The sequence below is a fragment of the Capricornis sumatraensis genome, chromosome 4 (genome assembly GCF_032405125.1).
Source record: "Capricornis sumatraensis isolate serow.1 chromosome 4, serow.2, whole genome shotgun sequence".
NCBI classification, from domain to species: Eukaryota; Metazoa; Chordata; class Mammalia; order Artiodactyla; family Bovidae; genus Capricornis; species Capricornis sumatraensis.
The window spans coordinates 25,120,584-25,242,479 of NC_091072.1; the positions used below are offsets into that span (position 1 = coordinate 25,120,584).

A 121,896-nucleotide genomic window follows, 5' to 3' on the forward strand; every position below is an offset into this window, starting at 1 on the left:
CAATCTAATCAACTTTACCTATACTTCCTAGAGACCACACTTGCCTTGCTGTTATACAAATATGTGGTACAATTTCTACTTCCACAAAATGTCCTTACAATTTTCCAGGCTATATGATTCTGATGTAGTTTTGCAGCAAGCACAGTGTTATGAATCAATGGCAAAGGAATCTTTTGTATATAAAAAAGGAATTAATGTCTTTTAATAGTTCGACATGTGTCTAACTTGAGAAAAAGAAAAGAGCTGATTAAGAGTATAAGTCATGGTTTATACTCTCAATAAATTACAAGTACATTTGCCCAACATTGTTTATTATTTGTAATTACAAGTTATTGGCAGCATATAAATTTCTACACTTGGGAAAATGACTGGATAAATTATGGTACACTCATACAATGGAGCATTATATAGCTGGAATAAAAGAATGAGATGAGTTCAGTGCAGTCACTCAGTCATGTCTGACTGTTTGTGACCATGTGAACCGCAGCACACCAGGCCTCCCTGTCCATCAACAACTCCTGGAGTCCACCCAAACCCATGTCCGTTGAGTCGGTGATGCCATCCAACCATCTCATCCTCTCTTGTCTCCTTCTCCTCCTGCCCTCAATCTTTCCCAGCATCAGGGTCTTTTCAAATGAGTCAGTTCTTTGCATCAGGTGGCCAAAGTATTGGAGTTTCAGCTTCAACATCAGGACTGGTAATCCAGGACTGGTCTCCTTTAGGATCAACTGGTTGGATCTCCTTGCAGTCCAAGGGACTCTCAAGAATCTTCTCCAACACCACAGTTCAAAAGCATCAATTCTTCGCCACTCAGCTTCTTTATAGTCCAACTCTCACATCCATACATGACCACTGAAAAAACCATAGCCTTGACTAGATGAACCTTTGTTGACAAAATAATGTCTCTGTTTTTTATGATGCTATCTAGGTTGGTCATAAGTTTCCTTCCAAGGAGTAAGCATCTTTCAATTTTTTGGCTACAATCACCATCTGCAGTGATTATGGAGCCCAGAAAAATAAAGTCTGACACTGTTTCCGCTGTTTTCCCATCTATCTGCCATGAAGTGATGGGACCAGATGCCATGACGTTAGTTTTCTGAATGCTGAGCTTTAAGCCAGTTTTTTCACTCTCCTCTTTCACTTTCATCAAGAGACTCTTTAGTTTTTCTTCACTTTCTGCAATAAGGGTGGTGTCATCTGCATATCTGAGGTTATTGATATTTCTCCCAGCAATCTTGATTCCAGCTTGTGCTTCCTCCAGCCCAGCGTTTCTCATGATGAAAAAGGGAAGTGAAAAGCAAAGGAAAAAAGGAAAGATATACCCATTTGAATGCAGAGTTCCAAAGAATAGCAAGGAGAGATAAGAAAGCTTTCATCAGCGATCAAAAAAGAATGAGATAGACCTACATGAACTAACATGGAATGGGCCCAGAAAATAGTATTATTTGTAAAAGAGCAAAGTTTTAGCATGCTTTATATATAATGTGCTATTTTTTGCTAACAAAGAAAGGAAATAAAAAGCTTTTTATATATGCTTTTTTTTTTCCCCCAAATAAATACAGGTTGGATAAATCAGAAGCTAATGAAATTGGTTATGTTGTTAATTGCGTACCTTAGTTGGATATGAATGGAGCAGAAGAGATGGAGAATGACTTATCTTTGAAAACTTTATATAGAGTTTTGACTTTTAGAAAAATGTTAATGTTTTAGATCTTTTTAAATAAATGAATAAGAATGGAGGGAGGGAGAATGGATTAAAACCAGGTACAAATGAACTTAATTAAATTCAAGTGAATAATATTAACCACAATGAAGGGAATAACAATGTTTTTTTAAAAAACCAAGTAACCATGATGCCATGATCTTAGTTTTCTGAATGTTGAGCTTTAAGCCAACTTTTTCACTCTCCTCTTTCACTTTCATCAAGAGACCCCTCAGTTTCTCTTCACTTTCTGCCATAAGGGTGGTGTCATCTGCATATCTGAGGTTATTGATATTTCTCCCAGCAATCTTGATTCCAGCTTGTGCTTCTTCCAGCCCAGCATTTCTCATGATATACTCTGCATATAAGTTAAATAAGTAGGGTGATAATATATAGCCTTGATGTACTCTTTTTCCTATTTGGAACCAGTCTGTTCCATGTCCAGTTCTAACTGTTGCTTCCTGACCTGCAGATAGGTTTCTCAAGAGGCAGGGCAGGTGGTCTGGTATTCCCATCTCTTCCAGAATTTTCCACAGTTTATTGTGGTCCACAGAGTCAAAGGCTTTGGCATAGTCAATAAAACAGAAATAGATGTTTTTCTGGAACTCTCTTGCTTTTTCCATGATCCAGCAGATGTTGGCAATTTGATCTCTGGTTCCTCTGCCTTTTCTAAATCCAGCTTGAACTTCTGGAAGTTCATGGTTCACGTATTGCTGAAGCCTGGCTTGGAGAATTTTGAGCATTACTTTACTAGCATGTGAGATGAGTGCAATTGTGTGGTAGTATGAGCATTCTTTGGCATTGCCTTTCTTTGGGATTGGAATGAAAACTGACCTTTTCCAGTCCTGTGGCCACTGCTGCATTTTCCAAATTTGCTGGCATATTGAGTGGAGCACTTTCACAGCATCTTCTTCCAGGATTTGAAATTTAACTCAGATGACCATTATATGTACTACTGTGGGCAGGAATCCCCTAGAAGAAATGGAGTAGCCATCATTGTCAACAAAGAGCCCAAAATGCAGTACTTGGGTGCAGTCTCAGAAATGACAGAATGATCTCTGTTCACTTTCAAGACAAACCATTCAATATCACAGTAATCCAAGCCTATGCCCCAAGAAGTAACACTGAAGAGGCTGAAGTTGAACAATTCTATGAAGACCTACAAGACCTTTTAGAACTAACACCCAAAAAAGATGTCCTTTTCATTATAGGGGACTGGAATGCAAAAGTAGGAAGTCAAGAAACACCTGGGGTAACAGGCAAATTTGGCCTTGGAATACAGAATGAAGCAGGGCAAAGGCTAATAGGGTTTTGCCAAGAGAACGCACTGGTCATAGCAAACACCCTCTTCCAAAAAAACAAGAGAAGACTCTACACATGGACATCACCAGATGGTCAACACCAAAATCAGATTGATTATATTCTATGCAGCCAAAGATGGAGAAGCTCTATACGGTCAGCAAAAACAAGACCGGGAGCTGATTGTAGCTCAGATCATGAACTACTTATTGCCAAATTCAGACTTAAATTGAAGAAAGTAGGGAAAACCACTAGACCATTCAGGTATGACCTAAATCAAATCCCTTATGATTATACAGTGGAAGTGAGAAATAGATTTAAGGGACTAGATCTGATAGGCAGAATGCCTGGTGGACTATGGATGGATGTTCGTGATACTTTACAGGAGACAGAGATCAAGACCATCCTCATGGGAAAAAAATGCATGAAAGCAAAATGGCTGTCTGGGGAGGCCTTACAAATAGCTGTGAAAAGAAGAGACGCGAAAAGCAAAGGAGAAAAGGAAAGATATAAGCATCTGAATACAGAGTTTCAAAGACTAGCAAGGAGAGATAAGAAAGCCTTCCTCAGCAATCAATGCAAAGAAATAGAGGACGACAACAGAATGGGAAAGACTAGAGATCTCTTCAAGAAAATTAGAGATACCAAGGGAATATTTCATGCAAAGATGGGCTCAATAAAGGACAGAAATGGTATGGATCTAACAGAAGCAGAAGATATTAAGAAGAGATGGCAAGAATACACAGAAGAACTGTACAAACAAGATCTTCACGACCCAGATAATCACGACGGTGTGATCACTCACCTGGAGCCAGACATCCTGGAATGTGAAGTCAAGTGGGCCTTAGGAAGCATCACTTCAAACAAAGCTAGTGGAGGTGATGGAATTCTAGTTGAGCTGTTTCAAATCCTGGAAGAGGCTATGTACGTAGTCTCAAATATCCTCCTACAAATTGTCTCTTGACCATAAAGATAAAATAATAACATTATATGGATTAATGTAGTAAACCCTGTTTTAACTGGGACTTCTCCAGTGGCTCAGCAGTAAAGAATCTGCCTCCAATGCAGGAGATGTTCAACCCCTGGGTTGGGAAGAACCCCTGGAGAAGGAAAAGGCAGTCCACCCCAGTATTCTTTCCTGGGAAATCCCATGGACACAGGAGCCTGGAGAGCTACAGGCTGTGGAATCACAAAAGAGTTGGACACATTTGAGTGACTAAACAACAACAACAACTATTTTTACCGCATAATAAATGTAAACAAAAATAATGGGACAAACCAACACCATGAGCTTCTTGACATCCTGGGAAGAATACATTGTCATTTATTTGATGTCACTGTAGAAAAATACTTCCTGAATCTAATCATGAAGAGACATAAACTAAATCTCAAATAAGGAACAGTCTACAAAACAACTGGCCTCTACTCTTCCGAAATGCTTTGTCAAGAAGACAAAGGTTGAGAACCTGCTCCAGATGAAAGGAAACTAAAGAGACGTGAAAACTGAATCTAATGATAATCCTGATATGGAGCCTAAAACAGAAAAACAAATAAACCAACATAAGGGACTTTATTGAGACAATGGGGAAACGGTTACTATGAACTGTGAATGAAACAATAGTATTATATCAATGCTAATTTTCCTAATTTTGGCAGTTTTACTGTGAATATATAAAGAAAAGTCTTAGGAAATACAAAATAAAACTTTATGGATAAAGATACATGATAGCTGCAAAATTATTCTCAAATGGTTCGGGAAAAGTTTATATACAACTATATACAAAAAAAGAGAAAATAGATGATAAAGCAGGTGAGTGAAATGTTAACAGTTAAAGAAAGTGAATATAGGGTATGCGAAATTCTTTGCAGTGCTCTTGTAACTTTTCTGTAAGTATGACATTATTATTAAGGTAAAATTTGAAAGTTTATAACAAATATTAGAAGTACTTCGGTTATAGGAGAGAATATCTAAATTCAACAGCTACTATGTAAAGTAATTGAGATAAATCAGAATTACTGAATTTGAACTATGTGCATAGAAAGGTCGCAGTCTGCACAAAATTTCAAACCTTGAGCAAAACAAGGTTGGATATCTTCCTGTGCATAGTATTGAACATTCATGGAAAAAGGAGTATTAACTCACCACGAAGTCATATAATTCGGGGGATCAAATTTAGGCAGAATGAAGACACAAATTGAATATCTTTGTTATTGCTTCCTTAGTTCAGGAATGTCAACTATTGTAATCCAATCCCATTTCTCAGTTTCCCCACCACAAAGAGCAAGAGTAATAAACAACAAATATAGTTTGATTTTGGCCTTCTATTTTATTTTTTCCTGTTCACCTGGCTAGATACAGGCAAGATATTTGCCACTCGATAGTTAGAAGACCCTGGGAAAATTATATTACCTCCCTGGAGCTCAGTTTTTCCTCTATAAAATTAAAATAAAGTATAATGTGTCTAACGTGAAGAAGTATTATAGGAACTATGTGGATAAATGCATATGAAGTTCCATTAGTTACACAACATCTAAGTAATTATGTGAATGAAGATAATCAGTATCTATTTTCCCTGGGTTTGGGGCCACTTGAAATTCCATGTTGTGCTCAAAGTTGCAAGAAGAGAAAGATGACTTACGGGATTTATAGTGGTCCTTATTTGGAGCACAGAAAAAATGATATTTATGCTTCCATCAATGAAAGTTTTCACCAATAGTATTTTGAGAGGGGTTGGAAGGAAATATGCTCCTAATACAAGATGTTTTGGAAGTAGCCACAGCATCTGGATGGCTCTACATCGTTTATTTGTCTTTTATAAGGTCTTCAGTCATCATCTGAATATATCACAAAATTATAGTATGAAAGTAATTTCTACTTTTCTTCTTTCGGAAGGAATTTGCCAAGTTACCTCAACTGAACTTCATCTTGCAACTGTCACCTTGTTAATGGGAAAATATCATAATTTTTAGTTAAATATTTCACATCCTTTTCCAACACCACCAAATAATGCTTCAAATGTCCAAAGAGTAATAGAAGCTGATTCTCTAGCAAAACTGAAGTACATACCTTTTTCCAAAAAATTGATATCATTGCTCATATACAACACTTTATTTGGTTACTCCCAGGAGCAGCAACTAAATAGTGGATTAGGAAAAACAGTTATAGTTTTTTTTTTTCCATTGCTTTATTACCTCCTTACTATAAATGTTAGAAGAAATGGAGTAGCACTTATAGTAAATAAAACAGTCCAAAATGTAGTACTTAGGTGCAATCTAAAAATAACAGAATGACCACTGTTCATTTCCAAGGCAAACCATTCAATACCACAGTAATCCAAGTCTATGTACCAACCCCTGCTGCTGCTGCTAAGTCGCTTCAGTCGCATCCAACTCTGTGCGATCCCATAGACGGCATCCTACCAGGCTCCCCCGTCCCTGGGATTCTCCAGGCAAGAACACTGGAGTGGGTTGCCATTTCTTTCTCCAATGCATGAAAGTGAAAAGTGAAAGTGAAGTCGCTCAGTCGTGTCCGACTCTGAGCGACCCCATGGACCACAGCCTACCAGGCTCCTCCATCCATGGGATTTTCCAAGGCAAGAGTACTGGAGTAGGGTGCCATTGCATTCTCCGATGTACCAACTAGTAATGTTGAAAAAGCTGAAGCTGAATGGGTGTATGAAGAGCTACAAGACCTTCTAGAACTAACACCAAAAGGTGACATCCTTTACATCAGAGGGGAGTGGAATGCAAAAGTAGGAAGTCAAGAGATACCTGGAGTAACAGGCAAGTTTGGCCTTGGAATACAAAATGAAGCAGGGCAAAGGCTAACAGAGTTTTGCCAAGAGAACACACTGGTCATAGCAAGCACCCTTTTCCAACAACACAAGAGATGACTCTCCACATGGACATCAAGGAGGCAGTGATCAAAACCTTCCCCAAGAAGAAGAAATGCAAAAAGGCAAAATGGTTGTCTGAGGAGGCCTAAAAAATAACTGAGAAATGAAGAGAAATGAAAGGCAAAGGAGAAAAGAAAAGATACATCCATCTGAATTCAGAGTTCCAAAGAACAGCAAGGAGAGATAAGAAAGCCTTCCTCAGTGATCAGTTCAAAGAAATAGAGAAAACAATAGAATGGGAAAGACTAGAGATCCCTTCAAGAAAATTAGAATTACCAAGGAACATTTCATGCAAAGATGGGCTCGATAAAGGACAGAAATGGTATGGATCTAACAGAAGCAGAAGATATTAAGAAGAGGTGGCAAGAATACAAACAACTATACAAAAAAGATGTTAATGACCCAGATAACCACAGTGGTGTGATCACTCACTTACAGACAGACATCCTGGAGTGCAAAGTCAAGTGGGCCTTAGGAAGCATCACTACAAACAGAGCTAGTGGAGGTGATGGGATTCCAGCTGAGACATTTCAAATCCTAAATGATGATGCTGTGAAAGTGCTGCACTCAATATGCCAGCAAATTTGGAAAACTCAGCAGTAGCCAGAGGACTGGCAGAGGTCAGTTTTCATTTCAGTCCCAAAGAAAAGCAATGCCAAAGAATGCTCAAACTACCGCACGGTTGCACTCATCTCACACGCTAGTAAAGTACTGCTCAAAATTCTCCAATCCAGGCTTCAACAGTATGTGAACCAAGAACTTCGAGATGTTCAAGCTGGATTTAGAAAAGGCAGAGGAACCAGAGGTCAAATTGCCAACATCCTTTGGATTATAGAAAAAGCAAGAGAATTCCAGAAAAACATCTGCTTCTGTTTCATTGACTACACTAAAGCCTTTGACGGTGTGGATCACCACAAACTGGAAAATTCTTCAAGAGATGGGAATATCAGACCACCTGACCTGCCTCCTGAGAAACCTGTATGCAGGTCAAGAAGCAACAGTTAGAACCGGACATGGAACAATGGACTGGTTCCAGAATGAGAAAGGAGTGTGTCAAGGCTATATATTGCCACCCTGCTTATTTAACTTCTACGGAGAGTTCAGTTCGGTTCAGTTCAGTTCAGTTCAGTCGCTCAATCGTGTCCGACTCTTTGTGACCCCATGAACCACAGCACTCCAGGCCTCCCTATCCATCATCAACTGACAGAGTCTAGCCAAATCCATGTCCATTAAGTCGGTGATGCCATCCAACCATCTCATCCTCTGTCATCCCCTTCTCCTCCTGCCTTCAATCCTTCCCAGCATCAGGGTCTTTCCAAATGAGTCAGCTCTTCGTATCAGGTAGCCAAAGTATTGGAGTTTCAGCTTCAACATCAGTCTTTCTAATGAATACCCAGGACTGATCTCCTTTAGGATAGACTGGTTGTACATCATGCAAAATCCTGGGCTGAATGAAGCACAAGCTGGAATTAAGATTGCAGGGAGAAATAACAATAACCTCAGATATGCAGATGACGCCACCTTTATGGCAGAAAGCCAAGAGGAACTAAAAAGCCTCTTGATGAAAGTGAAAGAGGAGAGTGAAAAAGATTTCTTAAAATTCAACGTTCAAAAATTGAGGATCTTGGCATCCAGTCCCATTACTTCATGGCAAATAGATGGGGAAACAAAAGAAACAGTGAGAGACTATTTTCTTGGGCTCCAAAATCACTGCAGATGGTGACTGTAGCCACGAAATTAAAAGATGCTGCTTGCTCCTTGGAAGAAAAGCTGTGACAAACCTAGACAGCCTACTAAAAAGCAAAGACATTACTTTGCTAACAAAGGTCCGTCTAGTCAAAGCTATGGTTTTTCCAGTAGTCATGTATGGATGTGAATGTTGGACACATCCATAAAGAAGGCTGAGCACAAAATAACTGATGCTTTTGAACTGTGGTGTTGGAGAAGATTCTTGAGAGTCCCTTGGATTAAAAGGAGATCCAACAAGTCCATCCTAAAAGAAGTCAGTCCTGAATATTCACTGGAAGGACTGGTGCTGAAGCTGAAACTCCAATACTCTGGCAACCCTATAAAGAACTAACTCATTGGAAAAGACCCTGATACTGGGCAAGATTGAGGGCAGGAGGAGAAGGGGACGACAGAGAATGAGATGGTTGCATGTCATCACCAACTCAATGGACATGAGTTGAACAAGCTCCGGGAGTTGGTGATGGACAGGGAGGCCTGGCATGGAACCAGGGACGCCCTGCAGTCCATGGGTTCATAGAGAGTCGGACATGACTAAGCAACTAAACTGAATTGAACTACTATGAATGTATCCACAGATACCACTAAGCCTCTTTGTTTTCCTTTCTCCATTTTCAAAGTAAAGAAACAAGGAGCTTCTCTGGTGGTCCAGTGGCTAAGACTCTGCACAACCAATGGAGGGGTCCTGAGTTCGATTCCTGGTCAGGGAACTGAATCCTAGCAACTAAGAATTCTCAATCTACAACTCAGGGTTCCAATGCCACAACAAAAGTCCCACATGCCACAACTAAGGCACAGCCAAATAAATAAATAAAAATAAATACTTTTCTAAAAAAAAAAATAAAGAAACAGTATTTTAAATTATATAAATGTGCTTCAGCCTACTGAAACATAATGCCATATAAACACTAAAGAAAATTTTATTATAATAAAATTAAATCATCAATATTAAAAATAAACTATATTTTTGGAGGGCATAGAATTGACATCAGATCTTTTTGAATGACACCTTTCAAAATAAGAAAATCTATTTATAAAATTTAGGAAATCAATAAATTTAAACAATTAATGAGTTTGTTCATTGTCTCTCCCTAGAATTAGTTAGAAATAAAAGACATCATTACAAAATGGAGATATAAGTGTTTAATCTTTTACAACATTAATAATATAAATTATTATATTTCCTTTGGGCTTCCTATGTGGCTCAGTAGTAAAGAACCCACCTGCCAATGGAGGAAATGTGGGTTCAGTAGCTGGGTCTGGGTCAGGAAGATCCAGTGGAGAAGGAAATGGGAACATACTCCAGTATTCTTGCCTGGAGAATCCCATAGACAGAGGAGCCTAGCAGGCTGCAGTCCACAGCGTTGCAGAATTGGGGACATGACTGAGCAGGCACACATGCACACATTTCCTTTAAAAGTCAGAAAATGAAAAAGTAATTTATTAAATTACTTTGCAATTTCATGTCTTTTAAGCACAGTAATGAGATAAGAGTACTAAACATTATTTACCCGTTTTTTCAACCATAGAGGCCTGAGATAACTGGGCCTGTTAATGTGAACTAGAGCGCAGCCCCAGGCAACACTTGCCCAGGAGTTCTTCAGGCAAGTGATGCTGAAGGAGGGGGGCCATGAGTGTCCACCCCTGGAGGGCAAAGCATTGGGAAAAGTGGCCAGGAGGGAAGACTGGAAGGACACCACTTATATTTTGCCACAGATTTTAGGAAGACATAGCTTTTGGCCTTTAAAGAGATGGAAATACCAGACCCCATGACCTACATCCTGAAAAACTTGTATGCAGGTCAAAAAACAACAGTTAGAACTGGACATGGAACAAAAGACTGGTTCCAAATTGGGAAAGGAGTACATCAAGTCTGTATATCATCACCCTGCTTATTTAACTTATATGCAGATACATCATGAGAAATGCTGGGCTAGATGAAGCACAATCTGGAATCAAGATTGCCAAGAGAAATATCAATAACCTCAAATATGCAGACGACACCACCCTTATGGCAAAAAGTGAAGAACGTGGCTCAGATCATGAACTCCTTATTGCCAAATTCAGACTTTAATTAAAGAAAGTAGGGAAAGCCACTAGACCATTCAGGTATGACCTAAATCATATCCCTTATGATTATACAGTAGAAGTGAGAAATAGACTTAAGGGACTAGATCTGATAGATAGAGTACCTGATGAACTATGGAATGAGGTTCGTGACATTGTACAGGATACAGGGATCAAGACCATCCCCATGGAAAAGAAATGCAAAAAAGCAAAATGGCTGTTTAGGGAACCCTTACAAATAGCTGTGAAGGGAAGCAAAAAGCAAAGGCAAAAAGGAAATACATAAGCATCTGAATGCAGAGTTCCAAAGAATAGCAAGGAGAGATAAGAAAGCCTTCCTCAGCAATAAATGCAAAGAAATAGAGGAAAACAACAGAATGGGAAAGACTAGGGATCTCTTCAAAAAAAATTAGAGATACCAAGGGAACATTTCATGCAAAGATGGGCTCGATAAAGGACAGAAATGCTATGGACCTAACAGAAGCAGAAGATATTAAGAAGAGGTGGCAAGAATACATGGAAGAACTGTACAAAAAATCTTCATGACCCAGATAATCACGATGGTGTGATCACTCACCTAGAACCAGACATTCTGGAATGTGAAGTCAAGTGGGCCTTAGAAAGCATCACTACAAACAAAGCTAGTGGAGGTGATGGCATTCCAGCTGAGCTATTTCAAATACTGGAAGAAGATGCTGTGAAAGTGCTGCACTCAATATGTCAGCAAATTTGGAAAACTTAGCAGTGGCCACAGGACTGGAAAAGGTCAGTTTTCATTCCAATCCCAAAGAAAGGCAATGCCGAAGAATGCTCAAACTACTGCACAATTGCACTCATCTCACACTCTAGTAAGGTAATGCTCAAAATTCTCCAAGCCAGACTTCAGCAATACGTGAACTGTAAACTTCCAGATGTGCAAGCTGGTTTTAGAAAAGGCAGAAGAACCAGAGATCAAATTGCCAACATCTGCTGGATCATGGAAAAAGCAAGAGAGTTCCAGAAAAACATCTATTTCTGCTTTATTGACTATGCCAAAGCCTTTGACTGTGTGGATCACAATAAACTGTGGAAAATTCTGAAAGAGATGGGAATACCAGACTACCTGACCCGCCTACCTTGAGAAACCTATCTGCAGGTCAGGAAGCAACAGTTAGAACTGGACATGGAACAACAGACTGGTTCCAAATAGGAAAAGGAGTACGTCAAGGCTGTATATTGTCACCCTGCTTATTTAACTTATATGCAGAGAACATCATGAGAAATGCTGGGCTAGAAGAAGCACAAGCTGGAATCAGGATTGCTGGGAGAAATATCAATAACCTCAGATATGCAGATGACACCACCCTTATGGCAGAAAGTGAAGAGAAACTAAAAACCCTCTTGATGAAAGTGAAAGAGGAGAGCGAAAAAGTTGGCTTAAAGCTCAACATTCAGAAAACGAAGATCAGGGCATCTGGTCCCATCACTTTATGAGAAATAGATGGGGAAACAGTGGAAACAGTGTCAGACTTTATTTTGGGGCGCTCCAAAATCACTGCAGATGGTGACTGCAGCCATGAAATTAAAAGACGCTTACTCCTTGGAAGGAAAGTTATGACCAACCTAGATGGCATATTCAAAAGCAGAGACATTACTTTGCCAACAAATGTCTGTCTAGTCAAGGCTATGGTTTTTCCAGTGGTCATGTATGGATGTGAAAGTTGGACTGTGAAGAAAGCTGAGCACCGAACAATTGATGCTTTTGAACTGTGGTGTTGGAGAAGACTCTTGAGAGTCCCTTGGACTGCAAGGAGATCCACCCAGTCCATTCTGAAGGAGATCAGTCCTGGGTGTTCTTTGGAAGGACTGATGCTAAAGCTGAAATTCCAATATTTTGGCCACCTCAAGAGTTGACTCATTGGAAAAATCTCTGATGCTGGGAGGGATTGGGGGCTGGAGGAGAAGGGGACAACAGAGGATGAGATGGCTGGATGGCATCACCGACTCAATGGACATGAGTTTGTGTGAACTCCAGGAGTTGGTGATGGACAGGGAGGCCTGGCATGCTGCAGTTCATGGGGTCTCAAAAAGTCAGACACAACTGAGGGACTGAACTGAACTGAACTGAACTGAAAGAGCTTCTTGATGAAGGTTAAAGAGGAGAGTGAAAAAGTTTGTTTAAAACTCAACATTCAGAAAACTAAGGTGGCATCTGGTCCCATCACTTCATGGCAAATAGATGGGGAAACAATGGAAACAGTGACAGACTTTTATTTCCTTGGGCTCCAAAGTGCAGATGGTGACTGCAGCCATGAAATTAAAAGATGCTTGCTCCTTGGAAAGAGAAGGCAATGGCACCCCACTCCAGTACTCTTGCCTGGAAAATCCCATGGACGGAGGAGGCTGGTAGGCTGCAGTCCATTGGATCACTAAGAGTCGGACATGACTGAACGACTTCACTTTCACTTTTCACTTTTATGCATTGGAGAAAGAAATGGCAACCCACTCCATTGTTCTTGCCTGGAGAATCCCAGGGACGGGGGAGTCTGGTGGGCTGCCATCTATGGGGTCTCACAGAGTCGGACACGACTGAAGCAACTTAGCAGCAGCAGCAGCAGCTCCCTGGAAGAAAAGCTGTGACCAACCTAGACAGCATAGTGAAAATCAGAGAAGGTAAAAACCTTTACCAGCAAAGATCCATCTAGTCAAAGCTATGTTTTTCCTATAGTCATGTATGGATGTGAGATTTGTACTATAAAGAAAGCTGAGAGCTGAAGAATGATGCTTTTGAACTGTGGTATTGGAGAAGACTCTTGAAAGTCTCTTGGACTTCAAAGAGACTAACCAGTCCATCCTAAAGGCAATCAGTCCTGAATATTCATTGGAAGGACTGATGCTAAAGCTGAAACTCCAATACTTTGGCCACCTGATGCGAAGAACTGACTCATTGGAAAAGACCCTGATGGACAGTAGGAGAAGGGGACGACAGAGGATGAGATGATTGGATCGTATCACGGACGCGATGGATGTGAATTTGAGTAGGCTCAGGAGTTGGTGATGGACAGGGAAGCCTGGCATGCTGCAGTCCATGGGGTCATAGACAGTCAGACACAACTGAGCGACTGAACTGAACTTAGGAAGACATACCAATCTCTCCATAATGGCCACCCTAGAGTGAGAAAATTAGCATATGGGAGCCAAGTAACACATTTGTATGGCAAGGAGTGCCTGGGGCGGGGACCAGCTATAGGAGTAACACCTTGCGGTCACTCACAGCTTACCCTGACTGCAAGTTAGAGAAGATGAAACAAATAACAACTACATCACTGGATGCAAAAACAGCTCACAGTAGTACAGTTATTGAATACATCATGTTTACAAGTAACCTGGTTTGAATGTTACTCTAAGGATAAGTCCATTATTAGTGCTCTTCTCATACTTTCTCATACTAGAACATATACTCCATTGGGCAGGGATCTTTGTTTTGTACATGAATATATAACAAGTGCCCACAACAGTGTCTGGTATACTTTTTATGCTTGAGAAATATCTGTTGCTTGATCGACAGGCACTCTAAGACTTTTCAGAAACCTATAGTACATGGTATGATGTTTGAACTTCTTTTTCTATTTCCCCTCAGAAAGGTTCTAAGTCATAGAATGTTTATTCAAAGACATAAAACTGTCAGAAAACACAAGAGAAACAAATGTATTTCTCTTGCACACAAGAGAAAATATATCTTTGAAAGATCTCCCCTGGGCATAAAAGCCATGTTCTGAGAGAAAGAGCTGTTGGTCACCAGGGCACAGGAGATGCCCGGCCCTGACGGGCCCGCTGTGGGGCCAGCCACTAGGGGACGGTGTGGGCACAGTCACTGCCAGACCCTTGCCAAGAGGGACCTTGACAGAGAGGAAGGAATTCTGCCAAGTTTCGCTTCTCCAGCTCCTGCTTTGCTGTTGGTAAATTCCTCATGGGAATCTCATTTCCATATATGAAAACAGAAAAACAGCACTATTCTGAGGAGGTCCTTGGCAAAGAAAAAAAAATCCAGGAAATGTGAAAATGTCAATAATCCTGATGGGAAATAAAACGCAGCTTCAGCCGATTTGGTGCAGCTGTCAGGACATCGCGAAAGTGTTGACGCTCAGTGTTTGACTGAAGCCGTTCCTACCAACAAAGCTGTACGTTTCTCTCTGGCAATGAAATTGTGAAACGAGTTCAAGGACAAGGAGCTGAGCCAAGTAAGTGAAACAGCAAGGAACTGGATTCTAGAGTAGTCTGAGCAGCTCCTTTTTAATTTGACTTTTTTGACCTAGTAGCGGGGCAGGCCAGATCTTAGTTCACCCACCAGAGGTCAAACCTGTGTGCCTGAAGTGGAAGTGCAGAGCCCCAGCTATTGGATGGCCAGGAAATTTCAAAGAGCAGTTCTTCTTTGAGAATTGTATCACCCATAAAACTGAATGAACCAAAACACACACACAAAAAGACACAATCACAATAGCAAATAACCTTTATGTGTATTTTTTTTTTAGTAAGAGGTGAAAGGTTCAGACAACAGCCTTTCACAACTGACTTCAGTAAAATCAGACCCACTACAAGTTCCTCAAAGTTATGAATATAATATATTGTATTTCAATGAGCTGTTATGATTGTGATGTATTTTTCAGGGGAATTATTTTAACCTAGTAGTTCATTAGCGGGTTTCTGAACTTTGAACAATTTAATGTATATCTTTAATATCCTTAGAAATTTCTGTTCGTGTTAAATTTGCATCCCTTCTACATAATTTTATAAAAACAATTATTTGCCTCTCATTCAAAAAAATGCATAAGTTCTCACTATATAAGAAGCACTGTCTGTGTTTGTTAAATGGCAAAACACCATCTCCACACCATCTTCCTGTAGTTTACAGTCTGAAAAGTGAAAGTGAAGTCACTCAGTCACTTAGTCATGTCCGACTCTTTGCGACCCCCTGGACAGTAGCCTGCACCAGGCTCCTCCATCCATGGGATTTTCTAGGCAAGAGTACTGGAGTGGGTTGCCATTTCCTTCACCAGGGAATCTTCCCAACCCAGGGATCGAACTCTGGTCTGCCACATTCTAATTGGCTGATAAACAAGTAAAGGAGAACATTATAGTGTGTGTGTGTGTGTATGTGAGGGGGTGTTGGTTATGATGGGAAAGTTCAAGGTATTTCATTGAAAGCAGGTAGCAGGGTAGACTAAACCAGTGTTGGAATAGGAGAAGCATTCAGGAAGAAGTGGAATCCAGCAGAGTCCTGTTAAAGAGGGGACGCAAACAGAATGCAGACTACAACATTCCTCCTGATAAGGCACAATCCATTCAGTTTCCTCCTCTAAAACACAGGTCTTGGACTAGATTATCCCCATGGCCCCATTCAACCTAACATTTTATGATTCTCTATCCAAATTTCAAGGTAAAATTTAACTGGAAGATAGAATTCAGTAACTTTGCTTTATAAACTGATTTTCACAAACCGATTTTTTCAAATTACTTCAGTTCTTCATCCCTTAAAACTAGAGAGTAAGGAAGATGAGTGATTCTAATTATGAGACTCAAATACTGATATTTTAGCAAAACAAATGTGTACATAAAGATATTTATACATGCACTTCCAACTTCTGAGGTGCTCTTAAACACAACACAGTATTTCTTTAGATGTATCTGCAAGCTTCCATTATTATGTAAACATCACATAATTTTATAATTTTTGACTCTAACATAGTCCGCTTAGAGTATATATAAACTTTCTTTCAAACTATGTTATTTTTAATTAAAATCACATTTAAAACTCTAAGTTTCAACACAAAGCTGCATAGTGGTACCACTTTTAAGATCTCTCTCCAGTTTCACATCTCTGACTGCCTGGTGGCCTCTTCCAGTTGGATGTCATATCAATCAGACACAATTATCAGAGAAAGATTAGAAGGAAATTTAATTTTAACCTACAGACTGGAAATGAGAAAAAAGGAATCTTCACACTGTGTTCTGAAATTTCTTTCTCATTTGTTTCTACTTTTAAGAGACTAAGAATGATGAGTTACATCTGTTCAACTTCTAGCTCTTTCTTTCTTAATTTGATTCATTCTCACTTTGAGAAAGCACCTGGTTTGTATAATGACCTTGAGTTTCATATGTTGGCTTTATCACTGTTTGATGTTTCTCTTTATTTAAAATTCACTTTAGAGACAAACTCTTCAAGGTTCATAGGTGTTTAATAAGTAAGTGAGTGTAATTATTATATTTAACCATAGTCAAGAGTTCAATGATTAATTCTGGATATCATAGAACACAGGCTTCCATTACATAGATTTTGATCAAAGCATATGCCCTGAAACAAATACTGCACACAATGAAATTCTAATCAAACATTGTTTTCTTGTATAACACTGGAAGGATGAAGGAACAGACCTCCTTATTCTTGAATAATTTGTTCAAGGAGCCCCCTGCACCTGCATGATGATCTTAGAGCAACATGTGTAGTGATGTTCTATAAAGTCTTGTCACCGAGTGAAAGGTTCGCTTTATTTCCCTTGATGTGGTGGTCTGAGGTTTGCAGGTTCCTGAACACAAGATTTGAGACAATCCTGAAAAAAAAAAAAACAACAATCATTTTCAAAGCACAAGAATTTTGATATGCTTCAGTTGCCAAGAAATTTATGAACACCCATATTTTGAGACATTTTGCTTTTAGATTAATCTCTAGTGTTTGAGGCAAGCTGATTTATTCTAACATAAAAAGATACTACATAGTGACCAAAACAACTTGATTATTACTTTGGTTTAAGAGTGAATACCTTCTTGTGAACAAAACCCCTGAATTTTAAACATAATAAATTCAAGTATTGTTTAGGTATATTATATTGCTGTGTTTTAAATTTGAAATAACAAATTTTATTCAAACCTAAAGATTAATATTAGCATTCAGCGAGACCTAACAACCTGTCAATATCAAATGAAGTTAATCCCTATCTGGTATCAGCTGTTAATGCAATGCTTTTCATCTAAGTAACTGCAAATTCAAAACATAAATAGTCTTTATTTGGTTCTGGGTAGTCAGTTGTACTCATCCAAACCTGAGATGATTCTTTAACTCCAACTCTTTGGAAAAACAAACAGAATTAATAGGAAAGAATAAAAATAATTCCATAGTAATATCTATAGGCAGGTGGCTTGAAAACAATTAACAACCCCAAGAATAGAGAGGTTGTTAACTCTCTTTTTTTTTTAATTTTAGTTTTATTTTTTGGCCACACCTCACAGCAGGCAGGAACCAGAGATTGAACACACAGCCCCTGCATGTGGAAGTGTGGAATCTTAACTTCTGGATTGCCATGGAAGTCTCTAACCCTCTTCTTGATTAAAGGATGGGTAAATTCACTTGCCATTTGTGGATAAAGGCAAATTAATCCTGATCTTTTTGGGGTTAGTTTTGTGTCCTTCTATTTTTCCTCATACTGTGTTCATATTTTTATTTGAATCCTTCAAGTTATTTTAATTAATTTTTATTGGAGTCTAGTTGCTTTACAATGTTAGTTTCTACTGTACAGCAAAGTGCATCAGCCATACATGTACATATATCCCCTCCCTTTTGGATTTCTTTCCCATTCAAGTCACCACAGTGCGTTGAGTAGAGCCCCCTGTGCTACACAATACATCCTTCCTGTTCTGTTTCTTTCTGGTGTCAAACACTGATTAAGGAGATCTCCCAGACTCCTTAATGGATATAGTAATCTTTAAATACCTGGTAGCAGTGTTCTGCAGGCTGCTTGTTCAAGCTCAATAGAACTGATTGTTAAATTTTCAGGCATTTAGTGAGCCAAGTTGTAAGAGGCATTATTTTAAAATGTTATATAAATTTATGAGTAGATAAATTATATTAAAATCAAAAGTAATAAGTGCTAAAAACTCATCACTCCCCAATTATCTTACTATTCTTATTACCTCTTTGATATGTGTGTCATGCAAATTCTATATGATGTGGTGCTACTGTGCATCTTTTTACAACTCTACCACTGGTAATGTCATGTTGGTAGCTTGAAATCAGCCATGGTGGGTGTATTTATACTGTGGAAATCTGTAAACACTACAAATCAGGACTCTCCTGCCTTCTACCCGAGAACCAGCTGTTAAACTTTTACCAGTACAGCACTGGGGCCTGAACACTAAGCTGTCTAAGAAAAGCAATTCCTGCATTTTCCAAAAACCGTTCCTACATGTGACTCCACCTCTTTCATCCCAGGCACAGCAGATCAGTCTTAGAGTAAGGAACTAACTAAAATATAAAGCCCCTCTAGGCTAGACCAAACCAACATTTTCTCTTTAGGCTCTGAACTAAGATTCATAGAGACTGATGAAATTAGACTGTGACATGGTCACAGCAGTATGCTAGAATAAATGTCCTTGAACTCTTACTATGTGGGTTTGTAGAGCCTACCTGATTACCACACTTACTTACATACTTACAGTATCACTTTTATCTCATGGTACCACTTTTCCCCAATTTGATGTGGATTTTATCCGTAAAGCATATCTCTTATTTGAGCTAATGCAATTTCTATTCTACTGTTCACAAATTAATGTGTCTTAAGAGAAACTGTCTTAAATTTAGTTTCTGATTGCAATATAGAAACTATGTAGATGGAGGGCAGAATATGAAGGCTCAAGTTCTGGTTGCATGACCCACAGAAAATTATTTAATTCTTTCACTCATCAGAAAAAAATTAAATGCGTGTACATTTTCATGGTTTTTAAGTCCAAAGGTTGTACCAAGATGCTTCAGGCCTGACTGTGGGTGTTTAAAGAGAGCTTTTAGTAGGCAGGATCCAGATGTCCCCCTGTTTTCAACTAAGAGACACTCTGGTGTTATTTACTGGAAATTCTGGACCTGGTCTGAAAACGTTGCTCAGCACAGTGTTCTGGGGAACATGTAAAAATCAACTGGAGCTGGCAAGAAATGAGACTGGTTTGCTGTCCCGCTAAGCTTCTGCACGTACATACACAGACTTACCTTATGCTATGCTTGATTTCTCTAATGGTTCCCTCTTGGTGCTGAGCTTTCCATCTGTTCTGAAGGCTGCCCTTCTGTTTGGTTATCTGCCCTTAAAACAATTTCCCATCCAACACCTGACAGTCTGGGGTTCAAGCCAGAGATGAGAGTATATACTGGTTGCACTAGGCCCTACCACCACGTACCTACTGAGCCTGTCCATATGGACATTTCACAGGAGAGAGTGCTGGAAGTCAAAGAAGATGAAACACTAGGTTGTTTCTTAAAATACCTTTCCTTTCTAAATAAGGAAAATAGTTCATGAGCAGCTTCTTAAGGATTTTTGGGTACTAAAACACTTTTTGTTTTTATTAGAACTCTTTTTAAGATGCTCCTTCATTCAGTCTCTTAAGGCTATGGATGGGATGGGAGTTTGGTGGAGAATGGATACATGTGTACGTATAGCTGAGTCACTCTGCTACGCACCTGAAACTATCACAGCACTGTTATTTGGTTATACTTCATTACAAAATGAAAAGTTTAAAACAATTAAACAGAAGATATCATTATAGACACTAAAAAAAAAATCTCTTTAGGCTGTATCAAGATTATCTACCTTTCCTGTTAGTTTCCAATTCTTCAATTTTTCCTCTTAATGCTTTGCAAGCTCAATTTCTTTTAAGTCACATAGTACGTAAACTAACCAAGTTTTAACACACCATAGCAAGCAGCATATCATTCAAGAGCATTAGGAAGAAAATCTATTTTTTTATTAGATTGGTCCAAAAGTGATTGCAGTTGTGCACTGTTAAACTTTGCCATTTGATATTGGAATACATTCTTAAATAAATATGGTTATGTTATACATCATTTTAACGTGCATTTCTCACTTTATGCTTTTTTCCTAATAACTTACTACTTGCTGTGTATTTTATATTTATTTTAGACTATAGAAATGATGTTAGACAAAAAGCAAATTTGAGCAATTTTTAAAATTTGAGTTCAAAATGGGTCGTAAAGCATCAGAGACAACTCACAACAGTAATGACACATTTGACTCAAGAACTGTCAATGAACACACAGTGCAGTGGTGGTTCAAGAAATTTTGCAAAGGAGACAAAAGCCTTGAAGATGAGGAGCCTAGTGGTGGGCTATGGGAAGTTGACAACAACCAATTGAGAGGATCATTGAAACTGATCCTCTTAAAACTACACAAGAGGTTGTCAAAGAACTCAATGACAACCATTTTACAGTCATTTAGCATTTGGAGCAAATTGGAAAGATCAGGCTCAATAAGCGGGTGCCTCATGAGTTGACTGAAAAGCAAAAAAATCATTGTTTTTGAAGTACTGTCTTTGCTTAGTCTACATAGCAACAACAAACTATTTCTCGATCGATTATGACATGCAATGAAAAGTGGATAACCAGCAATGGCCAGTTCAGTGGTTGGACCAAGAGGAAGCTCCAAAGCACTTTCTAAAGCCAAACTTGCACCAAAAAATGGTCATGGTCACTGTTTGGTTGTCTGCTGCCCATCTGATCCACTAAAGCTTTCTGAATCCCCATGAAACCATTACATCTGAGAAGTATGCTCAGCAAATTGATGAGCTGAGCTGAAAACTGCAACAACTACAGCCAGCATTGATCAACAGAAAGGGCCCAGTCTTCTCCACAACAATGACTGACCACACATTGCACAACCAGAGCTTAAAAAGTTGAATAAATTGGGTTATGAAATTTTGCCCCATCCGCCATATTCACCTGACCTCTTGGCAACCGACTGCCACTTTTTCAAGCATCTCGACAACTTTTTGCAGAAGAAATGCTTCCACAGCCAGCAGGAGGCAGAAATATTCCAAGAGTTTGTTGAATCTTGAAGCATGGATTTTTACAGTACAGGAATAAACTAACTTATTTTCTCATTGGCAAAAATGTGTTGATTATAATGGTTCCTGTTTTCATTAATAAAGGTGTGTTTGAGCCTGGTTTTAATGATTCAAAATTCATGGTTCAAAACCCCAGTTTTCACTGACTTAATATATAAACTTTTTGTTGAAGTATTATATGCATTAAAATGATATACAAATAGCCATTGTAACTGGATAGTCCTAGGAATTTTCACAGAGGGAATATCCTTGTTTAACCAGCACCCACATCAAGGAACAGAACATGAACAGGACTGTAGGACCCCCCTTCTTCCACTGTCAGTCACTACCCTGTGCCCAAAGAAACCACAGCATGATTTCTGACACCACATGTATATGTATTTATGTTGTTGTGTTTGAACATTATAGATAGAATAACACATTTCTGTTGTGCCTGCCTTCTTTGAACCATGTAATTACATGGAGCTGCATTTTAGTAATTTTCACTGCTATACAGCAGTCAATTTCGTGACTATATCACAATTTTTAAAAATCCAGGGCATTGTTGATGAACTTTTGAATACTTTCTAGTTTCTGGCCAATTACAAATATTCTTCTATGTGTCTTTTGATGCACATAAATACTCATTGCTGTTGAATATTTCATCTAGGAATGAAATTAATGGGTCATAGGGTATGCATATACTAAACTCTAGTAGTTATAGCCAATACTTTTAAAAAGATGGTATTTGTTTTCTTACCCAAGTGTCATGCTTGCATAATGGATGATGGATATATTACTCAGAAGCCATTCTTCACTAGAAGACAGCTTTTTGTGGGCTTGGAAACTTAATTACTATCAGGCATGAGAACAGGACTATTAAGAAAGGGCTCACAAGTTTCAGGCAGCCAGCTTTACTGGTCCTTGTTTCCAAAAGACATAAAAAAAGATGTCCCTGCCACCAAATGGAGGATAAAGACAATAAGAATTGAACGATGATACACTATCAGCAAAGATCGTGGAACTTCTACAAAACCAGAAATTACATAAATCAGATAGGTCAGATGTAATGGTCAAAGTAATATTATTACTGGTCTTGATGTTAGGTATTTAAATGTATACCACTGACAGCTTGGTGGTGTCACCAGTGAGACACGTAAGAACAAAAGGAAAGTATCAAGGTCAAGTCACTGAACTTTGTCCATGGAGCAGGCTGGAATTTCTCAGAGCACAGAAAGAACCAGGCAGAAGCTTACTGCTTTAAGGCTGTAAATGTTGCTGCTGCTGCTGCTGCTGCTAAGTCGCTTCAGTCATGTCTGACTCTGTGCAGCCCCAGAGACGGCAGCCCACCAGGCTCCCCTGTCCCTGGGATTCTCCAAGCAAGAACACTGGAGTGGGTTGCCATTGTCTTCTCCGATAAATGTTGCTAGATTATGCTAAATTATAATATGTAAGAGGATGGCTTCAAATCACAAACTTTGTTTCTGAATCTGCCCTTTGTCATGACCACAACCTTTCCATGCCAACCTCTTGCTTTCTCCTTTTATGCTTCTATTTGCATTAATTGCATTTTAGGATGTGTTGCTTACTTTATCAACTTCTTTAGCATCAGATGACCTACTTTATTTTCTTGTCTCCTAATTCACCTTCCTATCTTAGCCTCTCCCTCTACCCCTCACAACAATAATAAATTCCCTTCTTCATTTAATAAACATTTGTTGAAGTCCTACTATGTGCAAGCAGTTGGACTAAGTAGATGATCTGGCTTCATGGAGCTAGGAGGCTTTACTTTGACCAAGGAGAGAGGTCAGAGTGCAAACCATTATCAACCTGTCTTTGGTAGTGGAAGCTGGTCAAAATAGAAAAAGAATCCTTAGCACCTTCCATAAATGGGTTTCCATTGCTCTAGATGCTGGGGAATAAAGTTCTAGGCTCCTAGAGGCTGGCCCTCTAAAGACAAATGACCAAGAAAAGGCTGCAACTCCATAGAACATACTTTCCCATCACTTTCTCTTTCGACTTTGCCAATTATTCCCCCAAGGAAAACAGCACTGAAGATGAGGACCACATTCCCAAGAGGGGAGTGGCTTGCTGCAGCCTTTGGCTGGTGGCCTCCCTCTGTCAGGATTGAGTAGGCCTAAGGATGGGGGCGGGGCTCATCTGCCCTGATGTAGGATCTCAGATATAATTGTTCCTCTTCCAACCAGTCAAGATTCTAGTGCTCAGAATGAATAAAACTAGACAAGCAGGATTATTTTAATAGGAGTTTTTGTTAAACAGGACATTTCTGCCTAGGCATGACACATATTACACTTAAATTTCACATTTTTAAAGTATTAAAAGGTGAAAATAATTGGGTCATAAGATAGAATTGTAATTGGAAAGAAAAAAGCAACTATAGGACAATTATGGGTTTTGAAGGGCTTCCCTGGTGGCTGAGACAGTAAAAGAATCCGCCTACAATGCGGGAGACTTGGGTTCCATCCCTGGGTTGGGAAGATCCCCTGGAGGAGGGTATGGCAACCCACTCCAGTATTCTTGCCTGGAGAATCCCCATGGTCAGAGGAGCCTGGCGGGCTACGGTCCATGGGGTCGAAAGAGCCTGACATGACTGAGCGAACAAGCACAGCACAGCAGCATGGGTTTCAAGAAGGGAAATGACATATGAAAAATGCTATGAAGAAAGTATTTATATTCGGTTTACTAATAAGCTTGGAGCATTTTGGTTAATTAGGCTCATGGGTTCAGAAGGTGATCACCTATATTCCATTATTTTGTAGGAAACGAGTCTCCAAAGCAGGCTTCGCAGGTGGCTGGGTGATAAAGAATCTGCTTGCCAATGCAGGAGCCGCAGGAGATACAGGTTCCATCCCTGGGTCGGGAAGGTCCCCTGGAGGCAGAAATGGCAACCCACTCCAGTATTCTTGCCTGGAGAATCCCCATGGACAGAGGAGCCTGGTGGGCTACCATCCATGGGGTCACAAAGAGTCAGACACAACTTAGTGACTAAATCAGCACCACCACAGCTTTTAGGAGGGAGTTACGAAGGAAATTATCTAATTATTCTATAATTAGAATAACTTCTGCATGCAGAGAGACCTTTTACCCAAAGCCTTCTGAATATTTGGAGAACCTACTAAACCCAGCAACTCTCACAGCAGAACTTGATTTTGAGCCAAAGAAATGGCCTGCAAGAACTCTATAAATTTTTAACTAGAGAGAAATTATATAGAGTTAGATATATATCTGAAATCATGTTAGGTAGAGAATTTCTGTCCTGTTTCTTATCTGTAATACCTTATTGTATTACCTCCCTAATTCTCTTTATACCTACTTGGTTTTTAATATGTGTCTATTAAAAATTCATCAGTCTGTCCAAAAACTCTATTAGGCCATGTGAGAAATTTATGAGAAAAATCCACAAATTGTATTTAGCTCAAAGTAAACAATGCCAGAAGAAGAACTGCATTATATATCCAGAGAATAAATGCTTCTGTGGAAATTTTCAGAATTCAGAGGAACCAGAATTTGAAGGAATCTTGGTGATAAAACAGGGAGCCATCACAGAGTTTTCCTTATCATACTGAATACATAAAACCAATAGGCTGAAAGTAAAAGAAACAGAGATGGCATCCTGAAATAGACACATTTGTTTCATGTAATAGAGGACTTTTCTGTTTATCACTTACAGTGGCTTTAAGAAAGAAAAATTCCAATCAGTTCAGTTCAGTCGCTCAGTTGTGTCCGACTCTTTGCAACCCCACGGACTGAAGCACTCCAGGCTTCCCTGTCCATCACTAACTCCCGGAGCATACCCAAACCGATGTCCATCGAGTCGGTGATGCCATCCAACCATCTCATCCTCTGTCGTCCCTTCTCCTCCTGCCTTCAATCTTTCCCAGCATCAGGGTCTTTTCTAATGAGTCAGTTCTTCGCATCAGGTGGCCAAAGTTTTGGAGTTTCAGCTTCAGCATCAGTCCTTCCAATGAATATTCAGGACTGATTTCCTTTAGGATTGATTGGTTGGATCTCCTTGCAGTCCAAAGAACTCTCAAGTGTCTTCTCCAACACCGCAGTTCAAAAGCATCAATTCTTTTGTGCTCAGCCTTCTTTATGGTCCAACTCTCACACCCATACATGACTACTGGAAAAACCATAGCTTTGACTAGACAGATCTTTGTTGGCAAAGTAACATCTCTGCTTTTTAATATACTGTCTAGGTTGGTCATCAGAGAAGGCAATAGCAACCCACTCCAGTACTCTTGCCTGGAAAATCCCATGGGCAGAGGAGCCTGGTGGGCTGCAGTCCATAGGGTCGCTAAGAGTAGGACACGGCTAAGCAACTTCACTTTCACTTTTCACTTTCATGCATTGGAGAAGGAAATGGCAACCCACTCCAGTGTTCTTGCCTGGAGAATCCCAGGGATGGGGGAGCCTGGTAGGCTGCCATCTTTGGGGTCGCACAGAGTCGGACACGACTGAAGCGACTTAGCAGCAGCAGCAGCAGGTTGGTCATAGCCTTTCTTCCAAGGAACAAGCGTCTTTTAATTTCATGGCTGCAGTTACCATCTATGGTGATTTTGGAGCCCCCTCCAAATCAAGTCCGTCACTGTTTCCATTGTTTCCCCATCTATTTGCCATGAAGTGATGGGACTGCATGCTATGATCTTAGTTTTCTGAATGTTGAGTCCTAAGCCAACTTTTTCACTCCCCTCTTTCAGTTTCATCAAGAGGCTCTTTAGTTCTTCTGAACTTTCTGCCATAAAGGTGGTGTCATCTGCATATCTGAGGTTATTGATATTTCTCCCGGCAATCTTGATTCCAGCTTGTGCTTCATCCAACCCGGCATTTCACATGATGTACTCTGCATATTAGTTAAACAAGCAGGGTGACAATATATAGCCTTGATGTACTCCTTTCCCTGTTTGGAACCAGTCTGTTGTTCCATGTCCAGTTCTAACTGTTGCTTCTTGACCGGTATACAGATTTCTCAGGAAGCAGACCAGGTGGTCTGGTATTACCATCTCTAAGAATTTTCCACAGTTTGTTGTGATCCACACAATCAAAGGCTTTGGCTTAGTCAATAAAGCAGAAGTAGATGTTTTTCTGGAACTCTCTTGCATTTTGGATGATCCAACAGATGTTGGCATTAGCCTATATTAAAATAAGAAGTAATTGAAGTATATCTGATAGATTACTTATAGGCAAGGGCTTTGTTAGGAATGGCAATTTCAGAATCTGGGCCAGAAAATCTCATTTTGTTTGCCTCTGAAAACCCTTAGTCTTCATAAGAATTGCCAGGATCTAAACCCCTTGTGGATGTTTCCCTGGTGGCTCAGTGGTAAAGAATCCATCTGCAATGCAGGAGCTGTAGGAGAACTGGGTGTTCGATCCTTGGATGGGAAAGATTTCCTGGAGAAAGGCATGGCAACTGACTTCAGGATTCTTGCCTGGAGAATTCTATGGACAGAGGAGCCAGGCTGGCTACAGTCCATAGGGTCACAAAGAGTCAGACATGACTGAAGCGACAGCATGCACTCAAACCCCTTGTGACTACAGCTCAGTTGAGATTACTGAATTTAATTGTGCACATCCCTAGATCCAGAATATTTGAAGGGCTCCTCTAAACATTCCAGAATATAAATACCAAAGCTAGGTAACCAAGTTACCAAAACTGCCTTCAGGGGTAGGAAACTGATAAAAATGTCATAAACACTTTCTCATGAAGTATAGCAAACAAACAAGTACAGAAATAACAAAAATGACACAATGTGCTTACCCATTATTTATCTTATATCAACAGCTTCTCCCAAAAGTATCTTTCAAGACAGCTCTGTTGTATTGAATGAAGTCACTGCAGGTATGGTAATGTTTTTTAAACACATGGAGGATAACTAAAAAACAGCAGGTATGCCAATCCTAATCTCCCAGATCATCCATCTCCCCTTCTCCACGCCTCCCACGTGTGTGTTCTCGACTCTGCTTCTCTATGCCTGCCCTGAAAATGGGTTTATCTGTACCATTTTTCTAAACTCCACATATACTGGTGAATATACTCTATTTGTTTCTCTCTTCCTGACTTAACTCTGAGCGACAAGACTCTAAGACGATCCACATAGCTAGTGGAAAGCTGCTGTACAGCACAGAAGTTCAGCTCTGTGCTCTGATCACCTAGATGGGTGGGACGGGAAGGGGTGGCTGGGACGGAAGCTCAAAAGGGATGTGTTTAAGTATAGCTGATTCACTTTGTCGCGCAGTAGAAGCTAACGCAACGCTGTAAAGCAGTTCCACCTCTCCTTCAAAAAAAAAAATGTATTAGCCTTCTTCCCTCAAACAGTATTAGCCTTCTCCCATCAAAATATCAGAAACTGTCACGTAATTAAAAAAAATTCTTTGACTTAATTTAATAGTTTTATGACTTGAGCCAAATTTTTATGTGCCATTTATTGTCGCAACGCCTGAAGATACAATTGCAAATTATTCACGGTCTATCTGAAGATCAGGATACCGTTAGGGGATGTGACTTTCTTAGCGGGCGCTAGGCTGACGGAGACCCACCCCCGCGAAGCAGAGGCGGAGGACCCAGTCAGCAGAGGGGCGCCGGGACACCCTGGCAACCGAGGGCTCGGCCCAGTCCCGCCGACCCGGGCTGTCGCCTGCGGTGTTGGATTCTCGCGCAGTCAGGTGTCTCCGGAGGCAGGCGCAAGATATTTATGACCGCGGGGTTGGGCCGGGAATGCAGGGCAGAGGAGCAGCCGGTTGTGCCTCTTCCTCCCCAGGCTTATTCGCAGCCAGAGACACCCCCCGCCCCCACTCCTCTACACCCCTCAGCCGAAGGCGCTCCGACAGGTGACTCGAGTGAGGGGCGGCAATCGTAGGGTCGCTCTCGACCAGCAGCGAAGCTCGGCGCACCGACTTCTCGCGAGGTTTCGGGCCCCCCCTCCGCCCCCTCACCCGCCCCCTCCTGGCTGAGGCGCCGGCAGCTCCCGCTATGGCTGCGCTGCGGAGGCTCCTGTGGCCGCCGCCTCGGCTGCCGCCTCCGTGCTCGCCTCATCATCCCGCCCCTGGGCCGTGGGGGCGGCCTGCGGGGACAGCCCCGGGCCCTCCGGGCCGGCCCTTCTCCTGCCGGGAGGAGGACGAGGGGGCTGTGGCGGAGGCGGCTTGGAGGCGGCGGCGGCGCTGGCGGGAGCTAAGCTTCGCGGCCGCGGCCGGAGGGGGTCTGGTCGGCCTGGTGTGCTACCAGCTGTACGGGGACCCCAGGGCCGACTCCGCGCGGGCGGCGGGCGCCTGGCTCCCCTCGGAGAGGGCGGCTGCCGAGCCAGAGGACCCGCCCGGCGGCGGGGGGCTACTTCCCATCCCGGTCGCCGCTGCCAAGGAGACGGTACGTGCGTGGGAGCGCCTGCGCGCGCCTGGGCTGGCCGGCAGGTGACTCCTGGGGTGAGGACGGCCAGGTGTTAACACCTGAGCGCGGGGAGAGACGGGGTGACGGCCGCGCGCGGCGCGCGTGAGACCCGACGTTGGGGGTTGTCGCGGTGTGGCTCTGGGGCCGCCGATCGGGGACGTCCTGTGAGCGAGACCAAAACCTTCTAGGCCGGGCAGCCCCGAGTCTGTTCACCCAGCGTGGGGAAGACACAGCTGGTGCATCACATGTCTTGACGCATCACATCAGGACCTTTAGGTTGCTGCAGCCGCCACCTAGCCACCAAAGCCCAAACCCACGACAAAATAAAACAAAAAACCCCGACCCAGCCGAAGCCAAGGACAAGGGAGGCTGAAAGTTATGGCAAAAAGAAGGGCTGCATAACGCTAGAGAACATACTCCCGGGCCTCAGCGCATGATCAAGGAGGTTCAGCGCCATAGGAGCGCATCAAAGGCGTGGTCTGAGATCCCAGAGGCCACTGCATTATTGTATGGAGGTTTATGAGTCCCAAGAGCGGAAACACCAAAATTGTGTAGCCTCCTTATCATACATAGGTCAGAAAGAACAGTGAAGATGTCACCAGATTAAAAAACAACAACAACAATTATTCAAGAAGTATATTTCTCTCTCTCCCTCCTCCCCCAGTAAAGCCAGATACTCTTGCTACTGCTGCTGCTGCTAAGTCGCTTCAGTCGTGTCCGACTCTGTGCGACCCCATAGACGGCAGCCCATGAGGCTCCCCCTTCCCTGGGATTCTCCAGGCAAGAACACTGGAGTGGGTTGCCATTTCCTTCTCCAGTGCGTGAAAGTGAAGTCATTCAGTCGTGTCCGACTCTTAGCGTCCCCATGGACTGCGGCCCACCAGGCTCCTCCGCCCATGGGATTTTCCAGGCAAGAGTACTGGAGTGGGGTGCCATTGCCTTCTCCGAGATACTCTTAAGTACAGTCAATAAGCGAGAAGTTGGATAGGACAGTAAAAGTAGGAAACTGAAAGAGGATTAACTCTTGTAGAGGAACTTCAGAGGAAACTGTACAGGTATCATGTAGTTGACAATATAAGGTAAAGGTGAGTATGAGGCAAGAGTGAGAAGAGCGGCAGGAAGCTTTTGTCTTACTAGTGTATTGAGTCATGCATGACTAGGAAGTCATCTAGGAAAATTCTTGCAAGACAGGAAGAATGTGAAGGGCTTAAATGACAATAATTGGGGAAAGAGACAGCTATTCTGTTTTGAACTTTAATATAATTTATATACCCTTTATTCTTTGCCCAAATAGGTGATGGTGATCTGATGTAAGTTCATCAGTTCTTTTGGTGGAGACTATTGATGTATTTAGAGCAGGGAATCTATATTAAGGACCTTCTAGTAGCAAATCACAACTACATAGCACAAAGTCTGTTTATACAGTGAATGCTTAAAATACTAGCAAATACCCTCAACCTTCACCCCCTTGCCCCTGCCACAAACACATGTTAAGCTTGTGTCCTGTTTAACCAAGTGAAAGTGAAAGGTGCTCAGTCGTGTCCAAGGCTTTGTGACCCCATGGACTATACAGTCCACGGAATTCTCCAGGTCAGAATACTGGAGAGGCTAGCCTTTCCCTTCTCCAGGGGATCTTCCCAACCCAGGGATCGAACCCAGGTCTCCCACATTGCAGGGTGTTTCTTTACCAGCTGAGCCACAAGGGAAGCCTTTTAATCAACCACAGTTATCTGGGAACATTGAAGATTCAAATGGTATTTTCTTCTTTCTAAAAAATCAATTTTACTGTTAAAGTTGAGAGAGTGTCATGCAGTTTTTGAAAGCCCACACTCAGAAAGCTGGGACTCTGGTTTTATCACTTCCTAGTCGTGTCATTACTGAAACTCAATGCCTGTTTCCTCATCTGTGAAAATAATAGAGTCTGTCTCATAGAGTTGTGACAGTTAAATGAGTTAATATATTTAAAGGAGTTAGAATGGCACTCCTAGCATGTAGTGAGCATTCAGCAAATTTGTATTTTTATTTTATTCGTTTGTTTACTTATTTATTGTCTATATTTATTTACCTACATTATTATTGCTTGGTGTTTATAAAACTCTTGTACATTGTTTTAAAAATCAAATAATACGAATGAGATGGCTGGATGGCATCACTGACTCGATGGATGTGAGTCTGAGTGAACTCTGGGAGTTGGTGATGGACAGGGAGGCCTGGCGTGCTGCAATTCATGGGGTTGCAAAGAGTCGGACATGACTGAGCGACTAAACTGAACTGAACTGTGTCTTACCCTTATTCCTTTTGTATTTTATTTTTCCTGCCCTCTGAAAACTTTTATAATCTTTTTATCCCTGGTGTTTGAAAATTTTAGGATAATGAGCTTTGGTGTGGGCATTTTTTCGTTTATTGTGCCTTATACTTAAGGATCCTTTCAGTAAGGAAATTCACATCTGAAAGTTCTTTGTACTTTTCTTGTATTATTTCTTGGAGAGTTTCTTCTCTGTTTTCTTTTTCTGGAATCTGTGTCAGTCTGAAGTTACACTTTCTGACAGATCCTAATCTAATTCAAATTCTAATCTTACTTAAATTCCAGCTTTTTAATCTGTTTATTTTTATGAGAAGTATGTTTGACTTTATCTTCTAACCTGCCTTAAGAACTATTTTGTGTTTTCTGCTATTCATGTGTTTCAGCATTCTGTTTTGTTTTATGGCTGCTAAAGTACTCTTTGTATCATAAGGATATTAATTATAGGATTTTAAAAATTTGTCTACTACTCTATGCATTGTGTTGTTTCTTCCAGATTTTTTTTTTTTAAATTTTTGTTTGATTTTCTAAGCTGTCACTTCCTTTTTGGAGGTTTGCCTTGCTTACCTGTGGTTGCTGCCTGTCTGAATTTGAGAAGCTCTTTGTACCTGAGCATGACTTTTCATTTGGTAATCTGGGCCTTTCATTAGGGTGGCATCCAAATGTCAGTATTTTAAAAGTCTTTTTCTCTGGTGTCATTGCACTTCTGTAAAGAATAGGTGAGTTGGGAGGAGGAGTTGTCTTCTGGATTCAGGCACAGGTGCATGTTCTTGTGAGTGCATGTGTGCTGGGGGAGTGTCCAGGGATGGGCTTCCATGCTGTTATCTCATCCTCTGTCTTCAGCCCCACTGCTTGCTCTGCTTCCACAACAACATGTGTTCCCTGGGCCTCATCCTTTCTGGGGTCTGTGCTGAAAATCAGCCAACTTCTGTTTGGCCTCCTCCTCCACGGCACCCAGGGAGCGCCTCTGCTTCTCTAGGTCAATTATCACTCCTCCAGGTCTGCAATTTTACAAGTCTGATGAATTATCTTGAGTGTTTAAGTCTCCTTTCCTTTTTTAGTCCTTGTGTGTTTACACCTTTTGAGAGATTCATTTATTGTGATTTTAATGTGGTTAAAAGAGGAAGGGGCTGAAAGTCATGAGCTCAATCTGCCATGTGTCAGAAATAGTTTCAACTTGTGTTGCCTCTTCATTTATTATGCTGATATTTGATTTCCCTGAAGTGGTAGAAGTGATTCCTTTTGATGTTTCATACTATAGCTAAGAAACTTTGATTTATAAAGCCTCTTTTAAGCTTCATTTTATATTGAACATAAACCTAGCATATAAATTAACCTGTAGCTGTTATGAGAATAATATAACTGATGGGAGTGAACAACAGTAGCTTACAGACATACAGTTCTGTTACCTTGAAGATGTTTGTTTTAAAGACACTGCCTCTGAACTTCCTCCAGAAGGCCTTCCCTGATAGATCTGTTCAAATACCCCTGCTTATCCTGTATTCCCAGATGATGACTTTTTGCAATTTTTTGTTAACTGTCTTCTCTGCTGTCTTAGTCTTTTAAGGAGCAGCATAGTGTTGGTCTTGATCACCTTTATATCTTCATTGCCTGATATGGAGCCTATTCCTGGTTTCTTGTTGTTTAGTCCCTCAGTTGTGTCCAACTCTTTGCCACCCCATGAACTGTAGCCTGCCAGGCTCCTCTGTCCATGGGATTCTCCAGGCAAGAATACTGGAGTGGGTTGCCATTTTTCCTGCAGGGATCTTCCCAACTCAGGGACTGAACCCGCGTCTCTTGTGTCTCCTGCATTGGCAGGCGGATTCTTTACCACTGAGCCGGCAGGGAAGCCCTCTAATCTTAGTAGGCACACAGTAAATATTTGTTGAGCAAATAAACCCATGCTAAATATTTGCCCAGGACATACACATTGAAAAGACACAATCCCATCCTGTGAGAATTAATAGTTTCATATTTTATTCAACTAAAGTAGTTATTTATAGCATTAGAATTGGGAAGACTTCAGCCAAGGTCAAAATTCCGGGCTTTGGGAGACCAAATCATGTGACATTTTATTTGTCTTAATTGTGCAAGCTTGGCTTGCCAAAATTTTTCTGTAAATATGGACTTGAATGTTATTAATGTTATACAGAGATGTTGACAAGATTTTGTTTAGAACCCTACAGTTAACCTTAAAGCACTATTTTTATCAGTGGAAAAATTTTTGTTCTAAAACTGGCTTTCTGTTTCAGGGTCAGAATTTTTTAAATCTGCTAGGTTGCTTAACATACCTTAACCTACTATTTTATATATTATTTGTAAGGCATGAGCTATTTTATGATTTGTTCATCTTAAGAAGAAAAGAGAACAATATTTTTTTATTTTTTACCTCTTTTGTGTATTTCTATAATAAAGGCCAGTAATCATGTATTTTTAAGTTTCTTTCGCTGTATACCTTTTCCAACCTCTTTTTAAGGCAAACATTTTGATACTTGAGGTAATGCTTCTTCTTTCTCGGAATATTGAAGAACTTGCCAGATGTGTAAATGTAGAAGAATTTTATGAGAGGAGTCACATAGATGGGAAGCTGAAGATAGGTAAATTCTGTGTAGAATAACCTGGTTGTATAGGAAGTTAAACTAGGTGATCCCCTCTTTTGTTTTCCTGGTAGAATCTGGGTTTCCCATGTGGCTAAGATGGTAAAGAATCTGCCTACAATGCAGGAAACCTGGGTTTAATCCCTGGGTTGGGGAGGTCCCCTAGAGAAGGGCATGGCAACCCACTCCAGTACCTTGCCTGGAGACTTCCATGGACAGAGGGGGCTGATGGCCTACATACAGTCCATAGGGTCACAAAGAGTTCACTAACACCTTCACTTTTTCACTTTCAGGATCTGGTAGATTTATTTGTCACAGGGTGGCCAGGTCAGATGCTATTGCCTCTTAAGAGAGAATGTTAGAGGGTATGGTTCTCCACATTTTTGGTTAAAAAGAAAATACGCATCAAGCAGTTTATGTTGTTTCATTTTTGCTGTGCTTTGAGGCTTGTGGGATCGTAGTTCTCTGACTGAGGCCCTCAGTAGAGAGAGCATGGGATCTAACCACTGGACCACCAAGGAATTTCCATGGCAAGCAGTTTTTAACAGTGATATTTCTTTAGACAAGAGATGGTTGTGGCTTTGCTAGGAAAATGACAGTGAGGCACTTAGAAGTTGCTGGATGGGAGAGAGATTAGGAGGTCAACAGGATTGGCAGTTGATTGGTCTTCAGGAATGAGAGAAATGGAAGTGTCTAGGATGAGATTCAAGTTTTTGTTTTGGGTGACTTGGGTGGGTAGTGCAGCAGTTCACTGAGACTAGGTCCTCAGGAGAAATAACAAAAAGACAGGTTAGGGGTAGTGTACATGGATGATGAATTTCTAACTTGCACAGTGGATCAAAGGATCTTTGGAGAGCTGAAGGGATGTTTCTAGCTCAATACATAGGTCAGAAGCACTGGAGAGAAATCTGTACTATAGATACTGACTTGGGAGTTGTCAAGTGTTGAAAGTCGTAAGAATGTATGACATTATTCAGAATACACATAACAAGAGAAAAACACTTAAGGAGAGAGCCCTGGTGAGCATCAGCAATTTACAAGACCAACAGAGAAATGGAACTCTGCAAAAAGCTGAGACCCAGACAGATTAAAGAAAGCCAGGAAGGTCACGGAAGCTAACAAAAGATTGCAATTCAAATATTCTAAAGTTTATTACTCAAAAGTGCTATCATGAACTAAGTATTTAACTTTCAAAAATATTGCACCTATATATCACCAAATAATTAAAATCTAGAACTTATCCTGAGTCATTATGGTAGTTACTTAAAAGGTTTTATAAAACTGTAGGCCAGGAGGCAAACTTCTCAAAGTGCCTGCCACCTGCTGGCAGATTATAAGAGAATAGCACTTGTGTCTTCTTCCCCACACCCCTCATCTCTCAGAATTCGAAGCTTGGCTGAAGCCATAGATTGAGTTGAACATTGATCTTCAGTAGAATGGTGAAAACGGGGAGGATATGGAAAAATGAACCACAGTAGAGTGATCTAAATGTCAAGATTTATAAGGGCAGAAGTTGCTGGGATTATAGGGGGTGCATTGTTTGATGATCGGCTGAGAGAAAAATTCTAGAAATATGACTCTTCCATGTTTCATTGATATGTTTTATTCAGGACTTAGATTCTCTTAAAATCTGTAGAGAAAGTGGCATTCTTCAATGCATATGTAATTCACGTACCTGCAGCTGTGCTCTCTTAATTGTAGGTGGGTACAGTGACTCCCTAGGAAGTGTAATTCCTTTGGACTAAAAAGGTATTGGGGGACAAATGGGACAGTTACCTGACCTAGAAAAATGGGTGGAGACACTCTGGTGTAACTCCATTCACTCACAGTATCGCATACTAGTCAGAAGCAATTTGATCTTCACTTAATGTTTAGCTTCTGCCTGAGAAAGTACAGATCTTCCTCCCCTTTCTTTCCCTCCTGTCCTCCCTCTACAGTGATCTCTGCCCAAGGCTGCTTGTGATTGCCCTGTTGTAGTCATTCAGTTGCTAAGTGGTGTCTGACTCTTTGCAACCTCATGGACTGCAGCATGGCGGACTTCCCTGTCCTTCACTATCTCCCAGAGTCTGCTTAAACTCATGTCCGTTGAATCGGTGATGCCATCCAACCATCTCATCCACTGTCACCCCCTTCTCCTTTCACCTTCAGTCTTTCCCAGCAACAAGGTCTTTTTCAGTGTGTTGGCTCTTCACATCAGGTGGCCAAAGTGTTGGAGCTTCAGCATCAGTCCTACCAATGAATATTCGCAGTTGATCTCCTTTAGGATGGACTGGATGGATCTCCTTGCAGTCCAAGGGACTCTCAAGAGTCTTCTCCAGCACCACAGTTCAAAAGCATCAATTTTTGGCCACTCAGCAAAGAAATAGAGGAAAACAACAGAATGGGAAAGATTAGAGATCTCGTCAAGAAAATTAGAGATACCAAGGGAACATTTCATGCAAAGATGGGCTCAATAAAGGACAGAAATGGTATGGACCTAACAGAAGCAGAAGATATTAAGAAGAGGTGGCAAGAATACATGGAAGAACTGTACGAAAAAGATCTTCACGACCCAGATAATCACGATGGTGTGATCACTCATCTAGAGCCAGACATCCTGGAATGTGAAGTCAAGTGGGCCTTAGAAAGCATCACTACAAACAAAGCTAGTGGAGGTGAAGGAATTCCAGTTGAGCTATTTCAAATCCTGAAAGATGATGCTGTGAAAGTGCTGCACTCAATAGGCCAGCAAATTTGGAAAACTCAGCAGTGGCCACAGGACTGGAAAAGGTCAGTTTTCATTCCAATCCCAAAGAAAGGCAATACCAAAGAATGCTCAAACTACAGCACAATTGCACTCATCTCACATGCTAGTAAAGTAATGCTCAAAATTCTCCAAGCCAGGCTTCAGCAATACGTGAACCATGAACTTCCAGATGTTCAAGCTGGTTTTAGAAAAGGCAGAAGAACCAGAGATCAAATTGCCAACATCTGCTGGATCATGGAAAAAGCAAGAGAGTTCCAGAAAAACATCTATTTCTGCTTTATTGACTATGCCAAAGCCTTTGACTGTGTGGATCACAATAAACTGGAAAATTCTGAAAGAGATGGGAATACCAGACCACCTGCCTCTTGAGAAACCTATCTGCAGGTCAGGAAGCAACAGTTAGAACTGGACATGGAACAACAGACTGGTTCCAAATAGGAAAAGGAGTACGTCAAGGCTGCATATTGTCACCCTGCTTATTTCACTTTTATGCAGAGTACATCATGAGAAATGCCGGGCTGGAAGAAGCACAAGCTGGAATCAAGATTGCTGAGAGAAATATCAATAACCTCAGATATGCAGATGACACCACCCTTATGGCAGAAAGTGAAGAGGAGCTAAAAAGCCTCTTGATGAAAGTGAAAGAGGAGAGTGAAAAAGTTGGCTTAAAGCTCAACATTCAGAAAAGGAAGGTCATGGCACCTGGTCCCTTCACTTCATGGGAAATAGATGGGGAATCAGTGGAAACAGTATCAGACTTAATTTTTTTGGACTCCAAAATCACTGCAGATGGCGACTGCAGCCATGAAATTAAAAGACGCTTACCCCTTGGAAGGAAAGTTCTGGCCATTCTAGATAGCATATTCAAACGCAGAGACATTACTTTGCCAGGTCTGTCTAGTCAAGGCTATGGTTTTTCCAGTGGTCATGTATGGATGTAAAAGTTGGACTGTGAAGAAAGCTGAGCACCAAAGAATTGATGCTTTTGAACTGTGGTGTTGGAGAAGACTCTTGAGAGTCCCTTGGACTGCAAGGAGATCCAACCAGTCCATCCTAAAGGAGATCAGTCCTGGGTGTTCACTGGAAGGACTGATGCTGAAGCTGAAACTCCAGTACTTTGGCCACCTCATGAGCAGAGTTGACTCATTGGAAAAGACCCTGATGCTGGGAGGGATTTGGGGGCAGGGGGAATAGGGGATGACAGAGGATGAGATGGCTGGATGGCATTACCAACTCGATGGACATGAGTTTGTGTGAACTCTGGGAGTTGGTGATGGACAGGGAGGCCTGGCGTGCTGTGATTCATGGGGTTGCAAAGAGTCAGACACGACTGAACAACTGAACTGAACAGTATTCTTTATGGTCCAACTCTCACATCTGTAAATGACTACTGATTGCCCTGTGCCACAGCTTTAAACTCAGGGATTAAAGTGATTGTGGAAATAACATAGGTTGAAATAAGTAAAAGCAACGTGCCATGAGGAGCAGCTGGCTTGAGGTCAGGAGAAAGAAGTCAGGATGATGACCTTGCCTTTACTCTCCTGTGCCCTGTCTGGCTGAGTCAGCAGCCTTTAAATTGACTTTCCAGGAAGTCTCAAGAAACAGTTTTATTTACATTAGCGAAAACTTCATCAAACGGCCTATCCAACTGCAACGAAGCCTGAGAGATATGACCTTGTTCTATGTGCTCTTGGCCCTAGCTAACACGAGTCCTCTTTCTAAGGAAAAACTAGAGAATGAGCAGTAGGTATATATTGGTCTTTGTCGGTTGTGAAATATATTGTGTTGGGAGAATAGCTTTTAAGTGAAAAGAAAATGCTCCTAAATAAATTATGGGATGTTCACTTAATAAAATAAATGGTTTAGACTTCTGGTTTTATCCATACAGCATGCTCCATAATCTGTCATCAAAATATTTTAAACATCCTTTTAAATACCATTCCACCCTTTTAAGAAACTAAAGAAAATTGCCAGGGCAGAAGTAAAGAGGAAACTAGGAGCTAGAATAGTGTGAGCTGTGGCTTCAGTGAGAGAGGAGTGAGTTGTTATTCATGGAATCCTGGGGGTTTGGATTTTAAGGCCCTCGTGGGGACAGGAAACAAGACCTTGGAAAGTTGGAACTGAAATTCCATCTCCCTAAAGCCAGAGCCTACAGCAACAGAACAGATGATGAACAAGTGATTCCCCAGACCCCTCCCCTCCCTCCCGGTACTAGGCAATGACAGGGAAGCCTGAAGATGTCTGCATGGGCTCTAAGTGGAAAAAAGGACTCTCCTGAGAATGTATAAAAATGGTCCCACACTACCTCATGGGGCTTCCCAGGTGGCTCAGTGGTAAAGAATCCACCTGCAAATGCAGGAGATGCGGGTTCAATCCCTGGGTTGGGAAGATCCCTGTGAGAAGTGGCAACCCACGCCAATATTCTTGTCTGGGAAATCCCTGAACAGAGGAACCTGGTGAGCTGCAGTTCATGGAGTTGCAAAAGAGTTGGACATGACTTAGCAAATAAACAACAACACTGCCTCATATGGGTTTAGAGTTAGCACTTCTATTACCCTGGGTGGAAAAAAAACAAACAACAACAACAAACTGATAAAGCTGGCAGAAAAAAATGCAAAACTTCTTTGAGGGAGATTCCCTAAATACCGGCCACCTGTAATTTCTACAGAGAAGGCCTCTAGGAGGATAAACTCATAAACTCAGCAAACTGAGTGATTATATTCCTCACAGTTTAATAATAGGATCATTTGGTTGAGTCTGTCAATTAAGGATATTCAGAATGATTAAAGACATAATGGGAAATCAGTATGAAGAATGGTAGATTATAATAAAGAATCAAATAGAACTTCTCATAATGTAAAATATGGTCTTTGAGGTTGGATAGATTAGACAGCATATAAAACATAACTGAAGAGGCAATTAGTAATCTGGAAGATAATTTTGAGGAACTACACAGAATGTAACACACTTTTAAAGAAATGGCAGAACTTCCCTGGTGGTCCAGTGGTAAAGAATCCACCTGCTAATGCAGGAGAAATGGATTAGATCCCTGGTCTAGGGAGATCCCACATGCTGTGGGGCAGCTAAGCCCGTGTGCCACAACTACTGAGCCTGTGTTCTAAGCCTGTAAGCCGCCACTACTGAAGCCTGAGTACGCTAGGGTCCATGCTCTGCAGAAGGAGAAGCCATCACAATTAGAAGCCTTTGAGGTCACAACTAGAGAGTAGCCCCTATTTGTCTCAACTAGAGAAAAGCCCACACAGTGACCAAGAGCCATCACAGCCAAAAAAAAAAAAAAGAGAGAGATGGCAAATACTAAGGAGTGTTTAAGAGATGTGGAAGATAGACTGAAAGGGTCTAAAATTCCTCAATTAGGGATTACAGGCTCAGAGAACCGAGAGAATGAGAAGCAGTATTCTAAGAGAGAATACCTGAAGAGTTCTTAGAAGGAACACAATCATTAATCCTCAGATTCAGGAAGCATAAACAGTCCTGAGCAGGATAAATAAAAATGGTCAGATTATAGTGAAACTGAAAATCAAAAATAAAGGAAGATAGAACCAGTTTCCTAGAAAGGCATGGCTGTTGGCCTGATTGAAGACTAATTTGTGACAATGGATAGAAGTCAGGAAACAGCTAGACTGTATTTTCAAAGAGATAAGAGAAAATAACTACCATTAGATATCTTTACCTAGATAAATTATCATTTAGGAATGAGGATAAAATAAATTCATTTTTCAAAGTCTGAGATTGCTTACCAATCTCTGATCATCATTGAAGGAACTATTAAACAGTGACTATCAGGAAGAAAAATGAACATGAAAAAAGGGTGAAATTTAAGAAACAACAGTAAATAAAGAAATCAGTAAAGATGAAGTAAATCTTAAATATTGACTACATATTACAACAATAATTATTATTATCTTGAAAGCTAAACCAAACTGGATCTCAAATATTGGATAACAGTGATATACAAAACAGTAGGACTTGATTAGAGTTGAACTGTTCTGTGTGGGAAGCAAAAGTAAAATTAGATGCCTGCTGCTGCTGCTTCTAAGTCGCTTCAGTCGTGTCCGACTCTGTGCGACCCCATAGACGGCAGCCCACCAGGATCCCCCGACCCTGGGATTCCCCAGGCAAGAACACTGGAGTGGGTTGCCATTTCCTTCTCCAATGTGTGAAAGTGAAAAGTGAAAGTGAAGTTGCTCAGTCGTGTCCGACTCTTAGTGACCCCATGGACTGCAGCACACCAGGCTCCTCCGTCCGTGGGATTTTCCAGGCAAGAGTACTGGAGTGGGGTGCCATTGCTTTGGGTTACATGTGCTTTAATTTGCTTCCTGGGGGTCCCGGAGGCTGCTCTCCAGGCGGAGGCGCTAGGCTGGGCTCTCCTGCAGCGGGCCCCCCACGCCAGCCCTGCAGATCCTCAGGAAGGGCCGTGCCCGCCTCCAGGCCGCCCGTGCCCGCCTCCAGGCCGCCCGTGCCCGCCTCCAGGCCGCCCGTGCCCGCCTCCAGGCCGCCCGTGCCCGCCTCCAGGCCGCCCGTGCCCCCTCCAGGCCGCCCGTGCCCGCCTCCAGGCCGCCCGTGCCCGCCTCCAGGCCGCCCGTGCCCGCCTCCAGGCCGCCCGTGCCCTCCAGGAGCTCCTCATAGGTGATCTTCTTGGCGAACGGCCGCGGCCCGAGCAGCTCCACCATGTCGGCCCACTCCAACACCTCCTTCTCCAGCAGCTGCCTGCCCACCTTGTCCACCTGCTCCGCGGCAGTGTGTGAGCAGGTCCAGGGTGTGCGCAGGCGCGGAGCCGATGAGCCGCTGCACCTCCTCGTCCATGAGCTGGGCTGTGGCCTCGCTGAATGGCCTCTCCACCAGCGCCTCGCCTGGCCATGGGAAATCGAAGGACACCTGGGCCAGCTTCTCGCTCATCCTGAGCTGCACAATCTGGGCATAGGTACTCTGGGTGACCTTCCTCAGGTCGTCCTGGCCCCCCATGGTGACCCGCCCAAAGAACAGCTGCTCAGCCACGTGGCTGCCCAGCATGGCGCACATGCGATCAAAGAGCTGCTCCCATGTGTACAGATACTGCTCCCTGGGCAGGCACTGGGCATAGCCAAGCCCCTTGCCCCCGGGGGACGATAGACACCTTGAGCAGGAGGTCTGTGTGTTCCAGGAACCAGCCCACCATGGCATGGCCAGGCTCCTGGTAGGCCACCATCATCTTCTCGCTGGACTGCAGGACCTGTGTCTTCTTCTCAAGGCCTCCAGTGACCCTCTGGATGGCCTGCTTGAAGTGCTTCTCCCAGACAGAGGGGTTTAGGTGGCGGGCGGCGATTAGGGTCGCTTCATTGCAAACATTAGAAATATCAGCACCTGTGAAGCCTGGAGTGAGGGCCGCAAGCTTCTTCGCCAGGGCATCCTTGCTGAGGCTCTCCTCCAACTTGAGTGGATGCAGGTGGACCCTGAAGATAGACGACCTGCCTTTGATTTCCGGGAGGCCAATGTAAATCTGACGGTCGAAGCAGCCCGGCCGCATCAGGGCTGGGTCAAGGACGTCTGGGTGGTTGGTGCCAGCCAGCACAATGACGTTCATGGTAGAGTTGAATCCATCCATCTCCATGAGCAGCTGGTTCAGGGTGTTCTGCTCACTCTGGCCTCCGAAGTGCCCACGGCCACGATTCAGGCCAGTTGCATCAATCTCGAAAATTAGATGCCTACCCCATTGCAATAATAACCCAGGTGGATTACAGCCTTAAAGGTGATAAGTAAAACTTCAAGATATTTAGAGAAAAATATACGAAAATGAAATTTTGACCCTAGGAGGAGGAGGATTTTCAAAATAAGGCAAAGAACACAATTTCGGATGGAAAACACTGCCTCATTTCACTTCAATAAAACAAAAATATCTATGAAAATACAAAGAAGTCTTGGAATGGAAGAAGATACTTAAGATACATAGCACTCCCATGAAGTAAGTATCCAGAGTATATAGTGATGATCTACAGGTTAATAAGAAAAACAACAACACAATAGAAAAATGGACAAAAGGTTCGAATAGGCAATTCAGGAGTAAGATATTCAAAAGACCTATAAATACATGAAAAGATGCTTAATATCACTAGCAATAGGGAAATACAGCTATAGTGAAACACCCTACCGATTAGGTGTAGGGATGGTTGATTTGAATCTGTAAGGTCTATTTCACCTATATAGTTTTTTAATCTCAAAATCATTTTACTCTTTCTAATATTAGAAAGTTAGAACTGGACATGGAACAATGGACTGGTTCCAAACTGGGAAAGGAGTACGTCAAGGCTGTATACTGTCACCCTGCTTGTTTAACTTATATGCAGAGTGCATCATGCGACATGCCAGGCTGGATGAAACACAACCTGGAATCAAGATTGCCAGGAGAAATATCAATAACCTCAGATATGCAGATGACACCACCCTTATGGCAGAAAGCAAAGAAGAACTAAAGAGCTTCTTGATGAAAGTAAGAGAGGAAAGTGAAAAAGTTGGCTTAAAACTCCACATTCAGAGAACTAAGATCATGGCACCTGGTCCTATCACTTCATAGCAAATAGATGGGGAAAAAATGGAAACAGTAAGAGACTTTTATTTTCTTGGACTCCAAGATCACTGCAGATGGTGACTGCACTCATGAAATTAAAAGACGCTTACTCCTTGGAAGAAAAGCTATGACAAACCTAGACAGCATATTCAAAAGTAGAGACATTACTTTCCCAGCAAATGTCTGTCTATCCAAAGCTATGGTTTTTCCAATAGTCATGTACGGATGTGAGAATTGTACTATAAAGAAAGCTGAGCGCTGAAGAATTGATGCTTTTGAACTGTGGTGTTGAGAGAAGACTCTTGAGAGTCCCTTGGACTGCAAGGAGATCCAACCAGTCAATCCTAAAGGAAATGAGCTCTGAATATTCATTGGAAGGACTGATGCTGAAGCTGAAACTCCAATACTTTGGCCACCTGATATGAAGAACTGACTCATTTGAAAAGACCCTGATGCTGGAAAAGATTGAAGGCAGGAGGAGGAGGGGACAATAGAGGATGAGATGGTTGGATGGCATCACCAACTCGATGGATGTGAGTTTGAGCAGGCTCTGGGAGTTGGTGACGGACAGGAAAGCCTGGTGTGCTGCAGTCCATGGGTCACAAAGAGTCGGACATGACTGAGCAACTGAACTGAACTGAATACTTTATTGGGTTATTAGTAGTAGCTTTAATTTTGTTCCCATCCCTTAATCCTCTCCAAACTTAATTTTTAAATCTGTTTTATAAATGAAGGCAGTAGTTTTATAAACTTTGTCCCAGATAATGCCTTTTCAGCTTTCCTTTCTATTAAATTCAGGTAACATTTAAGTTCTTCCAAAAAATTTAATGCCAGTGTAATGGGAATAAACTACCCAAACTACATCATTTTAAAACTTTTTTATCCTTTTCTGTAATAATTTCAACAGTCAGAAACAAAACCCACATGGTAACTTGAACAGTTAAGGCTCAGTATAAAGAAATATTAACCATTTACAGGGGATTAACTACTAAGAAGGAATCAGGATTATAAAGAATACCCTTGGGCTAAGAGAGGGTACCCAAGGAAGGAACAAAGTTGAAAGGACAGCAGCAGTGGTCTCCCTTGGTTGGGAATCAGGCCTCTTTGGAAGAGATGTGTTCACTGCTAGAGTTCATCCAAGTTGCTGGGCCAAGGCTGGCATAGAAAGAACCACAAGCGGGGACTGGCAGTCTGCAAGCCTCCTGCTGGGGTACCACTGGGCCAGTGTTGGCAGACAGGGAATCCTGGACGGGAAATGCCTGACCCCACTCCCCCCACCCCCAGCTGGGAAGCATACAGGCCAAGGCTAGTTGGGCCAAGAATCTTAAGTTGTGACTAGCAAGCAGGGATCCGCCACCCTCACCCCCACTGGGGTACAGGTAGGTTGAGGAGTCTGAGACTGATTTTATTTAATGTTTTTTGTTTGGTTGTTTATAAATTATCCAAAAGAGAGGGAACATAGTTAAATCTCCAAATATTCAAGTTCTTCCAGAGAGTAAATTTCCAACTTGATTGGAATGGCCTATAAAAGAACATTTTTAAGGACTATATATGTGAGTAAAGGACAAGGCAGGTGGGTTGCTCTGTGGTTGGTGTTCTGGACTAAATGGTCTGTGAAGTGAATTGAAGTGACGTCGCTCAGTCGTGCCTGACATTGCAACCCCGTGGACTGTAGTTTACAAGGTTCCTCTGTCCATGAATTTTCCAGGCAAGAGTACTGCAGTGGGTTGCCATTTCCTTCTCCAGGGGATCTTCCTGACGGAGGGATTGAACCCAGGTCTCCTGCATTGCGGGCAGACGCTTTACCGTCTGAGCCACCAGGGAAGCCCAATGGTCTGTATCTCCCCAAAATTCATATACTGAAGCCCTAACCCCTCGATTAGGGCTGTATTAGAAAGTGAGACCTCCAAGGGAGTAATTAAGGTTAAATGAGGTCAGGAGAGTGGGCTCCCGATCTGATAGGATTAGTATAAGAAGAGGCACCAGAGAGCTTGCCCTCTCTCTGTGTGCCCACACCCTGCAGAAGGGGCATGTGGGGACGTAGAAGGAACGTGGCAGTCTGCAAGCCAGAGAGAGAGATCATACCACGTCAGTCCTGGCACCTTGATCTTGGACTTCTAGCTTCCAGAACTGTGACAAAGTAAATTCTGTCAGTAAGCCATCCAGTCTCTGCTATTTTGTTATAGCTGCAGGTAAATTCAAGGTGACTTATTTAAGGAAAAATAGCCGACTATTAATGGTATGGTGTGTTTGTTTCTTTCAGTTGTAATCTAGAAAAACTGTTTGGAGTGATTGTGTAATCAGGCCCCAAAGACAATGGCTGTCTGCATAGCCAGAGGTTTTGTCATTGAGGGTCAGCCGTCACTCTCAAGAAATCAGTAGAATATGTGGTATTGCATATGCAATATGCACATATTGCATAATCTAGATGTTTGGAGCTGCGTCAGGATGATTGAGAGAAAGGTCGTAGCACATGAAGCAGATGGGAGCCACAAGGAAATGTCAGGCAATTGGAATTGTTTGGTCACCATGGACGTATTTAGAGAACTCCCAACTTACAGTGACAGGGAAGTACTGAGCTGGCAAATATACGCGTGGATCTGAGGTGTCAAAGACTATTTCTGGACCCTGCTGATTAACACATTGGTACTCTTCGTAAACTGATTTTATTAACCAGAGGAGATGGAAGTGTTCTCATTTAATTTTCATGTAATGTTTACACTTTGTGGTTAACGTTCGCTGTTTAGTTGCTCAGTCGTGTCCGATTCTTTGCTACCCCATGGACTGTAGCCCGCCAAGCTCCTGTGTCCTTGAGATTCTACAGCCAAGAATACTGGAGTGGGTTGCCATTTCCTTTTCCAGGGAATCTCCCAAATCCAGGGATCAAACCTGGGTCTCCTGCATTGCAGGCAGATTCTTTACCGGCTGAGCCACTGGGGAAACCAGCAGAGTTAGTCTTAATTTGTCCATTTTACAGTGAAAATGCTAAAGTTTAGAAATCTCTTTTTCCCAAGTTTACCTAATTAGGAAGTATTGAAACTGGCATTTGAACATAGGCCTGGAGGATTGTAAAATCGGTGCGCTTGTATTTCAGTGTACCAAGTTGTGTAATGTGGAAGAACACTCAGTTGGGTGTCCTGAAACCTGAGTTTTGGTCTCAGATTCATTTGCTGCCTGAGTGGCCCTGATTAAGTCCTGTCTAGATGCTGGACTAAACTAACTCTTTTGTAAAGTGGAGCTAATATATGTTCCATTTGCTTTTTAAGAAATAATACACCATTCCACAATTTTTTCTGTCTATACACATATGTCTGTGTATGCATGTGTATATGTGTATGTATTTATATGTGATATATAAATGATTTATGTTTAAGAATGAGCTTTATTTGATTTAATCTTTTTATTTTTTACCCATTCTTCCGTAATTTGCTTTTTCTCACTCTGCTATGTGTCTTATGGTTCTTACTGTAAAACCACTTCTAGATCTACCTAATCGAATCCTTTTTAAATGACCACAGACCACTCCAGTGATGTGCCATAATTTATTTAAACATTGCTCTACTGATGGGAATTTTGATTGTTTCTATTTTTCCACTGTTAACTGTGCTACGGTGAATATCTAGGGTTCTTTGTAGATGCAAATGTTAAGTTGCTGGGTCCATAGCTATTATATTTTGATGAAACTATCAATTTGTTCTTCAAAGTGGTTATACTAAGGTATACTTTTGCCAGAAATAAGTAATTGGCGTCCAGTATCCCCTTTCACTTTGCCAAATTTGTTTTCCCAATTTGAGTATGAAAAATGATTTACCGTGCTTGTTATAATTTCTATTTCTCTGATTGTTAGTGAAGTGGAGAACTTTTTGTTTATTTATAGTTTCCTGGGGATTGCCCATTAATATCCTTTGCCAACTTTTATTTTTTATTGACTGATTTTTAGAATATGCCAGAATATTAAATCCTGTCTCTACTTTATAGGTCACAAGTGCTTTTCTGCTCTCAGTGCTATTAAAAATGTATTTTACAGGCCTGTAAACTAAACACATATCATTTCCCTTTTAGCAAAAATGTGACCATACTGTACATATTGTTCTTGCCTTTTAAACTGATAGTATATTGAGATATCAATATATTATAGGTCTCTTCTCTTATATTTGGATGCTCTTCCAAACTATGGATATGTCATAATTCAAGTTTAATGTTTATTCCATTTTCAGTTTTTTTAAAAAAATCAGACTTGATAGAAGTTTGTCTGTTTTATTATATCTTTTCAAATGCCACTTTTTTGTGTTTAATGTTTTATTGGGGGAGTTTATTTCTGCTTTTATCTTTATTGTCTATTCCCTTCTATTTTCATCAAATTTATCTTCTTTTTTAACTTCTTGAGTTCTTATCCTCTTTTTTAGTTTCTATATAAATAAATACTTTGGAAAAGGAAATGGCAACCCACTCCAGTACTCTTGCCTAGAAAACCCCATGGGCAGAGGAGCCTGGGGGGCTGCAGTCCATGGGGTCCTGAAGAGTCAGACACGACTGAGTGACTTCACTTTCACTTTTCACTTTCACACATTGGAGAAGGAAATGGCAACCCACTCCAGTGTTCTTGCCTGGAGAATCCCAGGGATGGGGGATCCTGGTGGGCTGCCGTCTATGGGGTCACACAGAGTTGGACACGACTGAAGCGACTTAGCAAATAAATACTTAGTTCATTAATTTTAAATTCTGAATTGTTCTTATAGTAAATACATAGATGAATTTTTTTATGTCAGTAATGACATTGACCAAATTATACAGGGGGCTCTTTGTAAATTCCTAAGTGTCATTTATTTACAAAAAGCTTATAATCTCAGTTTTTATTTCTTTTTTAATACAATCATTGTTTATTTAATAGTGTATCTTAAATTTTCTGAAGTGGCCTTTTTTCTTTTAGTCTTTTTAGCATTTTCCTATGTGCATCAGGGAATAAGCTTTGAAAGAATTTGTTTTTTAAAATGGAACATATCTAACTTTTAAATAGATAGTAATGCTGAAATGCATATTAGCTGTGTATGTACTAGCAGCTTAAAGAAAAAACTACCAATATATGTACCTTCTCTTGTCATTATCCTCTCTTTCCCAAAGAGATAACCATTTTATCATTCCCATAAGTTTTCATAGTTTTATTGCAAATGGATGTATCTCTAAATAGTATACACTTTCTCATTGGAAAAGACCCTGATGCTGGGAGGGATTGGGGGCAGGAGGAAAAGGGGATGACAGAGGATGAGATGGCTGGATGGCATCACTGACTCGATGGACGTGAGTCTGAGTGAACTCCGGGAGATGGTGATGGACAGGGAGGCCTGGCGTGCTGCGATTCATGGGGTCGCAAAGAGTCGGACACGACTAAGCGACTGAACTGAACTGAACTTATTTTGCAACTAAAATATTTTATATAAACAGTACCTACCTTTTTATAATTTGTCTTTTAAGTTAATGTTTAAGACGTTTATCCATCTAGATACATGTACTTCTAGTTTATTTTCATTCCTGTTTGAATCCTCTACTATATGAATATTTCATTAAACCTGTATAACTTTCACAGTTTTATCTTATTGATATTTTCATGATAGTTTTTACATTCTTGGTTTACTGAAATCAAAGTTAATAAGCACCTTCTTTGTTTAGTTACTCAGATCCTTTTTCTTGTTTCTCCACTTGACCTATCCATTTCTAGTAAAGAAGTATTGACATCTCAGCCATGATTGTGAGTTGATCAAATTGCATTCTTTTAACAGTTTTTTCACCATATAATTTTAAGCTGCTTTGTTCATGTGTGTAGTACCTTCTTGGTGAATCTTTCTTTGTCCCATTTAACACTTTTTGTTCTTAATTCTGTGTATTTTCAAACACTCTTGGTATTGTTTTATTCTGTAAGGAACATTTAATAGTTTTTTTAAAAACCACAATATGAGAGTTGCTCATTTTAATGGAGGAGTTTGACCCAATCTTGCTTATTATAATTGTGGACATGTTTGTGTGAGTTTTTACTGTATTATGTGTATGTGTTATTATCTCTTTCCCCTTATCACCTGGCATTAGATTGGTCTTTTCTTCCTTTATCATTTCTCTTCCTCTAGTGCTTTGAGAATTATACATCCTATTTCCAGTCTCCAAGTGGTTATATATCACTTTAACAAACTGTATATATTTTAATACATGCATCTCAAACATGATATAAATTGGTATAAGAAAATTTACCAGTCCAGAAAAAAGACAAATTCCAAAAAAAGACACGTCGTTGAACATGTTTTCCTGTATCACCTTCCCCACTCCTGCTCAGTTCAGTTCAGTTCAGTCACTCAGTCGTGTCTGACTCTTTGCAACCCCATGAGTCGCAGCACACCTGTCCATCACCAACTCCCGGCATTTACCCAAACTCATGTCCCAGGGATGGGGGTGCCTGGTGGGCTGCCGTCTGTGGGGTTGCACAGAGTCGGACATGACTGAAGCGACTTAGCAGCAGCAGCAGCAAGTCCATCGAGTCGGTGATGCCATCCAGCCATCTCATCCTCTATCGTCCCCTTCTCCCCCTGCCCCCATTCCCTCCCAGCATCAGGGTCTTTTCCAATGAGTCAGCTCTTTGCATCAGGTGGCCAAAGTATTGGAGTTTCAGGTTCAGCATCAATCCTTCCAATGAACAACCAGGACTGATCTCCTTTAGGATGGTCTGGTTGGATCTCCTTGCAGTCCAAGGGACTCTCAAGAGTCTTCTCCAACACCACAGTTCAAAAGCATCAATTCTTCAGTTTTTTTCACAGTCCAGCTCTCACATCCATACGTGACCACTGGAAAAACCATAGCCTTGACTAGACAGACATTTGTTGGCAAAGTAATGTCTCTGCTTTTCAATATGGTGTCTAGGTTGGCCATAACTTTCCTTCCAAGGAGTAAAGCGTCTTTTAATTTTGTGGCCACAATCACCATCTGCAGTGATTTTGGAGCCCCCAAAAATAAAGTCTGACACTGTTTCTACTGTTTCCCCATCTATTTGCTATGAAGTGACCGGACCAGGTGCCATGATCTTCGTTTTCTGAATGTTGAGCTTTAAGCCAACTTTTTCACTCTCCACTTCCACTTTCATCAAGAGGCTTTTTAGTTCCTCTTCCCTTTCTGCCATAAGGGTGGTGTCATCTGCATATCTGAGGTTATTGATATTTCTCCCAGCAGTCTTGATTCCAGCTTGTGCTTCATCCAGCCCAGCATTTCTCATGATGTACTCTGCATATAAGTTAAATAAGCAGGGTGACAATATACAGCCTTGACGTACTCCTTTTCCTATTTGGAACCAGTCTGTTGTTCCATGTCCAGTTCTAACTGTTGCTTCCTGACCTGCAGATAGGTTTCTCAAGAGGCAGGTTAGGTGGTCTGGTATTCCCATCTCTTAAAGAATTTTCCACAGTTTATTGTGATCCACACAGTCAAAGGCTTTGGCATAGTCAATAAAGCAGAAATAGATATTTTTCTGGAACTCTCTTGCTTTTTCCATGTTGCAGCGGATGTTGGCAATTTGATCTCTGGTTCCTCTGCCTTTTCTAAAACCAGCTTAAACATCTGGAAGTTCACAGTTCACGTATTGCTGAAGCCTGGCTTGGAGAATTTTGAGCATTACTTTACTAGCATGTGAGATGAGTGCAATTGTGCAGTAGTTTGAGCATTCTTTGGCATTGCCTTTCTTTGGGATTGGAATGAAAACTGACCTTTTCCAGTCCTGTGGCCACTGCTGAGTTTTCCAAATTTGCTGGCCTATTGAGTGCAGCACTTTCACAGCATCATCTTTCAGGATTTGAAATAGCTCAACTGGAATTCCTTCACCTCCACTAGCTTTGTTCGTAGTGATGCTTTCTAAGGCCCACTTGACTTCACATTCCAGGATGTCTGGCTCTAGATGAGTGATCACACCATCGTGATTATCTGGGTCATGAAGATCTTTTTTGTACAGTTCTTCCATGTATTCTTGCCACCTCTTCTTAATATCTTCTGCTTCTGTTAGGTCCATACCATTTCTGTCCTTTATCGAGCCCATCTTTGCATGAAATGTTCCCTTGGCATCTCTAAATTTCTTGACGAGATCTCTAGTCTTTCCCATTCTGTTGTTTTCCTCTTTCCTTGCATTGATCACTGAGGAAGGAAAAGAGTTATCAACTTTGTTTTTTAATAGTATGTTTTAATTTTTAAGGGAATCCTTATTTAACAATTACAGTAAGTTTTACAAACATATTCAGTCATTCATTTATTAAGCAAATATTTGAGAGCTTGCTCCAAGCCAGAAACTCTTCTAGGCACTGGGGAAGCAAAAGTGTACCAGTCAGACAAAAATTCCTGGCTTCATGGAATTTTTATTATCACAGAAGGCTGGAGATGGAAATTTTGGATTTGTCAGTATATTTATAATCTGTAAAGGCTAGATGAGATGATTAACGAAGTAAGTATAGATTCAAAAAAGAGAGGAAGTCCAAGGACTGGCCTAGGGCAGTATCAACAAAAGTACCACAAAGGAACTGCCTGGGTAATAGAAGGGAAATGAGGAATGGGTGGACTTGGACAGGAAAAATTGTTGCAAGGAAAAGAGAGTTATCAACTGGGTCAGATGCTGTAAGATGAATTGACCGAGAATTGACCTCTGGATTTAGCAACATGGAGGTCATCAGTGACCTTACAAGCAGTATTAGTGGAGTGGTGAAGGGGAGGACTTGCTGAGAGGAAACCCGCTGTGACAAGCGGATGGAGAGGTGGACCAGAAAGCTTCCAAGATGGGAGAAGTGTGTGTGCACTGAAGGGAAGCACTCAGTGGGCATGGAAGAGGCAAAAACAGTGAGGTAGGAAAGGCAGGGGAGGTCACTGCTGGAGCAAGGCCCTGGAATAACAGGAAGAGGTAGATGTATGTATCAACTGTGATTACTAACACCTCAGAGATATGTTCACCTACCGTCCTATCAAATAATGAGATGATAAATGTGAAGGTGCTTTGTAAACTTATAAAAGAATCCTGTAATGTAAGCTAATGTAACAGTGCAAGTGGAGACTTTAAGTGGTCAGTTACTTTTTTTTCCCAATGTGATGTCAGCCAGGGAAGTGCTTCTTGACTGATCTTCAGTTGTGTATATTTCCAAATGGACACATTTACCAAGCATCAAAACATTTCTCTTAGAAGACTTTGGGATTTTCCCACACTGAGAACTTGATGTTTAACCTTTCGACCACCCAACAAGCAAAGAAAATGTTACCCCTTTTATCTTCTTAGAAGCTTTTAAATCAGCCTGAAGCCATTTGAGAAAGCCAAATGTAATACTTCCATGAATGTCTTTTTAGCTAAAATAAAAATAGATGTGAATAGAATCTCATGCACATCTCGTAAGATTCTTGCCTAGAAAATAGAAAATAAAGATCTAAATTCAAATGATATTTGCTTTTTAATGTTTTATAAAAATGTTGGTACAGTTGCCTGTGAGGTAGGGCCTCATAGCAAATGATCACCATCCTACATGAAATCAAATGCATGTTTTAATCATTCTTTACTTTAAAAAAATAGTACTGATTTGATTTTATAAAACATTTAAAAAATAAACTACTAAGCATGAGTAATTGAAATAATTTTACTCAGTACAAATGGTTTTTATTTTTCCTTCTTCCATCCTTTGTTCTCAGGTCTCCGATTCTCAGCTGCTAAAAGGTAATGCATTTTATGGTGTTTAGATAATTGATATAATTGTTTCAAGTTACCTTTTTAGGTTATTATCAGCTTGTAAGCATCAGTTTCTCTAATTGTTAAGTAGTGAATCCTTTATCTGGCGTTTAATCTTGCCTCCTTGGGAAAACCAGACCTTACTACAGAGTAAATTTTCGAATTGCTGACCTGAAGTAACATGAGCCTGTGCCTTGGCAGTGAACCTTTGCTTTCTGTTATTCACAGGAAGGATAATGATGTGGCCTGAAGGCCCTCATTTCAGTGCCTTAAGAAGTAACATCCAAGTACTAGTTGCAAAGGTCTGAGCTTGGAAATTCCAGAGAAAATAATTGCATTGACACAGTATTTTTTTATTTCTTTTGGGAAGATGAGGTAATTAAAAATGTAACTTTTATCATTTCTATTGTTTTCTTAAACCACTTGTCTTAGTTAAGTTGGCATAATTTAGAGGATCCACAGTTACCTGAAAATGATCATTACTTATTTTTATTACTAAATTATAACTGTTATTTTACAGGTATGTTTGCAAATTTTATTTCCATATATATATATATATATATATATACATGTATATGTTCTATTTTTGTAAGTAACAAGACTGAGATTATAGAACTCGAATGTAGAATGTTTTACAACTTCTCAGTAAATAGCATTTTTTTTTTAGAGCTAGAAAGAAGATTCCCTAAACATTTTCAGCAAACTTGAAAAGAATGTTATACAAATCCCATGAAATAATTTCCTAAAACATGTAAAATGCAATTTCTCAGCAGCTGTAAAATAAAAAGGCAATTTTGAAAAAAATTTTAAGTTTTTTATACAATTTTTAAAGGTTACACTCCATTTACTATTATAGCAAAATATTGGCTGTATTCCCTGTGTTGTGTTGCGTTGTGCATCCTTATAACCTATCTTACATCCAAGAGTTTGTATCTCACACTCCTCCACCCCTATACTGTGCCTCCCTTCCCTCTCCCCACTGGTAACCACTAGTTTGTACTCTCTATCTGTGAGTCTGCTGCTTTTTTGTTATAGTCGAGTCATCCTAAATTGCACCAAAACTCAGTGTACTCCCAAAGTATCAATGGAATTTTAAAAACAGAACCTGATAGATTAATTTCAAATCTCACATAGAAGAAAAAATTGCATATCAGTCAGCAAAAATATTTTTAAAAGATTGACAGTCATATGGAGTCTCACTTTACCTAAAGTCAAAAACATGATCAAAAGCTATAGCAATTAAAGCATTATGGTATTTGAGTATGAAGAGACAAATCAGTCAGTGGAAGTGAACAGAAAGTATAAAAGCCGACCCAAGTATTGATTTTCTGTTTTGCTCTCTATCCCATCAGATCCTCCAGCCAGATGAGCCCAGTCCTACCAGCTAATGATAACTAGAATGCTCTAGGATCAGGCCAGTTTGCTGTGATCGCATGAGAAAATTGTTTTTTGCTTACTACCAATCTGTGCTTCATTTGAGCACTGCCAACTTCATGGCAAAAAGATGGGGAAAAAGTGAAAACAGTGACAGATTTTATATTCTTGGGCTCCAAAATCACTGCAGATGTTGACTGCAGGCATGAAATTAAAAGACATTTGCTCTTTGGAAGAAAAGCTATGACAAACCTAGACAGAGCAATTAAAAGCAGAGACATCAGTTTGCCAACAAAGGTCCATCTAGTCAAAGCTATGGTTTTTCCAGTAGTCATATATGGATGAGACAGTTGGACCATAAGGAAGGCTGAATGACAAATAATTGTTGCATTCAATTTGTGGTGCTGGAGAAGACTCTTGAGAGTCCCTTGGACTGCAAGGAGATCCAACCAGTCAATCCTAAAGGAAATCAACCCTGAATATTCATTGGAAGGACTGAAGCTGAAGCTCCAATACTTTGGCCACCTGATGCCAAGAACTGACTCATTGGAAAAGATCCTGATGCTGGGAAAGATTGAGGGCAGGAGAAGAAGTGGGTGACAGAGGATGAGATGGTTGGATGGCATCACTGACTCAATGGACATGAGTTTGGAGCAAGCTTCAAGAGATGGTGAAGGACAGGGAACCCTGTCGTGCTGCAGTCCATGGGGTGGCAAAGAGTTGGACACAACTTAGTGACTGAACAACAACAATGTGTATTATTGCAGCATGTGATTTATCACACTAAATTGAGCAGATGCAATGGAGGAACCTATAGAACTGCAGTAGCTGAAGACCCTTTTAAGCACTCAGGCTCTGGTTATCTTTTTTTATGTAAATCATATTCTTCCCCTTTAGGATCTATATATGTATACCAAATATATGTCTGTGTGTGTGTATATATATATATATATGTATATATATATATATATATCCCTTTTAGGGATAGAAATATATATTTATAAATATATGTATTTGTCTGGGGCACAAACTGTTACCAAACTCCTCCCCACACCTTCTTTTAAGGTGATAAATAGAGCAGTAGGCACCTAGTGCCATTATCAAAAATGACGGGTACTTCTGCTAAGGCAACAAGAGGTAGAACTCATACATACAGTGATGTTTTAATGAAAACCTTTAAGTCAGATTTCTTCTGAAACTGTTTCTTATGTTCAAAGAATACAAATTATTCCACAGTTCCACGTGTTGTTGTTTTTTTTCTTTCTTCCTCTCATCATAGGATAGAATAGAGGTGAAAGCCACAGGCCATGACTAAAATTTTAGGGAAGTAGTGATTGCTTAAACAAAGGTAGTAGCAGTGGGTGGATGTGAGAAATTAGAGGGAGAACAACAGGCTTTGTTAATTGATTGTTGGTAAAAGTTAAGGAAAAGGAGGATTTGTCAGCATTAGTTCATAGGTAGATCAAATTACCAGCTACAGCAGGCAGGCAGGCTTGGTGTGCTGGGACTAGGCCTAAGGAGGGATAGTTTGATGAGAAAGCAACAGGCACCTCATGGGCAGTAGTGGCAGCACCAGGTAAGGGCAGAAGTCACACATAAAGTGCATATTAAGTCACAGGAAATAGGCAAAAATTGTGGTTCTGGGTATTAGATTGAAGCATGACTTCAGATTATGATGCAGAAGCAGTGAATGCCCCACATCGAGTGGTCCTCCAGGAAATTCACTGGAGATGAGTCATGGTTGATGGAGGCCACCTCGACCCAAGGAAATGGCTTAGCAAGAAGAAAACAGGAGAGTAAACTGTGGTCACAGACAAGATTGGCTCCCCTGCCCAGAGAGGAAGAAAAAGCCCCTGAGATATATATGTAGAAGGGGACTTAAGATGGTAGATGGATCCCTGAGGAGTATTCAGGGAAATTATTGCTCATTATTGACACTGAGTGATTGAGTGACTCCTTACCTATGTGCGCTTAGTCACTCAGTCGTGTCCTACTCTTGCGACCCCATAGACTGTAGCTTGCCAGGCTCCTCTGTCCGTGGGATCTCCAGGCAAGAATACCAGAGTGGGTTGCCATTTCCTTCTCCAGGGGATCTTCCCAACCCAGGGATTGAACCCAGGTCTCCTGCATTGCTGTCAGACTCTTTACTGACTGAGCTATGAGGGAAGCCCTCCTTACCCATGGTAGAGCCCAAATAACTTCCCAATACAAGGATTATCTGACTTTGCTATTAATATACTGCTGAGCTAGCTTATTTCTGTTACCAGGTTGCTTTGTCTTTCTAAAGCACCATTTTCTTTCTTTTTTTTTTAATTTTTATTTTTACTTTATTTTGCTTTACAGTACTGTATTGGTTTTGCCATACATTGACATGAATCAGCCACGGGTGTACATGAGTTCCCAATCCTGAACCCCTCTCCCACCTCCCAGTCCATATCATCCCTCTGGATCATCCCCGTGGACCAGCCCCAAGCATCCTGTATCCTGTATTGAACCTAGACTGGTGATTTGTTTCTTACATGATAGTATACATGTTTCAATGCTATTCTCCCAAATCATCCCACCCTTTCCCTCTCCCACAGAGTCCAAAAGTCCTTTCTATATATCTGTGTCTCTTTTGCTGTCTCACATACAGGGGTATCGTTACCATCTTTCTAAATTCCATATATATGTGTTAGTATACTGTATTGGTGTTTTTCTTTCTGGCTTATTTCACTCTGTATAATCGGCTCCAGTTTCATCCACCTCATTAGAACTGATTCAAATGTATTCTTTTTAATGGCTGAGTAATACTCCATTGTGTATATGTACCACAGCTTTCTTATCCATTCATCTGCTGATGGACATCTAGGTTGTTTCCATGTCCTGGCTATTATAAACAGTGTTGCGATGAACATTGGGGTACACGTATCTCTTTCAATTCTGGTTTCCTCGGTGTGTATGCCCAGCAGTGGGATTGCTGGGTCATAAGGCAGTTCTATTTGCAATTTTTTAAGGAATCTCCACACTGTTCTCCATAGTGGCTGTACTAGTTTGCATTCCCACCAACAGTGTAGGAGGGTTCCCTTTTCTCCACACCCTCTCCAGCATTTATTGCTTATAGACTTTTGCATCGCTGCCATTCTGACTGGTGTGAAATGGTACCTCATTGTGGTTTTGATTTGCATTTCTCTGATAATGAGTGATGTTGAGCATCTTTTTATGTGTTTGTTAGCCATCCGTATGTCTTCTTTGGAGAAATTTCTATTTACTTCTTTGGCCCATTTTTTGATTGGGTCTTTTATTTTTCTGGAATTGAGCTGCATAAGTTGCTTGTGTATTTTTGAGATTAGTTGTTTGTCAGTTGTTTCATTTGCTATTATTTTCTCCCATTCAGAAGGCTGTCTTTTCCCCTTGCTTATATTTTCCTTTGTTGTGCAGAAGCTTTTAATTTTAATTAGATCCCATTTGTTTATTTTTGCTTTTATTTCCAGCATTCTGGGAGGTGGATCATAGAGGATCTGCTGTGATTTATGTCGGAGAGTGTTTTGCCTGGATTTTTATAGTTTCTGGTCTTACATTTAGATCGTTAATCCATTTTGAGTCTTTTTGTGTATGGTGTTAGAAAGTGATCTAGTTTCATTCTTTTACAAGTGGTTGACCAGTTTTCCCAGCACCACTTGTTAAAGAGATTGTCTTTACTCCATTGTATATTCTTGCCTCCTTTGTCAAAGATAAGGTGTCCATAGGTTTTATCTCTGGGCTTTCTATTTTGTTCCATTGATCTATATTTCTGTCTTTGTAAAGCACAATTTTCTTTCTGTCATTACTTCACTTAAGAATCTCCTAAGGCCATTTTTGTTTTCTGTCAGATTAAATCCTGGTCCTTTAGTCTTTCATTCAGAAAGACTGTTAACAGTTTATACACTTTTCCATGAATGCAAAACTTTTGTTGCAGGAAGATGATTTCCACCTTCAAATACGCTGTGTAAACCTAGAATGCTCATATCTCTTCCTGACATTAAAATTCATATGTTCTTCTTTCTGTGCTTAGTTGCTCAGTCATGTCCGACTCTTTGGAACCCCAGGGACTGTAGCCTGTCAGGGCTTCTCTGTCCAAGGGATTCTCCAGGCAAGAATACTGGAGTGGGTTGCCATGTCTCCAAGTGATCTTCCCAATCCAGGGATCAAATCCTGGTCTCTCACATTGCAGGCAGACTCCGCCAACTGAGCCACCAGGGAAATCTTCTTAAAGCCTTCTTACTAACCTCAATCTATTGTGCTCTTCTTCTATTTACTCTGACTTTCTTTTCCATGTTTGTACCTTTTGTCCCTCCAACTAGAATTTTGTCCACCTATATAGATCCTAGAAGATCCCATGGACGGAGGAGCCTGGTGGGCTGCAGTCTATAGGGTCGCTAAGAGTCGGACACGACTGAGCAACTTCACTTTCACTTTTCCCTTTCATGCATTGGAGAAGGAAATGGCAACCCACTCCAATGTTCATGCCTGGAGAATCCTAGGGACAGGGGGGCCTGGTGGGCTACCTACCGTCTGTGGGGTTGCACAGAGTTGGACACGACTGAAGTGGTTTAGCAGCAGCAGCATAAATCATATATTCTCTAAGGGCTGAGACTAGATTTTACCATTATACAGGCCATTTAAAAAAGGCATTAAAAATTTTTTTTATTTGACTATTTCCATTATGTTTTAAAAAGTCTTAGTCTTCAGAGTAGTAGAAAAAAGATTAATAATTTGCCTGGCTTTTCATTTAATAAGGTATAACTTAGAAATATAAAATGTACTTTCCTTACTGAAAGTTCTGTTTTGATACAACTTCTCAAAATAATGGATGTTTAAATAATTTTAAGTTTGTACACAGTTTGGATAATGACTTAGAAGAGGCAATAAGGAGATTAAGTTTGTCATCCTAAATAAGAATTTTTTTCTGATATAAAATGTTTTGTGTGAAATGTGCAGAGGTATAATTTTATACTGTTGATAGCCATGTAAATTGCCATAAGCTTCCCGGAAGCATCTCAATAATGTGTATGAAACGACTGTTTGACCAATCAAGTTTACTCCCAGGAATTAATCCCAAGGAACTATTTATAGATACATCTAAATATTTCCAAGGCTGGCCATTATGTTAATAACATTGTGTTATAGTAGTGAAGTACTATGCATATTCAACCATGTAGAATTCATTAATTTAGTTAGTTACTATGAAATATTGCATAGTTACTAAAACTAGACTAGTGACATGGAAAAATGATATATTAATTAGTAAAAAGAATCAGATAACCAGACAGTATAGTATAACCCTGATTTTTGGGCAAAAAAACCCATAAACAATTATAAGTTTTAAATTCTGTCTTCTGAATTATATACAGTAGCTATGCATTGCTTATGGAATCAGGAAAAAAATTAACAGTTTTGTTATAGTTCAAAGAAAATAAATAATAGAAATTATTTATCTACAGGGAAAGATTTTAAAATTAAGGAAAACAAAAGAGATTCCCTTCCCCCCATACACATACACTCATCATTCTGCTTATCTTAACCTTGGGTGGAATTCAGAGTGACCATTGGTGGTAACTCTACCATAGTGATCTAGAGTTAGCAACTTCAGCATAAATCTAAACTCTGCCACTAAATGGTTTCCTTAGTGGTTGCCGTGAACAACCTATCAGGGTTTCCCTTTCTTTTAGAAAATTAATAGACTACAGTGAAAAGAGTTCTGATTAAATAAGTAGGCCTATATAGAGAGTACATAGTAGGCATTCAACAAGTGTTGGTGTTCCTTCTGAAGAAACTACTAGCTCGGAAATTTAATGTTCTCTGAGACTGAAACTAAAGAAAGAAAGCACAACTCCTTCAAAGAGCCAATGTAAAGTCTTCAGAATCTGAATGATATTCATAGTAGGATCTTCTGAACATTAATTCATTTTATTCATGTGAATATTTGTTTATGATTATGTATTTTCACCTTTTTTCTTTTGCTCTGCTAATTCCCTATCAACATAATTGAAGACATGTATCTTCTTGAAGGAGGTGTCACTTCACACAGTCCAGACTTATTTGCTTTCTTAACTTCAGGTTGCTGTTGGCAGAACAGAAGTTGAAGACCTGGACCTCTATGCTACATCTCGGGAAAGGCGATTTCGTTTGTTTGCTTCTATAGAATGTGAAGGGCAGTTGTTCATGACTCCCTATGATTTTATTTTGGCTGTTACAACAGATGAGCCCAAAAGTAAGTATATTTATCAAGTTTATCTCAACAATGTTATAACATTTTTTCTTATCTCTATTTTTTAAAATTGTGGAGCAGTGTAAGTTTTTCAGAACAACTAACCAAGTAATGTGGTACTTCAAAAGACACTATGCTTTGATGTTTTGATACAGTGTATCAAAAGATACAATGTTACCAGACTAATACTTCTTATAAACCCCTATTGGTATCTTTTCTCTTTTCAGAAATTTCATTTGTGCCCTCTTTCTCAGTACATCAGACTAAACACCCACCTTATTTTTAATATTCTTGATAAAGGTTCTTATTCTGCCAAATCAGTTCTTATATCCAGCCTGGACAGAAAAACTCAGAGAACTGGCTTTGCAGTTAGACTTGGACAAAAATTCTTCCTGTATCTCTTCTGAATATCTCATGGTTCCTGCAGTGTAAATGTAGATTGATTGTTTCTCACTTTTCCATGTGTTAGGGCAGTGGTTCTCAAACTTTTTGGCATTATGTACATTCTTACAAAGTCAGTTTAATGGCTGACTTAATAGAAGACATCTGGATTCTTATATCTGCGTTTGTGTTCAATTTGTTGCAGTGTTTGTTTTCAGAAAGTGTTGACAAATGAACAAAATCTGCCTAACAGATATACAGAAGGAGGAAAAGGGAAGGGTATTACAAAAACCTTTTCAAATAATCATAGATATTCTTCTTTGGTATTATATCAATACTTGGCTGCTGAGAGTTTCTTAAAGTTTAGTTGCAATGTGGACTCTGACATTTTTGTCAAGGATTTTATTAAAATCCTTTGGCCTACATTGCATATTTGAATGGCTCTTTTTTCTTTATATTGATATAATTTTGTGCTATCCACTAGAAAATATTGGTTCATTAAATTACACCGATCTGTCAAATGTTGCCATATTTCATAGTACAATATTTTTTTTTTAATCACATTCACTAATACCATCAGAATCTTATCAGAAAAGTCTTTGCTTGTTGGAAAGCTGTCAAATGCATGGTGCATGCAAGCTTTCCAAAATTTTAATTTTCACTTGAAATCTCAGATGTTATTATTGACAACAAATATTGTCAGGTGTTTTCTTTAAGCAGGAAACTCAGATTAACATTAGTTTATTTTTTAAATTTAATTAATTTATGTTTTATTTTGTATTGGGTATAACCGTTTCACAATGTTGTGATGGGGTGGATAGTAAGGGGCCTTGGCCATACAAATACATGTATCCATTCTCCCCCAAACTCCCCTCCCATCCAGGCTGACATATAACATTGAACAGAGTTCCATGTGCTATACATAGGACCTTGTTGATTATCCATTTTAAACAGAACGACAGTGTGTGTAGGCAACCATAAGTTCATTCCCTAAGTCTGTGAGTCTCTTTTTGTTTTGTAAGTAGTTCATTTGTATCATTTCTTTTTTGATTCCACATATAAGAAATGTCATATGTCATATGATATTTTTCCTTCTCTGTCAACATCAGTTAATTTCTAATCAGTACTTCTAAGCTGTAATTAAGAATGATAACTAAAAATCAAGGTATTTGTAAAAACTTTTTAAATAAGTATAGGGCTTTAAAAAGAAATATTTACCTCATAAAAGAAAATATGCTTCAGAGATGGAATATTAAATCATATACATATCAAAGTAGCATATTAAAATTAGATAGACTTGTGTTTAGACCTTGGCATTTTTTATGAGCTTTGAGAACCTGAGTAAGTTATGTAGTCTTCTGTTTATTCATTTATAAAAGTGAAAGTAAAAAAGTCTTAGGAGGTTTTTTGAGGATTGAATGATATCAGTTATGTTTAGTGTAATACCAATAAAGAGTAGGAACTTAATAAGCTTTGCTAGGTGTCATTGTTATCATCATCATTATCACTTGAATTCAGAACCATTATTTTTTTAAATCCTTAATTTTATGGCAACATCAACAGGAAAATGCTATGCCATGTTAACATTTGCTTAATAATTATAATTCAAAGAAATGTTAATTGAGATATACATCAGATCACTGATAATAACTTTATGTTTGAAATCAAGAAAATTTATTTTACCTACTTATATAGAACCTAAAAGGTAAAATCTCCATCTAGAACAAAAGTAAGTAACTATTTTCATGTAGCTTCTAGTATTTGTTAATTTTAAAGAATTTATTGTTTAAAAAATTTAGACAAATAAAATTATTAAAAATATAATGAACATCAACCTATAGCCTAAGAAATAAAATATGTCCAAAAGAAGGAAGTTTCTCTTTACCTTATATATGCAGTAACATCATTTGAAATAAAGGATTTAGAAAATCAGAAAACCCTTTGAAGAACAATCTTAATGGCTCTTTAGTTTTATTTTTTAAAAAGCCAGTAATACTGAACATGGTGACATATCTGGCAGAATGAATATGTCTTTTGTGAATAACTGACCCTGGAAATCTCATAAACCCTACAAAATTCAAGAGTGTCTAACTTCCTCTTCTGATAAATACCTTCTGAACATTGCATAAGAGCATATGCATGTACTTTTGTACCATTTATTTTTCTTCCTTTCTTACTGCTATATTTCAAAAGCAACAGAATAATAAAATTATTTACATTATTATGTTCACTATGTAAAGGAAGATGTCTATGAAGTGAATGTATAAATTATTATAATTAAGGTTAAATGCTGAAGTCTACCTTATAGACCTGTGATTTTAATCACTTGATTACAGGGTTCCATATTAACTATCTTAGGTAAAGAAAGGATGTTGTTACTGCATAGAGAAGAAGACTATCTTCATAGAAATCAGTTTGCTAAATTTTACAATAGTTCTTCCCTTGTGATCTTCAAATGACTTATTACATTGCTTAAAAGAGAGAAAAGTACATAGCAAAAAATGCCTATCTTATAATCTTGAATTTGATATATTATTTATATTAACTATGGTTAATTATATAGAAAAACCCACATGACCATGGAGAAAAAATATTGCTTGTCATTATTGTGCTGTAGCTGAAATAGTTAATATTTACTAGTTGCTAATACAGCTGTTTTATAGGACTTAATCACATCCAAACCTGGAGATAATTCTTGCACAGGCATTATATATTCACAGTGTTCAAATCTGAGCAAAGAAACAACAGTGTTGACTGCACTTATTTTAATATTATAAGACTTATAGTGTTTGAGGTCTTCAGGGATGTGAGGAGAAATCGGAAAGAGAAAGTGACCTCTGGTATTTTATTCAACTGTAACATTCTTAGAGAAGAAGAGTGGAAAACAGGCCGAGTCTTTTTAGAACATCACCTGTTCTCTCCTTCATCTCTTTTTATCTTTGCCTTGTCCTTCCCATTCACTGTACAGAAACCCAACCTTCGAATTGTAATCAGAGATACTAACATAGCAGAGATCATGGGTAACACCTTAAAATTATAATTTCTCTATTACTTTATATTCTAACAACATTTAATGAATATTATTATTTGGGCTTTAAGCCCATAGGATATTTAACTTGGAGTAAGTTAATTTACTTTGTAAATCTAGAAATCCCCAAAGTGAGATTATGATTATGGAAAATATGTTTTCTACTCCACTGATATTATTGTGAATAGTTTATAGTACATGAGACAAATATAAAATGTATAACATACATAGTTCCACCTCTTGAAGTTAAAAAATACTTTGCCTTTTAGATATAAAAGTCAGTGTCATGAGTTATGATGTAGATGGTTACTGGATTTTTATATACATTACATGAAGTATTTATTATCCACTTTTTTATGTTTGTTTTTTATAGTTGCTAAAACATGGAAGTCACTTTCCAAGCAGGTAAGTTAAAGCTCTTGCTATACATATGCATGCACACAATTAAATGTGTGTGTGTGTATATATATATACACACACACACATATATATATATATTTATGATGCATACATTGTGATATATACATGTATAAATATACATAAAGCTAAACTCAAAGGAGATTATTGGCAAATTTTGCTAAATTAAATATTAAAAATTTTGGCACACAAAAGACAGTATCAACAATGTTAAAAGAGGTATGACCTGTGGGAGAATATGCTTGCAACCTATGAACAGAAAAGGCTAAGTATCTTATAATTATATAGAATTCCTATAAATCAATATATAAAACATAATCAATAAGAAAATAATGGATGGCCATAGCCAGAGAGGCCAATAAATGTATGTAATCAGGGATATGCAGACCTCAGTAGTAATCAGGGATACACAAATTAAACCAACTATATGATACTGTTTTACACCCATCCGGTAGTCAGCTTCTAGAAATCTAACAATACCAGTAATTATCAAGGATAGAAAGGAGGAACCAGGTGAGAATGTATGTTGGTATTTTCTCTTTTGAGAGAAACGTGGGAATATCTTATGCATATCAAAAATTCTACTTCTAGATATGTTTATAAGAGAAACATTTGCATGCTTATACCAGGAGTCCTGAAAAAATCAGAAACAATATAAATGTCAATTAGTAGAAGACTAATAAAAGAATGTGAAGTAGGCATATGAAGGACAAATGAAGAAGAGCTAAAATGAGTAATACGTAAGAGCTATGTTTATCAACATGAATAGGCCTAAAAACATAGGGTTGAATAAAACAGCACATTATAAAATAATATAAACTGATTTTTCTTAACATGCAAAGACCTTTTGGGGGCATCCGTAAAGTCAAGACTATCTTCATAATAAACAGAGAAGTTACTTGTTCTCTTACTCTCATTCTCTCACAAGGGTACAGGGGAGTTTTCCAGAGGCTTCATGATGAGTGATGAAATCATCACTCTGAGAGATAATAGAATATGTGCTTATGTATTTTTGCAGTTTAAAAATACATTGTTTCTTGGGAATATATCGTTTCCCTGGTGGCACAATGGTTAGGGCACTTCCTTGGTGGCTCACTTGGTAAAGAATCCACCTGCAATGCAGGAGACCCGGATTTGATCCCTGGGTCAGGAAGAATCCCTGGAGGAGGATATGGCAACCCACTCTAATATTCTTGCCTGGGAAATCCAATGGACAGATGAGCCTAGCAGGCTAAATCAATGGGGTCACAAAGAGTGGGACATGACTTAGTGACTAAACTACCACCACCACAGTGGTTAGGACTCAGCACTTTCACTGCTGAGGTCGCAGGTTCAATCCCTGGTCAGGAAACTAAGATTCCACAAGCAATGGGGTGTGACCAATAAGAAAAGTATCATTTCTATTTCCACACACATTAAATATAATTAAATATAATTCACATAAGCAATATCTCTTCTGGGTTCACAGGATTTAAGAATATAAAAAGTTACTCAGAACTGCTGTGTAGCCATTAAAATGAAAATGAAGAATGTTTGGCAGGAAAATATGATCATGATATATTAAGTACAAAGAGTAAGTTATAAAACTTTACATAGAAAGTTACTCAATATTTGCAGCAAGAATGACAAAAAATAGATAAAGAATGAAATTAAAATTTTAATTGTGGTTAATCCCTGGATCACGGTCTGTTTTTATTTTCTGCACTTCCTAATTTTCCTATAACATATATATTAAGTATTTACTTAAAAATGGATAAGAAAGCTATAGTACATATACACAATGGAGTATTACTCGGCCATTAAAAAGAATACATTTGAATCAGTTCTAATGAGGTGGATGAAACTGGAGCCTATTATACAGAGTGAAGCAAGCCAGAAAGAAAAACGCCAATACAGTATACTAACGCATATATATGGAATTTAGAAAGATGGTAATGATAACTCTGTATGTGAGACAGCAAAAGAGACACAGATATATAGAACAGTCTTTTGGACTCTGTGGGAGAGGGCGAGAGTGGGATGATTTGGGAGAATGGCATTGAAACATGTATAATGTCATATATGAAACAAATAGCCAGTCCAGGTTCGATGCGTGATACTGGATGCTTGGGGCTGGTGCACTGAGACGACCCAGAGGGATGGTACAGGGAGGGAGGAGGGAGGGGGGTTCAGGATGGGGAACACATGTATACCTGTGGCAGATTCATGTTGATGTATGGCAAAACCAATACAATATTGTAAAATAATTAACCTCCAATTAACATAAATAAATTTATATTTTAAAAAAAAGGAAAAAAATTGTACTCAAGAAAATTGTATAAATCCTTTAAAAGGCATCTATAATTCTAGGTAAATGAATTTAATCCAGCAAATATTTATTTAGTCCCTACTTGCAGTACTGCAGTTTAATTCTGATACTGACCATCCAGAGTTAGCATCAGACCCCACAGATTTAAGGACCCAATCCTCCAAAAGATTGCCCTCATTTCAGATGCCAGCTGCATTTCAAGGGATTCCAGACCACGCACACTTCTAACCAAGTCGCTACAAATTCAGATAGTTCCCACAACTTCCCTCAAGTTTAATAATTTGTTAGACAGACTCATAGAACTCAGAAACATTCTACACTTCAATTTCCAATTTATAATTATCATTATAAGGGAACAAATCAGTTCAGTTCAGTCACTCAGTTGTGTCCAACTCTGCGACCCCATGAATTGCAGCACGCCAGGCCTCCCTCTCCATCACCAACTCCCAGAGTTCACTCAAACTCACATCCATCGAGTCGGTGATGCCATCCAGCCATCTCATCCTCTGTCATCCTCTTTTCCTCCTGCCCCCAATCCCTCCCAGCATCAGAGTCTTTTCCAATGAGTTAACTCTTCGCATGAGGTGGCCAAAGTACTGGAGTTTCAGCTTTAGTATCATTCCTTCCAAAGAAATCCCAGGGGTGATCTCCTTTAGAATAGACTGGTTGGATCTCCTTGCAGTCCAAGGGACTCTCAAGATGGTTTTCATTCCAATCCCAAAGAAAGGGAACAAATCAAGGCCAGCCAAAGGGAGAGACACACGCAGCAAGGTGTAGGAGGGTTCCGAACACAGCTTCTGTGCCTTCTCCCTGAGGATCAGGGTATGGCCCCATCCTGGCCCACTCAAGTGTTTACAAACCTGAAAGCTCTGCTGAGCTTGGTGTCCAGAGTTTTTATTGGGGGTTTCATTGCATAGCTGCAATTGATCAAATCATTGACCACACAAATGAATTCAATCTCCATTCCTTCTCCTCCCCTCTCCCCTCCCCAAAGGTCAGGCTAGCTCACACCCCCAACCCTTGAGTCACGGGGTTGTTTTTGAAGGTCAGCCCCCATCCTGATTCTTCTCCTCGGCATACACTTTGGTGTGGTCTAAGGATATGGAGTGTTGCTCCCAGAAACCGGGGACAAAAGCCGATCAAATTTTCTGTCTTCAATACTACTGCCTTTAAGAGACTAAGATAGGCACTGGCAGTGGGGAGAGAGAGTCCAAGCCCGCGTGGAAATACAAATTTTAATAAAATTTAAAAGTCTCTAAAATTGATATGAAAGAAGATCAATGTGTCAGTTGGATGATCTAGACCAGACAGAACTAAATTATTACAAAAATAAACTTCATAGAGTGAGTAAGGATCTGGCCAGTCACTGATTAATTGTGTGATCCTGGGTAAGTTACTTATCTTCTTTAAGATGCAGTAATATATGCATAATGAGAATTAATTTTTAGAATTAAAAGAAGTGTGTATTAGCCCATTGCTAAGCACATAGAAGAAACTCAAATAAAAGATAGCTCTGATTTTTTGGTCTTAAATTTTTGCTGAGCAGAAGAAATGGATTTTAATACATGGAAAGAGTTCAAAGGGAGAAAGAGAGGTAATATCAATATAATAGAGACAGTATAAATGAAAGTGTATAAAGTATACTCAAAATACTTTTTTCCTGTTTTAACAAAAATCTTCATGAATTTACTGTTGTTTAAGCATTAAGCATCATTAGTCGTTGTGAATTCTGACCTCTGTGCCATTGCTATCCTAGTGAGACAGTACTCAGCATTGGTGGCATCTGTTACCTGCCGTGCGGAAATAACAGTATAAAGGAAGTGAGACCAAGGACTCACAGATGGACTTCAGGGCCTCTATAAATCCCCTAAAAATACCTCTCCTGCCTTTGGCATCCCAGCAATTCCCTATTTGTCTGCTAACTCAGCTCAGTAATGAAAAAAACAGTTTATAAATGTCACAGGGCTTTTTAAGGTATGACGACATTGGGAAAGGGGGGAAGATCCCTTGGAGGAGGGCACAGCAACCCACTCCAGTATTCTTGCCTGAGAATCCCATGGACAGCATTTTGATATACATGGACTATGGTCCACAGGGTCGCAAAGAACTGGACATGACTGAAGTGACTTAGCACACCCATCAGAAAGGATTGGTCTAAAGTGCTTCTCAAACTTGTGTACACTAAAGTCATTCGTAGATCTTGTTAAAAGTAGATTCTGGTTCGGTAGGTCTGGGATGAGATCTGAGATTGTGCATTTCTAACAAGCTGTCTGGCAAGGTAATGATGCCAGGGCTTTTTAGGGAACCACACTTTTGAGTAGCAAAAATCAGATCTGGAAAAGAAGCACTTCCTAGTGTTTGTTTGTTTTTCAGTGTGTTACTTAGCAGACTAATTTTTTTTTTAATTTTAAATTATTTCAAGTTATCTCACCAAATCCTTTAATAATTTTTCACAATTAACCTATTTATAATTTTCACTTAGTTGCTCTTAACACAAGTATGCACAATAAATACAAAATTGTTTCAGTATCTGAGTAATGAGTCAAATGTTTAAATTTTCCAAAATAGTCCCACTTCTGCTTGGTTTAAAAAAAAAAAAAAAAAGCTGACTAATCAGCAATTGGAGTGTGTATTCTTTACTGAATATTTAGGTTAAAATTAGGAAAAAATTGGAACAGTGACGTAATAACTCAATAGCCTGTTTTCCCACTTCACCTGATGTTGTCATTCTTTAAGTCACTATAAAATACTCTTCATTCTTTCCCAGTATAATCTGTTGCCCAGTTGTTTCATCCACCCTAGAATTGCCTAAATCCAAATGGGCTACAGAAAACAGACAGTATGTACAACCTGCTGATCATATCTGACCTGCATTAGACGTGCACCATTTCTTATGGCTTCCATGGAACCATCCTTCACTAACTGGCCCCAGAACTTAAATTCAGTGTTTTATCTTAATTAGATTATCATATATACACATATATGATATATATATGTGGTGGTGCTGGTGCTCAGTAGTGTCCAACTCTTTGGAACCCCATGGACTGTAGCCAGCCAGGCTCCTCTGTCCATGGGATTTTCTAGGCAAGAATACTGGAGTGCGTTGCCATTCCCTACTCCAGGGCAACTTCCCTACCCAGCAATCAAACCTGCGTCTTTTACATCTCCTGCATCGGCTGGTAGATTCATTACCACAGGCGCCACCTAGGAAGCCCTGCAGTCCCCCACAGAAGAAAAGTGGGAAAAGAGAAATAAGTGAAACAAAACTGGTAAAACGTTAATAGCTGCTAAAGGTAGGAAGTAATTATATTACTCTCTCATAATGTCCACAACACAAAGTTAAAAAAAAAAATTAAATGGTTTTGGTGTAAATTCAGTCTGTGCCTTATCTTACCAGTGATTTTTTAGGAGGTAGTTAAGGTCCTCCCCTAAAGAAAAATCTAGTCATTACACTTAGCCTAAAGAGATGCTGCTGCTGCTAAGTCACTTCAGCTGTGTCCGACTCTGTGTGACCCCATAGATGGCAACCCACCGGGCTCCGCCGTCCCTGGGATTCTCCAGGCAAGAACACTGGAGTGGGTTGCCATTTCCTTCTCCAGTGCATGAAAGTGAAAAGTGAAAGTGAAATCACTCAGTTGTGTCTTAGTGACTCCATGGACTGCAGCCTACCAGGCTCCTCCGTCCATCAGATTTTCCAGGCAAGAGTACCAGAGTGGGTCGCCATTGCCTTCTCTGAGGAAGCCCTATATATCCCCAATTAATACATTATCTGAAATTTTTGGTAGCTCTAACTGAATTTAATGTAGCATCTTTATCACTCATTTTTACTTTTACACTTTAGGTCAAATATTGGGTTTTACTGTTGAATGGACCACAGAGATAGTAGTATAAATACAGCCATTATCGGAGGTCTTCTAAGCAGAGAAATTTTTGCATTGGCATTTAAATATTTTTGGTCTATTTTATAAATAAGTGGCTTACCTGTTAATCAGTATAATGATACTTTATATAACAGGAATTAAATCAAATGCTATCAGAAACACCACCAGTTTGGAAAGGATCATCAAAGCTATTTCGAAATCTTAAAGAAAAAGGTAAGTTAACTTTAGTATTTATGTATTTTAGTACTGACACTGTATTGCTTATACTATTATACATGTATATTTTCCTCATGCTTAAATAACTTTACAGTTATATATGTGTCTGTGTACAGAGAGAAAAATACTAAAAAGAAAAATACCAAAATATTAATAATGAATGTTTCTTGATAGTCAGGTTAAGGGTGGTTTTATGTTACTTTATTTATGATACATTACTCATATCTTCTAACAACGTGAACTTTCAGTTCAGTTCAGTTCAGTCGCTCAGTCTTGTCCGACTCTTTGCGACCCCATGAATCGCAGCATGCCAGGCCTCCCTGTTCATCACCATCTCCCGGAGTTCACTCAGACTCACGTCCATCGAGTCCGTGATGCCACCCAGCCATCTCATCCTCGGTTGTCCCCTTCTCCTCCTGCCCCCAATCCCTCCCAGCATCAAAGTCTTTTCCAATGAGTCAGCTCTTCTCATGAAGTGGCCAAAGTACTGGAGTTTCAGCTTTAGCATCATTCCTTCCAAAGAAATCCCAGGGTTGATCTCCTTGCAGTCCAAGGGACTCTCAAGAGTCTTCTCCAACACCACAGTTCAAAAGCATCAATTCTTCGGCGCTCAGCCTTCTTCATAGTCCAACTCTCACATCCATAGATGACCACAGGAAAAGCCATAGCCTTGACTAGACGGACCTTAGTTGGCAAAGTAATGTCTCTGCTTTTGAATATGCTATCTAGGTTGGTCATAACTTTCCTTCCAAGGAGTAAGCGTCTTTTAATTTCATGGCTGCAATCACCATCTGCAGTGATTTTGGAGCCCAAAAAAATAAAGGCTGACACTGTTTCCACTGTTTCCTCATCTATCTCCCATGAAGTGATGGGACCAGATGCCATGATCTTCGTTTTCTGAATGTTGAGCTTTAAGTCAACTTTTTCACTCTCCTCTTTCACTTTCATCAAGAGGCTTTTTAGTTTCTCTTCACTTTCTGCCATAAGGGTGGTGTCATCTGCATATCTGAGGTTATTGATATTTCTCTCGGCAATCTTGATTCCAGCTTGTGTTTCTTCCAGTCCAGCGTTTCTCATGATGTACTCTGCATAGAAGTTAAATAAGCAGGGTGACAATATACAGCCTTGACGTACTCCTTTTCCTATTTGGAAGCAGTCTGTTGTTCCATGTCCAGTTTTAACTGTTGCTTCCTGACCTGCATACAGATTTCTCAAGAGGCAGGTCAGGTGGTCTGGTATTCCCATCTCTTTCAGAATTTTCCACAGTTTATTGTGATCCACACCGTCAAAGGCTTTGGCATAGTCAATAAAGCAGAAATAGATGGTTTTCTGGAACTCTCTTGCTTTTTCCATGATCCAGCAGATGTTGGCAATTTGATCTCTGGTTCCTCTGCCTTTTCTAAAACCAGCTTGAACATCAGGGAGTTCATGGTTCACGTATTGCTGAAGCCTGGCTTGGAGAATTTTGAGCATTACTTTACTAGCATGTGAGATGAGTGCAATTGTGTGGTAGTTTGAGCATTCTTTGGCATTGCCTTTCTTTGGGATTGGAATGAGAACTGACCTTTTCCAGTCCTGCGGCCACTGCTGAGTTTTCCAAATTTGCTGGCATATTGAGTGCAGCACTTTCACAGCATCATCTTTCAGGATTTGAAACAGCACAGTTTAAAAAAAACCCTTTTTAACCATATTGAGAAGTATACATTATATTTACCTATAGAAAGTATTTTTCAGAAATACTGATTTCCAAATATATTTTTTCTTCTTTCTGTTTACTTCCAGGGGATTACAGATTTTCTTAAATTTAATCAGTATGAAAAGCTTATTGGGTATATCTTCTGGCTGTACAATTTGAGCATTTTTCTTAACACAAAACTCACTGCAAAATCCAGTTGTTTCAACTTACTCTATTACCCACATCTATATATATGTTAACTCATTAATTTGTGTATGTCCTTGCAATCAAATTATATAGCTGTTATTGTAGTGTTCTTTTACAGTGTACTTTTTATAAATATTTATAGTAGAAACTAATCAATATAATCTCTTTAATCTTATCAAGGAATGTTTCTTGGAAATATATATTTTTATATTCAAATATAAGAATATACAAAATAAAGATATAAAGCAATTGTATAAACTTACCTTTTTCTTTTCTATCACTTAACCAATATTGGTTTGAAAATAATTTATTTAATATGAAGATAAATACTTTAAAAGAGTAGTTATAATTCATATATGTTTATCCTGGTGGCTCAGAGGTTAAAGCATCTGCCTCCAAAGCAGAAGACCTGGATTCGATCCCTGGGTCAGGAAGATCCCCTGGAGAAGGAAATGGCAACCCACTCCAGTATTCTTGCCTGGAGAATCCCATGGATGGAGGAGCCTGGTAGGCTACAGTCCACAGGGTCGCAAAGAGTCGGACATGACTGAGCGACTTCATCACCACCACCACCACCACCACCAAGTAGAATTAGAAATTCAAATTGCTTTTACCTAGATCTCATGGACTCTGGATGGAGGAGACACCTGATCTTTAATTGTAGGCTGTTTATAACTAAGGTTTATATATCTTTGTGAAGTCTGGGCTACAGTATCTTTAAAGTTCTTAGAAATTTTTTTCTGGAAATTGTGTTAAAGATTGCCATTCAAATCTTAGAGTGGAATGATAGGATCAAGAAAGTTCAAAGCTCAGAAGAATGGGGTAAATTGGTGAATGTAAAAAGTATTTCCTTGATACCTCTCATGGGAAAATAAAATTGGATCAAATGTAATCTAAGAAAGATAAATGGATGGAAGAAGGAAATTCTTTTTAGTTAAAGGGAGGCTTAAATCTGGAAGCTATAGGTTTAGGCAAGTCCTAATCCTACTTAAGTTGTATGCAGATTTGTACTTTTTTCAGGGAAGATAATGTATTCAATGCTATCCAATAGAACTGTCTACAGTGGCCGGAATGTCCATATCCCTAGAGTTCATAGCCTTGAGTCAGTTGTGGCTATGAAAAACCTGAAATGGGGCTGCTGTATCTGAGGAATTGAATTTTAAATTTTACTTACTCTTAATTATTTCTAAATTTAAGTAGTCCTGTGTGGTCCGTGGCTACCCTGTAGAACAGTGCAGATCTATGTCATAGTGATGGGATTATCAAGGTAACCCATGTACCCAAGTTTTAGAACCATTGGGTTAGGTAAAGTAGAGAGTTACAGTCTTATTTTTTAATAAAGAGATTAGGTGGAAGAGGAATCTTAAAGCGAAGTTTTTAGAGCTGTTGAAGACTAACTTACAAAGAATTCTATCAGCTTAAAATACAACCCAGCAAGAAAATGTTAGACAGTTTTACAAAAATTTAATTGGTATGTAACATTTATGGAACCATGAATTACACAGACTTAGTTATAATAGCCAGCTGTAATGTATCGGGATATAGGAACTAAAGAGTGTGGTGCAGAAATTCGCTTAGAATTTTTTAAATTGAACTTTCAAAGGAAACCTAGTTGGCATCTTTCTTATCCTCTTTTTCTAAAGATCACAAGTTTACTATATGCTTAGCGTTTACCATTATTTTATTTTTGACTCTGGGTGACCTTAAAACAAATTGAAAGATTAGTCTTAATGCTTCTCCATTTTTGTAATTAAAAGCATGAATCTACAGTTCATGTTTAGAAGTATTTTCTCTTCTCCTTGACCATTTTTATTAAATTTTATCATGAGCTTCTCACTTTGTGTTTCTCTGCTGTGGATGACACCACCTCAAAAACCAAAAACTCCTCGAAACACCTCAAAAGCTCTGTACTTCCAACAAGTGTCTACTGCAGTACTCATGATCAAGACACCTACTGTTAAGTAATCCTTCACTGAGGGGACTCTTGAGTTGATTACCAAGTTAAAAGATGTACAGCAGATATTGAACTTCTTTTCATGAACCGGCATCTCTTGTGTATTCCACCACATCAGTTAGAACAACAGTCAGTGAGACTGGATTGTGGAGATACAGAGCCCATTTCCAATTCTTTTTTTTTTTTTTTTGAGGGATCCCTATGGAATCTAGGTATTGTATCTTTATACACATTGACCATTCCAGAATCTTTCTCCCATAACATTCATGGCAATCAACCAGAACTATGTCTATAGGTCACAATATTCTAGTATAAACAAAAGACGGGAATGCTTTCAGGCCTCCTAGCCCGGTCCCTTCACCTCTCCTGACAGACCGCCTGACAGTGCCTCCTCTTCTCTTTGTTCTGTAACAAAGAGGATAGCCTCAAAGAACATCAGGTAAAGTGGAGTTTCAAGGTTCACGATCTGATCATTTAAGGATTTTTATACTGTTTTACCAAACATGAGGACTGTCTCATATCTGGATGAGTATTATTGGCTTATTCCTGATTTTAATTTTCTCAGGATCTGCTTGGAAAATCAATTAAGCCATTAATTCTAGTTTTGGGTGTTATCATTCAAAAGCAAGAATTTGAGTAACAGAATGTAGATTTTTATTTACTTTAAACAAACTCCTTTTAAAGTTTATAATTATGAGATTACAGAGAACTCAGGATGCAATATGCAGAAAGTGTAAGAAGCCATTTAATTAAAATTAAAATTTCTTAGACTTAATAGAAGCATGAAATGTGTCAAGAATAATGAATGATAACTTAAAGGCAGAAAAGTAAAAACTATAGAGTTGTATTTTTTGAATGCAATACAGAAGTCAGATCTCTAAGCAAGAATATCTAAATGTTTTATTCAAGGATGTCTAAGAAGTCATTAAGCGCTTCACAGAGTTAACCATTTTCAACCATCTAATCTTTAATTAGATTCATATATTGAAAGCTCTAGCAACACGTTTAAAATTTACAGCTATATGTAAATATTATTAATAATTTTGCTTTTCTGTCAATATATCTGGAAGCATTCATGTGAATTTTGTTTCTAAGAGGGCATATAAAATTTATTTCATGCTTCTTTTGCTCTGATCTTATGGTAATAGTTTGGTCTCATTTAAAACAATATTTAGCATCTTCTTTAAAGTCTGAATTTTTTGTAACTATTACTTACTGCTATTATAAGAACAATATTTTATTTGATAAATATGAAAGAGAAATATTTTATATATAGCATAACTAATACTATTTTTCTTCTAGGTGTGATTTCTTACACAGAGTATCTTTTTCTTTTATGCATTTTAACAAGTAAGTGTACTCCTTAAATCTATTTCTGGATGCAGTTTTATTTCTCAAGCATAACCTTGGGAAATAAATCTTTTTTTAGATTCTCTTACTTTGAAAATCAGTTTAGTTCTATCCACACTGTCTTGCAAAATTCATGTCTAAATGCCAGTGGAAAATGCTAAGCATAATACTATGAAGTGTCAAAACCATAAATATGATTACAGCTTATGGTATAGTAATAAAATGCTCATAAATTAAGAATTTAATATCCTACATCAATGCTTGTGGTTTAATCTATGTGGGAGCCTAAAGGTAAGGACAAGTAATAATTTGTAAATTTTCTGCTACACTCATTCAAATCACATTTTCTGCAAGATTAGTGTGTCTTTTAACTACTGAGTCTATCAGGAGACCCATCATACATCCTCCAACAGCTTCATTATTCTCTTCTTTTCATATGCAGCAATTCTTTTGAAATATATGAAGAGTTTACTAAAGTGTTCAGTTAAATTTCATTGCATTTAATGGGGGAACTTACACCCTGTAGTTCACTGTGCTCCAACTATCTATCTGACATTTTAAATCCCTGAAGTCTCATTTGTACTTTCTGTTCCTTCTACCATCAGTGCTTTTCCTCAAGATCCTCCAGATAGTAAAAATAATTCAGGTTTTCTTTGAAACATGAAAGGTTAGGGAAGCCCTACTTAACCACTCTCCTTAATATAGCTCCCTCTTCCACCCCTCCCTTTTTTTCCCTGTCCAGTGTTGTATTTTCTTCATAGCACGGAAACTATTTGAAAATATTTGTTTATTGGTTTACATGTTTTTGTCTGTGTGGGTCCACAGTAGCAAAGATTTTATCTTTTTTGTTCATTTCTGTATTAAGAACAGTGTCAGGTGCATGGTAGCCTCTCAAAAAATAACTGGCAAATGAACGCAAGAAAGTGACTATTGGAATTTCCAATTGTGGATATTTATGGAGATGTGTGGAAAAAAAGAACATCAATAAAACTGCATTATTAGAAACCAGTCTTAAAATTCCTGTACTTCTATAATTGGAAGATAACACAGCCACTGTTTTATTCTGAATTTAGTGATGGATAATGTTATGTTGGAGTTCTGTCACAGGAAGTTTGGGAAATGTGTATGTGTGTGCACATGTGTGTTTCAAAAATTACTGCCTTTTTTTTTTGGACTTGCTTTTTTTCTCCTGGCCCAAAATCATTTAAAATGACTGAAGAAAAGTAAGTATTTTGCAGTTAGTAATAGTACTGCCAGAGGACGTTCCAGACTGGAAAGCCATGGATTTTGAGTCTGGTCAAGGATGAATGCCACCATGGAAATTAGAAGAGTGGGTGCCAAGGAGTGTCTCAGAGACTTGTTCCAAAGTTATCTTGTTAGCTAGAACAACTTTGGATGCAAAATTAGAAGTTATATGTCTCTGAACCAGCATAGTGGTAGGTACAAGTAAAACAAAACTGGTGAGGAAAACCACATGCTGAGTTTGGACAGGATTGGTTTTAGCATGTTAGAAAAAATCCCATATAGTGATTTTTGCTTGCTACAGAAAAGTTAGGATATTTGAGTGCTGTGACTCTTCACACACACACACACACAAAAAAAACCATTTATGGGTGTTGTTTAATTATAATTTTTCAATTTAAACTCTTTCAAAGATGAGTTCTGAATTCCAAATGGAGTCACAGCACTCAAAAATCCTAACTTTTCTGTAATTATGGGTGTTGTTTGGGTCTTCCCTGATAGCTCAGTGGGTAAAGAATTGGCTTGCAATGCAGGAGACCCCCGTTCAATTCCTGGGTTGGGAAGATCCTCTGGAAAAGGAATAGGCTACCCAATCCAGTATTCTTGGGCTTTCCTGGTGGGTCAGATGGTAAAGAATCTGCCTGCAATGTGAGAGACCTGGGTTCAATGCCTGGGTTGGGAAGATCCCCTGTGGGAGGCCATGGCAACCCACTCCTGTATTCTTGCCTGGAGAATCCCCACGGGCAGAGGAGCCTGGCGGGTTATAGTCAATGGGGTCGAAAAGAGTCTAACAAAACTGAACGACTAAGCACACAGGAAGAGAGCTAGATAATCCGTGTTAGCTGTCTATAGTTCCCCCGCTCCACCTTTACTTTTTATTACTTTGACTTTATTTTCCCTTCCAAACAATGCTTGTGAGGACTTCTTTCTGTGTGTATCTTCAAGATCTTTTTAAAGCTTAAAACTTGGTCATTGGAGATGGTGTAACTTTTTATTTCTTCCTCAAGTGAGTGAGAATGAAAGTAAATTTAGATTCCTAAAATACATGCAAAAAATGAACTTGCATGAAAGGCTTTCATTTCCATTATTTTCAGAGACAGCTATTACTGATTAAGAAAGCAAGTCTATGTGCTTCGATTTGCTGGGTTCACAATTTCAAAACACGTAGTGGCAAGTGTACCTGTGGGAGGTCCCTTTTTAAACTTTTTGCCAGTCATCTCAAAAGAGGTCAAATGTTTTGAAAAAGGCATGCGCACTGAGATCCGCTTTGAAGGACGCGTTCAAGTTTTCTTCTGTCCAAGCATTCTTCTTTTTGCTTTAGAAGTGGAGGGAGAAGAGGTATTGAATCTTATTATAAGTTTCATACAATTACAGCAGTTCATAGTGTATGAAAGTCTTTCTCAGAAAAGCAGTTTTTCCTTGTATTTGGGGGAAATAAGGAATTAATTATTCAAGTCCTTTTTATTTTATATTTCTGTATTTGAAGCCTCTGGAAGTTCAACCCCAAGTATGTAATCTCTCATGCCTGGCTTTTTTTTGTGTGGGTCATTCTGTTATAATTTCTCCAGGATTTTAGGCTGGTCCATTGTATTGTTTTTTTTGTTGTTGTTTTTTGTTTTTTTGCTGCTGCTGCTCTAACTAGCTGACATATTAAAAATATTTCAAATATACTGAGATGATATTTTCCTTTCAAACAAAGTGACAGACTTTGGAAAAGAAAGAAATATTTATTTTTGGAAGGAAGGTAATCAGATTTTACTGTCAGTGATATGCAGCAAGTATCACACAAGTAGATTTCAAGTGTATTATCAACTGTGTTACTAAGTGTGCTAATATATGAAGCAGAAGTATATATACTTACCTATAGCTTTTATTATATTTAACTAATAGTAACATGTTGCTTTTCATTTCTTGGTTAAAGTATTTCTGCACAGAATATGAATTGTTTACAACTAATGTGAGTTTTGAACTTTGAAAACATTTTTCCATTTCACAAATACTTTCCTGTTTTTGTCTGGCAGAGCCACATGCAGGTTTTAGAATAGCTTTCAACATGTTTGACACAGATGGCAATGAGATGGTGGATAAAAAGGAGTTTTTGGTGGTATGTATATTATTGGTTACATTTTATCAATACATCTATTGCTTACTTATATTTTTTATGGTTTTGTATTATTTAGAATACCGTTGTAGAAAAAGGGCTTCCCTGGTGGCTCAAACAGTAAAGAATCCACCTGCAATGCCAGAGACTTGGGTGTGACCCCTGGGTTGGGAAGATCCTCTGGAGGAGGGCATGGCAACCCACTCCAGTATTCTTGCCTAGAGAATCCCCATGGACAGAGGACCCTGGCAGGCTACAGTTCATGGGGTCACAAAGAGTCGCACACGACTGAGTGACTAAGCACAGCACATTGTTGAAAAAAGTAAAAGTGTTATGCTTTTACTTTAATAAAGTATATTATACTCTTGTACTTTATTTTGAATTATTTTTACACTATAAAATATAAATTTATTCAGTGTATAAAGATGATTAAAGGGCTTCTGAGGTGGCTCAGTGATAACGAATCCACCTGCCAATGCAGGAGACAGAGGTTTGATCCCTGGGTGGGAAGATCCCCTGGAGAAGGAAATGGCAACTCACTGTGGTATTCTTGCCTGAAAAATCTCATGGACAGAGGAATCTAGTGGGTTACAGTCCGTGGGATCTCGAGAGAGTCAGCCATGACTGAGTGACTGAGCACACACACACGTGAAGATGATTATAATTGTTTACACATATTCTGGAGGTCTGAAATGTATATTTTCCACGAAATGAGAGACAGGCAGTCCTGGGCTTACACACGCCCAGACCCTCTCATGTCAGCCACCCAGCCATAGGCAGCTCTTTGCCTGCCTGAGGAAACTTCCTTCCTTCTCTTTAAAGGATTTACAATATTTTTTTTCTCTTCCACTCGTTGCTGCCTTGTATTCCAGTCTTAGCCCATTCTCCTATTGCGTTCCCTTGTCTTTGACCAAGGGCTGATAAGCGTGTTCTTGGTATTTGTCTTTCAGGCTTTCTTACCTGACTGGTCCCGTGTTGGTGCTGGTCTGGCAGCATCATCAGCTACTCACTCATCTTAACCACCCTCTCCTTCCCGAATTTTTCTCTTTTTACCCATGTATCCTATATCTATGTCTGTGGCAAAATGCCTTTTCTGATTTTCTCCAAAACAGAGATTAACATTAGTTTACTCCTCCCAGTAACAAGGTCTACCTTAGCCTTTTTGTGCAACTCAATATTTACCTCTACTCTCTTAGCAAAAGGAGAAGGGGAAAATAACATAAATAGCCATTTCATTTTCTGTTTTTCCTTTGTAACAAGCCAATAAAAATCCCTTGGAAAACCTCTTAGATAGCTTAGTATTTTCTTCAGAGGCTGGAGCACAGAAGAGAAATTATGAAATCATTCTTTTCCATGGTAGGAATTAGCAGCTGCTCAAAAGGAAGCAGGGAACTGATTACTGGGATCTGTCAAAAGGCTTCCATGTAGCCCTTGGCCGAGTACACCCCCTGAGCAAGTCTGGGGAGCTGGACCCACAAAGGGTCCCTCACTGTAGTGCTGCTTGCGTTGGTGCGGAGGTGGGGAGTTTCATTGCAATAGAGAGAGACATGTTGCTAACATCCTAAGATGGGCAAACTTAGTTCACTAGAGCTCTGTCATGATAGTGTACAGCTGTAACTTTAGGACTTTCAGAATGGGCCTTGTAATCGAAACAGCCTTCAACAGACTTTCTATGGCAACATGGCCAAGTTCCACCCCACTGTCTTAAAGGTTACCTTTTGGAACTCAGTGCATTGGAAGCTGCCTGTGTAGATGTCTTTGGGACTCTTGTCTGTTTGTGGAGGTGGGAGATAAAACTTTCTTGTAGAATTTCAGTTTGTTTCTACTCTACACTCTTAAAAAAGTTGCTCTTCCTTTAGAGCAGTGGTCTACTCTGCAGTGGCCAGACTAATGTTTTATTGTTTGTTGTTGTTTGTAAATGGCTAAGGGCTTCCAAGGTGGTGCTAGTGGTAAAGAACCTGCCTGCCAATGCAGGAGATTAAGAGACTAGAGTTCAATCTCTGAGTTGGGGAGATCCCCTGGAGGAGGAAATGGCACCCCACTCCAGTATTCTTGCCTGGAGAATCCCATGGATAGAGGAGTCTGGCAGGTTGCAGTCCATAGCATTGCAGAGTCACACACGACTGAAGTGACTTAGCACGCACGCGCATAAACAGCTAAGAGTTCCTAAAAGCAGAGGTGGAGTTGGGCAGAGTTACTTGTAGATTTGTAAAATAGATTTGTAAAATCTATGATCCTCCTACCTGTTTATAAAGCAAATATTAATAATGCTTGCTAAAGAGAAAAACTCTTTTCACTAAGATAAAGTATGGAATATATGTGTTAATAAAATAATTTACAGTTTGTACTGTAGTTTTAAATTGTTATTATATATTTTGGGAGGGAATACATTTTGGATTTCAGCTCTAGCCATACTAAGTGAAGTAAAAGAATTGAGATACCTGTTCAAATTACACGGACAAGAACAGGGACCTCACCAGAAAACTGAGATAAAGATAGAATTAAGCTTCTATGTGTAAAAGAGGATTTTAAACAGGAAATAATGCCATGTATAATAGGGTGTATGTCCTCAGTTGCTGTGTCTGACTCTTATGACCCCATGGACTGTAGCCCACCAGGCTCCTCTGTTCATGAAATTTCCCAGGCAGGAATACTGGAATGGGTTGCCACGTCCTCCTCCAGGGGATCTTCCCAACCCAGGGATTGAACCCATGTCTCCTGGGTCTCCTGCATTGGCAGGCAGGTTCTTTACCACTGTGCTACCTGGGAAGCCCATGTGTAATAGTTGCTAACATTTCTTGAGAAGTTACTGTGTGACAGGCAATGTGCTTGTGCTAAGTAATTACTTATAATGTCTACTCTGTACAACATTATTTTTATAAGACCTATCAATTATATATCAGTAAAGCTAGAGGAAAAAAAATATTGCTCTAAGGTAAGAAATTATTCATATTCCCCACATGGAAAACAAGCCTTAAATGATTAGAGTAACTTGCTCAAAAGGTTAGACATGCAGAGCCCATGTTCCTACCATTACCTGAAAGAGACCTTAGAGGTCATTCAGTCCATGTTCATTTCATGTATGAGCAAATTGGAGCCCAGTGAGGACCTGTCCCCTATCCATAAAATGGGTTTATGACAGAAGATGGGCTCAAGCCTAGACCCCTGACTTATGGTCCAGTGTCCTTTATTCCTCAGTAGGCTTATCTCTTTTTATGTATATACCACAGGCTCCATGTCTTTGTGTCTTAACAATAAAGTTAAACTATAGGAGATACTATCATAAAGTAAAACTATATGATGGACCTAAAACTTTTTCTTAGGAAAAAACCTGGTATCAGAAAATGTATTCATACTAGTTTTAATGTTCTTGGTGTATATGAAGCTAATTATTTTCTTTGTTCTTAGAATATATCTAGCATGGGGTGTTAGATAGGTTCCCAGAAACTCTTATCAGGTGTTTGATTTTTGATTGGTTTTCTTTTCAGCTTCAAGAAATATTCAGGAAAAAAAATGAAAAGAGAGAAACTAAAGGAGATGAAGAAAAGCGTGCAATGCTGGTAAGAATAATTTATAATGGTTTCAGCTGGGTTTTCTAGGTAAGAATTATTTTATTCATGTTGAGAAATAGCAATTAAAGCCTGTAACTTTAGATCTGTCTGTTTCTTGAAAACTTTCTAAAGTTCTTATGTAGAAAAACTTCAGTATTTATATGCTTTGATATCAATATTTATATCAAGTATTGATATTAAACATCTGTATCCATAACCATATTCATTAAATCATTTTCATCCATATTGTTGTTATCCATGAAATTTGAAGGGTATATCATATGATAGGTTAATACAGATCATTATGCATGTAAAAATTTAAAGGTGAATTGCAAAGATTTAATTATACATGTGAGTAAATTTAGTGGTACTATAATAATATGAATGTTGAAGCAAAAACAAGAAAATAATATGTTTCTTTGCATTCATAGAAATATGTATTATAGATTCTTCTTCTGGGAAGAGTAATGTTTCATTTTATTTTGAAGGTAGAGTTAAGCAACATTTCCCTCCATTTTCCTTCTAGTTTTCTTTTTGCTTGTCCCAAGTAAATATTTCAGCCTGACAACATCCTAGGTTCACTTAGTGAAAATAACAAACAGGTACTAAGACTTTAGTATGAGGCCTTATATTAGACGCTTTGCATGCATTGCCCCCTTTTAATCTACCAAACAGTTCTGTTATTATCTAGTTATAGATGAGAAAACTGACACTTGGAAAGGTTAATATCTTGTCTAAAATTCCATAACTATTCAGTGGCAAAGCCAAGATTTGAACCCATGGCTGGCCAGCTCCAAAACCTATACTTTTATCCACTGTATCATATTTCTTCCTCTGGTACTTAGCAGAAACATGGTGAATTTTGTTAGTATGTAAATGATAATTGTTTTATTTGCAAATTAATGGCCCTGTGAAATAGTTTAATTGGTTTATCTGGAATTCAAATAATTAACTTCAAAGAGTTGCAACACTTTTTATTTTTCTCACTGTTACAAGCATATATATTAGGTTTTCTTAAACATGGGTTATTTGTAGCAGATGGGTGTCATTTTCATCCCAGTAGATTTACAAAGTGTGTATTTATATTAATAAAAGCAGATTATCAGGATTATGAATGTTTATTATTTCTCAGAATATTTAACTATGGTATATTTATCAGTATTTTTTTAACCTCCCCGATAGACTAAATTATGGAAGACACTTGTAGAAGACACTCTCTACTGATAATATACTGAAAGAGTAAACAATTATTTTAACTTTGATGGATTGCCAATGATTGACTGGATAGGCAAGTTGTTGATAAAATATCATTTAGGAGGTTGAATTATGTTAATGAATGTTTTGGTATACCTCAGTGATAAAGTAGATAGTGTTTCAATGGATACAGATTTAATTGTTTGTTTATTTATACTAATTCCAGAAAAGACTTATGGATCTTTCAGTAAAGTAACAATCCTATTCTAATCAGTAACCTTTACTAAAATACCTAAGTGAGTAACAAAGGGAGAGACGAAAGGGAATAATAATAGCAGTCAACCCATGTTGGGAAAAGCTACCGTGTCAGCACAAAAGCTTCATTGCATCCCAGGTGAAGTAAATTTAATACCGATGATATAATGCAAATAAGTTCATAACAGTAATATAGTAAAACTTTATTAACTTGGATTATTTAGGGAAAGTCTATCTAAATTATGAAATCTAAATTATATCAGTATACCCTAAATTGTGTTATTTTATATGAACATACATAGATCAGTGAAACATTATCTAGCAAATATATGGGGAAGGAGACTTGTTTTAAAGAACAGATAAAAATAACTTTTAAGTATTCTATCACTTACTTATATGGAAATGAATGTTGCTAAAGACACTGACCTCCATAGGTATCCCAGAGGTGTTTATGTTACAGTTTAATTAATGCTCCTGGAATCTCACTTACAGAATTTAGCTATCCGAACTATTTCTTAAAACAATCCAGAAATAATCTTTAGTACAGCTTCTGAACTAAGCAACACTCTAGGACAATACAGCTCTCTTCAAATATTTTTTTACTGTGTTTTACAATAATAGTAATAATTAGTGGTAGCATTATTAATAGCTGTCACATTTTAAATAATGCATATCTGAACTGATGAGATTTTTGAGTTTTGAAGCAACTGAAATTTAGCTTATGGTGAAAATATATAGATTATGTTAGACATTGTAGGAGTCAGATTTTTCAAGTTTTGACTATTAGCTCTGCCATTCATTACCTCTGTGACCTTGAACCAGGTCCTTGAATTTTTCTGTGCCTCAGTTTCTTCATTTGTACTAGAATAGGAGTAATGAGCACATATGATGATTATGGAGGTTAAATGAGTTAAATCGTGTAGCCACTAAACAGGGTTTGAAATATAATAAATACTCAAAAAGTTTAGCTAATTGTGAAACATGAAATTCTCTTTTAATTAGTAGAATATTTTAAACTGAATAGTACATCCCCAAATCAAAAATTAGGCAAGAATAAATTTTAAAATATTTACATATCAAAATGAACTGCTTCAGAAGAGGGAAATGAGCATAATATTTCTTGGGACACTTTCTATGTGCTAAGGTCTGTACTATCTCCATTATACACGTTACTCTCGTTTAGTCCTCATTACATTTCTCTCAGGTAAGTCTTCACACCTTTGCACAGAAGAGAAAACCATCTCAGAGAGGTTCATTAAGTTGCCTGGGTCTACGGCACTAACAGGCACTGAACAGGATTCCAGCATAGGTCTCATGCCGTCCCCACCACCATGCTGCTCCATCGAGGTCTGCCCCCTCATCGCACATGGAATTGCTGAAGCATGTCTCAGCAAAACTGCGTACTTCGGAGTACCATGTTTAATTCAAAGCAATAGTTCCATCAAAAGTTACAATGAAAGTGGTTGAAATGAGCACAGGTTCACTTAATGTTTAATTATACGAGATTTAAAAAACTTTGCTACTCATCTTTAACATTTATCCCACTTGTACTGTGTGCGTGCTCTATAGAGAATGTAGCATAATGATTTGCCCTTCCTAATTGATTATTTTGTCGTCTTTTTCTTTTTTTTCTTTTGCTATACTTGGGTTCATTCTGAAATGTGACACTTCATTTGGCCCTTTGTGCTCTATGTCAGCGTCTTCAACTTTATGGATACCATTCTCCTACTAATAGTGTATGTACAACCCTTTAAATGTTCTTTATGTAAATAGCCCTCACCTGTTATACTTGACAATGCTATTTCTTTTATAAAGCCAGATCTACTATTGAGACTGTTTAGGAATTTATTGAGTATAATAATGTGAAACCAAGCCCCCAGTTTTTATTTCCTTCCTGGATTTATAAGAAAACTATAAATTTACAGAGCAATTCTTTCTCTTTAGCTTTAGATTAAGATAAGGTGAAGGTGAGTGAACAAGAACCCAAAACTCTGGTAGAGTAATTGACCTTTTATATTTTTCAGTGGTATTTGAAGAGTTAAGTACAATTTATGGAGCAGATTCTCAGGCTATGCTCCTTCAGGACACAGGTATTTTAAGAGCTAGATCTCTCCATCTGATGTACAGTCTTTTCTTAATTCTAATACCAAAGATATTAACGGATAAACTTTTGCTAGTTCTCAGTATTTTGCCCCATTTTTTTCTAAAACTTTTGATGCTTGCCTACTGCCTTTGGTCTCTACAAAAGTCTTGAATAAGATGGCACTTGATATGTTCAGTATATCACTGTATCATGTTGTTTCTCAAAGAGGATTATGATCTTCAAACTCGTCTTTTCCTGAAAACATTGGGAGTTCTTGCAAATGATCTTTCAGATGTACTCTTCTCATGCTACGCTTTCATTCTTTTCTTTCTCCCAGAAAGTCATAGCTTATGGATTAGCCCAGTTGCTACACAACTGAGAATAGGCCATGGTCTCTTCTGAATGTAAAAGGCACAGTCCATTTGATTTTCCCTGGCCTCCTTAAGTCACCTAGACAGATCCCTCAAATTATACAAATCCACCTGAGAGAAACTCTCGAGTTTACAGTGACCTACTCAGTATTGTCCTATTGAAAGGTTCCATTATAGTGTAGACTCTAGCTGTGTGCCTCCTGAAATTGATATTTAATAAAAATTCCAAACTATAAAAACTAATTCTCTTTGAGACTCAAGTATACACTAAAGGCTGATGAAGCATAAAATAAATGTAAAATATCTAAGTCACAAGGAATGGACCTAGAATGGGTTGGAAAACAAGCCAAATCCATAGGAATCTTATGAGTGACTGGTTGTTTTGATTCCTTACAAGATACTTTAAAATTTTTCTGCAAAATTCACTGTTTTCCATGGAATAAAGCCTACTGTTCTCTTAAAATTTTTTTTAAAGATTCCTCTGTTAATTATTTCAAAAATATATAAGAATGTGAAAGATGGAAATCTCAGAGATTCTAATGCCATATGCCCTATGAAGCTTAATAAATGTTAATAATGATTATGACTTTGTTATTTATTTTTCTAATCTAATATGTCATTTCATGAGCCATTTTTCCAACTGTGGCAACTAATATATTTCCTTTAAACTCATAAATAATTTTCATATAATAGACAAGCATTTTAAAATAATATATTTCCGAGTAGTATTGTTAAAAGGAAACAGGTGCTAATATGGTCTAGTTTAAGTCACGTAAACAAATTGTAGTTACTTAGACACTAAGAGAATAATATAATAGTATAATGTTATGAATTAGCTGGCAATTACCTGCTAGTTTCCAGAACTGTAGATCAGCTGGAGTGATAAAGTATGTAATTTGAGTATAGTTCATGGAACTAATTATAACAGATTCTACCTTTAAGAATAAGTTCTTTCAGGAAATGCAGTACCCCTGGATTTAACTATTACAGATGGAAGTTCTGTGGTGTCTGCAGTAGCCAGTTCCAAAATTTAATCATTCTTATGGTATATTTTGCCTCTACTCTGTCAGATTATCCCTTCCTACAGTGTAAGATTGAACATGCTCCTTTATATTCTGAAAGACAGTTACGTTATAGCCTTTTTTGTTCCAAACAACCCTAATTCTTTTCATATTTCTTATATAGTCAACTCTTGATTATCTTACTATGGTGAAAAGAAATTTAAAACATCCAGAAGAATAAGTAAGGCAAACATGAGGTCAGTAATGCAAAGTCAAGGCATGACTTTGACATGCCTTATATTTGACAGATTTTTAAAGATTATTATCCAAATTTCATTGGAGTCCAAAAATGTACCAGTTATTATATAATTTTTTAACATGCACTGAACTTGTTTTATGGACTAAATGCCAATATTCATAAATGATCTTTGTTTGAAAATAATGTGTATTCTCCAACTTGGGGTACAGGGTTGTAATATATGCATGATCAAACATATTAAGTATGTGTTTTAAATCTCTATCATTACTAAATTTTTGTCCACTTGTTTGGTCAAATAGTGTGTTAAATTACACATTCCTATGATAGACTTATTAATTTCTACCTGTAATTCCTGTTTTATTTTATATATTTCTAAGCCTTGTTATTGCCTCTATAGGAATATATTTAGATCACTTAAATCATCTTAGAAAATTAAATCTTTGATTAAATACTATCCCTAGATCTCTAGAAATGTGTTTGTATTAAAAATCTATTTTAGTTGTCAAAATAAATATACTACCTTTATTTTTGTTAACATATGACTTTTTCCTTTTTGTGTTTTTTACTTTCTATTTTTGCCTCTAGTAATGTTGAAGCTTTCTTTGATTTTTTTAAAATATATATTTTAGTTTGGAAATTTGCTGCTGATAAAATGTAAATATGAAATAAAAAATAATAGAAGTTTACTATATAATATAGATCAAGAAACTAAGCATTACGTTTACTATACCCCAAGAAGCCCTTTTATATATCTCCAGTCATAATCCTTCTCCTGGAAAAGATAATCACAATCATGACCTTTATGTCAATCACTGCTTTGTCATTTTACAAGCTTTTTATGTATCTAAAATGATACAGTTTGATTTTCCCCACTTTGATCTTCAATTAAATGAGATCATATTATATGAGTTTTTCTGTGTTTTGCTTCTTTGACTCATTATCATGATTGTCCACTTCATCTACGTTATTGAATCTAATAAATGGTCCTAGTTCGTTCATTTTTATTACTATAAGCAACAGTGCTCAAATGTTTTGGTCTCAGGACCCCTTTATTATTGAGAATCCAAAGAAGTTTTGTTCATATTTTGGATATATTTATCTATATTTACCATATTAGAAATTAAAACTCAGAAATTTTTAAGTAGTTATTCATATATTTAAAAATAATAAAAACTCACTTGTTATCCTAAACATTTTTTATGAAGAATAACTTCAAAAATGTAATGAGGAAAGTAGCATTTTTACATTTGTTTCAAATCTCTTTAACATCTGACTTAGAAGACAGCCAGTTTCTCTTAGATGCTTCTGTATTCAGTCTATTCAGTATATTGTTTTGGCAGCATATACTATCAGTTGTTTCCCTTGAAGCTACAGGCTCACTGTGTTCATTTTCCAAAAAGATGTCTGCCATATACCAAGGTCTAAATTACCATAGTTTGTCTCATCAGTTGTTCTTTCAAGTAAAAATGATGGTTCATGAAAAAAGTGGCTAATTTACCTTGCAACACAAATCACCACCTGGATGTTTTTTCTCAAGACAACCATAGTACTTCATTAGCAGAAGTGCTTTATGCTTGCTTCCCTTCATACTGAATGTTAAAAAGATGTGTGCTCAAAGATCAAATTACCAAAATTATGAGTTCTGTTCTTCAGCAAGTATATTCTTAAGTGAATTTTATTTTAATGTGAGTATATGAAACTGAAGAATGTGACAGTTTCTGAAAAGTGTAATGACTTTGGTCTTTGGTCCCACTGCTGTCATTGTACTAAGGCTTCAGAAATTTTACCCACCATTGCTTTTGTACCTGAAAATATAGTATAAAAGGCAGATAGTATCTTTAAGATGCTTTAAGATACATCTGTATTATATTTTGTCTAGTTTCTTCAGTTGTTCTCAGTGAGAAGATTGGCATTTGTTTTCTAGCTTTTCATTACTGGAAACCTGGTTTATGGTTTTCAACCTATTTTTTTCCTTATATTTTGGACATGTCTCTTTTTAAGTGTATGTTGTGTACTTTATCAGTTTCTTTTTTCTGGGTGGATAACATGGGCTTTTTAATTGGAAATTCAGTTTATATTACTGTGATGACTAACTTATTTGGATTCACTTTAGCCATTCTATATACTGTTTTTTCTCCTTTCTTCATTTGTATTTATACAAATACAAACTGGATTTATTTTTAGTTTAGAAGACATTCACTGTATTTCTTTTCTTTATGTAGTTATTCTTGAAATTTTAGTAAATATACTTAAAATAATAAAGTCTTAGATTGGAGTGTATCTTTATTCTCTTTCTCAAAAATAGAGTTTAAAATTTCTTTAGTACCATTCTTTCTGCTCCTGATATGAGTACTTAAAATAATGTCTACCACTGTCTTTTTTAATCCACCAAGTTAGACTTCTAAAATATGTATCAGCCACATTTGTTTCAAATTACTTACAATTTGCTATTCTTTTCTCAGTAATTCCCTCTTTAATTTCTCCCCTTCTTAAATCTCATAATCTTATACTCACAAAGTATAGCCCCAAGTGATAATCTTCTGATAATTTTTTTAAAAACCCTCTCTCAGGAAATCTCTTAATTCTGCCTTTATTTTTTTTCCAGTTTATTGAGATATAATTGACATATAATACGGTATCAGTTTACGGTGTATAACATAATTTGATATATATATTTATCACAAAATAATCACCACAGTAAGTCTAGTTGACATCTGTCCCATCACATAGTTACAATTTTTTTTTCCTTGTGATGAAAACTAAGATGTATTGTCTTAGCAGCTTCCAGTACACTGTAGAGTATTGTTGACTGTCGTTACCAGGCGGTATGTTGATTACACCCCAAGACTCACTCACCTTATTCCTGCTAGTTTGCCCCTTTTCACCACCGTCAACCAGTTCCCTGCCCCCTCCAGCCACCTGCCTCTGGCAACCGCCAGTCTCCTGTTTCTGTGGATTTGTTTGTTTTAATTGAGACTGATTTGCGTATAATATTATATTAGCTTCAGGTGTATAATGATTTGATATATGTATACATGCCATTATTTTGAAAGGTAATTTTACTAGGTGTATTATTATAGATTGACATTTGTTCTCAGCAACTTGTGATGTCATTCTAGTCTTCTGGCTTCTATTGTTGAAATTGAAGAGTCCATTTTGGGTCTAATTATTCTTTTGTAGTTAATCAGTTTTCTTTCTGGGTGCTTTTAAGGTTCCCTTTGCTATTCTACAATTTTCTTACAGTCTATCTTTCTGCTTTTACTTATCGTGAAATTTATTGGGCTTTTCAAATGCGAGGATTGTTTGCTTTCATTATTTCTTGAATGTTTACTGCCAGTGTCTCTCTGAATGTTTCCTCCCTCCCATTTTCTTGACTGTGATTTTCTAGAGCTTTCATAGATATTCATGTTTTATGTCTGTCAACTCCTCTTTAATTTGCCAAATTATTTTTTTCACACTGCATTCTGTATAGTTTATTCATATTACCTTTAAGTTTAATGATTTTCTCTCTAGCTGTATATAGTTCAGTTCAGTTAAATTTCAGTGGTTCATTTTTCATTTCTAGGAGTTTTACTATTTCTAATCAGCCTAATAATTTTCAGTAGTCTGTTTTTCCTAAAAAATCCTGTCACATGCAACTTCATATTCTTTAAATTTATTAAGCTTATGTTGTATTCCATATTTAATCATTTCAGCATCTGAAATCTGCAGCTCTGGTTCTATTGTTTTTTTCTGCTAGTTCCTACATGTGGTGACTTACGTTCTTTCATGGAAGGGCATGGCAACCCACTCCAGTATTCTTGCCTGGAGAATCCTACAGACAGAGGAGCCTGGCAGGCTACAAGTCCATGGTGTTGCAAAGAGTCCGATAAGACTGAAGCGACTTAGCACGCACGCACGATCTCATATTATGAGCATGTATTTGTTGGAATGTGTCTGTGGTGATTCTTGAAGGCTTGGGTTAAGGGTGTGTGTTTTCCAGGAAGACTTGTGTGTGGGTGTATTTTTGTGATACATTGCAGAGACCTGCAGTCCCGTGTGACTTTAAAGTACAATTCTCAGATTATGGTGTCTCAGGGCACAGTTGTTGTATTGGCCCAAATTATAAAGATGTAGTTTTCTTTTCTTTGTTTCTATTTTTCTGTGTGTTTTTAAATATCACTAATAGCAAAGACAGTTTCCTGACCAATGCTATGGGCTGCTATTTTGGGATTTTTTTCCCCTCTAGTTTACCTAATCTCTGGGTATAACCTTTCTCAAATATACTATGTATATAGTTTATTTGCCTATCTGGACATGAACAACCTTAGGACACCACTGTTCTGCTTCCCACAGTGGTATATTCCCATCTCTAAATCAGTCTTTTTTTGCCCTCTAACCACCTTTTTTATTCCCTTCTTCTAGCCTCCCATTCTCCCTTATTTTATTTCCTTACTTCTTTCCTTCTGTGTTTGTTTGAGCTGCTATATAAAAATAGCATAAAGTGGATGACTTATGATGAATGCTCATTTTTTCATAGTTGTGAAAGCTGGAGGTCCCAGGTCAGCAAGCCAACAGCCTCAGTGCGATAGTTGCTGAGGGCCTACTTCCTGGTACCTTCTCACTGTGTCCTCAGGTGGTAGGCAGAGGAAGGGAGGTCTTTCAGGCCCCTTTGCTAAGGGCACCAATCCCATCCTTGCAGGCTCTGGCCTCATGACCTAATCACCTCCCAAAGGCCGACCTCTTCCTGATGCCATCACCTTGGGGATTAGGGTTCCAGTACCTGAATTCTTCACACTAGCTTCATTCTAGCTTCTTCCTTCCTCTCTCTCTTCCTCTTTCCCTTCCTTTCTTCCTCCTTTCTCTCTTTTCTATTCTCAGAACATACATTTTTTCCTATAGCGATCCATGTCAATATAGGTTGTCAAACTAATTTTATCCCTCATATGTTGTAAATACTGTCATAAAAGTCTGTGTGTGATGGCAGGGAGGGGTGATGGTGACCAGTGTTTGAAAGTAGGGAAGAGGCCTGGCTTCATAGAACAAATCTGTTATCCTCCTAATAATTGTGCAGTAAGCCTTTTTTTCTAGTTTCATTGGTTTAACAATTCTATTTTTATTATATACCAACTTTATAGTTACAGTTTAAAAATATATCCACAGTCAAAATATTTAGATAACTTGGCAGAGTATTTAATCTAGTAACCATTTATCAAAGTTCTCTTATATCTTTGGAAAAGAAAAAGAACTGTGTTAGCTCTCCACTCAGCTAATTTTACTTGGTGAAAGCTTATTTAGTTACTAAAGGAGGTGATGAGCACACTCTCTTGCCATATTACTATGTTCACTGTTATGGTAGTAAATACATCTATGTTATATAAGTGACTCCTGCTTAATGATACCGTATTATAAACATTTTATTAAGAGTTTATTAAAATATACATAGTAGGCAGTGTTTTCTAGTTCATAATCATGAATTAAAATATAGGTCTTTGAAATAATTCCCAGATGCTTATAATTTCATTAGGGGCACTGGACTTTTGAAAATTAACACACACGAGAAATGAAAATTCTCTCATTGTCAGCCACGCACCCCTAGGTTCATTATGCAGCATTTTTCTTCTCACAGTAACCCAAAGAAGACCAAGCCTGAGAATCTGTGAAATCTTCCATGATAAATTCTGACAGAAACCAGATTTAATTACTTTTGTTTACAGCCCAAGTTAAGCTTGAAGTTCTGCAGTTCATATGAAGATTAGACAACACTTCTTCATCTTGATTATCACCTTCAGACTAGCCTGTGCTGAGGTAGAAGCTGGTGCTGTGTCCTTGGGATAAACCAGAAAGTAGCTGATCTATTTACCATAGATACACTTAAGAAATCCTTGATTAGCTCTGAGTGGTTTGCCTGAAACTCACGTACTTCTTCCTGACAAGTTTTGGATTAATCTGAATTTTCTCTAACGTATGGATGTGGTCATTTTGACTCTTTGATGCACTAACACATGCTAGCTAACAATTCATTTAAGTTAAGCAGAATTTTCCCAGGTTGCTATAAAATTACCAAAATCTCCAAATAAATTTACTTCACACAGGTGTGAATAAAATTTTTATTTCACACTTTCTTAGAAGGGATGTATGTCTCAGTAGAAGGGCATGGGCCTGGGAGTGAAGAAGGTGATTTTTTGACAAAGCCACATTGTACTTAGGAATAGTGTATATACATTACTGCTTTGAAAATGGCCTGGGTTTACCAGCGATGTAATACAATACTGTTGTGTGCAGCAGAAAACAAAAAAGGTAAGCTAGTGTGTTTTCTGTCCTTTTCAAGTTTGGCTAGAAGAGATTAGAGTGTATAAATTATCATTGTTTGGGACTGTTCTTTAGATTTCAGTTGTGCTTCTTAAAAACTTCTACAGGTACTTAAAACAGATGCTGAGGAACTCGTCTCCAGAAGCTACTGGGATACACTAAGACGTAACACAAGCCAAGCACTCTTCTCAGACCTCGCAGAGGTATAATTGGACCTCAACTAGGTCCTTGTACCACATGCCACTTTCTTAATCTGGTCCTTGTTTCATTTTAGAGTCACAGTGATGAAACCAAAAATGTATTTTGTATCTTCCCTTTTCTCCAGGAAAGCAATAATTCCTATATATAAATTGGTATATTTGAATATGTCAGCTGTGCTGGCAGGGGCTGCAAGGTCACCTTTAATTGTCTAAATCTACCTGCTTGTTGTAGAAACTTGACTTTCCAACCTAATTAAAAGGAAATATTATTTTTCACTTTAGGATCACTTTTAGGAAATTTGAAAATACTATTTATAGTTTCACTGACTCTTTTAACCTTATAAACTTCAATGTTACGTGAACTTAGTAAAAGATATCTAACGCTTTAGAATTACAGTAGATTTAAACAATCCAATTTCCCACTATTCATAGTGAGCAGCTCACCAAGGGTGGGCATGGGGGAATTGTGCTAAGAGCAGTCTGTCCAGGAAGGGAGGAACATTTTTCCTTGACATTGGTTAGGATTGCCAGTGCATGGAAAATTAAACGCAGACTGACCATTACATCACTCATTATTGTTTTAGAATTCCATAGAGACGTACCTTTTTGCTGCACTCAGGCGGACGGCTCCCACCACTCTACTCTCTTTTTGCCCGTTAATAGGAATTTATCATTTTAAAAGATAGGCTATGTGTTATAGGTTGAATACTGTTCTATGTTTCCTATTAAGAATTTTTAAGAACTTTATTAGAGATGGCTGGCTGGATGACTTTTTCAGTAAATACTAAGAAATGTATTTTTTCATTATCTTTTTGTCTTTAAAGTTGGCTTCTCATTTCTTTTTCTAAAGTTTTGTTTTTAAAAATTACACTTAAAAATATCTAGAGAAGTAAACTGGATCAGATATGACTTCTGTTACCTATATATACAGTGTTACTCAACTGACATCTCGAGAGCATGGTAGACACTTAGAATTGCTAATTTTGCTACTTGTGCTCAATTTTAAAATCCTAAAACAAGTAAATAAAGCATTTTGCCCTATATTTAGTCTGTATGTGATATATAAATATAATGTGATTATGGCTAGTAATTACTAATGTTTAAAAATCACCTTTTTAAATTCTAGCTATTTTGGGGCATAAAGTGCTAATGGATATTCCAATTACACATATTTTAGAAGTGCTTGATTCTGTAATCATTTATGTAGGCACATAGTAGTCAGTGCCTAAAAGTAAGAGCAACTGGGGACACTAGTCCTTAGAGTCCCTACAAGCCAGCTGTGCCCAGCTTCAAATTAGCAGTTCTGTCTTGCTGTCTCTCTCTACCATGGACTGTTCGCCTCTCAGCCTCCCGCCTATCTTTAATCTCATTTAACTCTGCTAGAAAGAAATTCTTGCAGTTAGACACAATCTGCTTTAATTTAAATCTTGGGAGGTTTAAATCAGAAGACCAGTCGGCTCGTACATATACTCAAAGATCTTATATATAAGATTCGCATAGGATTTCTTGAAGATGTTTATTGCTCTTTCAGACTTGCGCTGGGCCTGGCTTTTACAGCACATCTCTTCCCAACTCAGCATTCTGTGACATCCCATTGATACCTTCAAAGTGGCCATGATAGGAGTGTATTAGACATTGGCAAACACCACAAATCTGGCTTTTTTTTTCCCTTTGCAAGCTAGTTTACTAGCACACCATTGACTGTAATCAATCCACAGCTATAATCATAAGCTGGCTAATTTAATTAAAACATCATGAAAATAAATTGGATGAAAGGAAGTATGAAGTAAAATGAAAAGAAAGCAAAACTTGTGTTTTCAGGTAAAATAATTATTGAGGGATTATCTCTGTTACTACCTTCCTAACATTAGAGAGGATAATTGAGAATTAGCTGTAAATTCCAACTCATTATAATTCCTTATCAGTTATTACAGATGCCAGTGTAACATTGAATTGTTAATAGTATCAGTATTCAAATTAGTTCAGAAAGAAAGCTTAGATCTGTATATATTTGTATTTCTTTGTTTCTTTTATATTTAAAATGTAAATATTGAGAGTAAAGCAGGTCTCTTTACATAATGTAGGTAAACTTGATACTAGTCTCTCATATGCTTATTTCAGAGCTTTTTCTAACCATAGATTTTTTTCAGTGATAGTAAAACCCTTTGATAATGTAAATGTGAATATGCCACTTTCAGAAAAATACCACTTTCTAACCAAAATAATAGATAATAAATTCATAGTATATTATGTCTATTGTGCAACTGTTGAGTACAGTCTGTGAGTACTGGAATTATACAAACTGTTTTGAGCTTTACAGATGAAATTTAGATTTTTTTCTTATTTGCTTTAAACATTACTAACCCTTAATAAGTTTTAGTAGGTTATTTAAAACCTTCACTAATATATCAAGAGTTTGAAGGTTTCCTCCAGCCATTGAATAGAGCTTGATAAGATTATTATCACATAGTAATCAATAAAAATACATTGAAAGAATTTCTTTAAACTCTTTAATAATTTGACATATTTTTATTTTATGCAGGTTTTTAAATTTATTTCATTTTTTATGAAGTCATTTAAAGTAATTTTTAGTCAAAACAGAGTTAGATAATGGCTCTTCATGTAAATGGCCCATGGGGTTCTTTTTTTGCTTTGTTATGAAAACACCTGAATTCATTTTATTTTAACAATAAGCACAAGAATCAAAGGGATAAAGTCTCTATTTTTGTCTCAGTGCTCCTGTGATTTAAGTTATATAACACTGTTAGGATACCAAGGATACTGGTATAGTTTTCAGTGACTGCCAACAGTACTCTGTTTCACTGAAGGAGGCGAAAAGGTTTTCACCATTTCCATTTTCTAATTTTTCTCTCTAATGTCCAACTGTTATTTATGCCTCTGTGGATCTGGATTATCTGGATAAGTGCAACCTAAGTCTAATAAGATTTTGATGATGAAAGACTGTAAATGAAGATTTGCTCTGCTCAATGGCCATGAGAAAAACTGGCCGAATGAGGTCATTATTTAAAAGCTGTGTGAAACAAAGCCATCTCATTTCAGTGTATTATGTCTCGAGGTCAGGAACATGACAACACCAGAGGAAAACATTCGTAATTATGTTATCTGAGTTCACTAACTTTTAGTGTTCCTATATCCCCTCATTGTAAGGCATTTTGTTAGATCTATATAATATATGTAGTTTCAGTAACACAAAAGAAGTAAGCGTGTACCATGTAAAAATATTTTTTTGCATTAAGTTCCAACATTATTTCCTGTCTTGTCCTTTTTCAACTCTTAGAATATACAGATTTGACAGAAATTAATAATAATAGCTAACATTTATTGAGCATTTACAATATGCCAGTGATAGTGCTGACTAACAGGGGTTATCTAATCCTCATGACAACCCTTTAGGGTGAGTACTGCTGTTATTCCTGAGGATAATAATATCCTCAGTGAGATTAACTTCCCCAAGGCCACTTAACCAATGAGGGAAAAAGTCAGGATTTAAAGCTCAGAAATCTGACTCTTGAGTTCATTGTTCCTGTTTGCTCATCGCACTACTGCTTATTTGTGAAGTAGCAACTTGTTCTAAAACCTGTCCCCTGCTCCTCTTCTTAGCCATCCTGACCCCTTCCACATCCCATCCCTCTGGCCTGCAGATGAATACCCCAGTCCTTGCTGACTTCTGATCAGCTTGAGCCTCCACTCTTATGTTCCATTTAGGCATGCTTCTCAATATCTTGATATTTCCTCCTCCTACTAAGTTAAGCTGTTCCTTGGATAATAAACTGACTAGAGTTGATTATACACAATCACAGAAGAATGTCTGTAATTAACAGGAGATATCTTCTCTCCCCCTCCAAAGGTTTTAATGCTTTTGTCCAAAACATCTTATGACTACCAACAAGGACATTTGTATATTTCATTTACACTCACATTCTAGTTTTGTCCTCAGAATGGTTATTACAGATACGGTTTTTCCCATTTTACAGGTAAGGAAGCCTATGATCAAAAAAGTCAGTAAGCTGAGGTCTTCTGATTTCAAATCCCTTCCTCTTTCCATTACATCAGTCTACCTCCTCAACCTAAAGTTATTGGTAAAAGTAGTAGTGCCTTTCAAGCACTACTCAAAAATTATACTAACCTAGTGTCACATAGGGGCTTCCCTGGTGACAGACAGCAAAGAATCTGCCTGCAGTGCTGGAGACCTGGGTTCGATCCCTGGGTCAAGAAGATCCTCTGGAGGAGCACATGGCAACCCACTCCAGTCTTCTTGCCCTGGAGAATCCCACAGACAGAGGAGTGTGGTGGGCTACAGTCCATGGGGTTGCAAACAGTCAGACACAACTGAGCAACTAACACTTTAGTATCTGTATTGTCACATAAAGGGCCTTGAAAGACTCAAACCGCAATGTGAGGTTGAATACTTCTTATATAATCAGAGCTTTAAGCTTTTTGAAGATAAACATCAATTTCATCTATAATTTTGTTTTCACATTTTGAACTTCTTAATTGTAATGGCATGTGTTGATACATCTTTATGCTTTTTACTCTAATTTTAATATATTTACATTCTTTGGGAGATATTGGACATTCCTATTCTGTTTTGCTGTAACTAACTTCCAAATTGTGATTTTTTCTTTTTAAGCGTGCTGATGACATTACAAACTTAGTAACGGATACTACACTTCTTGTACACTTTTTTGGGAAGAAAGGAAAAGCTGAACTCAACTTTGAAGATTTTTATAGGTGAGCTTAATTTTTATACTCGTATTGAAAAATGTTAACATACTAAAATCAGAAAGGAGTCATCTATTGCAGTGACACTCACCTCTTTGCTGCTTTCATTTTAGCTAAAGATACTCTCTATAACATATAACAAATATCCACTTCCATCAGTGCCTATGTACCAGTAGTCATATTGATAAATATAATAGGAAGTCACTGAATGATAAAAAAAAAAGTCTAGATATCTGAATTATTTCCTATGTGTTCAGAAGAAAGAATATTACCAATTCCTTAGTCTTAGTAAGCCACAGTAACAATAAGTAATAATAAGCACGTATACAGTGTTTATGATAGTAAATGCTAGGCAGGACACATTAACTCCTTTAAGTCTGATCACTACCCTGCAAGGTATTGTTGTTATGCCCATTTTACAGAGTAAGGAGCAAAAGTCTTCAGAGGCCAAGTACCATCTGTTACCATCACTCTTCACTTATCTTATTCATTGGTTATATATTTTTTTGTCACAGGTTCATGGATAACCTCCAAACAGAAGTTTTAGAAATAGAATTCCTTTCCTACTCTAATGGGATGAATACTATCAGTGAAGAAGACTTTGCTCATATTCTTTTACGATATACAAATGTGGAAAATACATCAGTATTTTTGGAAAATGTGCGTTACAGTATACCTGAAGAAAAGGTATCTGATCCTCATTTTTATTTTGTGAACAGTATGTTATTAGCTTGTAATTATATAGGTCTGTAAAATATACTGTCCTGTTAGTTCTGCTCCCCTGTGGATTCATACATACTTTGAACATATTCCACTCTTTGTTCCTATGTGTCTTAAGTGCTCTGCTAAATTTTAAAAACTGATGAATTTAAAATTCTGGGTACATATCCTTATTTTTCTTTTTTAAAATTATTAAATTTTTTATTTATTTTTACCCTTATTTTTCTTAGACATGTTGAAAACCTTTAATGTTATCAACAGTTGTTTTACTCACATTATGAATATCATTTTTCAAGAGAATTCTGCTGAGCTATATGCTTTGGCTACTATGTAAACATCACCTCATATAAAATAGTTTATATTGACATAATTTCAGTCACACTTTATTCATTTCCCTAATACCCTTAATAAAAGGTCACTGGAAGACAGCTATTGATGAGTGAATGATTTTATCAGTAGTTGAAGTGAGGTTTTTCAAAGAGTTTGGACGGCATGAATGGTTAAGAACCTGGGACAACTGATTGTCTGTTTGTTTAGTAGCACATATTTTCAGCAGTTCTGAGCAGTTACATTATCTAGTGGTATTTGAATGCATCACTGCAACCGAATAGAACTGGTGTTACAAGCACCTCTTAAAGCATGGGATGTTTGGGATGTATTGCCTTCTATTTGTGTTTGTAGAAGGATTAAGTTAATCTATCCAAGGAAAACTTGCAAACAGTTTGACTTTGTTTACACTGTGACGGTGCTGACAATTCTGCAGGTCCCCATGGAATGAGGAAAAAAGGACTGGATGTTTTTGACTGTTGGTTTATATAATCTTTTAGGGTTTGTTTTTTTTTTTTAATCTGTTTTACATGTTGAACTAAATTTCTTCCAATTCATAGACTCTTCCCTAAGAATAAATATTGGAAACTGTACCATTTTCTCAAGCTACTGGTGTATTATTTAGGGCCTTGAGGTATCTGCTTTTTCTCTTTTATCCAGTGGAAAATTATAAAAATACGTAATTCAAAAAATTCAGTTCTAGGGTGAAGTGTGTCGGGAACTCTCTGTATGTACTGTTTTTTACATATACATTTTTACATTTGAATTCTTTGTAACTATTTTTTTACATCAAATTATTTCAAAATAAGAAATTTTCTTTGGGTAATTCCCTGGCATTCCAGTGGTTAGGACTCTGTGCTTTCACTGCCATGGCCTGGTCCGGGAACTCTGATCTTGCAAGCTACGTGGGGTAGCCAAAAAAATAAAAAACAGAAAGTTTCCTTTTAAGTTAAATTCAGCTTCTGAAAACTTTTCATTGATGGAGATCTCTTAAACATACAGTTTTCTTGGACTTCCCTGGAGGTTCAGACAGTAAGGAATCCACTTTCAGTGCAGGAGACCTGGGTTCGATCCCTGGATTGGGAAGATCCCCTGGAGGAAGGCAAGGCAACCCACTCCAGTATTTTTGCCTGGAGAATCCCATGGACAGAAGAGCCTGTTGGGTTACAGTCCATGGAGTCACAAAGAGTCAGACATGACTGAGCAACTAAGCATAGCACGTCTTAAACGTAACAAATCATTACAGTGAGAAAGGAAAATATGGCAAGTGAACCAGCATTGATTCTCATTGATTTTTTTTTTTTCTGCATTATATCATCAATCCTTAGAGCAACCTTCCAGATATTGCCAACTTTCTTTTAGAAAATGGAAACCTGAGGCTCTCAGGCACTTAAGACACTTGCCAAGGATTCAAACCCAAGACTCTCACAGCCAGTGTTGTTCCTACCACATCTTACTTCTGCCTTTCCTTTCTCCTGTCATTTCCATCTCTCCAAAAGAATAACAACTAATAGTATTTCAATAGCACTTTACGTTTCTAAAATGCTTTTTCATTTCCTCTCATTTGTCTAGGAAATATTAAGCTATTATTTATAGTATTTACTAGGTTTTATTCTGCTGTTTACTAGGCCTTATTCTAGCCATTGTGGATAAAATGATAAGATCAACAAAATCCTTCTCTCATGGAATACATTTCACTGGAGAGGTACAACAAACAAGTAAAGGAAAAATAGTAAATGACATCTTTTCAGATAATGGTAAATATTATGAAGAGGACCAAAGGTCATGAGGACTAGAAAAGGAGATAGACACTCCCTGAAGCTCTTCTCTTAGATATACACACGGCTCACTGCATTACTTCTCAATGAGGTCTCTCCTTCCAACCTAATACATATGTACCTATTATATAAAATATTCCCCTCTCCTGCTACCCCAGCAGGAAGGTCAGAATTTGTTAAGCCTAAGCTCTACTCCTTTCTCAGTTTATTTTTCTCTCTCAGTTTTGTTCATTTTGCTAAGAAGAACACATTAATTAAATACAGCTCTTCATGTCCAAATTTGTATTATCAGAGATACATTGTGCTTACTTCAAGTAACTCTCCTGTTTAACTGAAGCTATAACAGTGGCAATAATTTCATTTTATGTAAATAACATTACTGAGTCCTGTCCATGATCCTACCCCAAGCCCCGTGCTGGGCCTCCCAGAGCTCTATGTGCATTGAACCTCTTTCCTCTGTCCTGACAGCCTTATCATAGCAGGAACAAGTAAAAACACACTGCTGTGGGTTTTTGGACATTTTTATTTTGCATTGTCATTATAAAGGCATTAATGACCTAATGCCGAAATATATTTAAAGAATACATGTACAGGAGAAAGTTCGTAAATATTTTTTTCATAATGATTATATTTACTTTTAAGGCTTAAAAAATCCAGGCTTGAAATAAAATAGAAAGTTTTAAGTTTATTTTTATTGTAGCATTTTTTTAAACTCTGTGCTGATATGACAGTGTTTTCACCTATCATTGCTAATAGTAGCACATTACCCATGGGAAAAAATTGAGTGAAATTTTACATTCCATTTGGAGAAAGAAGGTTTCAGAAAGTACCCTGGAAATATTTACTTAGAAGATACATTGCTGAAGCTTAGTGTATTTGTATCTAGTAAGTGTGGATATTTATTTTAATTAATTTGACAGTGCTAAATATATTTACATGTATTTTCCCAATATAGGGCATTACATTTGATGAATTCAGGTCATTTTTCCAGTTTTTGAACAACCTAGAAGACTTTGCAATAGCTTTGAATATGTATAATTTTGCAAGTCGTTCTATAGGACAAGGTAAGTAATAAACTTCCAAAAATTAAAAGCAAACCATAATTCTTTAGCAACCTTTGACAACAAATTAACTAGATATGTCTGTCATATTCATCATCCATTTGCCTGAAAGTCTGGTGTATACTTCAATGGGAAATTTGTTTTCCCTAAGCACAGTTTAGGGAAATATTCTAAATTTTGGTATTAAACTTATTATTGCCTTTCATCACATATTACGGGGAAAAGCTAATGATGTTTGTAAAGGTTCAAAGAGGAAAAAACCTCATAGCTGCTCAGTAACAGAAGGGTGTGTGTCTCCCTATAGAAGGGCCAGCCAGCCATGCCACACACATCATCACAGGTTGACATTCATATTATTTATTTGTATTACTGACTTGACCTGTACTCTCTGTTGGCTCAGAAACCTGAATTTTGTCAGTAAAGCCACCTCTTAAAGATGGACTTAAATTAACCGAGTTTTAAGAATGTTATATGAAAATGACAGTTTTACTTAATTTACCAAAAACTACAGCTGCCCGGTCCCATCACTTCATGGGAAATAGATGGGGAAACAGTGGAAACAGTGTCAGACTGTATTTTGGGGGGCTCCAAAATCACTGCAGATGGTGACTGCAGCCATGAAATTAAAAGACGCTTACTCCTTGGAAGAAAAGTTATGACCAACCTAGATAGTATATTCAAAAGCAGAGACATTACTTTGCCAACTAAGGTCCGTCTAGTCAAGGCTGTGGTTTTTCCAGTGGTCATGTATGGATGTGAGAGTTGGACTATGAAGAAGGCTGAGCGCCGAAGAATTGATGGTTTTGAACTGTGGTGTTGGGGAAGACTCTTGAGAGTCCCTTGGACTGCAAGGAGATCCAACCAGTCCATTCTGAAGGACATCAGCCCTGGGATTTCTTTGGAAGGAATGATGCTAAAGCTGAAGCTCCAGTACTTTGGCCACCTCATGCGAAGAGTTGACTCATTGGAAAAGACTCTGATGCTGGGAGGGATTGGGGGCAGGAGGAGAAGGGGACGACCGAGGATGAGATGGCTAGATGGCATCACGGACTCAATGGATGTGGGTCTGAGTGAACTCCGGGAGATGGTGATGGACAGGGAGGCCTGGCGTGCTGCGATTCATGGGGTCGCAAAGAGTCGGACACGACTAAGCTACTGAACTGAACTGAACTGACAGCTGCCCTAGAATTGGCTGTTGTCCTCAGGGCCAGCTCCTTCCTTTCCTGTGGGGAGGCTTTACAAGTCAAGTCCTTTCCCAGGATTCTGTGACCATTTTCCCTTCCCTTGTAGTCATATCATTTTTTAAATAATCTTGCCATCTAAGGACGTTTTGGTTATTTCTTTACAGTGATTTTACCTATGCCATATCTAGTATGTGCTAATCCCCCAGTTGAATTTCAGAGGACAGTCTCATTATTTTATTACCAAGTTCCAGGGAGAAGTCACACTGGAGTCCCTACATGACAATTCTCTTGAAAACACAGTGAATCCCTTCCATAGCTTTATTCACTTTCTCATTGAGTAAAAGAAACCTGAAAATTTTTCATATTTCACTCTTTGACTGATCTCGATGTTCTTAATGCATTTTAGTGTTTTAAAACCAAAACCTGGAACTTCCCTGGCAGTCCAGTGGTTAAAATCCATGCTTTCACTGCAGGGGACATGGGTTCGATCCCTGATTGGGGAACTAGGATCTCACATGCACTGCAGCCAAAAAACCTTTTTTTCAAAAATTAAAACCAAAACCTTTGGGAGCCCTGCCTTAACACACCAGTGTTTTATTGCCATGATAAATCTGGATGAGTAGCCCGTCAGGCTCCTCTGTCCATGGAATTCTCCAGGCAAGAATACTGAAGTGGGCAGCCTTTCCCTTCTCCGGGAGGTCTTCCCAACCCAGGGGTCGAACCCAGGTCTCTTGCATTGCAGACAGATTCTTTACCATCTGAGCCACCAGGGAAGCCCAATAAATCTACTAATCAACCTTAAAAAGGAAAGAGAGTCAACCTTTAAAAGAGAAAAAGAGTCAGTACCTGCTTACCTGGTTCAGAATGGAAGGCTGCTCTTTTACTTTGTGGAACTAGGAAATGAAAAACATCATTCTGGCAGGTGCTAGGAATAGATCTGCCTTTTTTTTTTTTTCTTTTTCTGTTGCAACTTCTAGCACCTTAATTCAGGTTCAGTTCAGTTCAGTCGTTCGGTTGTGTCCAATTCTTTGTGACCCCATGAATTACAGCACTCCAGGCCTCCCTGTCCAACTCCTGGAGTTCACCCAAACTCACCTGAACTGCAAGTTCCTTGAGAACTTATTCACTTTAATAACCTCTAAAGTATCTGTGGTTGATACCAAGCCTTTTAACCAAAACCACAAAAATTTTTTGTTCCCTAAAAGTTAGGAGGGCTTCCCTGGTGGCTCAGACGGTAAAGCGTCTGCCCGCAATGCGGGAGACCTGGGTTCGATCCCTGGGTTGGGAAGATCCTCTGGAGAAGGAAATGGCAACCCACTCCAGTACTCTTGCCTGGAAAATTCCATGGACAGAGGAACCTTGTAAACTACAGTCCACGGGGTCGCAGAGTCGGGCACAACTGAGCGACGTCACTTCTGAAAAGAGTTACATTAACATAAGATCATGACCCACATTTGTGGGGGGAAAAGAAAAACTTGCATTGTAACTTTGCTGATAACTAACACATATTATAAAAATAATATTAATGGTTTACCCCTTTTCTGTGTCATTTATCTAGATGAATTTAAGCGTGCTGTCTACGTAGCCACTGGCCTCAAACTTTCACCACATTTAGTGAACACAGTCTTCAAGATTTTTGATGTTGACAAAGATGATCAATTAAGCTATAAAGAATTTATTGGAATTATGAAAGACAGACTCCATAGAGGATTCCGGGTAAACCTATACATTTCAAGCCTATTGCTCTCCTTTTAAAAACTTGGGGAAAAAAATCCATCTAAGTTTCAGAAATAGTTTATATGAATATTTAAGTATATAAACAAGAAATGTTATTTGAAAAGTAAAACATAAAGGCCTACCTACTTTCAAAAGTAATTTGAGGTGATAAAAGGTAATACTTTTTAAAATATAAAATCAGTTTGAATTTCAAAAACTTGTTTTCATACTCAATTAGTTTAATGTATTTATCCCAGTTTGGGGTCGGGGGGGAAATGTTGCCAAACATTATTGTTACTTCAGTCTGAACACTGGCTGTTCAAGACTTGTTAATATACAAAGACATATCACCATTTCTCATTTTATGTGATGCAGATTTCCACTAGGCAACATGAGGTTCTTAAGTCACTGCATATTCAGTACTTTTTATATGGAAAATCAGGTAAAAAGTGTTTTTTTGTTTGTTGAACTGTTTGTTCCTGTTCACATCTCACACTGCGAAATAATTTCAAGAAATTCAATGATTTTTATCTCAAAAATATATTTTAAAGAGTGAAATGGTGCATAAATCTGTGCATGTTTACACATTTAATTTATTTTGATATGCCACAAATAGAAAAAGAAAAAAAAAAACTGTTTTCTATTCAGCTAGAATATTCAGTCTTCCTTCTTTGGTAAGAATACCTCTGAGTATTATACATTTAAAAAGAGAAAAAAATATATGTACAAAAAATCAAGACTCATCATAGACAATGTTTTAATCCAAACTGCCTTGATAAAGATACTGTGTATTTAACTGCCACCTAGTGGTTAGTTGTTAACATTCACATTGGTGGCACAAGTCAAGTGAAAATCATTTTTTTCCTCAAATATTTTAGAGTAGCAAGATCAAATTAACACATAAATTATGTATATGCTATAAACCCCTGACACTGTCTTCCTCTCTCAGGTGTTACGCATTTTTATTTTTGCTTTATTTATTGCATATCTATGACCTCATATTTTATTTATACTTTTAATCCTCTGTTCCACAGGGTTATAAAACAGTTCAGAAGTATCCCACTTTCAAATCCTGTCTGAAGAAGGAACTTCATAGCAGATAAGTATGTTAGCACCTCTATTTGTCAAAATTTGCTCAGTAACAATAAAAGAAAGGGGTCATTTATTTTTCTATTATAACATTTAGGTAATAACTAAAAGAAATGGAATTATAATTTATTTTTAAATCTTAGGTCACTAACTCAATTTCAGAGTCAGTCTTTTAAGGATTTCATTTTGGACTGTAATTCAAGAATAGTTGTTATAACAAAGCATTAGTTTGCCACTATTAAGTTGTGATCTAAAAATGAACTGGAATACTCCAGCTGAAATTCTCATGGAATGTCTTGACTGAAAAGTTTTCCGTTTAACCTTCAGTTTTATATCTGAGCAGGTGCAGTAGAATGAATCCAGATTGCATTTGTGTAATCAAGGATCATCAGCCTCTAAGGGATATTTTTTACTGTGTTTTAGAATCATGAGTCCAAACATCTGCTACAATAATAACAACTTTTTTTTTGAGTTATTTTGGGTGCCTGGCGCTATACTAGGTGTTCTTCTACATGCAATATCTCATTTAATCCTTACAGATAGAAATCCCATTTAGCAGCAGAGAAAATAGAGACTTGGAGAGTCAATTACCCAAGATAACTTGCTACTCAGCTGCAAAACAGGATTTGAATTCCTCATTCTATGTGATGACAAAACCATCTTAGCTATTATTTACTGCACTATCACCAGAGAATGAAATAGTTGAGGAAGATACAGGAGATTTGTTCAGTTTGTATCAACCCAAAGAAATACCTTAAACTTGTTGATGATCTCCAAGATGAGAGATTTGTTTTTCCTTTTTTCTTTCAGTTTTTTTCTTTTTTCTTTAAAAAGTCAACTATAAAATTTTGGTCAGTTGTGAGTACTGATTAGTTCTTGGAAATGAAAGTTTTGCTCATTTACATGCTTGCAAATATCTGTTTTTTCCTATTTTTCTCAAGCTTCAAGCATTTATATTTGTCTATAGCATCATTACCAACGAGCTCCATATGCATAGGATATCAGTGTATGTTACTTAAAAGACCAAAGCTATTTTGAAATAACTATGAGAAACATAAACAATCATAATAAACATGATTAAATACTTTAATAGGACTAAGATCTTAACATGCCACTATTGATTTGTCTCCCTAAAAGAAAACAGCAGTAGTTGATATTTTGCAAAGCTTTGAAGCCTAATGTTTTATGGAACTCAATTAGGGGATTGCTGGTCTAAAATATTTAGTGATAAGTAGGCTTATTTACTTCGGAGAAGGCAATGGCACCCCACTCCAGTACTCTTGCCTGGAAAATCCCATGGATGGAGGAACCTGGTGGGCTGCAGTCCAAGGGGTCGCTAAGAGTCCGACTGAGCGACTTCACTTTGACTTTTCACTTTCATGCATTGGAGAAGGAAATGGCAACCCACTCCAGTATTCTTGCTTGGAGAATTCCAGGCATGGCAGAGCCTGGTGGGCTGCCATCTATGGGGTCGCACAGAGTCGGACACGACTAAAGCGACTTAGCAGCAGCAGGAGCAGCAGCAGCACCAGGCTTATTTACTTAGCTAAGGGGGTAACTGTCATGATTGAGCTAACAGAGGTCAGGTCTTCCTAATCTCTGGGAACTTTATATTGCCCTTATTATAAAAAGTTAAACTAAACATTTTTTTAAAAAGCAGTAGGATTATACTATTTATATGTTCTATATATAGTGTATCTAACCAACTTAAAATAGTATCACATTAACATCATTGATTCTATGTAGTAGAATATAGAACCATAGCTAAAAATGACTACATTGATTCTAGAACTTTGTAAGATTGAAGATTAGATAAGTTTTCATTCAACTTTTAAGTTAAAGGAAATCGTTTATAAGTCTGATTCTTATATTATCTGTTGGGTGTTTTTATTATGCTCCTCACTGTTTCTTGTCATTATAGTAACTGATCAATGCCATCATGTCCGAATTTCATCCTAAATAAATGTTACTTTTATGTTATTGCATATTTTTTAAATTAGGTACTGCTAAAGCAGAGTTTAAAGGATTATTATCTACTTGAAAATCCAAGAAGCAAACATTTCAGAGGGCGGAAGCAAGACTGAAATCAGAACTCGTAGAAATGAAGGAAAAGGTGAAACACTAATTATAATTTTTTCTTGAACTGAATTCTTGAACGTAAGACAGATAAGATACATCTTCTTACTAATTACAGATGTTGCGTGTTATGTTGAGCTTTTGTGTTATTTACTGAACACTGCACTTTTTCATTCCCTTCAGAAGTGTATAGATTCTTCCAGTGACTATATAAGAATGTATTTTAAATGTTTTTTTTAATTTATTAGAAATTTGTCTCATTTTTGAATAATGTATGACTCCTGGAATCTAGATAACTTAAAAATGAACAGCAACATATTCCCTTTGGTTTTGGACTGTGAACTTATTTTCAGAAAGTGAATATTCCTTGAGATTTATCTTAGGGCCCTTAGAAACGTTAATAGATCTCTATTACTTACCAGGTTTTTAATTACACTGAAATCATTTTGAAACACAAGTAGAAATTAAGCTACTGTACAATATGATGGTTTACATTGTACTTTTAACTTTTAAAAGTACTTAATTAGCATTATTGTTTGAATCATATAAAGTTTTTTTTTTAAGTTTTTGTTCATTTACCAAGGTCAACAAAATATCTGGTATTCTTTTATGTGTACAGTAAAGAAATTTAAAATGTAGGTCTTTCTTTCTCAAAAAAAGTCATACATTGATGGTGGAAACAGTGGTAGTTTTTGTAGCAGTAGTCACTGTTATTGCCATTATTGTTTTAAACATGGTGCAGCTCCGACGGCAGATGGTACATGTTAATAACACTAATAAAATTAGTATCTTATGGCACTGTAACTTATTGCATATTGTTATTATATGTCTGTAGTATCAAAATGAATACTATAAAGACTAATATAAAATGGTTTAGAAGACTGATGTATATATTAGGTAGAAGTTAATGTTTTGTTTCTTGTGAAAGGACCACATGGACTAGTGAGCCCAACTGGCAGTAATGATGAATAATTTAAATATAATTCATTATTTTAAAATGTCTTTAAAAAGAAAAGAAAAACTTTCTTTTGAAAAACAACAAAATTCAATATTCACATGGGGAAAATAACTCAATACTATTTATTGGAAATCTTTTCAATTTAAAGAGTGTAGTTTATAAAAGGATACTATACAAAAATAGAACAGTGGATTTAATTTATATACTGTATGTGGAAGATAGGTTAATTTATCTTCTTGGATGTATTAAATATAAATTGCACACACTCCAACTATTACCTTGCTTTGCACAGGAAAATAAATACTGACTTTGGTTTTATAAGTTATTAAATGTGAAATTGATAGTTCTGCATCAGCCTATTTATAAAAGTATTATTATTTCCAAGAAAATGCTGTTAGCATTGACAGTGCATTTGGTAGACTTTTTACATTCTTTATCTGACTTATTTATTATATTGATATGGAAATATATGACTCGTAAGTTTTAGGATTTCATATAGTATAATTTAATTTCACCTGCTTTGAAGGTTGTGATTGACTAAGTGAAAATACCTTCTCATTTAACATGCCCAGCTTTATTTTACTTTCATTGAATGTCTTCAATATTATTTACTATCTAAAATAATGGAAAAATAATGCAAAATATGCAAAGAATTTATGGAACTAATGGAAAATTATAACAATGGAAATAATGCAACTTATTTCTATCTTTTATTATAACCTAAGTTACCTTGCATATATGGAAAAATTGATATTTAGAACAGTCCTATCAATAAAGATTAAAACTGAATTAGCTCATTAAGATTATTAATGATTATTAATAATTCTGCCATTCTCCCAAGGAATACTACCTATGCAAACTTTACTCATTATTGCTTATCACAATGATATTCATCTAAAACTGCAGCATAATATTATACTGCAAATAAATAAAGTATTCTGATCAATTGAAATGGGAAAGAGTAGTAAACTATGGTGATTTTCCATGTTATCACTCTTGAACTTTATCATCTATAAAATGGAAGGTAAAAATATCTCACTGGACTGTTTACATCAATTTAAGAAATTTTAAATGCTTTGAAAATAGTACTATACTAAGTACATGTATGCAGTTCTCAGTATCTTCTACAAATTATTCTTTGGAAAGATGAAGCTATTCATAAAATTTTAGTATCATACTGTTTACAGGAGACTATATGATAAAAGGTTTATGGTCTTCTAAAAATCATTTCATACTAAGAATTTCATTTAACTTAAGTTGTAGTCTGTTGTTCTTATTATAAAAAATAACTGTAAAGTGACGTGTCTTACATTCTTATGTTATCATAAAATAAATATACTTGCTCTCAAATCAGAAATGTAGTACTTTGCTTCTGTGTATATTTGTGAACTAAATAACGTCTTTCTGAAAAATGTCACATATAAACTTTGAAAATTTTTGCTGATTACCAAACCTCCATTGATCAGTACAGGCCAAGAAATTAATCTCATCAACACTTCTGTAAGTAAATAAATCACAGAGCCATAAAACCTTTCAAAGTGCCTAATAGGAGTCATACATTATATCATGGGTACTGGAAAACTTTCAGAAAGTTTACATGTGAATGGAATATCAACTTTGCTTTGTAGGTGGGCTATTTAAATGGCTTAAAATAATTATACCAACACTACAGCAGCCCATTTGACTATTGTTGGTATCTTGTAGGCATCATCTTACCAAGACAACTCCTAGAAATCTACTAGTTCCCAAAATAAACTGCAGTAGTCCTCCTTTATCCACAGCTTCATGTTCCATGATTTCAGTTACCCGTGGTAAACTTGGGTCCAAAAATATCAAATGGAAAATTCCAGAAATAAATAATCCATAAGTTTTAAACTGTATGTCATTCTTAGTAGCAGGATGAAATCCCACTATGTCCTTCCTGAGTTGCGTATCAGTCCTTTGCTCAGCATCTCTTGCCTGTTAGTTATCAGATCGATTGTCATGGTATCACAGTGCTTAAGTTCAAGTGACCATTGTTTTACTTAATAATAGCCCCAAAGCACAAGATTAGTGGTGCTGGCCATTTGGATATGTTAAAGGGAAGCCGTGAACGTGAATGTGTTAGTCGCTCAGTCGCGTCCAACTCTTTGTGACCCTATGGACTGTAGCCTGCCAGCCTCCTCTGTCCATAAGATTCTCCAGGCAGGAATACTGGAGTGAGTTGCCATTTCCTTCTTCAGAGGATCTTCCCAACCCAGGGACTGAACTCAGGTCTTCTGCATTGCAGGCAGACGCTTTACTGTCTGTGCCACTAGGGAAGCCCAAGAAGCTATACAGTGCTTTTTTTAAGTGAGGTGAAAGTTTTTAACTTAATAAGGAAAAGAATACAAATCATTTGCTGAGATTGCTAAGATCTACCATTCTAAGAACAAATCTTCTGTTCCCGAAATTGTGAAGAAGGAAAAAGAAATTCATGCCAGTTTTACTGTCACACCTCAAGCTGCAGAAGTTACAGAGCATGGTAAGTGCCCAATTAAGATGGAAAAGCCATTTAATTTGTATAAGAAGATATTTGGAGAGAGAGAGAGGCCATGTTCATGTAACTGTTATCATAGTATATTATTACAGTTGTTCTATTTTATTATTAGTTTCTTACCCAATTTGTAAATTCATCTGTATCATAAATATGTATGTATAGGAAAACTTTTTTTCTCTGAATTTACTTTTTATTGTCTGCTGTTCACGTTTTGTATATTCAAGTTTTATTCTCTCTGATTATTTAATTTCAGTTTCTTTGAAGTTTTCTTCTTTCTTCATTGCCTCATTACGTTATTCTGGTTGTGTTTTGGGTGTCTCATATTAAAGGTTCTTCTCAAATCTCTGGTCTTCTTTTGCTATATGTTTGTATTTTAAAACAAATTGGAAGCTCTGTGTGCACGAAATGAGTTTTGGTTGATGGGTTCGACTCACTGCTGTTTTTGGCGGGGCCGCTTCAGGCGAGGCACCTTGACTATCGGTATTGCTAGGTCTTTTTCTCTTTGCCTGGTCAGATTTCTCCTACCTGGTAGTCCACAGCCTAGCTACTATTTTTTTCAGAAGGCCCTTTGAAGATGGAGCCATAGGTATATTTAATGAAGGGAGCCATAAGCTCATATATTTAATGAGCTGTTATTGAGCGATTTGAATGTTTTCACCATGTCTTGGTTTACTTTCTCGAGAAAAGCACATTTTAAAAACTTAGGACCTCAGTCTGGAAAAAAAATAAAAATAAAACTAAGTCATGAAAGTCATGTGCTAGATGGATTTATTTACCAAATCCAGAGTTAAGTTACCTCTTCTTGAACCAGATAGTAATAGTTTTAAGAAAAATTAAAGTATGATGGTGATTGTGGACTTATGGAACCACCACATATTTAAGCTTGGATGGTAGGGATGAGAAAGACATTAATTGATAAAGGTAAGCCAGTGGATATCAGTTATTGGAAAGTTAAAGATAGCAGCCGTACTCTCTTACAAAATGTATTTTGGTGACGTTTACTGAAGAGACAAAGAACTGAACTGGACCACTAGTCTAATTCACTACAGCATTTCCTATTGCATATTTTCAAGGATGGAGCAGGCAGCTTGATGGTTAAGGAGATTCATCTTCTAGCAGATTTTAAAATGTGGTAAAATGAGAGTTTAGGACAGAAGGAAAGACAAATAATAAAGATATTTCTAATCCATGGTATATAATGCTTTATTACTTGCAAGCTCTAGGTGCTGTAAGAGTTAAAAGTTCAAGCTGAAAAATCTACCCAAAAAACACACTGAAAATCTATACTTTTTTTTATGTCGTTGCTCTTTGGTGCTAAGAGGTTCTCAAGAAGGTGAGTATCTTACGTACCATTTGTGCTGTAATATTTAATTACAGTGAGTGTACAGAAGATTAGCTGTCTCAAAGATTCTTTTGAAATCAGATTGTACATCAGAACTGCATTGTGCCCTGCTAAGTAAGCAAATTTAAGAAAGTGGAGAAGGTGATGTCAAGACTTATTGCAAAATGAACAAATAAAGGAGTAGGATTTGGTTGGTGTTCAGCCTATTAAAGCATGGCCAAATGTCAGTCTTCATTTGTCAACTTAAATATGTTTTTCTAAAATTTACAAAGATTCAAGTCTATGGAAAGTGTCCTTTAGCTAGTATCTGAACTTCAGAAATACATTAAGCAGCACAAAATGCTGAGTAGATTGTACTAATAACTCAATTTCTCATAGTGATTAATTACCACATAAATATTACATTACTAATTCATACAGATACCTGTTGTCCTTTTCTGTTATTTTTCTGATTATAATGTTAATGCTTGTGTTTTTGCTCCCTAATATTTGAAGTTTAAGAGACTCGGAAGTTAACTTCTCCACAATAGCTAGACTCCCCTCCCCCAAAAAAGTAAAAGTAAAATTTTAAATAATCCACAAGCCAAGCCCCAGTTAACTAGGTAGATTAAGGTAGCTTGTAGCCTAAATTGGACTCCCTGGAAAAAGGAACATAGGTGAGGATCTCAGGCCAGAGCAACAAAGTTCACAGGTACTTGAAACTAGAATGATAGGGAACCTGCAGGCATTAAATCAAAAACTCAAGAGTTGTGGGTCCAGTTGTGATTAACTGGTATTAGAGGTAGTGTTCTGTCAGAAACTACAGCATTGTGCAACAAATACTTCAAGGCTTTGATCCTTGAGAGGAAGGGCATTCATGCAGTGACCTCTACATTCACTCTGGCTTGCTGCCTGGAAGCACTTTCCACATTGCAACAGAGAGAAATGAAGCCCAAACAGAAAACAGAAGATGGAAGAAATGAGATGAGAAAATGGCTCCTGGAGGTCACACAGGGCTAGGAGACACTGGAATTCAAATCATCCACTGTGTAAAGTCCTCACTGAACAACCTAAGAATTAAATTAAAGACATGCCTTAGGAGTAAGACTACTCTAGACCATAATAAAACCTAAAATTAATCCTCAATAGAAGCAAGCTGATCTGCCAATATAGTAACTACCCACCAAAACAAAATTCAGTACTCTAAAGGAAAATAGCAAAAATCCATATTTTCAATAATATCCACAACAGGACTTCCCCGATAGTCTACTGATTAAGAATCCACTTGGCAATGCAGGGAACATAGATTTGATTCCTGGTCTGGGAAGATCCCACATGCTACGGAGCAACTAAGCACATGTACCATAACTACTAAGCCAGCACTCTAGAGCCTGTGAGCCACAACTACTGAACCCAAGTGCATCTACTGAAGGCCACATACCTGGAGCCCATGCTGCAACAAGACAAACCACTGCAATGAGAAGCCCATGCACCCCATTGAAGAGTAGCCTCTGGTCACCACAACTAGAGAAAGCCTGTGTGCAGCAGCAAAGACCCAGCACAGCCAGAGATAAATTAACAAATAAATATATTTTAAAAAAGACAGTACGTATACTCACAAAAACAAAAAAACTAAAAGAAAAAAGTATCCATAATATCTGCTGTAAAGTAAACAAGTATATTTGCTAAGCAAGAAAATGTGACCCCTAACCAGGGGAAAAAGCAGTCAATGGAAACAAATGTTTGAGTTAATAGATACGAACTTTAAAAAATTTCTTATAAGTATTGGGTTTTCTGTAAGATGTTATGGAAAAACCCAAACGAACTTTTTGGCGAACCCAATGTATTAAAAGGTTTAAAGGAAAGGATGAGCATAATGGGAGAAGTGGGAATTACATACAGTAAAGTTAAAACTATGAAAAATAACCAAGTGGAAACTCCAGGATTGAAATAGATAACATTTACAATAAAAATTCATCACATGGACATAATAGAAGATTTGAGACAGAGAAAGAAAGGATGAGTAAACATGAAGGCAGAGAAATACAGGCTATCCAAACTGATAACAGAAAAAGGAAGAGTTACTGAGGCAATCAAAAGGTTCCTGCTGTCACTGTTAGTATTTTACATTCTTCTGAAAGTTCTAGTCAATGCAGTAATAAAGGAAATAGAAATATGAACAATAATACAGGAATGGCAAAGACAGTTACTATCATTTGCATATAACATGACTGACCAACAGAAAACCCAGCTTATAGAGGTGTAATGTTAATTTTTTTGGTGTCATCTTGACTGGGTCATGGAAGACCCAGATACTTGGTCGAACAATACTCTGGGTGTTTCTGGGAGAGTTTTTTTTTTTTTTGGCATGAGATTTATGTTGAAGCTGAAAGTCCGATACTTTGGCCACTTGATGCAAAGAGCTGACTCATTGGAAAAGACCCTGAGGCTGGGAAAGATTGAGGGCAGGAGGAGAAGGGGACTACAGAGGATGAGATGGTTGGATGGCAGCATCATTGACTGGATGGACATGGGTTTGGGTGAACTCTGGAGTTGGTGATGGACAGGAAGCCTGACGTGCTGCGGTTCATGGGGTCGCAAAGAGTCGGACACAACTGAGTGACTGAACTGAACTGAACATTTAAATCAGTAGAATGAGTAAAGCAGATTGCTTCTCTAGTGTGAGTGGGCATCATCCAATCAGTCAAGGGTCTGAATAAAATAAAAAGGCTGATTCTCCCCTAAGTAAGACAGAATTCCTCCTGCCTGCCTCCCTTGGACCTGAAACACTGGCTCTTGAGCCTACCAGCCTTTGGACTGGAATTAAACCCTCAGCTCTCTTGGTTCTCAGGACTTCCTGAGACTTGGGAACATTATAACACCTTTACAATACTTTTGTCCCACCCAGAAACAATTATTTCAGTTATTTATTCTCAAGATTTATGGCTTTTGCTACCTAAGTCATATTTAGAAGGTCTTTTTTAGAAGGTCTTTTCTAGATCCTGCATACTTACAGATCTAGATTACTAGTTTCTAGATTACTGCATACTTACGGTTGCTTTTAATAGTTGGAATTTTTCCCATTAGATTTTCTATCTGATTACTGTTGGTATATGGAAAAGCAATTTGATTTATTCAGCCACTTAACTCCTACTAGTTCTGACATGTTTATTGATTCTCTTGAGTTTTCTGTTTGTCAGTCATATTATATGCAAATGATAGTAACTGTCTTTGCCATTCCTATCTTACTGCTCATATTTCTATTTCCTTTATTATTGCGTTGAGTATAGCTTTCAGAAGAATGTAAAATACTAATAGCAATAGCAGGAATCTTTTGATTTCCTGTTTCAATAGGCTTATATCTAATGTTTCAAATTAAGCATAATATTTTCCTGTCAATCTGAGACAAATAGTTTATCTTGAAGTCGCTCAGTCGTGTCCGACTCTTTGCAACCCCATGGCCTGTAGCCTACCAGGCTTCTTGGCCCATGGGATTTTCCAGTCAAGAATACTGGAGTGGGTTACCGTTTCCTTCTCCAGGAGATCTTCCCAACCCAGGACCTGAACCTGGGTCTCCCGCATTGCAGGCAAACGCTTTAACCTCTGAGTAAACTATCCTTTATTTCCTTATTTTGGATGAGTTTGAAAAAAGGAATGAGTGTTGAATCATCTCAAATGTCTTTCAGCTTCAACTGAGATAATTAAACATTTTTCCAGTTTGATCTCCACATGCAATATATCTGCTTTATAGGCTTCCTAGTATTAAATGATCATACAGTATTGTAATAAACTCTGATCACAGTAGACCATTCTTTCATTTCCTGGTCTTAAACAGGTTGCCTTTCCTATATCAGGTTCCTTATCTCTTAAATTAGAGCTAAAAATTGTATCTGCCCCCATGTTATAAGGATGAGATGAGATAATTCATAAAAAGTAAATTTATATAAAATGCTTAGCCCTGCAGTCACCATCTTGAAATTAATAACATTACCTGTGGATTTTTGTTTTGTAAATGAAGTCAGTGAGACATTGGAGCTTGTGCAGGGGCTTGGAGCCTCTGCTCACACCCAGTCCTCCTTCCCACTCCCCAGGATGGGTTCTTGGCCACCCTCTCCTTTGCCCAGCTTCACCCTCCCCACCCTGAGCAGCAACTGCCTCCAGAATCCAGTGCCTTGGCAGGGGTCTGAGTGTAGGTATGGGTAGGAATGGGGAAGGGCACCCACACCAGTCAGAGCCTTGGGGCAGAGTATGGTGGAAACCATCATGCCCTGGACTAGTGGTGCCATGGTGCCTCAGTGGGCAGCCAGCCAAAGGGCATGGCTTAATTAGATGAGCCTGCCCCTAACCTGAGGACTGGGAACTTTTTAATTTTGACATCTCAATACCCTGAGGGTGGCTTATCCACTATGGGTTGGGGTACCACGCCTATAGGAAGAAGAAATATCTGTCTGAACTTCTCCAAGGTGCTCCCCAGCTGAAGCCTGGTGCATCTTTCCAGCAGCCATCATGAGCAGGTGCGTGTGTACCCTGAGTCACGGGACTGGGGCCCAGGACACCTGTGAGGTGTGCACTCACCTTGGAAGCATCCCCGTACTGGAAGGAGCATGCCCTTGGCTTGCTTCATGCTGGATGAAGCTTCTCTTCCTCCTTCCAGCCTTCCTGAGTCTGACTCGCAATGCCTCAGAAGCATTCTCAGAAGCTGTGCCATTAAATATGAATTATATTATTTCAGTGATTTCACGTAGAAGGTAAATGCTCTGATATTTGCACCTTAAACAGGCATTGCATAATATAAAGGTGAATGGTAAGAGTCATGCAAATAACTTAAAATTTTAAATTTGCATTTACTTAAAATGACATTAAATAGCCAATTAAAAACATCATGACATTCTGAGAGACTATGGAAGGAAGAAAAAGCTTTATATTTTAATACCTTAGCCCTTTTTTCTGCTTTATTGAACAAAGAGCCCTGCATTTTCATTTTGCACGAGACTCCAAAAATTATATAGCCAGTCCTTCCCTGGGATGTGGACACTGGGGCCACTGTACAGGGGTCTCTGTGGGTTTGGTGAGATCCAGGATGGTAAAAAAAACAAAAGAAAAACAATATTTTATACTGCTTGGGAGTGGACTTTGAGTTTCTCAAAATACTAATGGAGAAAATGGTTTCTGTGTTAGAGAAAAACAAGAGAAAAGAAGGCTAAGGTGTAAGTGTGCTGCTCGTGACACCCAAGGTGTATGGCAACAGCACAGCATTAAGGCCTTAGGAGAACTTGGTGTCCAGACAGCAGTTTTGATGAACTGTCTGAACTGACCACTTGAGTATTGACTATGTGACTTAGGGACCCTACTTAACAAAAACATTCCAAGTGGGTTCACTTTTTAGAAAATGTATGAAGTTAAGTTTATAACTAAAGCAGAATGTAAATTTATAAAGAATAAATCACAGCAATATGTTATAAGGTTTAAATTTCACGAGGCAGAAGGGATTTCGGTAAAAAGGGGTTTAAAAGACCCACAGAACATACTTTCAACTGTGGGTTTGAGCTGTGGGCTCTGGGCAAACAACTGTAACAGATACCCTAGTGAGTGAGTGTTAGTTGCTCAGTCGTGTCTGACGCTTTGCAGCTCCATGGAATGTAGCCCGCCAAGGTCCTCTTGTCCATGGAACTCTCCAGGCAAGAATTCTGGAATGGGTTGCCATTTCCTTCTCCAGGGGATCTTCCCAACCCAAGGACTGAACCTGGGTTTCTTGCCTTTGCAGGCAGATTCTTTACCATCTGAGCCACCAGGAAAGCCCTAATAGATAACCTAACCTTGGAACAAACTAAGGAAGGAAATGTATGACAGCTGAAAAGAAAAGAAAGAAAAAAAGCAAGAACTAGCAAATAACAAAATCGACGTTGTAATGTACCCAGTACTGGAAAGAATACTGGTCACCTCAGTACTAAATAGACAAATCAGCTTCAAGCAGAAGAAAAGAATAAGGAGCAGTTCTTTAACAGCCATCGCAGTGGTTCCCACATCGAGCGCTTCAGTAATCACTGCTGTCACAGTGTCTTGCTAGAGAGGCAGTTTCACTCAAGGTGAATAGGTAGCTGATTAGCACTTTTCAGAAAGCCATTGTCTGAGGTTCTCTGTGCTTGATATTCTGGTGCCGTTTTCTCATTAAGATGATTCATGAAATTTTTCAATTAAATTCCTATGGTATTTTTAAAAGTCAATTTGGTTTCAACCTTTCAACTAAATGTATGAGTCAGTGTATCATTCAGACAGGTGTGGACCTGCATAATTATAAAGTTAAATGATGCTTGAACAGAATTGAGAAAATGAGAAAAGACTTAAGGCAGAATTCAAGATGACATAGCTATTTCAAAAAGGACATACTGAAAAATAGGTATGAACAGGTGAGATACAGTTAGCCCATCCATTCAGAATGGTGTGGTCTTGAGTCAGCTTCAATGGTTCAGATCCTGACTGTCACGTTCTACCTTTGTAGTTAAGCAAAGCTCTTACTGCCTTTTACATATCTAAACTTTTTTGTATGTAAGATGAGGTGACAATAGCAGCTGAGTCTTAGGATAGTTGTGAAAATTAAATGAGAAATTGCCTGTAGAGAGCTGACTTTAGCAAACAGACAATGAATGTTAGTTATTAGTATTCCTAAATGATATCTCTATTCATTTAAAATTTGCTTATTTGTAATCAGGTTCATCAACTTAGCCATGAGGATTAACACAAAGGTAAAAATTCATGAGCTACTGAAAAATATAAAGTGGTATTCATTATTAAAGTGGACTAAAAATAGCGAAAAGAAAATATCTTTTTAAAATTTCTTTTGATAAATATAGCCAAGCACTTTAAACTGATCCTGTACGTAGTTCCTGTTTTAGTTGTTGACACTATCTTTGTCTACTGAATCCTTTTGGTTTCCAGGCACCTTCTTAACTTTATTGAATATTTTATGCTGCACATGTGAAATATATAGTCCATGTACCTGGGACTGTTTCTGTCTACTAGTTTTTCTTGCTTCTAAAAACAGAAAAGCGGAATGCCTATGGCTAAAAAGAAAATTCTATCTCTCGTCAGTTCCTTCTGCTGATATTTCAGGACTCCAAATTATATTTTCATATAATTTGGTTTTTCTGACTCTTTTTAAAAAAACAACAACATGAAGTCAAAAACTAAAATGCATTGCTTTTTATAGCAGAAAATAGCTTCAATTGCTCAAAGCTAATTTAGAATAAAATCCACTCAACCTGAAAAACATAAAATATGTATATATTTAAAATTTGCCTGCAGATCCCTTGTCACTCATAGTCCCACACAAACATCTTTTATATCTTTTCAATGTAATATTCAAGAAATGGGAATGAAACTTTATTCTTGTTGAAAAACATTGCTCAATCCTGCCCTTAGCATAGTACCTAGGATCTGGTGAATTATCAATACAAACTTGTTGAAAGAATAAGTGGGTAAACAGCCACCGCCCTAATAATCGCCCATGGTCTTACATCCTCCATACTTTTCTGCCTAGCAAACTCCAACTACAAACGAATCCACAGCCGCACAATAATTTTAGCCCGTGGTCTACAAACGCTCCTTCCACTAATGGCTACCTGATGACTCTTAGCAAGCCTAACTAACCTAGCTCTACCTATGGAATATGTGAATAAACAAAGTAAGGCATATCAAGCCTGAAGAATGCAGTCTTTGCCTGACTTTTACTTTACTCCTTAACACATTTCCTAAGCTGTGCCTCTTCCTTCCAATATTAAAACTAATAAATACAATTACTCATACTTGAGAGTTTCCTAGTAAAACACATAACTAAATTGCTTCTGCCTTGATTAAATGAATTTGCCTTCTGTGACAGTAAATGCTGACAGTAGCTAACATATATTCATCATTTATCTTATGCATATAAAACACTTAAGAAC

At 38.1% G+C, this 121,896-nt stretch overlaps 1 protein-coding gene and 1 pseudogene across 1 annotated transcript; one reads left to right on the plus strand and one right to left on the minus strand.

Annotated features, from left to right (window-relative positions):
* The first annotated feature begins 28,555 nt into the window (after window positions 1–28,555).
* MICU3 (mitochondrial calcium uptake family member 3) lies at window positions 28,556–109,566 on the plus strand. Its single transcript, XM_068971032.1, has 15 exons — window positions 28,556–28,945; window positions 60,350–60,503; window positions 64,283–64,314; window positions 70,650–70,728; window positions 75,870–75,917; window positions 79,181–79,263; window positions 82,749–82,820; window positions 85,958–85,996; window positions 94,373–94,468; window positions 99,117–99,217; window positions 99,724–99,895; window positions 102,989–103,097; window positions 105,837–105,994; window positions 107,029–107,097; window positions 109,084–109,566. The coding sequence occupies exons 1-14, from the start codon at window positions 28,556–28,558 to the stop codon at window positions 107,095–107,097; spliced, it is 1,602 nt and encodes a 533-aa protein (XP_068827133.1). The 3' UTR covers window positions 109,084–109,566.
* Window positions 40,985–46,588, minus strand: LOC138077956 (mitochondrial inner membrane m-AAA protease component AFG3L1 pseudogene; annotated as a pseudogene).
* Window positions 109,567–121,896: the final 12,330 nt, after the last annotated feature.

Coding starts and splice junctions, on each gene's coding strand:
- MICU3 (XM_068971032.1), top strand. CDS start 28,556: ATGGCTGCGCTGCGGAGGCTCCTGTGGCCGCCGCCTCGGCTGCCGCCT. Junction 28,946..60,349: donor TCGCCGCTGCCAAGGAGACG/GTACGTGCGTGG, acceptor TCTTAACTTCAG/GTTGCTGTTGGCAGAACAGA. Junction 70,729..75,869: donor TCGAAATCTTAAAGAAAAAG/GTAAGTTAACTT, acceptor TTTTTCTTCTAG/GTGTGATTTCTTACACAGAG.